The following is a 138,280-nucleotide window of genomic DNA, read 5'->3' on the forward strand; positions in this document are numbered from 1 at the left end:
ATACTCTTCCAAAGTAGAGAAAAAAAATAGTGGAAGTGCAAAAAAATACACTTGTTTACAGTAAGTTTATTTTACAGTGTAGTGAAATTTTTGGATAAGAAACTAAACTTAGATAACATTTCTTATGTTTTTTGTTCATTTTCCTATGCCAAATCAATAACTTTAACTTGGTGACTTCTTTTATGTTAGCCTTGAATAGATCCTTAATTTGAAATGAGTAAAATATTAAGCTAAATAACCTTCATTGAGATTTTGCAAAAGGATTAATTTAGTACATTGCTCTTATGGTTTATTATCTTTGTACTTAATGTAAAATATGTTTATCAAAATGATTTTTGATGTGCTAAATTTTGAAAAACTTGAAAAAATGTTTTGAACTTAATTTGAACATTTTTCTAACTCTTTATCTAGCCAAAAATGTTTTGAACCAAAACAAATCAACTTTCATGGCTTAAAAACGAATTTTAGGCAAATTTGCATGGAAGCAATCGATCTCCTCACAAGACCCAATCGATCCCTTATGCTAAGCGATCAATCAATTTTTTGGCTAGTAAGCATCCCCGTGTGATTTTCATAAAAAACAATTGATCCCCTCCTTGTAGGGATCAATTGGTAAATGGTTTGATAAGACTGGATCAATCCTTTATCTAAAGGGATAGATTGATTTTTATATAGAATGAAAATTGGTTTTCAAAAAGCAAAAAGGAATTAATCACCTTATGTAGGGGATTGATCACCCTTTAGAAAGGATCGATCTCCTACATAAAGGGATTAATTAGGTGGTTGTTTTTAAACATGATTCTGGGCTTCCAATACATAAACCAATCAATCTTTTCTTGGCACATGATTGATCCCCTCTACCCACATTTGTGTGTAACGGTTAGTTTCTCAAAGAACAACGTCTATTTTCTCAAAAAACCCATTCCTAATGGCTACAAATTAAATTCCTCTATAAATAAGATATTTCAACATACTAAAAAGGTTGATGAATCAAAAGAGCAAGCACTAACAAACTATATTTTCATTCTCTTAAAGAAGTCAAGAGTTTTAGAACTAAAATTTCATATCTTTGTATTTGTTCTTGTATCCAAAATTTTATTGTATTTCATTCATCATTCTTGTACTTAGACTTACCAAACACTTAGCCTTAGAAAGATTGTTTTATTGTTTGCAATATTATTTTTGATATATAAAGGGCAACAGGTAAGGTATCCTCTTAAAAAGCTTTATAGTGAGATTACGTAGACTTCTACAAAGAGTAGAGGTTTCTATCTTAAGCTTTAGGAAAAAGATAAGGTTTAATTTTCCAATTCAAGTTAGTGATTTGAAGCTCGGTGTGAACAACTAAGAAAGAGGACGTATGTGCTTTGTGAAAAAAAACCAAACCTTTATAAATTTTGTATTTGATTTCTCTATCCTTATGCTTTTTACTTTACATTATTGTTGTTTTATTTGCTCTAAGTTCCTTAATTGTTATTATTTGAATCATGTTTTGATATTGAGTTTAATTCCACATTCAATTATATTGAAATCTATTTTTAGGAGAATCTTGAAGAAATCTAATTCACCTCTATTGGATTATCATCTCACTTAAAAAACTAACAATTGGTATAAGAGCTTTGGTCTCTTTTTGTAGGTCTAACCACCTTGAGTAAAGATCTTATGACTCAATTTAGGTTCTAAAATGGTAAGAAAGACCTTAAAGCTCAAATGATCAATAAATATTAGTTTTGTAAATGAAAAATGAAAATGAAAATATTCATAATGGCTCAAGATTTTAGAGCTTAAAATGTGATAAAAAAAAAGGCTTGAAATTCTTTCAAATGATGCAAACTATATAAAGCATGTGATGGATAATGCTAAGGTCAAGTGCTTACTCTGTAAAGCTCTTGATTTTCACGACTTTAACTTGGTCTCAAATTGTTCAACCTCTAATAAAATATAGATGAAGTTGAATGAGCTACATAAAATATAAATTTTTGACCAATATGTATCATATCTCATGGCTAACAAAGAATCAAAGGTAATCTCTAATTCTATTAATTCAAATGAATATACTTTTGATGAGTTACAAAATGCTTTTAATGAATTATATATTGAATGTGAGTCAATGAAAATGAGGTATAAGAAAATGATTTCAAAGTTAATGTTGAGAATGAGTTTTTTATGAATGCTAAAAATGTTTTAGAAAAAAAAATGAAAAATTGAAAATAGATTTTAAAACCTTTCAAAATAGAAATGTATACTTAGGAAAAGAAAATTTTGATTTTAAAAAAATTTTGATGAATTGATGAATGAAAAACAAAATCTTTCAAGACTTGTTTAAGTGCTAAAATGACAGAATGCATTTTTTTTATAAATTTCATGGTCATACTTCACCTACTTGTCCTATTAGAAGAAAAGTTTCATTTAAAATTAGTTAAGTATGGGTTCTTAAAGAAATAAGAGATATTGTGACTAGTTCTCAATTACTCAAAAAATTTTGAATATCAAAAATCAAATGAAAATGTCTCTTATAGATGTGCTAGAATAATGAGATGGGTAACCTTTATTAAAGAATGGAACTCTAGACATAATGGAGATGGGTAACCTTTAAACTTTTATTTGAATTGAATTTGAAATTGATTGCTTATTCTTGATTGAGTTTCAAGTGCTAAATTATTTTCTGCTTTATACTGATTATACAAACTTGGATGAAGTAGATTACATTTTATAAATTGTATAATGTTGAGAAAATGTGAGCTTAAATTAAGTATGCATTTATTTTTGCTCCCAAGTGTACGACTATTATGCATATTGAAATTGATTTTGTTGGTTAATTGCTTAAGATTTATTATGCCTAAAATCAAGGTGCTTATATGTATAAGCATTGCTATTGTTCTTGAAAGATTGATATTTACATATTGATATGTTTGGTAAATTTGATTATATATTGCATATATATATATATATGAGCATTAGCATAAGCATGACATGATACTTAATGCTTGATATGTGTTTGAGGTAATTGAGTTTTGTATTTGTTTAGTTGAATTATATTTATGCATAAACTTAGTGGGAGCTTACAAAGCTTAATGATTTTAAATCTTTAAGTTTTGCTTTGAAATGATTTTTGCAAAAGCCAAGCTTAAAAATATGCAAATTTGTTTTAGTAAGTTTTTAGGTGCAAAATAAATTTCAAAATCTTGTGTTCAATGATTTAAACTTGCTCAAATAAAAAAAAAAAAAAACTTGTCAACTTGCAATTATTTTAATTTTTCATTGTATTATATGCAAGTTATAAAGGATTTTAGAGCTCAAAAGATCAAATTTTATTTTTGAACATTTATGGTCGCAAAACCATTTGGATAATTCCAAATTGTGATATATAATTTTTTTAAATGATTTAAAAAGCTTAAATATGAGTTTAAATACATTTTCCCATCTTAGTAGTCTTTTTCAAAGAAATATAGGATTTAAAAGTGGACTTTTTTATTTTCCTGTTTCTAAGGTCAAATGATTAATTGAACAACTTTGTTTTATCATTTGAAACTTATTGGAATGATTCAAGATGGTTAAAAATAAGTTTGATTAGTTTTGACTTTTAACAAGGTCTTTTTTAAGCAAAATTGAGTTTTTAAATTGTCAAAAATCAAAATCTTGCACTTATTAAGTTTTTAATAATTTATCCAATTATATTTTGCATAAATATATTTGATTTAATAGATTTTGGCATGATAAATATGATTTTATGGCCTTAATACATTTTGTAGGATATATATTGATTTGTGTGCGTTAAAAGTGCTTATATGACCATGATTCTTGAAATTGCTTAACTTGTATCATATGTTTAGATTTTGTAAAATATACTTGACCTTTTAACTCTTGATTTGTAATTTTAAAAATTGTGAATAACTTGTGCTTAAATGATATATGTTGATTTTTATTTGTTTGTCTCTTAATTTCTTATGAAATAGTCTTGAAATATGCTTTAATTCCTTATCCATATTAATTGAAGATTTATTTCCTCTCTTGTGTTGATAAATTGACGAATTACTTGTTCTTAAATGATATATATTGTTAGTTCATCTTTTATTTTTGCCATGTGTGTGCTTATGTGACAACTGCTATTTAGTTTGACTTGACATACTTGTAACATGACTTAAGTAAATAATTTTTTTATGATGCTTTTGTTTACCTTAAGTCATTATTGATTTTAGCCTATGACTTGTGTTGACATATTTATGTTTTTGTGCTAAAATTTTCTTGAATATATTTGGAAATTAAATATGTATTCCTTGAAATTTTTGAATTTTCATATGGCCTAACATTTGTCTTGACAGATTCTGTGGTGATTTATTGAATATAAATGAATGTTGAATATGCCTACTTTGTGTTAATTATGATCTAAAAGGTTAGATTTTTGCACACCATATGAGAACTTTAGCTTTTGTGCCATTCATAAGTTATTTGATATTTATTTTGATATATGACCTTTAGCTTAAGCTTATATCTCCCTTGCTATTGGTAACTTGTACTCAATTAACAAAATTTTTTCTTATCTATAATGACTTAGAATATGAAATTTAATTTTTTTAATAATTGATATAATTTTTATCAATTGATTTTCTTGATGTTACTAATAAAAATTTTTTATCAAAAATTTTTCTAAGTCTATTCTAAGAGAACTTGAAATGAGTATAAATGAGTTTACATTTTTGGGATTTCAAGTGGAACAAACAAAGCAAGTCATCTTCATCGATCAAGCCTAGTTTTGTTGAAGACTGGAGAATTTATAGCCAAATGAACAGAACAACAAAGCTTGATAAGGATGGGGGTAATTATATTGAATTTATGTTATATGCCTACGATTTACAATGTTTAATACATAATTTCATAAATGCTTGCTTATTAATTGCAAAAATAAGATTTTGTAGTTGAATATATGAATATATTGTACAAATTAATCGTCAAGCTACTTGATAAAGATTGTCTTAACATTCTTGAAAGCTAAGATTGATTAAATGCACTTTGATTGATATTCATGCCTAATTCTTAATTGCTTTGATTAATAGTTTTTATTGTTGAATATTTGGTTAAATTTTTTGACATGGATATGAGTTAAATAGATTGATTTCTTTGAATATGTTCATTGATTAAGATCATTGAAATAACATGTACTACATTGTCTAAATGTTTATATCCTTTTTGGTATATTGCTATCCATGATTTGAAATGATTTTGCATAGCTTGTATGAGTTAGATTGAAATATGTATATGAATACTTGCATATGTTTGAATCAATTACATTGTTATGTATTGAAATAATTTGGAATATATTTGAATAATTATGTTTTCATTATTTCTTTGCTATAGTGTATGTGGTCATCATGTTAGAAAACCTGCTTGAATAGTTTTTTTTATGACTTGATGATTGATTGAACCTTATTGCTCACTAGAACTCATGTCTTATTAATTAAATATGAGCTTATGGATTTTGTTTATATAGGATATGCTCATGAAAGATTGATTTTATCATTTTAGATTTATTGATTGAATCTTTCATATGTATGGAATATTTTTTATCATTGAAAGTTGTTAAGACATATTACTAATGAATTTTTGAACTTTCATAGATGTTAGTATGTGCCTATACTTGATATAACTTGTACCTTTCATGCAAAATTATGTGTCCCTTAAATTGATTACTCTTTATTTTGAAGAAGGAAAAATCTTAAAATACAATTTTGTTTCAATTAAAATGATTTATTTTGTGATAACAATTGGTATGGTTTGTGATAACATATCTTTAACAATTGGATCCTTAGCATTTGATATAAGCTTGAATATTTGTGCTTGAATTTATGCTTAATTGATATTAATGTTTTATATTCTAAGCGCATTCTAGGAATGATATGATTTATGAGTAGTATGCATATTATTTCTTTATTTTTTTGCTCATAAGTATTATGTAGTAAATGTGAATGATTTTATGCTAAATTGCTGAAATTGGATACATTTATACTATTATGCTCTTGTAATTGAATATATGTATGTGAACTTATTGTGCATTTTGCTTGATTATATGCATTTAAAATACTTTTAATTTTATTGATATCTGTATTTTATCCCATACCTTGAATTGATATCTCTTTCTCTTGCAATAACAAAAAAAGAGAGAGTTTATGGATATTCTTTTTATATGCTTCTAGCAATTAGTATAGGAGTTTCAACTTTTGGTAAAATAGCTTAAACAAAAAAAAAAAAAGAGAAATATCATGTGGACAAATTTGCTTGTGCTTAACATACATATGTTCTTGTGTGTGCTTAATTATATTATATGTTTTGACATATGCATGCAAGAGTATGTATTAAAGTATTATATATGCTTTAACATATATATGTTAAATTGAGTTAGATTAAGTGGATGCATTAATTGAGGAAGATAATTTATTGACTTTTAGTATGCACTGTTTAAGGGAGAGTTTTGCAAAATAATTTTTTAAAACATCTTTGAAAACCTAAAATGAGTTTTAGTATTTTCCATCAAGCAAATTTATTTTTAAGTTTTGTCATATCAAAAAAGAAAATATTGTTAGTTTTGAATTGATCCTTATTTTGAAATGATAAAACATTAAGCTAAATAAATTTGATTAAGATTTTACAAAAAGATTAATTTAATACATTGTTCTTATGATTTATTGTCTTTGTGCTAAATACAAAATATGTTTATCAAAACGGTTTTTTATGTGCTAAGTTTTGAAAAACTTGGAAGAATCTTTTGAACTTAATTTGAATATTTTTTAAACTCTTTATCTAGCCAAAAATGTTTTAAACCAAAACAAATCAACTTCAATCGCTTAAAAATGAATTTTGGTCAAATTTGCATGGAAAGGATTGATACTAAAAGATCGGTCCCTTCATAAGACCCAATCGATCCTTATGCTAGGGGATCAATCACTTTTTTGGTTAGTAAGCATCTTCGTATGATTTTCATGAAAAACAACCGATCTCTTCCTTATAAGAATCGAATGGTACAGGGTTTGATAGGACATGATCAATCCCCTATTTAAAAAGATTGATTGATTTTTATGTAGAATGAAAATTGGTTTTCAAAAAGCAAAAAAGGATTAATCATCCCTTGGACAAGATCAATCCCTTACATAAAGAGATCAATTGGGTGGTTGTTTTTAAGTATAATTCTAGACTTCCAATACATGAACCAATCGATCTCCTCTTGGTATAGGATCGATCCTTTTTGCCCATATTTATGTGTAATGCCTAGTTTCTCAAAGAACCAATGGCTATTTTCTTAACCAACCCATTCCTAATGGCTACTAACTAAATTCCTCTATAAATAAGACACTTTAACACACCAGAAAGATTGATGAATTAAAAGAGCAAGCACTAACAAGCTATATTTTCATTCTCTTAAAGAAATCAAAAGTTTTAGAGCTAAAATTCCATATTTTTGTATTTGTTCTTTTATCCAAATTTTTGTTGTATTTCATTCATCATTTTTATACTTAAACTTATCAAACACTTAGCCTTAAAGAGATTATTTTATTGATTACAAAATTATCTTTAATATACAAAAGGGGAAGAGAGTAAGAGGTAAGGTATCTTTTTGAAAAGTATTGTAATGAGATTGGGTAGACTACTACAAAGAGTAAAGGTTTCTGTTTTAAGTCTTAGGAAAAAGATAAAGTTGTAATTTTTCAATTCAAGTTAGTGAATTGAAGCTTGGTGTAGACAAGTAAGAGAGAGGACATAGATGACTTGTGGAAAAAGATTGGACCTTTATGAATTTTGTGTTTGATTTCTCTATCCCTATTCTCTTTACTTTGCATTATTATTGTTTTATTCATTTTAAGTTCATTAATTGTTGTTATTTGTATCATGTTTTGATATTGAGTTTAATTCCACTTTCAATTATATTGAAATTCATTTTTAGGAGAATTTTGAAGAAATCCAATTCACTTCTCTCTTAGATCATCATCTCACCTAAAAAGCTAAGTTAATATATATATATATATGTGTGTGTGTGTGTATGCCTGTCCTTGAATTATACCTCTTTTCACAATTTGAAACTTCTAAAAAAACAATTTATGATTTCGTACTCAACTTTAATTTTATCATGCAATTTACCCAAAATATCAATTTTATTAATAATATATTGATTTGGCAAGACGTCGATGAATAAAATCATGACATGCGACCGCATTTTCATTTGTCAATATATATCATATCATTATTTTACTTAACATCGTCAATCAATGGTACAAAATGATTGTAGCAAATCATGATTTTTTTATAAATATTAAATCATAAAAAATATATAATTCAGTGACTAATTTACACATTAACCCTTATCAAAATTTCTTCTTAACCAAGAGTTAAATTTTATAATACAATGAAATAGACAAGTCTATTGAAAATAGAAAAAACAAAATCATTGGATGCAATTTTATAAAAGTGAGTCATTTTAGATTTCTAACTTCAAGATAACATTTATAATTTATCTAAAAAATTATTTATAAAAATAAATTTGTAATTTATATACTCTCTTAAATTCAGTGAGAAAAATTAAGGGTAAAAAAGAAATAAAAGTTGTCCCTGCAGAGTTTGTTGGCAATAACAAACAATGAAACACAAAGTTTAAGAGATTTGGTGTGTTTATCTCATTCCCACCAACACCACCTCACAATTACAAATGCCGCGCCGAGCAACTAATAAGAAATCTCAATTATTACTTCATAATAAATGCAGGGAGAGCTCACAATTTCATAATAAGGGAGGGCTCAAGCCTACACAGGGCCTACATAGATCTGACTTTATTGGACTAATAATTTAAAATAAGATATGATGATATGATAAAATAAAATAAAAGTAAGATATATTAATTTTTTTAAATATATATATATGAATTTAATAAAAAAACTAATATTTAATATAATTATAAAAATATATTTTTTATTTTTCGTGTTAAAATAAATTACAATACATATTTTTCGTGTTAAATACGATAAGTGTATATGAATTACTAGATGTATTTTGATGTCTACATGATAAAGAAAAGCCATTGCTAACATGTTTGACTTGCATTTCCGACGAAATGACCAACACGTCTTGCTTGCATTCACAACCACGTCCGGTGACCCCTAAAATGTCAACTTTGAGTGGATATTTGAGAGTCAACAAGCTGAGATTGGTTTAAAAGTTTGAAACCACTGAAGTAAACCTTACCTTTCTCTTGATCACATGTTATTTATCCTTCATCTTCCCTTCTTTTGCCTTCACGGTTTGTCCCCAATAAACCTCCCTTGATAGAGGTTGTCTTGATTTTTTCATATTTTTAAATTTTATTCAATCCCAAATAAATTTCTCTTATCAGTCAAAATCATTTCGTGATTTGGAACAACATTTCTAGGGGTTGATAGAAGTATATTAAGAAAATCTTTCTTCTCTACCAAGTGTTTGTGTTTTTAACACTTATCAAATTTCAATTATCGTGTTTTGTGAGTTTTTGAAGCATTTTAACTATAATTCTCTTTATTATAATCTTGCAATCAACTAATTATAACAAAAAATCAAGTAGAGATTAATCATTAAAAAGTGTAAGTTCTAAAATAGATTTTATATAATATTAAATTTTGATTAATTAATTATATCGGTCATTTCTCCTGAGTTTTTATCCTTCATTCTAAAGTCTATAAAAAACAAAGGTAAAATCAAAATTGACTTGATAAATATCAAAGATTTGAATTTAGTATTTACTTGATGAAATTTCTATGAACCTTACAATTGAATTATGATTTGCTGGTGAATTTTCTTCCCTTTTCTTCCTCGTCACCAACTTTTGTGTCTTTCTTGTTGTTTTTTCATTTTAATTTAAAAAATACATCTATCCATGGATCAAATTATATGTCAAATTCATGAGCCAAGCTTTGAATAGGATATTTCAGCTTCAAGATCGACTCGACTCGATTCGTGATATTATTATATTATTTTTTGATCAAATTTATATTAGTATATTAGTAATAAATAATTATTTATAGTTAATTTTGATTATAAAATATATTTAAAAATATAAAATAAAAATATTTTTAATATTAAAGAAATTTTAAATGGACTAGCCTAGATTAATCTTGAGCTTAAATTTTCAAGATACCAATTAAGCCTGGCCTAACTTGGTCCGACCCACAAACATAAGAGAACCAAAGATATTTGTATCCAGTATCACATGATTGAAACTTGAGTTGGCATGCATTTGCTTATCATTCTTTTATGAGATATCGGATAGTGATTTAGGCATTTTCCTTTCAATTTCCATTCCCCTAATGAATTTCTTAGATGGGTCGAAATCATTTGGGGCAAAATTTTTAATGGGATTGGTAGAAATATGAGAAGACGATCTTTTTCTTCTCTACCAAATCTCCATGTTTTTCTTCTTTAATTTTTAATCTTTCGGTCTAAAGTCTATGTAAGACAAAGATAAAATAAAATTGACTTGATAATATCAAATGACTTGATGAAATTACTAAGAAACTTACAATCGAATTATGATTTTCTCTTGAAGTTTCTCTTCCATTTTCTTCCCCTCACCATTGTCTCTCATCTTTTTTTTTTTTTAAAGGAACAATTAGGAACTAGACAAATATACATCCATTATCACACATTAGATCAGCTCTTTTTTTTTTTTTTGGTCAATGACCATTAGATCAGCTAAAGGCCACGCACAAGACAAAAAGAAAAAAGTAGACCCACATCACATAAAATAAATGAAAGGATGAGGAGAAGAAAAACTTAAAAGTAGTTTCTGAATGGACCAAGGACCAAGAAAATTGAGAAGCAAATAATCTGTCGTTGAAAGAGATTAAATCTGAAGGAGCTTTCTGCGCATGCATACAAGAAAGTAAGGAGTGATAAAAGTGGCAATAAAGGATGGTTGAATCGGTAAGAATTAAATATTTTATTTGTATAGTTTAGATTTGATTTTTTTTATTAATTATTCCTCTTGATAGATAATTTTCAATTTAAGCCCTTTTTAAAGTCTGCGATGTCTTGTCCTCGGGCTGGGGAAGGCTCCTCTCACTCTAAAGTTTTATTAATAAAAAAAAGTGATGAAATCAACTTATATGCTAAAACTAAAAGAAATTTATGCATTTTTTAACCATTAATTTAATATATATTATATTACAGAATATAAAATTATCGAATAAGATGTATTGAAATGAATACTTACGTTGATAGACTCTCTTTATGACACATAAGATAATATTTATATCATATTATTTATCAAGTAACTCTATTTAATAAATTATTTAAATTTAATATGTTTGAATAATTATTTAAATTCAAATCAAAATCTATAAAATATTAAAAATTTTACATAAATTTTAAATTCAAATATATTAAATCATAAATTATCTTTCTTTTTTAATTTAATCATAGTTTCAAATATATATAGGCTTAATAAATTTTTATTTGCTTACAAATAATTTTATTTAATAAATTATATAAATTAAATATTTTTAGGTAACTATTTAAATTCAAATAAAACTTTACCAAAAACTAAAAATTTTATATAAATTTTGAATTTAAATATATTAAATCATAATTTTTCTTTTCTTTTCAAATTTAATCATAGCTTTACATATATCTATATTATGTGTATGTGTCAGCTTAATAAATTTTTATTTATTGAAATCAAAATCTCAAAATAAAAATAAAGAGCTCATAAAATGAGAGCATCACCTCCTAACCAATGTTATTTTATTTGTTATTATTAAAATTAGAAATTGAAGAATATAATTTTTGTATTTGATAATTATGGTTTATGAGTTTTGACATTAATGGATAAAAATTAGAAAGAATAATAACCATATCATACTCATGAACAAATAAATTCATTTTATGCCTTTATTATTCTTTTATTTCTTTTATTATTTTTTTATTTTAAAAATAAGTTTGTGATGGTGATAGATTGTTTTTTCTTTGTTTTTGTAATATTGATTTTTTTCTTTAGATTTCAATAATGAAAGGAAAATGAGCACACATTTAGATTGGTTTCAACTCGATAATAAGCATAGTTCATTATTTTTTTCATAGTCTATATCTTTTTTTTCATTTTCTCCTCTATTTGTTTGTTTTTTTTTTCCAACCTTGTATTTGGTTTTACTTACATTATATGATATATACATTTATATTTGATTTATTCTAAAAAAAATTGGTTCATATGTTTATATATATATATATATATATATATATATATACATAGTTAAACTAGATATTTACTAAGTATAAGATATTTAAATTATATATACATTCTCAATTTGTATATTTGGTCAAATCAAAATCTATAAAATATTGAAAATTTTACATAAATTATAAATTTAAATATATTAAATTATAAATTACCTTTATTTTTTAATTTAATCATAATTTCAAATATATATAGGCTTAATAAACTTTTATCCTCTGTCGAATAATTTTATTTAATAAATTATATAAATTTAATATTTTTGAATAACTATTTAAATTTAAATCAAACTCTATCAAAAATTAAAAATTTTACATAAATTTTAAATTCAAATATATTAAATCATAATTTATCTTTATCTTTTTAAATTTAATCATAACTCTACATATGTGTGTGTGTGTGTGTGTGTGTGTGTGTGTGTGTGTGAGCTTAATAAATTTTTATTTGCTAAAATTAAAATCTCAAAATAAAAGTAAAGAACTCATAAAGTGAGTGCATCACCTTCTAACCAATGTTATTTTATTTGTTATTATTAGAATTAGAAATTGAAGAATAAAATTTTTCTTTATTTGAGAATTATGATTTATGGGTTTTGACAAAAATGGACAAAAGCTAGAAAGAATAATAACCACATCATACTCGTGAATAAGTAAATTCATTTTATGCCTTTATTATTCTTTTATTTTTATTTTTTAGTTTTAAAATTAAATTTGTGGTGGTGTTGGATTTTTTTTTATAATATTGATTTTTTTTAGATTTCAATAATGAAAGGAAAATGAGCGCATATTTGATTGGGTTTCAACAAGGTAATAGGCATAGTTCATTACTTTTTTATATTATATTCTTTTTTATTATTTTCCTCTACTTGTTTGTTTCTTCAAACTTATTGTTTGATTTTATTTGTATTATATGATATATGCATCTAGATTTGATTTATTCTAATATAAATTGGTTCATATGTTTATATATATAGATATATATATATATATTGTTAAACCAAATATTTGCTGTGCATAAATATAAGATATCTAAATTATATACAATTCTCAATTTTTATATTTAGTTTATGCTTTAATCAAGGTTGTTAATATCGTACAGGATAATATTTCAATTTTTTTAAAAAATATGGTATATATCGATATAAGTTATTTTGACATATTATTTTAGTTTTTTCGGTTTAGTATAAATATATTTATTAACATTTATGAACTTGTACATTATAATATTATTAATAATCTACAAAATAAATGTGCAATATATTCAAAAATCAAATAAATAAGTTTAAAAGCATAAGAAATAATATCATAAATTTTTTTTGATATTTTGTAATACTTAATCTGATTATATAATATTTAAATAAATATTTTTCATATAAATATTAAGATAAAAACAAAGAGATGAAAAAAATTAACCAAGGCTTTATGATTGTTAAACTTTATAGAAGGAATATAATTGTTTTCTTGGAAAAAATTGAAATACTTATAAACTTTGGTTTGAAATTATAAAGTATAAAAAAATTAAAGTAAAAAATAAAAAAAACTCAACTTTTAAGGGTTATTTTGTTAATTAATTTTATTTTTATTAGGGTAAAAATAATTAAACAACAAAAGAGTGTTAAAAATTATAAAATATATTTCACATTTATGTGCTAGTCGAAACATGTTGTTTCATCAAAATTCACCAAAATTGACCGAAACTAACGAAAACAATCGATATTAGCTGGTGCCAAATCTAATACGAAAAATTATTCTTAGATGTATCATATTTTGGTATAACTAGAGCATACCAGCTAATATGACCATTACCGAAATGAAATTAACAACTATGGTTCTAATAAAAAAACAACTACATATGTTAAAGTATATATATAAAAAAATAAGAACTAATAAAATGCAAATGGTTATGAGCAAATCAATAATTATGTTTTGTAGTTCAATAATAATAATAATAATAATAATAATAATAATAATAATTATTATTATTATTATTATTATTATTATTATTATTATTATTATTTGATATTTTATTTTTGGTTTAAGTTTATAAGATTTAATAATTTAAGAATATTTTGCTAATATAAATGTCTTTTACAATTTAATTAAATGATATTTATTTTTTATATATTCATATCAATATATAAACAATTATTAATCTTGACTTTTCTTTTAATAAGCCAAAGTAAGATTTTATTAAAAATAATGAAATAGTTATAAATATCCCACCACAATTAAGAGTACAATACAGCACAGAAAGAATATAAACCTGAAAGAAATTATATTGACATCACGTGAGGAATCTGAAAGTGTAGATAACAACATTTTTAACACTAAAATATATATATATATATATATAAACCATTAATAAAAACTTGATTATTTAAAACTAAACTTTGCTTTTTTGATTGAACAAGAAAGAACGAGTAGCAAAATTTTTGTTGTTTAGTAAATGAATTGAAAAATAATTTTTATGAAAAAGAAAAAAAATTTTATAATTCTTTGAAATTTTACAAAAGCTTTGACTATGAAAAAGTATTACAATATGTATAAACTCTTATTTAGTTGTACCTTAACATTTATGAATGTATGATTACATATAATAAATCAGTAAATGTTTGCATTTTTTAATTAAAGTGATATAAAAAATTAAGATTAATAAATATATTTTAAATTATTAAAAATTATACAAAAATCATGTGCATGGCACAGGTTAAAAAACTAGTTTTAATATATTTAAGGAATGAGATTAGATTTTTTTTCTATTTTTATTTATCTTTCTCATCTTTTGTATCTATTAAAATCAATATTTCAAAAACAATATGTAAAACTTTTTAAGTTTATATTGGGTAAATTGATCCCTTCGCTTTGATGTGTTGTTAGCATACAATGCTATACATTGCAATGACACATCATAAAAAAATAAATTTTAAATATATTTTTAGGATTAAATGTATTGACATTTTAAAATTTTAAAAATTAATTTTTTAATAAAGTGTTATCGTGTGGTACATTACTAGTATATAGAATTTATATATTAATGTGTATTAAATATAAACTCTTAAATTGCCACCTCTTTTATTAACAAAATTAAAATTTTAAAATCTTTTAAAATAAATATTAATTCTTAAATTTTAAATATTTAATTATTTAATACAAATTAATGAGATAACTGATTTGTAACGTGCTTATAGTATATAATGACTATAAATTGATAGTATATTGAATATAAATCTTATTTAAAAAATAAATATCAAATTTAAGTAAGTCAACAAAATGGTTAAGAGAGAATATATTACATGATATCGGATAAGTGTTAGGTTTTAGTTTTAAACAAAATAACATCCTAAAACAAAATTTCTATAATTATATATAATTTATAACTGATGGATTAGATTAGGTTGAATTGTTTTATTTTAATTATAAGTTATGAGAATAATAACATTATAATGATTAAATATTACATTTAAATATAAAAAATTATATAATTATCAAATAAATAAATCAACTAACAAACAAAAATATAGTTGATAAATTCAAGATAAAATTAAACTAAACTCAATAATGAATTAGGACCACAAAATTTTAATATTTTTTCTTATCACTAAACCATGCTTTATTGGCTGGTCGGATTGGCTTTTTAAATACATATTTTAGGCTCGACGTAAATTTAAACAGACCTATTTTGTTCTACAATGGGACAAAGGAGAAGAGGTCACAATACGCGTGGCAGTTAACAAAGACAAAGGAAAAGACGAATTATTGTCCATGGATTAACATTTTCAACGGGAGTTTCGTAGAAAGAGTAACAATCCCAAAAATAACATAGAATATTAATTTTTTCTCAAATGACCCTAACAACAATAGAGCATAAATATGCATTTGATGTCCAATGTTTGTCAAAACCTTTTTCCCTATTGCATATCTGGTTGACTTCCATGGCTTCCATACACTTATCTGAAGCATCTTCTTCTACCCCAAAATCTAAATATGATGTGTTCCTAAGTTTCAGAGGTGAAGACACACGCAAGAACTTCACCGATCATCTCTACGCAGCTTTGATAAGAGCTGGAGTGAATACCTTCAGAGATGATAATGAACTTTCAAGAGGAAAAGACATCTCCTCAGAGCTGCTCAACGCCATCCAAGAATCAACAATTTCTGTTGTGGTCTTTTCGAAAGGCTATGCTTATTCCAGGTGGTGCCTTAATGAGCTTGTGAAGATTATTGAGTGCAAAAGCATAATAGGGCAGACTGTTATTCCAATCTTCTACGATGTTGATCCATCTAATGTTCGGAAACAGACAGGAGGTTATGCAAAAGCTTTTGCTGAGCACGAAGAACGTTTTGAAGCAGATACGGAGATGATCGAAAGGTGGAGGACAGCTCTTTCAGAAGCTGCAGATTTATCTGGTTGGAATCTACAAAACGTTGCAAACGGGTATTTAATTCTTTCTAATTAAGATAAACTATCCCAAAAATATGTTTAAGACATGGATGACTGATTTATACATAACAAAAATGTAAATTGAACAGAACCAATTTTGGATAACCAAATTAAAACATTATTCTTAATTGGCATGAGATTATACTTGATGAAAGTTGATAATTTATAATTCACGAAGAAAAATCTATATTTGTTTTTTATTATATGAATTGCATTCACATTTAAATATTCTTCTGATATAATTGTCCTGGTGATGTAAAAGTAAAGCATAATCCTTGATTGCAATTTTGGATTCTATTGATTTCATAATTTGAGTCTGTACTCATTGGTTCGGGCAAACCTTACCCATCACAACCTGGATACATTGTCTCTACCATCTACTATCTAAATTTGCAGGCATGAATCAAAGTTTATCCAAAAGATTGTGGAAGATGTCCTCAGAAAAATAAACCGCGTTTACTTGCATGTTGCCACTCACCCAGTTGCTTTAGAATCCCGTGTTGAAAAGGTAATGGAGCTATTAAGCATGGGGTCTGATCATGTTCGCATAGTGGGCATCTCTGGAATGGGTGGTATAGGAAAGACCACCATAGCAAAAGCTGTCTACAACTCTATCTGTGATGGGTTTGATGGAAGCAGTTTCCTTTCAGATGTTAAAGATATCTCTAAGAAAACTAATGGTCTTGCAAGCATACAACAACAACTCCTTTCTGATATCCTGAATTTGAAAAGTATTCGGATTCATAATGTTGACAGAGGTATCAATTTGATCCAGGAAAGCCTTTGTCACCAGAGAGTTTTAATTGTTGTTGATGATGTGGATGATTCAACACAATTGAGTTCATTGGTTGGGGATCTAAAGTGGTTCGGTACAGGAAGTAGGATTATTGTTACAACAAGAGATGCACGTTTGCTGACTGAATTAGAGGTGGACAAAAGATATAAAGTTGAAGAATTGAATCCTGAGGAGTCCCTCCAGCTTTTCAGTTGGCATGCATTTAGGAGTTCTAATCCCAAAGATGGTTACTTCCAACTTTCCAAGAGTGTGGTGGATCATGTTCAAGGACTTCCCCTAGCTCTTGAACTTCTTGGTTCTCATTTGTTTAAAAGAAGCCAGCTTGAATGGGAAAGTGTGGTGGAAAAATTGCGATACATACCTCATGACCAAATTCATAAGAAGCTTAGGATAAGTTTTGATGCACTAGATGACCAAGTGAAAGCCATATTCCTGGATATTGCATGTTTCTTTATCGGACAGGATAAAGAATATGTCATGAAAATACTAGATGGTTGTGGTTTCTTTCCAGTAATCGGTGTTAGTGTTCTCTTGGAGAGGTCTCTCATAACAATTGATCACCAAGGTGGTCATACGCTTATAAAAATGCATGGCCTACTTCGAGACATGGGAAGAGAGATTGTTCGTGAAGAATCACCAAATCATATTGGAAAACGCAGCAGGCTATGGTTTCATGAGGACGTAGTGAGCGTACTAAAAACGCACAAAGTAAAAGTTTACTAAAAACATTTCATACATGTAAGTACATAAGTATTGTGATTGATCACAGGGATGATATTCTTTTTTTCATTTTTAAGGGAACTGAATCTGTGGAAGGTCTTAGCCTAGATGCATCAGCCTGCAGAGAAGATGTCATTGTGAGCAGTACCGAAGCATTGGCAAAGATGATCAATTTAAGATTGCTGAAAATTAATTCCATACCTTTCACTAGTGGGAGCTATGAAAAGTTTTCCAAAGAATTAAGATGGCTTTGTTGGCATAAGTGTCCTCTAAAAGTTTTACCGCCCAACCTCGATTTAGACAACATGGCTGTTCTTGACATGCGATTTAGTAATGTCAGAAAAGTTTGGAAGGAGACAAAAGTAATTAAAATCACTTTGCAGCACATTGACGCTCATTTTCTTTTCAGTATAAATAACAATTTCATGTTCTTTTTTAATTTTATTACATACTAACTTATTCTCTTTTTCTTGTTGTAACAGTTTATCCACAAGCTGAAAATACTAGATCTCAGCTATTCAATATACCTTGTGAAGACACCAAACTTTGCTGGACTCTCAAACCTAGAAAGACTAGAATTTGAAGGTTGCACAAGTTTGACTAAGGTTCATCAATCCATTGGGCAGCTGGAAAGACTTGTAATCTTGAATTTGGCAGATTGCAACAACTTAAGGGAACTTCCAGACAGCATTTGCAATCTAAGGTCTCTTGAGACCTTGAATCTTAATGGTTGCACGAAACTTAACAGGTTACCAGAGCATTTAGGCAAGTTGGAAGCTTTGAGAAAGCTTCTTGCTAATGGGTCTGCTATTAAGCAATTGCCTATTTCATTGGGACTTATGAAGAACCTTGAAGAGCTATTATTAGCTGTACGTAAAGAAGAGTCGACTACTAAGTCTTTGTCCCCATCCTTTTCAAGATGGGTTTCACCAAGAAGTGCAGGTTCTCCCACATTACTACCAGCTACGTTTAGTCATTTAAGCTCATTAACAAGGCTTAATCTCGGTTATCGAAACTTGTCTGACGATGACATTTCTATTGATTTTGGGAGTTTCCAATTTCTGAAATCATTGATTTTAGAAGGAAACAAGTTTTATAGACCACCAGTTGGAATTAGCAATCTTCCTAGGTTAGGTGAACTGTATTTAAATGATTGCACGAACCTTCAATCAATTCCAGAGCTTCCTTCAAATTTAAAATGGTTCCAAGCAAAACGGTGCACATCAATCTATAGATACCCAAAACTATTCGTAGGTGCGAGGATTGCGCAGCTCGTAATAACGAATTGCCCTGGGACAATGGACATGTGGGATCTTCCTCATCTCTCAACCCGATCGATGTTCCTTTTTGCGTATGAAGAACCGTCAAAGGTCTCTCTTTCTTTCTTTCTCTCTCTGTTAAATTGTTAATTTTCATAACGGAGATTTCATTGAAACAGGAGAGTTTTAGGTCCAAGAAAAGGTATTTGGAAGCTTGCATCCCGAGTAGAAAGGTGCCAGATTGGTTCGACTATAAAAAAATAGGATCTTCGATATTGTTTCATGGTCCTTTACTCTCAACTGGTGAAACTCGAGCTATGATTGTGTGCGTTGTCTATTCGATCAAAGATGAGCATAATGGAAGTATTGATGAATCTCTTACCATACATTTTAAAAATAAATCCAAGGGCTATGAGACTTTCGATAAGCCTTTTTCTTATACCTTTGATACTGAGATACGTCATGATCATACCTGGATATGTTATTTGACGACCGAAGAGTACGTGAGTCTAAAAGTGGATGAAGGAGATGAATTTGAAGTTTCTGTTGAGGCGCATGGTGGAATTCTTGTGAAGGAATGTGGTATCCATTTACCAATTCATCAAATTTAGGTGCAGGTATGATCAGATTACACTAAAGTCAAATGTCTCAGTATTGTTTCAAAAATAATTTGAAGTTTTAAGTTCAAGTTTCATCATCTATGTATTTTGATTTACATTATGTTAAATTTATTTAATTATATACAAGTTCTAAATTTATTGATTTATTTATTTAATTAAATTCTTTTTTTATATATAATATTTGAATATAATTGTAATTTTTTGTAATATAATTTTATAAAGTAAATTGTTCAAGGAAGGCCGTGCAAGAAGAAAAAACAAAATGGGATTGCTTTGTCCGCTATAAATGCTTTAATTAACTAATTAGAGCGTTTTTTATATTTAACAAAAGAAAAAAAAAAAGAAAATGTTTCAACATTTGAGAGAAAATTCTTTAACTACTAAACTTTTATAATAATCGGAGTAGAGTGGAATATGTCATTTTTTTAATTGAACTTTTTCTTTCTAATTGAGCATGTTTTGTTTTTAATTAATCTATTTCCACTAGTTTAGCAATAATGCCTCACCTTAGGTTATCGGATTGAAGTAGAGTGTTATTTGGAAATCAAATTAAAAAATATTTCTTTTCTTAGGTTTTAAATTGCTTGGACTTCTAATTTTAGTTTTGAGTTTTGATGTGTGAAATTTGATGGATTTTCTTGACTGACTTCCTTGAGTTTAGTTTGGCGGCGCCGTGAAATGGATTTTGACGAAGGCAAAACCGCGGTAAATTCTCCTTTACGCAACTTACCAAACACAAATACAAAAGGCCACCTCCCAAATTGGACCCATGCGCATCATCCGCATCCTCCGGCGGAGGAGGGGCTGCACCTTTCCTTCTTAGGACATATCTGGAATTACCTAAACAGATGAAAGAAGCCGGATGAAACCAGCAACTTACTGCAAATGCTCTGGGCAAACAACTTCAGACACTTACAGTATGGAACTTATAAATCAATTGCACAAATAGCATTATTTTTGAGCAATAAAGGCTAAAAGTAGTGTCTTACCATATTTCATACAAAAATAGTACTTTTTTCTCCTCATACAGAAAAAGCTGAAACAGGTTTTTGACAGAACAATGTCAGTCCAGAAATCATGTAGCACTGAAAGTTGGTTGTCAATAATAAAATGCAGAAAAGAGCTGGAAAATCATTTCACATGTCCTGACTCTTTCAGCAGCGATCATACACAGGCAACACAATAATTCATTACTAACAACAGTATTTCATTTCCATTGGATGTATAGTTACTGCAAACTCTATAATATGAAATGCAGTAGTTAAAACAAGGTACAGAATTGACAATAGAAAAAATAAATAGAACTGGGATATTCACCTGCACAAGCTTTCTACAAGAACTGAAATTCAAGCTCTCCTTAATTTTATCATTATTATACCTCATACCAGAAGGATGTCTGGTGGAGACTGATCCATAAACCATATCTTAATCCATTAAAAACTTTCTTTGGATTTAAATTATCGTCATTATCATAACGTCTAGATTCGGGGATCTATCGCTAGACATTGACTTAAGGGAGTTGCCACCAATTTTTTTTTATCTAGGTGCGATTGGCCACCTAAAGAATCTGTCCTTTCAGGGAACACCTAAGTTTAAGGGTCCCTAAAAGAATAGGTTCAGGTCTACAAATCAGAACAGGGTTCAGGAGTTCGGTTACGTGTGAGGAAGGTTATAGCACCCTCACAACGCCCATCAAAAGATGGTACCAGCATAATTTTGTGTTATCCAATAAGCCTTAAAATTTTACCAAATAATTAATTATTGGAAATCATTCTCAATTGACTCTAATACTTTTAGCAGAAAATCGAAAAAATTTCCTCACCTTAAGAGTATGCAAGAAAAAGTATTGTTTCACTTACAGAGGTTCCGTCGTCGGATTAATTAAGAAAAAATCAAAATCAAAATCAAAATAGAAAGGAAGGAAATGATGATTGTTCTTGTGTAGAGAAAATTGATACTTTCAACTTTTCCCTAAAAATATTTTTTTGAAATTTATTTTTAAGGAAAATTGATACTTTCAACTTTTTCCTAAAAATATTTTTTTTTTGGAATTTTTTATTTTTATTTAAAGAAAATAGAATAATAAAAAAAGTGAAAATAAATAAAAATAAAAAAATTAAAGAAAAGTAAAACAAAAATAAAATAAGATAAAGAAAAAATATTAAATAAATCTAATCTAATAAATAAAAATAAATAAAGATAAAACAAATAAATAAAAAATTCAAAAAAAAAAAAACTTGGAGCGGCTCGGATCGCGACTCGGCTCGGCTCAAGGAAGAGAAACGGCTCGGGGGAGCGGCTTGGGAAGCTCGGCTCGGCTCGGCTTGGCTCGGAGGGGGACTGGCACGCGCGGGTCAGGAAGCGGGTCAACGCCCCGGTCGGGTCGGGTTCGACAAAATGCGCGGATCCTCTGGGTTACTTAAGGCCAAAACGACGTCGTTTTGAGAGGGTATAAAAGGCACTTCCCTCTATTTTTCGGCAGAACGCTCATTCCCTCTCTCTCTCTTCTTCCCTTTTTCTCTACCTTCTCTCTAAAAGCTGAAGAACTCCGGTGGAAATTTCGTCGAATTCTGAAAAAAGTCACCGGAATCTGGAAAATTTACCGGAAGTTGGTCGGAAGTTGGCCGGATGATCACCGGTTTCTGGGATTCTCCGTCGAAAACTGGGCAAGTCACCGAAAACTTCAAGTTTGGCCGAAATTTTCGCCGGAAAATTCAAGTTTCGCCGAAAAATTCAACCGAAAACTGGAATTTTCCAGAAATTCCCAAAAAAAAAATCAAAAAAATTCCAAAAAATTTCTGATGATTCCTGAAACTCTCTTAACCCTTTTCTTAGCCTTCTATACTCTTCTCTACGCCTTTTCCTCTCAAATCAGTAGCTCTGGCTTCTGCTTTCTGTGTCCTCCTCATCTGTTCCAGGAGGGTGCCTTTTATAGGGATTGATCAGGAGTTTCTGATCAATCCCAATTCCTCCTTGGACGGGAATTCAATCTTTGAATCCAATCTGGACTCTCTTGATTGAATTTCCATTCCCAGTAGGATTCTTCAGCTTCAATCCCAACCTTCAAAAAAGAAAAGAAAAAAAATGATAATAATCGGATAAAATAAAAAAATCAGATAAATGAATGAAATAAAATTAACAGATAATTAAAAAAATAAAATAAAATAAATCTAAAAATATTACCAGAAAAAAAAATTAATAAATAAGTTATAATATAATAATAAATATATGACCATATAAATAAATTACATATAAATATTAACAGAAAAAAATAAATAAATAAAGATATACATAATAATACATAATAATAATAATAAATAATAAAATACATAAAATACAAAAGGAAAAGAAAAAAAAATAATAATAGAGGATAAAAATTGAATTGGGCCTTACCCATTTGGATTAGGCCCAATTGATCTGGGCCTGGACTCAATTGGATGTTTACAGTCATTAAAACGTAATTAATAAAATAACAATAGTTATATTTATAGAGATCAAGAATTTTTTTTTATTTTACATAACTTGTGATAAAATGAATTAAATAATTATTATAATCATAATTGCATTTATTGATGATATTTAAAGTAATTTATAACATTTTAATTATTTTATTTATATGTTAAAGTAAAATTTTTAACTACAACTCATAAATTAATATGTATATCTAAATTTGTTAATATATTTATGAATTTTTGAACATAAGTGTTGTAAATATATATTTAATCTTATTAGAAAGAATGATGATAAACATTAAAATTTTCTTTTATAAAAAATAATTATTGGGGTAAGGGATTAAAATATAATTCCTTGAACATAGATACTTGTCTTTTACCATTAAATCAAATACACCACTGCAACATTTTAAATAATTAATTAACAAAAATAATTTAATAATTAGCAACATAACTATAATCAAACTTAGAAAAAAATTCAATTAACAATAACATTAATAATATCAAAATTATATTAAATAAAATGATTGTAAATGTATTAAATTATAAAAAAATTAAATTAACTAATTAAAAGCTAACATCCCTCTTAAAATTTCATTTAAATCATTAAAATTTCCCAAATATCCAATTCTCATCCATATTTACTTTTCCCTCCTATCATTTCAGCTAAATCCAAAAAAAAAAAAAAAAATCAATTTTAATCTTTAAAACCATGTGACATCAGTATCAGCCTTCACTTTGTAAACCAAATTCTCATTATCAGCAGGGTCGTCAGCCTTCCAAATCCCTATCCCATTTTCCTCTGTTCGTCGTGCTTCCTCTGTCTGTAGTTTTCTTTCTCATCTCGCAACAGAGCCACCAAACACAACCAACCACCTTATTTCTTTCTCAAACCCTCACTGCCTCTCCTTCAAAAGATTTAAAACTGTCATGTCTCATTTATCTATCCTCTTAAGAGTCAAAATTGGAGAAGAAAACACAGAGCACAGCTTAAAGCCGATGGGCATGGAAGCTATATGAGAACTCTTTCGTCAAACCATCCGCAACTCAAATTTTAACACAGAGCACAGCCTAATGCCGACGGGTATGGACACAGAGCTCTTTTATCAAGGACATGATTGGAAGAAAAAGCTGCGGTGGGAAGGATAAATTTTCAATGGACCTAAAATGTTCGGTTGCTAATCGGAGGTATGGCACGATGAAATTACTTCGACTATGCCGCACCATGACATCCAAAGGGGTGTCCAGCGGCGTTTTGGGTGCCAATTGCAATTCATCATGGGTGCGATTGCATCCAAATCAAATCTATGAATATTGCAACATAATAAGAAAAGATGACTGCCCCAAATTGATCAAACCAAGCCAGTTGGAGAAAATAGTCTTTTGGACGACAATAGTGGTTGTAGATCTGAGTTCCGTAACATTTTTCACCAAGATTTCTCGAACAAGCTAAGACTAGAATTATCACTGGCTAAAACTAAGATATTTTTCACCAAATCACTCTCCAGCACTAATGACAAATTTCTATAAAAAACTAGGATATTTTTTATTAAATATTATAAATTTCACATTATCATATATTAATATAAAATGACAAATTTAAATATTTGGATTACAACAATAAATTTTCATGAATCAAATCAAATTTGGATGACATTTTCAATGTCTCGCTCAATGCCCAGTTTGACTCGTCAGTTAAGAACAAGAATAGGGCCATTTTACTACTCAAAATTAAAATAATAAAAAAATATGTTTATATTAATATTTTAATATTTTTAAAAGACAAATTAAATAAAAATGTTTTATTAATAAAATAATAATTTAATCATGTCAAGTTTAGACTTTAAAAATCATGTTTAAAACTCTATTTGAGTTAGAACCTAACTAATGGATCTTGTTGACAGCTTAATTTATGGATAAATCTAATTGTAATTTAGTAAATTTTTTCTTGAAAAAATAAAAAAATTGGCTAAAGGATATAAAAAACCCTTGATCTATAATTAAAAATTCATCTAAATTTTTTATATTGCAAACAATCAACCTCAACAATATTTTTTTATATCCAATTAAACTTTTATTTTGATGAAAAAGTTAACACAAATTTTTTTATCAACTAAGATAAAATTTCATTAATATCTATAAAATAAATAAAAATTTGTTACGTGACGTAATTAATATATGTCAAAATTAAATAAAATAATTTTTTCTCTATTTTCTTGGTCTCTCTTTTTAGGATCTGTTTAAGGATTTAATTTATTGTAACTTAATGATTAATTGACTAAATTTTATCATGGGACTAGATTATATTTAAGTGTTCAATTAAATCAAAATAAAAAATTAAAGGTCTGATTGATTGTAAAAAAAAAATAAATAAAGACTTAAATAATTATCAAAATAATTATTATCAAAATATCATTATCAAAAAATAAATAATTCAATGATATTTTTTACCCTTTAAACTAAAAATATTAATTAATTTAAAATTAGCATCACAAAAATAATAATTAAAATACATAAGAATTAACATCCATAAAATAAATTAAAAAAATAAATGTTAGTAAATTTTTATTTTCTTCATAATTATTTTATCTCTAAATGTTAAACTTATAATATTATCAATTTATTATCTTATTTTGTAATTTCTTTTATTTTTTTCATTTAACATTCAACTAAAGAAAGAGTTTGACAAAAATATTATTTCAATCATCAAAATATAAAAAATTGATATATAAATTTTTAAAATTTAGAAATAAAAGTAATATTGTTAAAATTTTAAATTATATCAACTTCATATCTTTTTTCATATTATATATATGTCATGTCATTTTATCATATTTTAAATTATCAATTTTTTTTTTAACAATGATAGACTTACCCAGAAATAAGATTATTTGCTTAATTCAAGCTTTGGATAAGATATTTAAGAGTTGGGATTGACTTGACTTAGTCCATGATATTATTAAATTATTTTAACCAACCTTGATATTATTATATTAGTAGTAAATAGTTATTTTAAGATTAAATAAAGTTTAAATGGGAGAGCTAGACTGAAGTGAATCTTCGGCTTAAATTTTCAAAATATCAACTAAGCCTGGCCTAGTTTGGTCCAACCCACAAACACCTCCTAAAAACCAAACATACATGTATCTTATCACCTAATTGAAATCCTGAGTTTGCATTTGTTTATCAATTTTTTAAGAATGTCAATCTTTTTCAAATAAGATGAAGAATTTGACTTTTTATTTTAATGGAGGTAGAGATAGGTATTAAACTTTAAGATGAAGATAAAATGGGCATTATTTTAAATTTTTTTTCAATAGGGTATGAGAATAAATAATATAGTATCAATCTCATACTTGTATCATATATATATATATATATATTTATATAAATTTTTATATATATTTAATAAATTAACTTTTTAATTAATAATTTAAATTTTGTTTAAATTAATTAAAACCAATATTTTGTATTTAAAAATATATATTTATAAAAAAATTTACATAAATAAGCAAAATAAAAATAAAAAAGCTAAAAGAATTATTTTTATATATATTTTAAAACTATGAATATGAAAATTATCCATATCCGTTAAATATTTATAAAAATCAAAATCAAAATAAATTTAAAATATCCATTATGTAAAAATAAAAAAATATAAAAATAAAATATGAAAATAAAAAATATTCTATTCATCTCATACTCTACCCATTAATATTCTTATAAAATAATTTAACATTTTCCTTTCAATTTCCATTCCCCTAATGAATTTCTTTGATCTGTCAAAATCATTTAATGGTTTGAGGCAAAATTTTCTATGGAGTTGGTAGAAATATAGTAAAACAATCTTTTCCATGTTTACCAAACCTCCATGTTTCTTGAATTTGTCAAATTTCAACTACCGTGTTTTAGGAATTTTTCAATTCTGAATCTTTCAATCTAAAGTCCATGTAAGATAAAGCCAAAATAAAATTGACTTGATGAATTTACTACGAAACTTATAATCTGATTATGATTTTCTCATTTAGTTTCTCTTCCATTGCCTTCCCCTCACCAACCTGTGTCTCCCTCCCCCCCCCCCCCCCCCCCTTTTTTTAAGACAACGATCAGGAACTAGACAAATATGTATCAACATCACCCATTAGATGGGCCTTTTTTTTTTTTTGCCAAAACCCATTAGGTAAGCTAAAGGCCACGCAAAAGAAAACAAAAAACAAAAGAAACCACATAAAATAAATGAAAGGATCATGACACGAAAATCATAGATAGAATTTTTAAGTAGAGTTTGTAAAGTTTTTTATGAAAATTAATTAAATCAAAATTAAAAATAAAAATTGATAGATTAAAAAGTTTTATTTTATAAATTAGGTGTGTAAATTTTTAAAAAAAAATTTAAAATTTTTTTATAAGTATTTTTAATAAAAATTTTGATAAAATTTAAATTATAAACTAGATTATTAATAATATTTCTTATATATTATTGATTTTTCTATTAAATTCTATTAATCTATCTATTTATATTTCTATTAAAGTTTTTCTTAAATTATTTTTAATAAAAAACTTAACAAATTTGTTGGGAATAATGACTCAAATCCCATAAGAGATTTATTTGGGATTTGTTTGAGATTTGTCAGATATTGTTTGATGGACAAAAAGACTTGTAAAAAAAGAATTCTAAGAGAAAGAAGATTCTTAATAAGTAAGTTTCACATGCAAGAGAAGAATTTTAGAAGAAAAGATATTCTTAATAGACAAGTTTAACTTATAAGAGAAGAATTCTAAGAGGAGAGAGATTCTTAATGGGCAAGTTTGTATGGATATAAATATGTGAAATCTCTACAGTGTTAGGTATAAGAAAAAGATGTAAGAGAGTTGTAAGGTTTTGTGAGATATACACCCCATAGTAGTATTGGGGCTCTACGTCTTAGAGGTGTGTATGTTTGTTTGTGAGTGGACTAGAAGAGACTGAGAGGGTCCACATAGGTATGATGTATGGGAGCATATGGGTATGTGTTTGGTTATATTGAAAGGGTGCATAAGAGTTTGGGTTTATGTTTGTTTGAGTTGAGAATATTTCATAAGACTAGAGGAGATTGAGAGTGTCTTATGAGTATTAATTGTTGAGTGAGGTTGATGATTTTATGTATGTTTGTAATTCTCTACAACTAGTGGATCTTGTTTCTCATCCGTGGATGTAGGTTAATTGAATCGAATCATGTTAAATTATTGTTTCTTGTGTGTTTGATTTTGCTTCCACTGATGTGATTGGATTAGAAGCTTTTAATCCAACAAAATTTTGCATAAAAAACTTCATTTAAATTCTTCCATGAAGTTTTTCATGGAAGAACTTAGGCAAGTTTCTGTATGGAGAAAAGTCTAGGAAAATTGAGTAACGGAAATTGGATCAGCTAAACTTTTTTCCAATTTGACCGTTCTCCCAATGAATTTCTTTGACCACATCGTTTGGTGTTTTGAAACAATCACAAAAATAAATTTAATATATTAATTTTTTTCACAACGACCCTGGCCACAATATACCATAAATTTGCATTTGATGTCCAAAGTTTGCATAAACTTTTTTCCCTATTGTTTCTTAGGTTGATTTCCATGGCTTCCATACAATTTTCTGAAGCATCTTCTTCTACCCCAAAATCCAAATATGAAGTATTCCTAAGTTTCAGAGGTGAAGACACTCGCACGAACTTCACCGATCATCTCTACGCAGCCTTGATAAGAGCTGGAGTGAACACCTTCAGAGATGATAATGAACTTTCAAGAGGAAAAGACATCTCCTCTGAACTGCTCAAGGCCATCAAAGAATCAAAAATTTCTATTGTGGTCTTTTCAAAAGGCTATGCTTATTCCAGGTGGTGCCTTAATGAGCTTGTGAAGATTATTGAGTGCAAAAACACAATAGGGCAGATTGTTATTCCAATCTTCTACGATGTGGATCCATCTGATATTCGAAAACAGATAGGAAGTTATGCACAAGCTTTTGCTGAACACGAAAAACGTTTTGAAGCAGATATGGAGATGATTAAAAGGTGGAGGGCAGCTCTTTCAGAAGCAGCAGATTTATCCGGTTGGGATCTACGAAACTTTGCAAACGGGTAATTTGCATTTGGGTTGTTTTAGTTTCATAATTTGAGTCCGTATTCATTGGTTGGGGCAAATCTTGCCCCTAGTAACCAATATAGATTATCTTTACTGCTTGCTATAACCAAATTAGCAGTCAAAAGAAAAAAAAAAATTTGCTCATAATGAGAAATTTGTCAGTCAATTTCCTTTCTTTTTATTTTTGATCTTACATCACTATCTAAATTTGCAGGCATGAATCAAAGTTTATCCAAAAGATTGTGGAAGATGTCCTTAAAAACGTAAACCGCATTTATTTGCAGGTTGCCACTCACCCAGTTGCTTTAGAATCCCGCGTTGAAAAGGTAATGGAGTTATTAAACATGGGGTCTGATCATGTTCGCATAGTGGGCATCTATGGAATGGGTGGTATAGGAAAGACCACCATAGCAAAAGCTGTCTATAACTCTACCCGTGATGGATTTGATGGAAGCAGTTTCCTTTCTGATATTAAAGATATCTCTAAGAAAACTAATGGTCTTGCAAGCATACATCAACAACTCCTTTCTGATATCCTGAATTTGAAAAGTATTAGGATTCATAATGTTGACAGAGGAATCAATTTGATCCAGGAAAGGATGTGTCACCGGAGAGTGTTAATTGTTCTTGATGATGTGGATGAGTCAACACAACTGAATTCATTGGTTGGGGATCTGAAGTGGTACGGTGTAGGAAGTAGGATTATTGTTACAACAAGAGATGAACGTTTGCTGACTGAGTTAGAGGTGGATGAAAGGTATAATGTTGAAGAATTGAATCCTGAGGAGTCTCTCCAGCTTTTCAATTGGCATGCATTTAGGAGGCCTAATCCGAAAGATGGTTACTTCCAACTTTCCAAGAGTGTGGTGGATCATGTTCAAGGGCTTCCCCTAGCTCTTGAAGTTCTTGGTTCTCATTTATTTAAAAGAAGCCAGCTTGAATGGGAAAGTGTCGTGGAAAAATTGCGACACATTCCCCATAACGGAATTCAGAAGAAGCTTAGGGTAAGTTTTGATACACTAGATGATCAAGTGAAAGCCATATTCCTTGATATTGCATGTTTCTTTATAGGAATGGATAAAGAATATGTCATGAAAATACTAGATGGCTGCGGTTTCTTTCCAGTAATCGGTGTTAATGTTCTCTTGGAGAGGTCTCTGATAAAAATTGATCACCAACGTGATCATACGCTTATAAAAATGCATGACCTACTTCGAGACATGGGAAGAGAGATTGTTCGGGAAGAATCACCAAATCATATTGGAAAACGCAGTAGGCTATGGTTTCATGAGGACGTAGTGAACGTACTAAAAACGCACAAGGTAAAAGTTTACTAGAACATTTCATACATATAAGTACATAAGTATTGTGACTGATCAAAGGAATGATATTCTTTTTTATTTAGGGAACTGAAGCTGTGGAAGGTCTTAGCCTAGATGCATCAGCCTGCAGAGAAGATGTCATTGTGAGCAATACCGAAGCATTGGCAAAGATGATCAATTTAAGATTGCTGAAAATCAATTCCGTATGTTTCACTAGTGGGAGCTATGAAAAGTTTTCCAAAGAACTAAGATGGCTTTGTTGGCATAGGTGTTCTCTAAAAGTTTTACCGTCCAACCTCGATTTAGACAACATGGTTGCTCTTGAAATGCGATTTAGTAATGTCAGAAAAGTTTGGAAGGAGACAAAAGTAATTAAAATCACTTTGCACCACGATGACGCTCATTTTCTTTTCAGTACAAGTAACAATTTCATGTTCTCTTTTAATTTTATTACATGCTAACTTATTCTCTTTTTCTTGTTGTAACAGTTTATCCACAAGCTGAAAATACTAGATCTCAGTTATTCAATCTACCTTGTGAAGACGCCAAATTTTGCTGGACTCTTAAACCTAGAAAGACTAGAATTTGAAGGTTGCACAAGTTTGACTAAGGTTCATCAATCCATTGGGCAGCTGGAAAGACTTGTAATCTTGAATTTGGCAGATTGCAACAACTTAAGGGAACTTCCAGACAGCATTTGCAATCTAAGGTCTCTTGAGACCATGAATCTTAATGGTTGCACGAAACTTAACAGGTTACCAGAGCATTTAGGCAAGTTGGAAGCTTTGAGAAGGCTTCTTGCTAATGGGTCTGCTATTAAGCAATTGCCTATTTCATTGGGACTTTTGAAGAACCTTGAAGAGCTATTATTAGCTGTACGTAAAGAAGGGTTGACTACTAAGTCTTTGTCCCCATCCTTTTCAAGATGGGTTTCACCAAGAAGTGCAGGTTCTCCCACATTACTACCAGCTACGTTTACTCATTTAAGCTCATTAACAAAGCTTGATCTCAGTTATCGAAACTTGTCTGACGATGACATTTCTATTGATTTTGGGAGTTTCCAATTTCTTAAATCATTGATTTTAGAAGGAAACAAGTTTTATAGACCACCAGTTGGAATTAGCAATCTTCCTAGGTTATTTGAACTGTATTTAAATGATTGCGAGAACCTTCAATCAATTCCAGAGCTTCCTCTAAATTTACTTTACTTCGAAGCACGACAGTGCACATCAATCAATAGATACCCAAACCTATTCAAAGCAGGTGCGAAGATTAAGCGCCTCAAAATAACTAATTGCCTTGAAACAATGGACATGTGGGATCTTCGTCATCTCTCAACAGAAGGGAACTACCTTATGTGGGAAGAAGTACCAAAGGTCCTCTCTCTCTCTCTCTCTCTCTCTCTCTCTCTCTCTCTCTATGTGTGTGTGTGTGTGTGTTAAATTGTTAATATTCATAACAGGGATTTCATTGAAACAGGGGAATTTTAGGTCCAAGACTAAGCATTTGGAAGCTTGCTTTCCGGGTAGAGAGGTGCCAGATTGGTTCGACTATAAAGAAATGGGATCTTCAATATTGTTTCGTGTCCCTTTATTCTCAACTGGTGAAACTCGAGCTATGATTGTGTGCGTTGTCTATTCGACCAAAGATGAGCATAATGACAGAACTTATAATTCTCTTACCATACATTTTAAAAATAAAACCAAGGCCTATGAGACTTTCGATAGGTCTTTTCTTAATGTTGAGTTTAATATACGGCAGGATGATACCTGGAAAAACTATATGACAAACCAAGATATACGTCAAGATCATACGTGGATAAGCTATATGACAACCGATGAGTTTGTGAGTCTAAAAGTGGATGAAGGTGATGAAATTGAAGTTTCTGTTGAGGCGCATGGTAAAATTCTTGTCAAGAAATGTGGTATCCATTTACCAATTCACCAAATTCAGGTAAAGTTATAACCCGATCAGACTAATGTGGAATATCTCAATATGGTTCCAAAAATATTTTGAGATTTGACGTCCAAGTTTTATCATTTGTGGATTTAGATCCAACATTATGTTGGATTTATCTATCATTTGCAAGTTTACAAGTTCGTTGTTTTGGTTATTTAATTAACTAATTTCTTTTTGGCTCTTTTATCACTATCTTTGCAGGCATGAATCAAAGTTTATCCAAAAGATTGTGGAAGATGTCCTCAAAAGAGTAAACCGCGTTTACTTGCATATTGCCACTCAGCCAGTTGCTTTAGAACCCCGGTTTGACAAGGTAATGGCGTTATTAAGCATGGGATCTGATGATGGAGTTCACATGGTGGGTATCTATGGAAAGGGTGGTATAGTTAAGACCATCATAGCAAAAGTTGTCTACAACTCTCTCTGTGATAGGTTTGATGGACGCAGTTTCTTTCAGATGTTAAAGATATCTCTAAGCAACCTAATGGTCTTGCTAGCATACAAGGACAACTCCTTTCTCACATCCTGAATTTGAAAAGTAATCACAATGTTGACAGAGGTATCAATTTGATCCAAGAAAGGCTATGTCACTAGAGAGTTTTAATTGTTTTTGATGATGTGGATGATTCAACATAATTTAATTCATTGGCTGGGGATTTAAAGCGGTTCGGTGTAGGAAGTAGGATTATTGTTACAATAAGAGATGAATGTTAGCCCATTAAATTAGATTTTCGGGAAAAAGCATTTATTCAATTTTAAATAAAATTACAACTATCGAATTTGGACGAATTAAAACCAATTGTTTTGTTGAGCATACCTCAATTTACATTTCTTTAAAAAAAATTATTTATCAATTTTTTTAAGTTATCTAATTAAAATAAATCGAAAAGACAAAGAAAAATGAAATAGAGTGCTACTTTGACATATTGTTTGGTTTTTTTTTCAAAAAAAAAATGTAATTAAAAAACAAAAATAAAAGGAAGAAAAAATTTTAGAAAAAGAAAAAAAACTAAATCCGGATTTGAAGTCTATACATTTGTTAGAATTCATTTCTCAAAAAATTATCAAATTAAAAAATAACGAAAAAAAATATAGATTTTAATAATATTATTAAATGGGCTTAACATAAAAAATAAAAAAAATTAAATTTTTATCAAATAAAAATGGAAATAATGTGAATAGAAAAAATTGATGTATTTATTTAGTGTTTGCATTTTTTCTATTTTTTTATATTTTTACTATGATCTTTTTTTACACTTTAATCTTGACTATTAAATAATTACTAATCATAAGGTTTGTTTATTATTATGTAATAATTTTTATAATTTGTTATTTTTTAATCATAATTTATGATTTTTTGTCATTTAAAGTTTCTTTTTTAAAGGTTAACTGTTATATGAATGTTTTTCATGTTTCTATTACATTTTCTTTTTTCAATTCTTATTTGTCATATTACTAATCATGATTTTTTTTTTATTCTATCTTGATTTCGATAATTTTATAATTATATAATTTTTTATTCATGATTTATAATTTTTTGAATTTCAAGTTTGTTTATTAGTGAACTGATATATTTATTTAGTATTTGTATTTTTTATATATTTTTTATTTTTTTACTATGAATTTTTTTAGTTTAATCTTGGCTATTAACCAATTACTAATCATGATGTTTATTTATTATTATATTTTTATTTTTATAATTTTTAGTTTTTTAATTGTGGTCTATGATTTTTTATCATTTCAAGTTTATTTATTAGTCAATTAATATATTCTTTAGTGGTTGTATTTTTATAGTTTTTTTTATCATGATCTTTTTTTTTTCAATTTAAACTTAGTTATTAACAAATTAAAATATATCACGATTGGTGATTATCTCTTAAAAAATTGATTGGATAATCAAATTTTATGTTTATTAATTATGAGGTGTTTATAATTATAAGACGAAATAATGTGTTAGTACAAAAATGATGTTGATTGATAAAAAGGTATATATGTTTTTTTCTCTATGTTTGTCATGTTATTTTCTTATCTTAGATTCATTTTATTATTTTTTGGTTTAATCCTAGTCATGAATATTGTTTTTTTTTATTTTTTTTATGACTTTTGATTTTCCTTTTTTGGATTATATAAATGCTTTTAATCTTTTATATATTTTATTTTTTAGCTTTTTGGTGTTTAGCACATTACTAATCAAGAGATTTATTAAAATGTCATATATCAAGAACTTAAAGAAGTGCCAAAATAGATTGTATTTTAAAAAATGATTTTCATTTGTAAGCCCAAATGATAAGATGTTCCTATTCTCGTTTCGTGACCAAATTCCTTTTATAACTAAGATCTTTCTTGATGTATCAAACTATTGCATCTTTTTGGAAAGATCAAGTTGTGATTTATCATCTACATTCTAGATAGTAATCACCAATTTTTAAGAAATTTAATCACAGGCAGAAAAGAGTTGTGTAAGGCAATTTCCATTGCTATTTTTAAGTGGTTTTTGATAAATCTCAAAATGTATTGAATCTTAATGCTCACGGTGAGAAAGTGAATACTATGATAAAAGAACTTTTATGGGACAAGAAAAATGCCAAATGTAAGGGACCAATAATGAAACAACTTGCTAAATGAGAAGAATGGTTTTTAAGAATTAAAAGGTTGAGAATGTTTGCTTTAGTGCTTGAAAGAACTTATTAACCAATTAAGAGGCTATTTCATAAAAAGATGGAAAAAAGAAAAAGTTTCAAGAAATCTATTACCACAATTAAAGACATTTGGTATAAATTTCACACATTACATTCATTGTATTTTATACATTTTATGCATCACATCCATTTTGTAAGACTTCTGAGTATAATCTCCAAATCCTTTGAGCAAGATTCGTAAGTCTTTTGAACTGAATCCATTTTCAAAGTTTGATTTGTAAGACTTTTGAACATAATTTCTATGTCATCGGAGCAAAATTCGTTAATTTTTCAAACTGAATCTATTTTAAAATCAATATTTATAAGATATCCGAATATAATCTCTAAATCCTTAAGATAAAATTCATAAGTCTTTCAAACTGAATTTATTTTAGAGTTGAAATTTGTAAAACCTTTGAATATAATCCCAAAGTCTTTTAGACAATATTCATAAATATTCCTAACTAAATCTGTTTTAAAATCAAAATTTGTAAGCTCTTCAAACATAATCTTTTAATATTTTCAAACACGATCTATAAAACTTTCGAATATATTCATCAAAACTTTAAAGTATTGTTCTTAATTCTTAAAGTTATGCCCCTTTGTATTGAAAAAGTCTTATATTTTCAATATATGTATATATATATAATGGTATGCCTCTATTTTAAAAGAATTTTTCAAAAAAAAAAAAAACAAGAACAACAAAAACAAAGAAAAAAATTTTAAAAAAATTGACTAATTTGAGTTATACATAATAATTATCTATTTTTTTACGTTATTTTTATTTTATAAAAAAGGTACAAAAAATAATAATTATAAACATCCCATTTTATCGAAAAAATTTTTTAAAACCAAAATAAGTTTTGATCATATATTGGATCTTAATACGAAATGAATTTTAGGACCAACAGGATTAAAACCGAAGAATCTTAATTTGATTTTAATTTTGATTTTTTATTTTGATTTTAATTTTTTAGTTAAATTCTTTTTTTTTTAGAGGTTAAAGTCGAAAGTCAGAATTTAAAAAAAAAAAAAGTCAAAAAACAGAAAGAAATGAAAGGTTTGAAAATGGAGGAATTTTTGCGGGGGAAAATCAATGGCAGATTATTAATTTTAATGATTGAATGATTCTTGAAATTTCTTTAATCTCAATCTTCATGAAAAAGGAAGAATGCATAAAATCATATCACAATCAAATCACAGATTCGGTTAACGTTCCAAATTGAAGGGGATTGAATCCCTATAAACAAATAGTAATCATACACGGCAAAGGGGGCCAAACAACAAGAATTCAAAATCAATACAGTGGCAATCTCGAGCAAAGTCTTTGAATCAGGCAGTCCCAGTGCGATTGATAGAGCAGGCAAGCATTCAGACCAGAATCAAAGAAAGCAAACATTTTCCTGCAAATCACAGCCAAGGAAGCAAGAAGCAATTCAAAAAACAAGACACAGAGTTGGCAAAAAATCATGAACAAGCAGCAACAGGAATTGACTGAAAGCATCCAGCCACAAGCAGAGAAAGAGGAAGCCATCAGTGAGCATTCAAGTAACGTACGGCAATTCACCTAGCAATTGTCGAGAAACACAATAAAGACAAGCACGCCCAAATTTCCAGAATTAAACATAGCAAAGCAGCAATTGACACACCTATCAACAATTTCAAGCAATTCAGTTATACAACTAATTCCATTCATGGAAACCCATACTCAGAAGCTCATACCCAGAAATTGAAAACCAAGAGAAACCCATAATCAAGGCAGCAGACGTTAACAACTTTGGTTGTCTTCTAGGGTTTCTTTCCAGCCTCAAGATTAAAGAAAGGAAGGTCAAGTTTTTGGGTGGTTGTTGCCTGTGTTCAATCGGCGACGTCACATGGCAGCAAACTACAGCACGATTCACCGGTGTTCTGGTATTTTGAAGAGAAAGCAGACAGTGGTTGCGTTTGACTGTGGTTTCGGGCAAGGAACTAAGCAGAAGGAAAAGGGTCGGTGGAGGCAGTTATCAGAGATCCACAGCGGCCACAATAGCAGAGATACGCTGGATTCTGGCAAGGCATTGAAGTTTCTGGCTGCCGTTTAGAGAGAGAGAGCAGAGAAGCTTGTCTCTAGAGTGGGAGAGAAAAAGGACTAGAGAGGGAAGCAAAAAATGAAAAATTGAAAGAGGAATCTGATTTTGGATTATATACATGGTTAAAACGGTGTAGTTTTGAACATGTGAGAACCAGGTTCTTTTTTTTGGGTCCAGCCCAACAGAAATTATCCTCCCCCGCCCGCATGGAATATTGAAAAAAACCCAAGCCCAGCCATGAGCCCATGTTTTTTCAGGCCTGGATCAGAATATAGATTGGGCCATTCCAAGCTCAAGTTTTTGGATTTCGACTTGAATTTAGGCACAATTTTCTTTTTTTATATTTTATTGATTTCATACTATTATTTATTGTTTATTTTGATCATGGATGTGTAAAACAATAATAATAATTTTTTAAAAATTAAATATATGATATCTTACCAAACGATTAGAGGACTTTCATGGATTTAAAAACTTTAAATTATGAATTCTACCAAATTATTAAAGAATTTCATAATGCAATTTTGTGAAATATAAAATATTTTTTTTCAATCCTACCAAACGATTGAAAAATTTTAATCTCAAATTAAGTATTACCAAATTATTGAAAGACTTAATAAATTTTTTTTAAAACAATTTTTAAACCTACAAAATAATTGAAGGATTTAAAATTTTAAATTAACTATTACCAAATTATTTGAAGATTTAAAGATTTTTCTTAAAATAACTTTAAAAATAAATTTTCAAATAAAATCTCACCAAACTATTGGCCATGTGCATCAAAATAAATCTTATCAAACTATTGGAAGATGTTACTAATTATTTTCTAAATAAAATATATTAATGAATCCGATACCTTAAATTACTGTCAAACTATTACAATAATTTTAAAATCAATTTTCAATAATTAAATTATTCAGTAAAACTATAAAAAGTTTTAAGATTTGGATAACTTGAAATCAAACTATACCATCATTTGGATAGGTGTTGTAATGTTACTGTAACTTTTTTTACTCGTAACCGTACTCTCAAACCTAAATTTGATTTTGTAGACTAGAATCTATTATTTAAAGATACATAAGTCAAACTTAAAACTCCTATTTAAAATAGGATAGATACAATTTGGTAGCTAATCTCACTTAAACAAAAAAAATTTAATGACAACTCTTTAAATTTTTATTTAAAAATAGATCCACAGATCTATATGTTATAATATAAAGAAAGCCAAAAATACACAATTAATTATCACAATTAATAGATAATTATTATTTTTAAAATCAAAGAAAATGAAAAGGTAAAGAAAGAGAAACACCTATTATCACAATTAATTATTAAAATTTATTATAAATTATATAATTAATTTTATGATTATTAATGAATATTTTTAATAACAAATTCATTAATTTAAAAGGTGTTTTTAAAATTATAAATAATTTATTTGTCTCTCAAAATTTTAAAAATTTTATTGTGAAACAAACTCATTTGAAATTTTATACAAAATTAAAATATTAAATGCTCTTTGTAGTATTTATTTATTTTTCTCTTTAAAACTTTTTATTGGATTTGATAAAGTTGAGTCTCATACATTTTAAGTAAAAATAAAAATATTTTACCTAAGTTTTTAACTAATTATTTAGTAATATGTCTTTTTTAGCACTAGGATTGCTAATTCAAAAGATCAATTTTTATGCAAGGTATAGTGAATTTTTCTTTTGAATAAATTTAAGATACAATTATTTCAAAACTTAAAAACTTATTATTCTCTTTATGTCTGTGTATTTTGTTTTTATATAAAAAAATGTAATTTGATTAAAAACTTCACAAATAATATTTAGATTAAATCTTAATAGAGCAAAATCACTTAAATACAACTAATATAAACCAATTTTCAAGAATTTATATCCTCACAACAATTTTATAACGAATTCAAATGGAATATGATTGCCATGGGTGAATTTTCTTAAATTCAACTCCTCAAATTCTAATCTTTAAAAAAAATATAGATTTTAGTGTAATTATAAATTATAAGAATTCATAATACATATTATTACTCAAATTAATGTGATAGCATGCTAGTATACTTAATTTTGCATTTGTATTTGTCAATATACAGTTTGTATCGTTTGAAATAGTAACAAGATATTCTCCTCTCTTTAGATAAATAAAAAGCATCATTTATTTGAAAAAATATAACTCAAATAGAATAAATATGTGATACAAGCAATGTATTTTTCACATATCAAATAAATAAAAGAATAATAAGCTGGCATTTGCATTCAAATTGTTATATCAAAGGGAATAATTTAATCCATCTTTACTATTGGAATTTACATGCTTATAGTTAAAATTCAAATACATTATTGAAAAAAATTAATATAATATTGATGATACAATATAAAATCATACAAAAAGTCAAAATTTTATAAATTTTAATTTTATCTAATTATGAAATTAACCATGCAGAACATGAGTATTAAAAACTTAGTATTACATAAATTTGCAAGGAAAATTCTATTTGCACCCTCATTCTTGTTCTATACACCCTATTACTAAATACACCTTAAATTCAAACTTAAATTTACTATTTCTATTAAATTCGCCCCACATCACCTTTTTTTTCCCTTTTTTCCCTTTCACTCCTTCATTATCTTTTTTTCTCTTTTCATTTTCAATAAAAAAAAAAACTCTAAATTCATCAAACTTACTTCAAATCACTTATGTTTTTTAGTTTTATACTGATTAAAAATAAAATTCTTAGCTTGTTTTTAACTGTTTTTAGTTCTATTTTACGATAAAATTTAAGTGAATCAAAATTTTCAAATTTCGAAAAATTTAAAGGCTTTTCAAAAATAGAGTTTCCATGAGCATAAATTTGCATTTGATGTCCAAAGTTTGCACAAACCTTTTTCCCTTTTGTCTTTTTAGGTTTGCTTCATTGACTTATCTGAAGCATCTTCTTCTACGCCAAAATCCAAATATAAAGCGTTCCTAAGTTTCGGAGGTGAAGACACTTGCAAGAACTTCACCGATCATCTCTACGCAGCCTTGATAAGAGCTGGAGTGAACACCTTCAGAGATGATAATAAACTTTCAAGAGGAAAAGACATCTCCTCAGAATTACTCAAGGCCATCCAAGAATAAAAAATTTCTATTGTGGTCTTTTCAAAAGGCTATGCTTATTCCAGGTGGTGCCTTAATGAGCTTGTGAAGATTATTGAGTGCAAATGCGCAATAGGGCAAATTTGTCTTCCAATCTTCTGCTATGTCAGTCCGTCTGATGTCGAAAACAGACAGAAAGTTATGCAAAAGCTTTTGCTGAACACGAAAAACTTTTTGAAGCAGATATGGAGATGATCAAGAGGTGGAGGACAGCTCTTACATGGGCTGCAGATGTATCTGGTTGGGTTCTACAAAACGTTGCAAACGGGCATTTAATTCTTTCTAATTAAGATAAACTACCCCAAAAATATGTTTAAGACATGGATGGTTGATTTATTCATAACAAAAATGTAAATTGAACAGAAACAATTTTGGATAACCGAATTAAAACATTATTCTTAATTGTACATAAGATTATACTTGATGATAGTTGATAATTTGTAATTCAAGAAGAAAAATCTATATTTGTTTTTCGTTATATGAATTGCTTTCACATTTGAATATTCTTCTGACATAATTGTCCTGATGATGGAAAAGTAAAGCATAATCCTCGATTGTAATTTTGGATTGTTTTGATTTCAATATTTGAGTCTGTACTCATTGTTTCGGGCAAATCTTACCCATTGCAACCTGGATAAATTGTTTTTACCATCTACTATCTAAATTTGCAGGCATGAATAAAGAGATTGTGAAAGTTATCCTCAGAAAATTAAACCTCGTTTACCTGCATGTTCCCACTCACCCAGTTACTTTAGAATCCCGCGTTAAAGAGGTAATGGCGTTATTAAGAATGGGATTTGATCATGTTCGCATTGTGGACATCTATGGAATGGGTGGCATAGGTAAGACCACCATAGAAAAAGCTGTCTACAACTCTATCTATGATGGGTTTGATGGAAGCAGTTTTCTTTCAGATGTTAAAGATATCTATAAGCAACCTAATGGTCTTGCTAGAATACAACAACAACTCCTTTCTGATATCCTGAATTTGAAAAGTATTAGGATTCATAATGTTGACAGAGGAATCAATTTGATCCACAAAAAGCTTTGTCACCGGAGAGTTTTAATTGTTCTTGATGATGTGGATGATTAAACACAACTGAACTCATTGGTTGGGGATTGAATTGGTTCGGTGTAGGAAGTAGGATTATTGTTGCAACAAGAGATGAACGTTTGCTGACTGAATTAGAGGTGGACGAGAGATATAAAGGTTAAGAATTGAATCCTGAGGAGTCTCTCCAGCTTTTCAGTTGGCATGCATTTAAGAGGCTTATTCCCGAAGATGGTTACCTCTAACTTTCCAAGAGTGTGGTGGATCATGTTCAAGGACTTCCCCTAGCTCTTGAAGTTCTTGGTTCTCTTTTGTTTAAAAGAAGCCAGCTTGAATGGGAAAGTGTGGTTGAAAAATTGCGACACATAACTCATGGCCAAATTCAGAAGAAGCTTAGGATAAGTTTTGATGCACTAGATGATAAAGTGAGAGCCATATTCCTTGATATTGCATGTTTCTTTTTCGGAAGGGATAAAGAATATGTCATGGAAATACTCGGTGGCCGTGGTTTTTTGCCGGAAAGCCATATTCCTTGTAACCTTGAATTTGGCCGAGTGCAACAACTTAAGGGAACTTCCAGACAGCATTTGCAAGGTAAGATCTCTTGAGAACCTGAATCTTAGTGGTTGCTCAAAACTTAACAGGTTGCCAGAGCATTTGGGCAAGTTGGAAGTTTTGAGAAAGCTTCTTGCTAATGGGTCTGCCATTAAGCAATTGCCTATTTCCTCGGGACTTTTGATGAACCTTGAAGAGCTATTATTAGCTGGACGTAAAGAAGAGTTGACACTAAGCCTTTGTCCTCATTCTTCCCAAGATGGGTTTCACTAGGAAGTGCAGGTCCTTCCACATTGCTACCAGCTATGTTTTCTCATTTAAGGTCATTAACAATGCTTGATCTCCGACATCGAAACTTGTCTGACGAATACATTTCTATTGATTTTGGGAGTTTCCAATTTCTTAAATCATTGATTTTAGATGGAACAAGTTTTATAGACCGCCAGTTGGAATTAGCAACCTTCCTAGGTTATTTGCACTACATTCAAATGATTGCGAGAACCTTCAATCAATTCCAGAGCTTCCTCCAAATTTACAATACTTCCAAGCAAAACAGTGCACATCAATCTGCAGATACTCAAACCTATTCGACAAAGGTGCAAATATTATGGAGCTTGAAATAATTAATCGCCTTAACACAATGGACATGTGGGTTCTTCCTCACCTCTCAACCCAACGGGCCTACTTTAGTAGGGGTGAAGAACAGGTAAAGGTCTCTCTCTCTCTCTGTGTTAAATTGCTAATATTCATAAAAGAGATTTCATTGAAACAGGGGAGTTTTCGGTCCAAGGAAAGGTATTTAGAAGCATGCATCACTAGTAGAAAGGTGCCAGATTGGTTCGACTATAAAGAAATAGGATCTTCGATATTGTTTCATGGTCCTTCACTCTCAACTGGCAAAACTTGTGCTATGATTGTGTGCGTTGGCTATTCGATCAAAGATGAGCATAATGGAAGCATGGATGAATCTCTTACCATACATTTTAAAAATAAAACCAAGGACTATGAGACTTTCGATACGGCTAGTCATAAAATCTTTGATACTAAGATACGTTAAGATCATACCTGTATATGTTATTTAAGAACCTCAGAGTTTGTGAGTCTAAAAGTGGATGAAGGAGATGAAATTGAAGTTTATGCTGAGGCGCATGGTGGAATTCTTGTGAAGAAATGTGGTATCCATTTACCAATTCATCAAATTCAGGTGTAGGTGTAACTGCATGAGTCGAACGTCTCGATATTGTTTCAAAAATATTCTGAGGTCATTTCAAATTCAAATTTCATCATTTGCTCATTTTGATTTAGCATTATGTTGGATTTATCTAATTATAGATAAGTTCATAGATTCTTTGATTTGTTTATTTAATTAATTTTTTTTATATAATATAATTGTAAATTTTTTTGTATGAATAATTTTATGAAGAAAATTGAATGCTTCATGGATTTGTTCATGTCATTGTTGATTTGTTTCCTTTTTGTCACATAAGAAATGGTGGCTGAGCAACAATAAACTTTTATCGAAAAAACTGATAAAAAATCGGCTCATAAGTTAAATTGGTTTCAGTTTTATTGGTTAAATAGATTAATTCAATTTATGACTTAATTTAATTGGTGTATTCAATCGATTTTCAGTTTTAAAATTCAAGAATAACTCAATCGAAATTTACTAAAAATATTTTATTTAATTATTTTTTTTAAAATTATATAAAATACCTACTTCCTCTTTTATGCCTTCTCAATTTCTTTCCCAAACCCGACCGACCGAGGCGACCTACGAGAAAGAGGCCAAAGGAAATGACACTTTTGTGTAATTACTTAAAGAAACTATTCGAAAAGGGTTTAATTCGCTTGTAGGATAAGGCGATCCTTATAATTATCATATAAAATATATTTCTATAAACTATATATAAAAAATATCCCCAAAGTGTTAGTGGTAAACAACGGTCCTTTATAATGAAATGACTATATTAATCTTGATTAACTTTTTCTTTGAAATGACCAAATCTAACCCAGCTCACATTATACTGACATGAATCTCTTTCTCTCTAATTAAACATCCATGGAAGCTGATCTCCATAAGGGACATGGCAAGTCCTGAAATCATTGTGGTCTGAAAATTTATCTTTGCATTTCATCAAACAACTTTTTTTGCTTCTTTAAGCATTCCCATTTTCGCATATCCAGAGTTCAAAATATTCTAAGAACATAAATCCTTTTTTCACACATTTCATCGAACACTTTTTAAGTATCTGATAAACTCTCGCATTTTGCATACATATCTACAAGACGGATTCAAATAACTATCCCAGGTAAAAATCCAAAAAATTTTATGGGTTGGTGAACGTTTTTGCTGTCGGTAAAAGCTCTTTTTGACAGTAAAGTTGGATGAGAATTGAGTAAAGAGAAGCTAAAAGTTTTTCAATTTGATTGAGGATTTGAATTGCTTCTTTTAAGCGATTTTTGTTGCATAAATTGTGTAATTGGTTTAAGAGATTGTTTTTTCTGTTTGTTTAAAAAAATTTTTTTGCTAGAAATGTATATGGGTTTGGGTTTGAGAAGAAAATGAAGAAGTGATTATTGCTCTGTTTTGGTGAGACGAAGATAAAGAATGAGACTTCTGAAAAAATTTTGCTCTGTTATGCAATTTTAGTTATAGTGATTTATTATTTTAATAATAAAATATGATTATATTAACATCGATATATATTAAAATAAACCAAAAAAATAAAATTTATTTAAATAAACAATTATTATTTAATTTAATTTAATTTAAAATTATATTTAATAATCAATTTAATATAAATATTTATGAAATTAAAATTATCGACAAAGCGAGGGGCATCAACTAGCATATTTTTAAAGGAAGGTAAGTCACCCTCGCACGTTATCGCTGCCCATTTCCCGCTTGATCTCGACGTCACAAGCTTCAATCAATGACCACCGACAATCATATATACCTGAACTCAGCTTTGTCCGCTCGATCTCCTCTGTCCTCTCACCTCTCATAGCTAATCTTCATTTGCTTTCTCTGTTCTCTTATTGCTTGATGTCCTTCTCTTTTCTGCAACTCAAGTCAGTTGCTCATCATTGATGTAAAATCCTTTCTTTTTTGGAATTTCTAATTATTTTCAGCCATTTTCCATTTAACCCATGCTTTTAACATGTTTTGGGAGAGATCATTTTCGCTCTCTGAGTCTTTGTTGGAGTTGTTATGTTTCCTTTTGTTGGGGCTGTTCTGTATGAAGCATGAAACTTTATGAAGTCGGAAATTGTATAAAGCATGAAACTTTATCACCTTCTGTAACTGTTTTAAGCATGAAACTTCTCTAATTTGATGGGATTTTTTGTTTTTAGTTTTTTTTTTTTTGGTGTGGGTTCTTTGCTTTCTTTTATTATCTACAGTTTTCATTTTTAAAGGAAACAGGTAGCTTTGACCTCGGCAAGCAAAGCAACGAAGGAAATTTAAAAGAAAAAAAAAGTTTGGTTTTTGAAGATAAATCATTTTATTAAGTCTGAAATTGTCTTAAGCATTAAACTTCTGTAATTGTTGGTAAAAGTATGCGACATTAAGTCCTGTGTCACAAATGAAGCATGAAACTTTGCTTTGGTTTGGACTGCTATAGGTTGGCATGTTTTCCCTTCAAGGTGAAGACTGAAGGAGACACAGATGAAACAAAAAGTGAAGTTGTAATTTCGAAGAGGCCTACTACAAAGCCCTTTATTTTCAATAAAGTTGCTTGCAGGCATGTTCTGAAACAATGGGATGGCAGTTAAGATTCCAGTTAAGCTACTGTGTGAGAAGTTGCATTCCAATAAACTTGATAGATTCTCAAATGTGCTGGGAATTACACCACTCCAATTATTATTATTGAGCAGGAGAAATTCCGGTAAATTTAGATGCCCAAGTTCTGGTGGTATATTTCGAGTGAGGTGGTTATAGCGTAGCTTCATTGCAATCTGCAAGCTTGAAAGAGAACCCAACTCTTGAGTTATCTCACTAGAAAATAAGTTTCCACCCATCTGCAGCACAGTCAAACGTGAGAGGTTTCCCAAAGATGCAGGTATATTTCCAGAGAACTTATTTTCTGAGAGTTTCAGAATCTCAAGCAGTGTAAGAGTTCCAGTCTCATTTGGTAAGGTACTTATAAAGATTTAACGGCTTACATTGTATTGTATTGTGTTTATGTTGTTTGAGACTTAGACTGACTTTATGAAGCTTGTGTTTATGTTATTTTATTTGTGTTGTTTTATTGGAATATTGATCAATGTTTTAGAGTTGTTGTAAGAAGTAACTTTATATGAATTACATTGAATGTTCAACACAGGAAACAGTACAACAGAATGGACTATACCGAAAAAACCGACCAAAACAAACCGGGTTAAATCAATTTGGTTTTCTCAAATTTATGTAATGCTTTGGATGATTCGGTTTTAGATTAGGACTAAATCGATTAAATCAATTTTTCAGTTTTTACAACCGAATTAATTGAATCGACGGTTTACTCAACCTATGGACGACTCTTCAACCCACGAGATCGTGTCATGGAGCTCCAACAAAAAGAGCTTGGTCGTTTGGAACGCTCCTGAATTTGCCACCTGTTTCACTATTTCAAGCACAATAACTTCTCCAGCTTCATCAGGCAACTTCCTACAGTAATCGTCAGGGTTCTTTGATAGATTCAGGAAGAGCTAGATTTGAAGAAGAAATAGAAATGCTTTCACGCAAGAAAGCTGCACTTGAGGCTAATGTTTTGAGGTTTAGATCAGCTATGGAGCATCAGTTGAAAGAGATGACAGTGCGAGAGTGATCAAATGGAGCGGAGGCAGGACACTTTGTTTAACTTCTTACAAAAGGCTGTTCAAGACCCTTCTTTTGTTGAACATCTTGTTCGTAAGATTGAATCTACGGATTGTCGCCTCTTATAATAAGAAAAGAAAACTGCCTCAAATTGATCAAACCAAGCCAGTTGGAGAAAATAGTCTTTTGGACAACAACAGTAGTTGTAGACCTGAGTTTGGTAAAATTTTTCAACAAGATTTCTCAAATAAGGTCATTTGGATGAGTGATGAAGTTCACTTTAGTGAGATTAAAAGTAGTACTAGAAATGAAATTAATTTTAATGAGATTGAAAGTAGTAGTAGAAGTAACATTAATTATTGTAGTGATAAGATTGGTTATTATAGTAGTGAGATTAAATTTAATGATGCGATATATATTTGGATACAAAAACTATAGTAGGAGTGAGGTAAATTTTAATAAGAAAAAAAAATTACCATTAAAAATATTAGTTTAAATGTGTGATAAAAATTATTTTTATTTATATTTTAATATTATATAACATTTAATATATTAAAAATTTATTCAATCAAAATATTGATACAGTAAATTATGTTAAAATAATAATTACAATTTTAAGCATTAAAAATTATTTGAAATATTTTAAAAAAAGGTTAATAACGTCTATAATCCTTAAACTTTAATTCAAAATTTATTTTGGTCCTTAAACTTTAAAAAGTTTTAATTAGATCTTTAATTGCCCAATGTTGTCTTATTTTGATCCTTCTTTCTATGAAACTATTTAATTGACAAAAAATGCAAGCTAGCACCATGTGTTGACATTAGCTAACATATCATATGACAAATGAAGGATCAAAATATTATTCTCTCAAAATTTAAAGACCAAAGGCAAAATTATCTCAAAATTTTAAATCTTTTATACATGTCTTATAAAAATATTAAATTTAAAATGATATTTGCATTTTTTTATAATATAACTTATTAAATAAAAATAGAAAATAAATATTTAAACTTAAAATTAAGTTAAAATTTTCAAATTCCTTTTTTAAAAATTTAATACTTTTTAAAAACAAAAAAAAAATTATTAAAAATATTATTTTACTCATAAGTCATAATAAAATATATTATTTTCTATCAAAATTTTATTTTTAAAATATTAAATATCTTTTATTTTTCCTTTTTAAATATTTTTATAAAATACATTTTATAAAAAAGAAATAATAAAAATGTTTTAAATTATGTTTTTATTTTATTTGAATATAATGTTTTTATATTTTTAAATAGATTAATATATCTATTTTTGAAAACAATATGGAGATTTTTACATAATATTTTAATATGATATACAGTTTTTATTTAATTTCTTAAACTGATATAGAGTTTTTATTTCAACTTAATTTTAATTTTTTAAAAAATATATTTTCTGTTAAAAATATTATTTTATTGGTAAATCATATCATAATAAAAATTTAAAAGTATTTTAAATTATAATATTTTATAAAATATATTTGAAATATATAAAAATCAATTTTTTCTTGAATTATTTTTATCTTTTCCTTTATTTATTTTTTATAAAATATATTTGAAAAAGTAAAATAAAAGATATTTAATATTTTGAAATATATTTTATGGATAGAAAATAATACTTTTATTATGATTTATTAGTAAAATAATATTTTTAATAGAAAATATTTTTTTAAAAAATGATATTGAATTTAAAAAAAGAATTTGAATTTTTAACTTAATTTTTAAAAAAAACTATTAGCTATTAAAAACAAAAAATATATATAACTAATAAATTTTATTACAATAAAAAATATAACAATATAATTTTACATTTAATATTTTATAAAATATATATGAAATATATAAAATTTTGAGATAATTTCATCTTTGATCTTTAAATTTAAAAAAAAAAATTATTTTAATCTCTTATCTATCATGTGAGATGTTAATTGACCTCATCGCATAGTGACAATTGGTATTTGTCATCAATTTAAACGTTTCCATAAACGTGAAGACCAAAATAGGACAACTTTTAACAATTAGGGTTTTAGTTAAAAAAATTTTAAGTTTAAGGATTAAAGTAAAATTTGAGTTAAAGTTTATGGACTATAGATACTAGTAATCCATCAAAAAATAATAATAGTTATAAATATAATATTAAAATAAAAATATATAGCAAAATAAACAAATTTAAATATAAATATAAATAATTATTATTCAAAAAATCAAAATATACTTACACAACTTAAAATAAAAGTTAGCAATATTAATTTATTTTATTATATATTTATTTATCTATTTTAATTAATTATAAAAAATGTTTAGTTTTTTAATATTTATTAGGAATTTATTTGTTTCTATATTTATTATTTTTATCTATATATTTATTAATAATTTTATTATATAATTATATAAATGATATATTTCATAATTATAAAGAAGTTATGAAAATACAGAATTAAAAAAAAAAATTCAAAACAAGGAAAAGACAAAGTTAGGAAATTTCCATACTTGTGCCGTAGATTAGAGAGAGAGAAAAAAAAAAAGATAAAGAGGGGTATTAAAGGAAAGAGGGCTATACTTCGGTGAATAAAACTCCATTAAATCATTTTTAGCTTCGTGGCTACTAGGTAAAAAAAGCCTTAAAAAGACACAAAGTTCGGGTTTGATCTCGACCTTTCCCGCCTCCCCCTTACAACTAGGTTTCTATCCTCCTTTGAAACCAAAAAAAAAAAAACTCCATTAAATCTTAAAGGTCCAGTTGAAACAAAGGCGCCAGTGTGGTAGTTTATGTCCCATTGTAACACAACAGTATATTTCAAACGATTGTACGGTAAGATTCAAGGCAAAATTCGCACCTCATTGAGGTTGCGAGCTGATCCAAATAAGGCGGGATTTGGTTACCGGAATTATCACTCACGGTATATTTTTACTGGTTATCGAGATTTAATCTAAACTAAAATTACAACATTTTATCCGTGAATGTTGAGGCATGCTATTTTAGATATTACAATGGTTTCTCATAACACGCAAAATTCTAATGAAGATGAAGCAAGTCCACAGAGATGAATATCTGAAAGAGAACCGAAAGATGCTCAGACCAGACTCGAGGGTCTTTTATTCGCACCTGAAACATTAGACCTTTCAGATACAGGCACATCTTTTACATTCAAAATGGATTCATCTTTCGCTCAAAGAGTACAAATGAATGGAAGCCCAACAGTGCATTCCCTGCAACAGAGATTGAATTCCAATGAAGAACCTGATAGCCATATTTCCTGCCAATTAAATCTAACTCTGGCATCTTCACCGGTCCCTTACCTTCAGTCGGCAACCGGAGAGGGAACCCTCCGGTGGAGTGCTTTTTTCATGTTTTTTCTTACTACCGTCTACTACCCTTTTGTCTTTTTTTTTTAAATTTAAAAAATTATAAAATATTTTTTTAAAAAAATAATATGAAAAATAAATTTTATTATTATATAAAAATAATAAAATTTATTATTGAGGAAGCATCTACTTACATCAGCATAAAATTTTTTATTTTTTATTTTTTTAATTTTTAATTTCAATAGATTCAAAAAATGAAATTAAATATATTTTTAATTTATTTTTTATCTTTTAGATTTATTAAAATCAATAATTAAAAAATATAAAAATTACTTTTTTTATGTAACTTGATCCCTCCGCTTTATTATTTTATTAAAAAAATATATTATTATTTTATAATTTAATATTTTATTATATAAAAATTTTAATAAAATATTTTAAATAGTCATTTTTTTATTGTAATTCGTTTTCGCTATTTTGTCATACTTGCATTCAAACATATGTTCACCTCAATTTTAATCTTATCATTATAATAATCAATTTATCATTATAATAATTAATTTCATATTTATTATTGATTTCACTCTCACTAAAATTAATCTAACCATAAATTAAAATAAAACTTAATTGAAACTTATCCGGTATAAATCCAAACAATCTTTCAAACTTAAATTAATTTATCTTTACGGTTAACAATACGAAATCAAAATGATCCAAAGATGAATCAAACTTGCATAATTCAAGTAACAAATTCATATAATATGAACTCTGACATGATTCAAATATAAAATGACCTAAATTTTTTTCAACCCAAAATTACCCAATGATCTAACCAATATGCCAAATTACTCCTCCTACAAAAAATAACATTACATTCACAGTTCGAATTTAAGGTCTATTTGGATGGACAATGAGATTGATTTTAGTAAGATTAAAAACAGTGATAGATATGAGATTAATTATTTTAGTTATGAAATTAAATACTGTAGTGTTAAGATTAAAATTAATGGTGAGATATATGTTTGGATGCAAAAGCAGTAGTAACGATAAGATTAATTGTAATAAAAAGAAAAAATGATTATTAAATATATTAGTTTAAAAGTATATTAATCAATTATTTTTTTACATATATTTTAATACTATTTAATATTTAATATATTAAAAATTTATTCAATCAAAATATTGACACATATTAAATTATATTAAAATAATAATTAAAATTTTAAGTATAAAAAATTATTTGAAATATTTAATATTTCAAAAAATAATACTTGTAACAATTATAAATATAATATTAAAATGAAATATATAACAAAATAAAATATTCAAATATTAATAAAAATAATTATTATTTAAACAAAACAAAACATATTTACAAATCCTAAAATAAGAGTTAATAATACTAATTTATTTTGTTATTTATTTAGTTATCTATTTTAATTAATTAATTATAAAAAAATGTTTTTTAATATTTACTAGAAATTTATTTGATTGAATTATTTTTGTATATTTATTATTTTTATCTATTTATTTATTAATAATTTTATTATAAAATTACATAACTAATATATTTTATAATTATAAAATTTTTGTAAGGAGATAAAAGGGGTATAAAAGGAAGAAGATCTGTGGTTGGAAAAATAAAACTCCACTGGACCTTAAAGGTCCAATTGAAAAAATGGGGGCCAGCGCGGTAGATTATGCTTCACCGCGACACGACAGTGTTTTGCCAAATGAGTGCGCGGTGAGATTCAAAGCAAAATTCGCACCTAACTGACACTGCGGGCTGATCCAAATAAAGCCTAAGTCAAGCCGGCCAGCTGGTGATTATTTGGTGTTTTGTTCCGTCCAGTCATTTGTCTAGCGAAAGACTACAGTTTAAGAGTGGGGGAAAGAAAGATTTATTACAGTTTCCATTAATAATTGTGCAGAAAAACAATTATGACAGAATAGTTGCTGATGATAAAACCAATCGCATACAATTTTTTTTATATTATTTTTATTCCTTTATTAATTTTTTTTCTAACATTTATTCCCTTCTTTTTGTGCAAAATAGATGGATCAAATCATCCTTCTCAAGCGTATACCTAGAGATTAGCTAAGAAGAAATGATGAATGTTTCTTGTATTTTTTTGGTTTGTTCAAAAGGCAGAGTACCACAACAAGGGAAGAAGCTCTATAACAAGGGAAAGACGAGAAATTGAGTTCGAACTTCAATTTTAATGTCTTTTAAAGACGTTCATGATCACCAAATTAAGAAGCTGAAGACAATGTTTATTGTATTAGTTGTCATATTCTGGGTTAATTAAAGTGTTGATTAGTATATCCTGTTTCTGGTTATGTATTTATCACGGTGGGTCTGTGAGGTTCCCATGGAATTAAAGTGGTAGTTGTTGCCTCAATATGCACTCCACCTTTATTTGATGATCTTAACAGAAGTGTTGCTCTTAGGACTTGGGCCCAAGGATATATACTTCTAAGTCTAGTGGATTTTTTATTCGATGCCATATATTAAAGATTCTTACTTTTAATATTATATATATATATATATATATATTGAAGTTGGGTAATGTATACAAAAATGCTTTATGTTGTTACAAAAGTGTTGACGTCATTTGTTTAATTTGGAAAGAGTTATAATGCAAATTATGCAATCTTTATATGATTTAATCGTAATTATAAAATTTTAATAAAAATTATATTTATTTGATTAAAATATTATAAATAAATTTATCTATTTGTTATAAATTAAAATTTTGTTATATTACTATTTATAGACAAACTAGGCAAGTACACCAAAATTGAAGGTTCATTTTATTAATTTTTAATTTATTCTAAATCTATTATCTTTATAATTATTTAATTAAAAAATATTATGCATATAAATTTTTTTGACTTTATAATATGCAAGTATCAACTTTAAGATTGTTTTATTGATTGCAAAATTATCTTTAATATACAAAAGGGGAAGAGAGCAAGAGATAAGGTATCTTTTTGAAAAGTATTGTAGTGAGATTGAGTAGATTACTACAAAGAATAAAGGTTTTTGTTTTAAGTCTTAGGAAAAAGATAAAGTTGTAATTTTTCAAATCAAGTTAGTGAATTGAGGCTTGGTGTAGATAAGTAAGAGAGAGGACATAAGTGACTTTTGAAAAAAGACTGGACCTCTATAAATCTTGTATTTGATTTTTCTATCTCTATTATCTTTACTTTGCATTATTGTTGTTTTATTTGCTTTAAGTTCATTAATTGTTGTTATTTGTATCATGTTTTGATATTGAGTTTAATTCCTGTTTTGATATTGAGTTTAATTCCATTTTCAATTATATTGAAATTCATTTTTAAGAGACTCTTAGATCATCATCTCACCTAAAAAGCTAAGTTAATATATATGTATGTGTGTGTATATGCCTGTCCTTGAATTATACCTCTTTTCACAATTTGAAACTTCTAAAAAAAAAATTTATGATTTCATACTTGACTTTAATTTTATCATGTAATTTACCCAAAATATGAATTTTATTAATAATATATTGATTTGGCAAGACATCGATGAATAAAATCATGACATGCGACCGTATTTTCATTTGTCAATATGTATCATATCATTATTTTACCTAACATCGTCAATCAATGGTACAAAATGATTGTCGAAAGCGCAAATCATGATTTTTTTTATAAATATTAAATCATAAAAAATATATAATTCAGTGACTAATTTACACATTAACCCTTATCAAAATTTCTTCTTAACCAAGAGTTAAATTTTATAATACAATGAAATAGACAAGTCTATTGAAAATAGACAAAACAAAATTATTGGATGCAATTTTATAAAAGTGAGTCATTTTAGATTTCTAACTTCAAGATAACATTTATACTATTTAATCACAGTGTAACAACACAAAGTATGACATGAAAAGGTGTGAACCAAATAAGATTTTCAGTAGTATAATGGATGCAGCGTGTTTTTGGTTAAAGGATCTATCCAACATGTTGCTGCCAATAATTCTTCCAAATGTACAAATTAATAAATTTTGTAATTTTTGCAATTACTATTCGTTCGTTAATTGTATCACAGTATTGCTTTTTCGTAGATGATCTGATAGTAAGATATGATTCTGACTTATTAGATGAATAAAACACAACATTTATCTAAAAAATTATTTATAAAAATAAATTTGTAATTTATATACTCTCTTAAATTCAGTGAGAAAAATTAAGGGTAAAAAAGAAATAAAATTTATCCCTACAGAGTTTGTTGGCAATAACAAACAATGAAACACAAAGTTTAAGAGATTTGGTCTGTTTATCTCATTCCCACCAACACCACCTCACAATTACAAATGCCGCGCCGAGCAACTAATAAGAAATCTCAATTATTACTTCATAATAAATACAGGGAGAGCTCACAATTTCATAATAAGGGAGGGCTCAAGCCTACACAGGGCCTACATAGATCTGACTTTATTGGACTAATAATTTAAAATAAGATATGATGATATGATAAAATAAAATAAAAGCAAAATATATTAATTTTTAAAAATATATATATGAATTTAATAAAAAATTAATATTTAATATAATTATAAAAATATATTTTTTATTTTTCGTGTTAAAATAAATTACAATACATATTTTTCGTGTTAAATACGATAAGTGTATATGAATTACTAGATGTATTTTGATGTCTACATGATAAAGAAAAGCCATTGCTAACATGTTTGACTTGCATTTCCGACGAAATGACCAACACGTCTTGCTTGCATTCACAACCACGTCCCGCGACCCCTAAAATGTCAACTTTGATTGGATATTTGAGAGTCAACAAGCTGAGATTGATTTAAAAGTTTGAAACCACTGAAGTAAACCTTACCTTTCTCTTGATCACATGTTATTTATCCTTCATCTTCCCTTCTTTTGCCTTCACGGTTTGTCCCCAATAAACCTCCCTTGATAGAGGTTGTCTTGATTCTTTCATATTTTTAAATTTTATTCAATCCCAAATAAATTTCTCTTATCAGTCAAAATCATTTCGTGATTTGGAACAACATTTCTAGGGGTTGATAGAAGTATATTAAGAAAATCTTTCTTCTCTACAAAGTGTTTGTGTTTTTAACACTTATCAAATTTCAATTATCGTGTTTTGTGAGTTTTTGAAGCATTTTAACTATAATTCTCTTTATTATAATCTTGCAATCAACTAATTATAACAAAAAATCAAGTAGAGATTAATCATTAAAAAGTGTAAGTTCTAAAATAGATTTTATATAATATTAAATTTTGATTAATTAATTATATCGGTCATTTTCTCCTGAGTTTTTATCCTTCATTCTAAAGTCTATAAAAAACAAATGTAAAATCAAAATTGACTTGATAAATATCAAAGATTTGAATTTAGTATTTACTTGATGAAATTTCTATGAACCTTACAATTGAATTATGATTTGATGGTGAATTTTCTTCCCTTTTCTTCCTCATCACCAACTTTTGTGTCTTTCTTGTTGTTTTTTCATTTTAATTTAAAAAATACATCAATCCATGGATCAAATTATATGTCAAATTCATGAGCCAAGCTTTGAATAGGATATTCCAGCTTCAAGATCGACTCAACTCGATCCGTGATATTATTATATTATTTTTTGATCAAATTTGATATTAGTATGTTAGTAATAAATAATTATTTATAGTTAATTTTGATTATAAAATATATTTAAAAATATAAAAATAAAAATATTTTTAATATTAAAGAGCTTTTAAATGGACTAGCCTAGATTAATCTTGAGCTTAAATTTTCAAGATACCAATTAAGCCTGGCCTAACTTGGTCCGACCCACAAACATAAGAGAACCAAAGATATTTGTATCCAGTATCACATGATTGAAACTTGAGTTGGCATGCATTTGCTTATCATTCATTTATGAGATATCGGACAGTGATTTAGGCATTTTCCTTTCAATTTCCATTCCCCTAATGAATTTCTTAGATGGGTCGAAATCATTTGGGGCAAAATTTTTAATGGGGTTGGTAGAAATATGATAAGACGATCTTTTTCTTCTCTACCAAATCTCCATGTTTTTCTTCTTTAATTTTTAATCTTTCGGTCTAAAGTCTATGTAAGACAAAGATAAAATAAAATTGACTTGATAATATCAAATGACTTGATGAAATTACTAAGAAACTTACAATCGAATTATGATTTTCTCTTGAAGTTTCTCTTCCATTTTCTTCCCCTCACCATTGTCTCTCATCTTTTTTTTTTTTAAAGGAACGATTAGGAACTACACAAATATACATCCATTATCACACATTAGATCAGCTCTTTTTTTTTTTTTTTGGTCAGTGACCATTAGATCAGCTAAAGGCCACGCACAAGAAAAAAAAAAAAAAAGTAGACCCACATCACATAAAATAAATGAAAGGATGAGGAGAAGAAAAACTTAAAAGTAGCTTCTGAATGGACCAAGGACCAAGAAAATTGAGAGGCAAATAATCTGTCGTTGAAAGAGATTAAATCTGAAGGAGCTTTCTGCGCATGCATACAAGAAAGTAAGGAGTGATAAAAGTGGCAATAAAGGATGGTTGAATCGGTAAGAATTAAATATTTTATTTGTATAGTTTAGATTTGATTTTTTTTATTAATTATTCCTCTTGATAGATAATTTTCAATTTAAGCCCTTTTTTAAGTCTGCGATGTCTTGTCCTCGGGCTGGGGAAGGCTCCTCTCACTCTAAAGTTTTATTAATAAAAAAAAGTGATGAAATCAACTTATATGCTAAAACTAAAAGAAATTTATGCATTTTTTAACCATTAATTTAATATATATTATATTACAGAATATAAAATTATCGAATAAGATGTATTGACATGAATACTTACGTTGATAGACTCTCTTTATGACACATAAGATAATATTTGTATCATATTATTTATCAAGTAATTCTATTTAATAAATTATTTAAATTTAATATGTTTGAATAATTATTTAAATTCAAATCAAAATCTATAAAATATTAAAAATTTTAAATAAATTTTAAATTCAAATATATTAAATTATAAATTATCTTTCTTTTTTAATTTAATCATAGTTTCAAATATATATAGGTTTAATAAACTTTTATTTGCTGTCAAATAATTTTATTTAATAAATTATATAAATTAAATATTTTTAGGTAACTATTTAAATTCAAATAAAACTTTACCAAAAACTAAAAATTTTATATAAATTTTAAATTTAAATATATTAAATCATAATTTATCTTTTCTTTTCAAATTTAATCATAGCTTTACACATATCTATATTATGTGTATGTGTCAGCTTAATAAATTTTTATTTATTGAAATCAAAATCTCAAAATAAAAATAAAGAGCTCATAAAATGAGAGCATCACCTCCTAGCCAATGTTATTTTATTTGTTATTATTAAAATTAGAAATTGAAGAATATAATCTTTTTTATTTGATAATTATGGTTTATGAGTTTTGACATTAATGGATAAAAATTAGAAAGAATAATAACCATATCATACTCATGAACAAATAAATTCAATTTATGCCTTTATTATTCTTTTATTTCTTTTATTATTTTTTTATTTTAAAAATAAGTTTGTGATGGTGATAGATTGTTTTTTCTTTGTTTTTGTAATATTGATTTTTTTTCTTTAGATTTCAATAATGAAAAGAAAATGAGCACACATTTAGATTGGTTTCAACTCGATAATAAGCATAGTTCATTATTTTTTTCATAGTCTATTTCTTTTTTTTTCATTTTCTCCTCTATTTGTTTGTTTTTTTTCCAACCTTGTATTTGGTTTTACTTACATTATATGATATATACATTTATATTTGATTTATTCTTAAAAAAATTGGTTCATATGTTTATATATATATATATATATATATATATACATTCTCAATTTTTATATTTGGTCAAATCAAAATCTATAAAATATTGAAAATTTTACATAAATTTTAAATTTAAATATATTAAATTATAAATTACCTTTATTTTTAATTTAATCATAATTTCAAATATATATAGGCTTAATAAACTTTTATCCTCTGTCAAATAATTTTATTTAATATTTTTGAATAACTATTTAAATTTAAATCAAACTCTAACAAAATTAAAAATTTTACATAAATTTTAAATTCAAATATATTAAATCATAATTTATCTTTATCTTTTTAAATTTAATCATAACTCTACATATATATATATATATATATATATATATATGTGTGTGTGTGTGTGTGTGTGTGTGTGAGCTTAATAAATTTTTATTTGCTAAAATTAAAATCTCAAAATAAAAGTAAAGAACTCATAAAGTGAGTGCATCACCTTCTAACCAATTTTATTTTATTTGTTATTATTAGAATTAGAAATTGAAGAATAAAATTTTTCTTTATTTGAGGATTATGATTTATGGATTTTGACAAAAATGGACAAAAGCTAGAAAGAATAATAACCACATCATACTCATGAATAAGTAAATTCATTTTATGCCTTTATTATTCTTTTATTTTTATTTTTTAGTTTTAAAATTAAATTTGTTATGGTGTTGGATTTTTTTTATAATATTGATTTTTTTTAGATTTCAATAATGAAAGGAAAATGAGCGCATATTTGACTGGGTTTCAACTAGGTAATAGGCATAGTTCATTACTTTTTTATATTATATTCTTTTTTATTATTTTCCTCTACTTGTTTGTTTCTTCAAACTTATTATTTGATTTTATTTGTATTATATGATATATGCATCTAGATTTGATCTATTCTAATATAAATTGGTTCATATGTTTATATATATAGATATATATATTTTGTTAAACTAAATATTTGCTATGCATAAGTATAAGAGATCTAAATTATATATAATTCTCAATTTTTATATTTAGTTTATGCTTTAATCAAAGTTGTTAATATCGTACAGGATAATATTTTAATTTTTTTTAAAAATATGGTATATATCGGTATAAGTTATTTTGACATATTATTTTAGATTTTTCGGTTTAGTACAAATATATTTATTAACGTTTATGAACTTGTACATTATAATATTATTAATAATCTACAAAATAAATGTGCAATATATTCAAAAATCAAATAAATAAGTTTAAAAACATAAGAAATAATATCATAAATTTTTTTTGATATTTTTTAATACTTAATCTGATTATATAATATTTAAATAAGCATTTTTCATATAAATATTAAGATAAAAACAAAGAAATGAAAAAAATTAACCAAGACTTTATGATTGTTAAACTTTATAAAAGGAATATAACTGTTTTCTTGAAAAAAATTGAAATACTTATAAACTTTGGTTTGAAAAAATAAAGTATAAAAAAATTAAAATAAAAAATAAAAAACTCAACTTTTAAGAGTTATTTTGTTAATTAATTTTATTTTTATTAGGGTAAAAATAATTAAACAACAAAAGAACGTTAAAAATTATAAAATATATTTCACATTCATGTACTAGTCGAAACATGTTATTTCATCAAAATTTACCATGTTATTTCATCGAAATTCACCAAAACTGACCGAAACTAACGAAAACAATCGATATTAGCTGGTGCCAAATCTAATACAAAAAATTATTCTTAGATGTATCATATTTTGGTATAACTAGAGCATACCAACTAATATGACTATTACCGAAATGAAATTAACAACTATGGTTCTAATAAAAAAAACAACTACATATGTTAAAGTATATATATAAAAAAAATAAGAACTAATAAAAAGCAAATGGTTATGAGCAAATTAATAATTATGTTTTGTAGTTCAATAATAATAATAATAATAATAATTATTATTATTATTATTATTATTATTATTTGATATTTTATTTTTGGTTTAGGTTTATAAGATTTAATAATTTAAGAATATTTTGCTAATATAAATGTCTTTTACAATTTAATTAAATGATATTTATTTTTTATATATCCATATCAATATATAAACAATTATTAATCTTGACTTTTCTTTTAATAAGCCAAAGTAAGATTTTATTAAAAATAATGAAATAGTTATAAATATCCAACCACAATTAAGAGTACAATACAGCACAGAAAGAATATAAACCTGAAAGAAATTATATTGACATCACGTGAGGAATCTGAAAGTGTAGATAACAACATTTTTAACACTAAAAAATAATAATAATAAACCATTAATAAAAACTTGATTATTTAAAACTAAACTTTGCTTTTTTGATTGAACAAGAAAGAACGAGTAGCAAAATTTTTGTTGTTTAGTAAATGAATTGAAAAATAATTTTTATGAAAAAGAAAAAAAATTTTATAATTCTTTGAAATTTTACAAAAGCTTTGACTATGAAAAAGTATTACAATATGTATAAACTCTTATTTAGTTGTACCTTAACATTTATGAATGTATGATTACATATAATAAATCAATAAATGTTTGCATTTTTTTATTAAAGTGATATAAAAAATTATGATTAATAAATTTATTTTTAATTATTAAAAATTATACAAAAATCATGTGCATGGTATAGGTTAAAAAACTAGTTTTAATATATTTAAGGAATGAGATTAGATTTTTTTTTTTCTATTTTTATTTATCTTTCTCATCTTTTGTATCTATTAAAATCAATATTTCAAAAAAAATATGTAAAACTTTTTAAGTTTATATTGGGTAAACTGATCCCTTCGCTTTGATGTGTTGTTAGCATATAATGCTATACATTGCAATGACACATCATAAAAAAATAAATTTTAAATATATTTTTAGGATTAAATGTATTGACATTTTAAAATTTTAAAATTTTTAAAATTAATTTTTTAATAAAGTGTTATTGTGTGGTACATTACTAGTATATAGAATTTATATACTAATGTGTATTAAATATAAACTCTTAAATTGCCACCTCATTTATTAACAAAGTTAAAATTTTAAAATCTTTTAAAATAAATATTAATTCTTAAATTTTAAATATTTAATTATTTAATACAAATTAATGAGATAACTGATTTGTAACGTGCTTATAGTATATAATGACTATAAATTGATAGTATATTGAATATAAATCTTATTTAAAAAATAAATATCAAATTTAAGTAAGTCAACAAAATGGTTAAGAGAGAATATATTACATGATATCGGATAAGTGTTAGGTTTTAGTTTTAAACAAAATAATATCCTAAAACAAAATTTCTATAATTATATATAATTTATAACTGATGGATTAAATTAGGTTGAATTGTTTTATTTTAATTATAAGTTATGAGAATAATGACATTATAATAATTAAATATTACATTTAAATATAAAAAATTATATAATTATCAAATAAATATATCAACTAACAAACAAAAATATAGTTGATAAATTTAACTAAACTCACTAATGAATTAGGACCACAAAGTTTTAATATTTTTTCTTATCACTAAACCATGCTTTATTGGCTGGTCGGATTGGCTTTTTAAATACATATTTTAGGCTCGATGTAAATTTAAACGGACCAATTTTGTTCTACAATGGGACAAAGGAGAAGAGGTCACCATACGCGTGGCAGTTAACAAAGACAAAGGAAAAGACGAACTATTGTCCATGGATTAACATTTTCAACGGAAGTTTCGTAGAAAGAGTAACAATCCCAAAAATAACATAGAATATTAATTTTTTTCTCAAATGACCCTAACAACCATAGAGCATAAATTTGCATTTGATGTCCAATGTTTGTCAAAACCTTTTTCCCTATTGCATATCTGGTTGACTTCCATGGCTTCCATACACTTATCTGAAGCATCTTCTTCTACCCCAAAATCTAAATATGATGTGTTCCTAAGTTTCAGAGGTGAAGACACACGCAAGAACTTCACCGATCATCTCTACGCAGCTTTGATAAGAGCTGGAGTGAACACCTTCAGAGATGATAATGAACTTTCAAGAGGAAAAGACATCTCCTCAGAGCTGCTCAAGGCCATCCAAGAATCAACAATTTCTGTTGTGATATTTTCGAAAGGCTATGCTTTTTCCAGGTGGTGCCTTAATGAGCTTGTGAAGATTATTGAGTGCAAAAACATAATAGGGCAGACTGTTATTCCAATCTTCTACGATGTTGATCCATCTAATGTTCGGAAACAGACAGGAGGTTATGCAAAAGCTTTTGCTGAACACGAAGAACGTTTTGAAGCAGATACGGAGATGATTAAAAGGTGGAGGACAGCTCTTTCAGAAGCTGCAGATTTATCTGGTTGGGATCTACAAAACGTTGCAAACGGGTATTTAATTCTTTCTAATTAAGATAAACTATCCCAAAAATATGTTTAAGACATGGATGACTGATTTATACATAACAAAAATGTAAATTGAACAGAACCAATTTTGGATAACCAAATTAAAACATTATTCTTAATTGTGTATAAGATTATACTTGATGAAAGTTGATAATTCATAATTCACGAAGAAAAATCTATATTTGTTTTTTATTATATGAATTACATTCACATTTAAATACTCTTCTGATATAATTGTCCTGGTGACGTAAAAATAAAGCATAATACTTGATTGCAATTTTGGATTCTATTTATTTCATAATTTGAGTCTGTACTCATTGGTTCGGGCAAACCTTACCGATCACAACCTGGATACATTGTCTTTACCATCTACTATCTAAATTTGCAGGCATGAATCAAAGTTTATCCAAAAGATTGTGGAAGATGTCCTCAGAAAAATAAACCGCGTTTACTTGCATGTTGCCACTCACCCAGTTGCTTTAGAATGCCGTGTTGAAAAGGTAATAGAGCTATTAAGCATGGGGTCTGATCATGTTCGCATAGTGGGCATCTATGGAATGGGTGGTATAGGAAAGACCACCATAGCAAAAGCTGTCTACAACTCTATCTGTGATGGGTTTGATGGAAGCAGTTTCCTTTCAGATGTTAAAGATATCTCTAAGAAAACTAATGGTCTTGCAAGCATACAACAACAACTCCTTTCTGATATCCTGAATTTGAAAAGTATTCGGATTCATAATGTTGACAGAGGTATCAATTTGATCCAGGAAAGGCTTTGTCACCAGAGAGTTTTAATTGTTCTTGATGATGTGGATGATTCAACACAATTGAATTCACTGGTTGGGGATCTAAAGTGGTTCGGTACAGGAAGTAGGATTATTGTTACAACAAGGGATGCACGTTTGCTGACTGAATTAGAGGTGGACAAAAGATATAAAGTTGAAGAATTGAATCCTGAGGAGTCTCTCCAGCTTTTCAGTTGGCATGCATTTAGGAGGCCTAATCCCAAAGATGGTTACTTCCAACTTTCCAAGAGTGTGGTGGATCATGTTCAAGGACTTCCCCTAGCTTTTGAACTTCTTGGTTCTCATTTGTTTAAAAGAAGCCAGCTTGAATGGGAAAGTGTGGTGGAAAAATTGCGATACATACCTCATGACCAAATTCATAAGAAGCTTAGGATAAGTTTTGATGCACTAGATGACCAAGTGAAAGCCATATTCCTGGATATTGCATGCTTCTTTATCGGACTGGATAAAGAATATGTCATGAAAATACTAGATGGTTGTGGTTTCTTTCCAGTAATCGGTGTTAGTGTTCTCTTGGAGAGGTCTCTCATAACAATTGATCACCAAGGTGGTCATACGCTTATAAAAATGCATGGCCTACTTCGAGACATGGGAAGAGAGATTGTTCGTGAAGAATCACCAAATCATATTGGAAAACGCAGCAGGCTATGGTTTCATGAGGACGTAGTGAGCGTACTAAAAACGCACAAAGTAAAAGTTTACTAAAAACATTTCATACATGTAAGTACATAAGTATTGTGATTGATCACAAGGATGATATTCTTTTTTTCATTTTTAAGGGAACTGAATCTGTGGAAGGTCTTAGCCTAGATGCATCAGCCTGCAGAGAAGATGTCATTGTGAGCAGTACCGAAGCATTGGCAAAGATGATCAATTTAAGATTGCTGAAAATTAATTCCATACGTTTCACTAGTGGGAGTTATGAAAAGTTTTCCAAAGAATTAAGATGGCTTTGTTGGCATAAGTGTCCTCTAAAAGTTTTACCGCCCAACCTCGATTTAGACAACATGGCTGTTCTTGACATGCGATTTAGTAATGTCAGAAAAGTTTGGAAGGAGACAAAAGTAATTAAAATCACTTTGCAGCACAATGACGCTCATTTTCTTTTCAGTATAAATAACAATTTCATGTTCTTTTTTAATTTTATTACATACTAACTTATTCTCTTTTTCTTGTAACAGTTTATCCACAAGCTGAAAATACTAGATCTCAGCTATTCAATATACCTTGTGAAGACACCAAAATTTGCTGGACTCTCAAACCTAGAAAGACTAGAATTTGAAGGTTGCACAAGTTTGACTAAGGTTCATCAATCCATTGGGCAGCTGGAAAGACTTGTAATCTTGAATTTGGCAGATTGCAACAACTTAAGGGAACTTCCAGACAGTGTCGTAACGTCTAGATCCGGGGATCTATCGCTAGACATTGATTTTCAGGGAGTCGCCACCAATCTTTTTTATCTAGGTGCGATTGGCCACCTAAGGAATCTGCCCTTTTAGGGAACACCTAAGCTTAAGGGTCCCTAAAAGAATAGGTTCGGGTCTGCTTAACCAGAACAGAGTTCGGGAGTTCGGTTACGTGTGAGGAAGGTTATAGCACCCTCACAACGCCCATCAAAAGATGGTACCAGCTTGAATTTGTGTTATCCAAAAGCCTTAAAATTTTACCAAGTAGTTAGTTGTTGAAAATTATTCTCAATTGACTCTAATACTTTTAGCAGAAAATTGAGAAAATTCCCTCACCTCAAGAGTATGCAAGAAAAACTACTGTTTCACTTGCAGAGGCTCCGTCGTCGGATTATTTAAAGAAAAATCAAGATCAACCAATTAATTAATTATCGAAAATTATTCTCAATTGACTCTAATACTTTTAGCAGAAAATTGAGAAAATTCCCTCACCTCAGGAGTATGCAAGAAAAACTACTGTTTCACTTGCAGAGGCTCCGTCGTCGGATTAATTAAAGAAAAAAAAAATCAAAATCAGCCAAGTAATTAATTATCGGAAATTATTCTCAATTGACTCTAATACTTTTAGCAGAAAATTGAGAAAATTCCCTCACCTCAGGAGTATGCAAGAAAAACTACTGTTTTTACTTGTAGAGGCTCCGTCGTCGGATTATTTAAAGAAAAATCAAGATCAACCAATTAATTAATTATCGAAAATTATTCTCAATTGACTCTAATACTTTTAGCAGAAAATTGAGAAAATTCCCTCACCTCAGGAGTATGCAAGAAAAACTACTGTTTCACTTGCAGAGGCTCCGTCGTCGGATTAATTAAAGAAAAAAAAAAATCAAAATCAGCCAAGTAATTAATTATCGGAAATTATTCTCAATTGACTCTAATACTTTTAGCAGAAAATTGAGAAAATTCCCTCACCTCAGGAGTATGCAAGAAAAACTACTGTTTTTACTTGTAGAGGCTCCGTCGTCGGATTAATTAAAGAAAAAAGAAAAAAAAATCAAGATCAAAATCAAAGTCAAATAAAAAAAATTCAAAAAAAAAAAAAAAAAAAAAAAACCTGGAACGGCTCGGCTATCGGCTCGGCTCGGCTCGGCTCAAGGAAGAAAAAAACGGCTCGGAGGAGCGGCTTGGAAGCTCGGCTCGGCTCGGCTTGGCTCGGAGGGAGGCTGGCACGCGCGGGTCAGAAGCGGGTCGACGCTCGGGTCGGGTCGGGTCACGGCAAAACGCGCGGATCCTCTGGTTACTTAAGGCCAAAACGACGTCGTTTTTGGAGGGTATTTAAGGCACTCTCCTCTGTTTTTCGGCAGAATGCTCCTCCCCTCTCTCTCTCTTCCTTCCCTTTTCTCTCCCTTCTCTCTAGAAAACCGAAGAACACCGATGCCGGATTCTGGAAATGTCGCCGGAATCTGGAATTTTTGCCGGAATATGGCCGAAATCTTCGCCGGTTTCTGGGAATCTCGCCGGAAACTGGGTTGGTCACCGGAATCTTCAAGTTTCGCCGGAATTTGTGCCGGAAAATTCAAATGTCGCCGGAATTTTCGCCAGAATCTGGAAATTTCCCAGAAATTTCCAGAAAAAAATTTTCGCAAAAAAATTTCTAAAAAATTTTTTCAGATCCCTACAGCTATCCTAACACTTCTCGACCTTCTTTAGCCTTCGAAAACTCTTTTAAACACTTTTTTTCTCTCAAATTCAGTAGCTTTGCTCCCTGTTTTCTGTGTGTTCTTGAACTGTTCCAGGAGGTGCTTTATATAGGGATTGATCAGGAGTTTCTGATCAATCCCAACTCCTCCTTGGACGGGGATTCAGTCTTTGAATCCAATTGGACTCTTTAGATTGAATCCCCACTCCCAGTAGGATTCTTCAGCTTCAATCTCAACCTTTCAAAAAAAATCAAATAAATATAAAAAAAATAATAGATAATTAGAACAGATAAATAAAAAGATATTATAAAAAAAAAAAAAAAATCTGATAATCAGAAAAAAATCAGAACAGATAATTTAAAAAAAATAATAATAAAATAAGATAAACCCAAAAATATCTTACAAAAATAATAATAATAATAATAATAATAATAATAATAAATATATAACTATATAAATAATATACATATAAATCTAATCTAAATAAATAAATACAGATATACATATATTAATAATAATAAATATAAAAATACAAAAGAAAAGAAAAAAAAAGGAAAAAAAAATAATAATAATACATGATTGAATTGGGCCTTACCCATTTGGGCCAGGCCCAAATGATCTGGGTCAGGCCCAATTGATCCGGGTCAGGCCCAATTGATCCGGGTTCGGACCTGATTGGGTGTCTACAGCTGCCCCTCTTTGCACATTTTCTGTGAAACAGAAATTGCGCAAAGACGTAGACACCCAATCAAGACTCAACTCAACATTTTTATTTTTGATTTTTTTTTTATTTTTGTTTTTATTTTTTTTTGATTTTTTTTGATTTTTTTTGATTTTTTTTTGATTTTTTTGTTTTTTTGTTTTTTTTGTTTTTTTTTTTTGTTTTTTTTTTTGGCCGAAGCTCCTCTAAACAGAGACTCAACGACTTTTGAAAGTAAATTGCTCCTCTAAACAGAGGCAACGGACTTTGGAAAGTAAATTGCTCCTCTAAACAGAGGCAACACGACTTTGGAAAAATAAATTGCTCCTCTAAACAGAGGCAACGGAACTTTGAAAAATAAATTGCTCCTCTAAACAGAGGCAACGGAACTTTGAAAAATAAATTGCACCACGACTTTTGAAAAGTAAATTGCTCCTCTAAACAGAGGCAACGGAACTTTGAAAAATAAATTGCTCCTCTAAACAGAGGCACCACGACTTTTGAAAAGTAAATTGCTCCTCTAAATAGAGGCAACGGAACTTTGAAAAATAAATTGCTCCTCTAAACAGAGGCAACGAACTTTGAAAAGTAAATTGCTCCTCTAAATAGAGGCAACGAACTTTGAAAAAATAAATTGCTCCTCTAAACAGAGGCACCACGACTTTGAAAAGTAAATTGCTCCTCTAAACAGAGGCACCACGACTTTGGAAAAATAAATTGCTCCTCTAAACAGAGGCACCACGACTTTTGAAAAAGTAAATACTCCTAGACGATCATGTCCGAAGGAGTTGAAAGTTGTGTTTGAAGGGATTTCAGGAGATTATGCCCAAAGGTCTTATAAATCAACCCCGATACCAAGAGACATCCTATTTCAAGGATTAGGAACTTACCTGACAAGTTTCTTCTCAAACTTGCAAAGTCTTTTCATATCTGTCTTTTTCATGTGGGATGTTGGAACACCCCTGCTTCTTGAATTTGTACACTATACTTTCTTGAAAGTAGTGTATGCTATGCAAATGCATATGAATTTCAATGCATGCTATGCAAATGTTGGTCAATTAATTCCTGTTCAATGTATGGTACTCAAGTTTCTCAAGCTCTTTTTTTCTTGGGTGTCAAGCCCTTTGATTCCTCAAGGATCCAATTGCACTGCTCTTCTAAGATCGAACCAGTGTAGCTCTCAATTGTCTCTTCCACTCACATTCTTCTTGTAAGAAATCTCTTCCTAGATTCAATTTCCTAATTAGGAACTGAACATGTCGATTCTGCCTTTCTCACTCTTGACTCATTCAATGTAATGTAAAAATCTTTCCTGTGGTTATTCATTCATCAATCATTATTTCAAATTCAAAAAGTAAGAATGCATTTGCACATTTCTTCAATGGTGGGGTATTAAGAAGAAAAGAATCTGAATGTTGAGAAACAGTCATAAGAAAAAAGACACAAAGAATGGAATAGAATGTCTCTTATTAGCAAAATGTTGGCAAACTTTGGTCAAGAAATAATTACAAGGATAGGTATGGGGACAAAGCCCAAAATGAACAATCAGATAATCATGATAACACATCTCAAAGTCTTTTATGAAAACTCAACCCTCTGATGTATTTAACAACTTGGAACTCTTCCGAACTTGCTAGCCCCTATATCAGCAGACTTTTAAATTCGATGCCGTATCCTCCTTATCTAAGCTGCCTTTTCAGGTTTTCAACTTAGACAACCCCCTATGACTCAAACCGCCCTTTTTGGGTTTTCGCCTTGAGTCCTCCTTTTTCATTCACTTTTTCTTTTTTTCCATTTTTTCCATTTTTTTTTCATTTTTCATCATTTTTCATTTTTTCCATTTTTTCCATTTTTTTATTTTTTTATTTTTTTGTATTTTTTTCAAGCATAGTATTTCTTCACAGCATCAGAATTTACAGGATGGGGTAAATCGTTTCCATCCATCTCAGTCAGTATCAATGCTCCACCCGAAAAAGCCCGTTTCACCACATACGGCCCTTCCCAATTCGGAGTCCATTTTCCTCTACTATCGTGCTGGATTGGGAGAATTCTTTTCAAAACCAACTCTCCTTCTCGAAAGCAACGAGGCCGAGTCTTCTTATCATGAGCCCTCATCATTCTTCTTTGGTATAACTGACCATGGCACAGTGCAGTCAATCTCTTCTCTTCTATGAAATTTAACTGCTCATAACGTTCACGAATCCATTCGGCTTCTTCTAACTCAACTTCTTTTAAAACTCTCAAAGAGGGGATCTCTACTTCCACTGGTAGTACAGCTTCCATCCCATAAACCAAAGAAAATGGGGTTGCCCCAGTAGAGGTGCGAACTGACGTTCGATATGCATGCAATGCGAATGGTAACTTCTCATGCCAATCTTTGTAAGTCTCGGTCATTTTTTCCAAAATCCTCTTTATGTTCTTATTGGCTGCCTCAACTGCCCCATTCATTTTTGGACGGTATGGTGCCGAGTTATGATGCTTGATCTTATATTGAGCACATATTTCTTGCATCATCTTGCTATTTAGATTCTTGGCATTGTCTGAAATGATTTTCTCCGGAAGTCCATATCTACAGATAATCTCCTTTTTTATGAACTTGCAAACCACGGAGTGTGTCACGTTTGCATATGAAGCTGCTTCTACCCATTTTGTGAAGTAATCTATCATCACAAAAATGAATCTGTGCCTGTTAGAAGCCTTTGGGGTGATTGGACCAATGACATCCATGCCCCACATTGAAAATGGCCATGGTGGTGCCATAACATGTAAAGCAGACGGCGGAGCATGAATCTTATCAGCATATATCTGGCATTTATGGCATTTACGAGCATAATCAATGCAATCATTCTCCATCGTCAACCAGTAATATCCCGCTCTCATAATCTGTCTTGCCATCATATGTCCACTAGTATGTGCCCCACATATTCCATCATGCACCTCTTCAATGATTTTTTTCGCTTCAGTCTCATTTACACACCTCAATAGTACTTGATCCTTGCTTCTTTTGTAAAAGATATCCCCATCCAGGAAAAAGCTCATAGCCAATCTTCGGATGACCCTTTTATCATTTTCTGTTGCATGAACTGGATACTGCTGATCCTTGACATATTGTAAGATGTCATAATACCAGGGTTTTCCATCTTCTTCTCCCTCTACATTAGAACAATACGCTGGTATATCCTTAACATCTAACTTGATGGGCTGAATGTCGGTGTCATCATTAATTCGAATCATTGCAGCCAGAGTAGCCAATGCATCAGCAATCACATTTTCTTCTCGAGGTAAGTGATCGAACTGGACATCTTCAAATTGTTTCGTCAACTCTAGAATATACTTATGATACGGAACGAGTTTTGAATCTCTCGTCTCCCATTCTCGTTTCAACTGGTATATAACTAGAGCTGAGTCTCCAAATACTTTCAGTACTTTCACTCTTCTTTCTATAGCAGCTTGCAGGCCCATGACACATGCCTCATACTCAGCGATGTTATTTGTGCAATTAAAATTTAACCTCGCTGTTACAGGATAGTATTGTTCTTCTGGAGAAATCAAAATTGCCCCAATTCCATGCCCCAAGGCGTTAACAGCTCCATCAAAGTACATTCTCCAACATCTTTCCGTATGCTCCCTTTCCTCCAGTCGGGAAATAGTCATTAAGTCTTCGTCAGGGAATTCCAGCTTCATCGGCTCATACTCTTCAGTAGCACGATCTGCAAGAAATTCTGCTATAGCGCCTCCTTTTATTGCTTTTTGGCTCACATATATAATGTCATATTCTGAGAGCATTACTTGCCATCTAGCGATTCTTCCTGACAAAGAAGGCTTCTCGAAGATATACTTAATTGGATCTAATTTTGCTATGAGCCACGTAGTGTGATAAAGCATATACTGTCTGAGTCTTTTGGCAGTCCACGCTAATGCACAACACATTTTCTCCAATGAAGAATACTTGGATTCATATTCCGTGAACTTTTTACTCAGATAGTAAGTAGCTCTCTCCTTTCGGCTAGCTTCATCTTGCTGCCCCAGCACACATCCCATTGAATTTTCATTTACAGTTAGGTACAGAATTAAAGGTCTTCCTGGAACAGGTGGCACCAATATTGGAGGGTTCGATAAATACTGCTTAATTTTATCAAATGCCTCTTGACATTCTTCGTTCCATTTCCCAGGATTATTCTTACGGAGAAGCTTAAATATGGGATCACATTTGTAAGTAAGCTGAGAGATAAACCGAGAGATGTAGTTCAATCTCCCCAGAAAACCTCGAACTTCTCTTGGCGTGCTGGGAGGTGACAAATTTTGGATGGCCTGTATCTTATCGGGATCAACTTCAATTCCTCTTTCACTGACCACAAAGCCTAGCAACTTCCCTGACTTTACCCCAAAGGTGCACTTGGCTGGGTTTAATTTGAGCTGAAATTTCCTTAACCTCTCAAATAACTTTCTGAGGCTAGTAACATGATCTTCACCCTCATAAGACTTTGCAATCATATCGTCTACATACACCTCAATCTCTTTATGCATCATGTCATGAAAGAGTGTTACCATAGCCCTTTGATATGTTGCCCCAGCATTTTTTAACCCAAAAGGCATGACTTTGTAGCAGAAAGTTCCCCACATGGTCACAAAAGTAGTCTTTTCCATATCATCTGCAGCCATTTTTATCTGATTATACCCCGAGAAACCATCCATAAAGGAGAAAATCGAATGCTTAGCTGTGTTATCTACCAGTGTGTCGATATGAGGTAAAGGAAAGTTATCCTTTGGGCTAGCCTTATTCAAATCCCGATAGTCTACACACATTCGTACTTTTCCATCTTTCTTAAGAACTGGGACTATATTGGTTACCCATTCTGGATACTTGGCCACTTGCAGAAAACCTGCATCAAATTGTTTCTTCACCTCCTCTTTAATCTTTAGCAGCATTTCGGGCTTCATCCGTCTCAGTTTCTGCTGAACGGGCTTACATTCTGACTTTAGGGGCAATCTGTGCTCCACTATCTCTGTGCTCAGTCCTGGCATATCCTGGTAAGACCAAGCGAATATATCTATAAATTCTTGAAGTAGGTCTGCCAACCGTCGCCTATCTCCAGATGGAAGTGAAGTGCCCATTCTAACCTCTTTCTTATTTTCTTCATCTCCCAGATTCACTAAGTCCACTACCTCCTGATAAGGCTCAATTGGCTTATTCTCTTGTTCAATGATCCTCATTAGGTCCGGAGACAAAACATATTCTTCAAAATTCTCTTCATTGTCAAGTTCATCAGTATTAATTGAATTCTCAAAGTTAACCTCTTGATGGTTATCATGATTATCTTCTTGTTCATTTAAAGACTTGAAATTGAATGAAATGGGATATGTTGGCAAGATGTGTTTGAAAGGTGAAAATAATGAAGGCATGAGAAGAAATAAATGTAAATGCATCCTCCCTATTTTTTATTAAAAATAATAAATGATGAATGGCCCAAACAGAAAGGATCACCTTATAGCCTTGGGCAAAAGCTATTGAGATGTTACAATTACATTGAATCAAAATCAAAAGTCAGAGGCATTTCAATGGCACTCCAATTGTTCAGCTCATAGTCTTGTGGACAAAGGCGAACCCATTCTTCTTTGTTGAGCCCCACTTCATCTTCAACAGCATTAATGGCTAACTGGGCAAAGTCCTCTTCCACACTTTTCTTTGCATCTGGGTTCATAAATCCTCCAGGTCTGAAGGTTTCGTACAATTGTGGGATAAACATCAGTCTTGCTGTCTTTCTTGATGGCCTTCTTTTGACTTCCCACTCTGCCATCTCGTATCCTAAGCCTGCCCTGTCGCTATTGTCCGCTATTGTCGGAGGTTCTTTAATTCCCTGCAAATTTTTGCCTAGCCCAAGTCCTGGACACCAGCCTTTGTTGATGACTTGGCTCACCACTATCTTTGAAAAAGGCTGACTTTGAAATCCTTCACCTACAGTATTGACCAATTCAAAAGATCGATAGGAGCACTCCAATGCTTCTTCGGCAGCCTCTACATATGGAGTGTTCAATGGTTGGGTCACTAGCATGTCTTCCTCCCCAACTACCACTACTAATTGACCTTTCACATTGAATTTGATCTTTTGATGCAAAGTAGAGGGTACAGCTCCTGCCATGTGAATCCATGGCCTTCCTAACAGACAGCTGTAGGATGGAGAGATATCCATCACTTGAAATGTTATATTGAAGGTGCACGGCCCAATTTGTAAGGGCATCTCAATATCCCCCAGGACTTCTTTTCTGGTTCCATCAAAGGCTCTCACAATCATCTGACTATCTCGCATATGAGAATAATCGATGGGTAGCCTTGCCAAAGTTGACATAGGCATGACATTGATGGCAGAACCATTATCGATAAGGACTTTAGCTATGATATGGCTCTGGCACTTTACTGTGATATGCAAGGCCTTAGCATTTCTCTTTCCCTCCAAAGAAATCTCATCATCACTGAATGAAATGTGATTTGGCATGACTAAGTTTCCAGCCAAGTGATTCACATATTCGACAGACACGTTATGTGCCACGTATGCCTGATTCAACACTTTCAGCAAGGCATTTCGATGTGGCTCTGAATTCAGCAACAGTGATAACAATGAGATTCGAGCTGGCATTTTATTCAACTGTTCCACAACTGAATATTCACTATGTTTTACCAGCTTCAGGAATTCACAAACCTCCCTTTCTGATACTGGCTTTGGCTGATCTTCTTCAGGCTCTATCTCTGGATTATTTCGTCTTTCTCCTTCTTTAGCCTTCTCTCTTCTAGCCTTCTCTAGCATTTCTGGGGTGTAACATCTCCCACTTCGAGTAATGCCTCCTACACCAGTAATGTTAGAAGCATCGGCTTTGGAGACCTCTTCTTTTTGCCCCTGCACTACAGCGTCACATCCATATCTCCAGGGTACAGCTTTATCATCTTTGTATGGGAAAGGAGTTGGGACTTTAAAAGTTACCGGCCTAGGGAGGAGCTTGTCTATGACTGATTTTGGTTTGTTTCCACACCGAATTGTCACTGGTTTGGGAAACAGCTTTTCAGGCCTATCATTCATGCACACCTCAGCATTCTTCAAGCTTTCTTTTTCTTCGTAGACCTCTATCTGATGTGAATTCAGGAGTTTTTGCACCTCTCGGTGAAATTGTTTACAGGTCTCAATGGAGTGGCCTCTTGCCCCACTATGATACTTACAACTAGTACCAGCTATATATGCTCCATGATAGCTGTGTGGACTTACCAGTTGCATCATGTCTGCCTTTCGTAAGACATCAAACAACTGATCGAGAGGTGTCTTAATATCTACCACTTCTTTCTTCACATGGCGCTCATGCTCTTCACCTATAGCATTCACATTATGATTTGGCAAAGGATTGCCACTAACATTTGGTGCAGTCATCCCTCCAGTATCAAAGCAAATCATTCCATCCTTAATCAATCGTTGCACTTTATATTTCAGGGTAGTGCAATTTTCGGTGGAGTGACCAGCAATCCCATAATGGTAGTCACAGTGGGCAGTGGGATCATACCACTTAGGGTAAGGTGGCTTGAGGGGTTCCAATTTACTTGGAGCAATCAAATGATTGTTGTAGAGCTCCTTGTATAATTCCGTATAGGTCATGGGAATAGGGTCAAAAATAGGTCTTTCGCGAGTGGTTCGTTGCTCCCGCGAGCCACCAGCAGGGTTAGTTGGGTGAATTTGTGGTTTTGGGGTGGGTTGAATGTTAGAACTGTACATGGTGTTTTGGGGTCTATGAGAGGTTTGATAGGTTTGGGGGTATGGTGGTTGGTATGGGTGAAAAGAAGTGTTATTTACAGTGGGGTGATAGGGCAGATATTCTGGTGGGGGGTAGGGCGAATAACCCCTAAGTTGCTGTCTATCAAAGCTCACAGCCTGAGCTTCAGTTTCTTTTTTCTTTGGGATTCTTTTGCTAGATGCTTCATTCCCTTCTAGCTTGCCATTCTTGATGGCACTTTCAATGATTTCTCCTGAAATTACCATATCGGCAAAATTCTTTGTTGCATTCCCTATCATCTTTTCATAATAGGAAGGTTTTAAAGTGCTAACAAATAGCACTGTAGTTTCTTTCTCGGTCAGAGGAGGCTGTACCTGAGAAGCAATATCTCTCCACCTCTGGGCATACTCTTTAAAAGATTCGTTTGTCTTTTTCTCCAGATTCTGTAAAGACAAACGATCTGGAGCCAAATCGATGATATGTCGGTATTGACTGATAAAGTCATGCGCCATATCGCTCCAAGAGCGAATGCGAGTCCTGTCCAGTTGAACATACCATCTGGCCGCAGAACCAGTAAGACTGTCTTGAAAAACATGCATCAAGAGTTTCTCATCCTGTGCATGAGCTGCCATCTTCCTGCAATACATGGTGATATGGGTTTTGGGGCACTTTGTACCATCATATTTTTCAAATTTTGGTACCTTGAACTTATGGGGGATAACCACATCAGGAACTAGGCAGAGCCCCGCAGCATCAACTGACCCATAGAAGCTAAATCCTTCCACGGCCCTTAGCCTTTGCTCTAGCATGCTAATCTTGGAACTCTCCTCAGCTTCCACTCTCATCTTTTCTTTCTCCTTCTCTTTTAAATCATCTAGATCAGGAATTGGTTCTGCTGCCTTTTCAGTGAAGACAGGATTTATATAACTGTTATACTGCCCTGGGTTGAAAGTTGATGGCATTCCAGGATATGTTGGATATGCGAAATGTTGTGGTGGGACCTCTTGGGCAGACGGAGCTTGAGGCGGGCCAAAACCTGGAGGGTACAAAGGGTCAGCCACTTCTTGCTGGCTTGTACTTCCTTCAACTCTTTTTCCTTTGTTCATGTTATTTAGAGCCTCCAGAATCTTGCTTAGCTCACTTTCAATCTTCTCCTGAGCTTTTTCTAGCTTTTCGAATCTATGAGAATTTTCCTGCTCCATTTGCCTTGCTCTGGATCTTGTGTTGAAACGATGGGCAGGGTTTTCGCTAGATGGAGCTATCCTTGGAACCTTGAGTACCATACCTCAGAATTAGTAACTTTGCATGATTATCACATGGTTAAAGTGTAATGAATGAGAATGCAATGAATGAAAAATGCATGTATGCAGAGAACATTTGCCTTAAAACGGTATTCAACTAAAAAAATTTCATTTATTCCAAAAAACTTTGATCTACATTGAGTTTATCCCTCTAGAATTATAGCCATAAAATTGTTTGATCTGTTCATATTGGGCTTTGGCTTCTTCTATGAAGTTCAACAGACGCTGTCCATGTTCTCCTACTGGGGCCACCACTTGTCTTAATGCTTCTGCCTCTTCCACCATCTCTTTTGCCTTACATACCCCTTTATGGATCTGGGTTGTTAAGTGCTCAATGTATTTCTGCCTCCCTAGGTTCTCTCTTTTACCACACCAGACTTGGTATGATAATTCTCTATGTTCTCTAACCAATGCAGCAATGTGGTCTCCTTGTTCATCCAACCTTTGACTTAGCCCGCTCAAATAACTGTTTAGCATGTTAATTTCTGCCTGTGCTTCAGTACTTTCTTCTTCTAATTCGGCATACTCTTGCTTCAGTCTTGTGTTTTCCTCAGTCAGCTCGACAATGGTTATCCCTTTGGCCCTTTCTCTCACACATAGCCTCTTATGCTCCTGGTGTAACCTTGCTAGATCTTCAGTAGCTGCATCACGTTCTCTAGCAATCTTATGAACTTTAACTTCATAATTTTCAGCTCTACCTTTCCACTGGGCTTTTTCTTCTTGAAGTTCTTGAATCTCTTTCTTTAACTTGATCTTTTCAAATTCAAACTCTTTTGTTGCCAGCTCTAACTCTGATGGTATCTCTTCAAGCTTTTCTTCTGTCGGTGGTTGAGAGACTTCATAAGTGAATACCATTTCCTGTCTTCTCTTTGTTCTCCAAACCAAGTAACCTGGAGTGACTTTTTCAGTGAATGGTCCAGGACTCACTCTTTGGGGATTTTTCCATGCTTTGATCATCCCATTCATCCTCTGAAATGCTTTAGGCTCACTATAAGAGAAATCTAACTGATGAAGCCCATAAGTCATAGGAATAAACTGTTCTCCCCCTAATTGTCTCCTCACTAAGAGCGGTGCATAATTCGTCACTCCCCATAAACCCAGAAGTGGAACCACTGTACTATCTCCACATTGGTATAACATAGGCTCTCGATTCATCCATGGGACTAACCATCTCACTCTGGCACCTTCCAACTTTTGCAAGAAAGTTATCCATTCTTGTTTAGACTTCTGCTTTGACCACCCACTTTCACAGAACTCTTTGATCGGAAAGCGATTACGGATATAAATCTTCGAGAAAGCACCATTTCCATGTTCGAAATGGCTTTTCATCCACACATACAATAACTGTATGCATCCTATGAAGCGCCCTCCATTCCGACGACAATAACTCAAGGATCTGATAGTCTCTGCTAATATCACCGTTGAGGGATTACAGCCATTGATCACACTCTCGAAGAAATCAACTACCTCTATCTCAATATGTCCCAAAACCTTTGGAAAGATTACCAGTCCGTATATAGCCAAGGCAAATATGTCCAACCCCCGTTCTTCATTGGCATGTTGCATCAGAAACTCATGAAAGAACTTCCAAGGTAGGCAGACCTGTTCCTGTTTCTTCTTTGTATGAGAATCCACAACTTCCTTGTTTATCCCCATGAGTTGAGCCAGACTTTTACGAAATCCTGACTTATGCTTTTTGACATATATCTTGTCAGGAGTCTTGAGATACAAACCCAACAAGACCGAATATTCTTCTATGGTGGGAGTCATATCAACTTCATTAAAGATGAAACACCTGTATGTAGGATCCCAGAATTGTGTTGCAGCTCTAATTAGTTGGTCATCAACAGCCACTGCTAGAAGGTGTGCTATATGCCCATGTTTCTGACAAAACTGCTCTTGTCTTGACGGACTCATCTTCTTCCAGATGTCAACCAAATCTTCTAAATTATTCTGTTTGAGGAGGATAGATGTTTCTTGAGACAGAGTAGACTCATACCCAATTGGCAAGCAATCTCCCATCTTCAGTTGGGTCTTTTCTGACAAGGCCCTTACCTCATTAGGTGTCCCACAGGGTGCTAATACTGATGAAGAACAAACTAGGCGTTCATTGGTGTCCATGAAAAAAAATTTGTTGAAGACCGTTTTTCAGGCAAATGTTCTTTATGCAACTTTATGATGTGCACATGAACCAATGCAAAAGAAAAAAAAAGGTTAGTATACCCAGAAAAAGAATAAATAACTAAATAAATTTAAACATCACACAAAGTAAAAAGGATGAATCCTATGCTTTTGGTCAATTCTAACAGGGAAGGGTGATGGCTCTATCTATGGGTTAGGCACTCTTAAAGTTCACTATATGCGGTTTTAGGGTCAAAGTCTAAAGGTCCTCAAATTGTTCCTTACATCCTTGTCCATCACAGACTAGTAAGGCACCCTAATCCTCACCCATTACAGGCTACAAGCGGAAAAGGTTCAATTTGAGTGGGAGTATTTCGCTAGCCACTGCGGAGGCATTAGACCTCACGAAAGCAATAGGTACTTTACTCCCTCCTAAAGGGACGGAGCTCGGGTGCAGAGCTCATGTTATGCACATGCATATGAATGACATAATTAACAGACATGAATGAATAATAATACATATATACAAAAAGGTTCAATTTTATTAGGCTTTTGGATAACACAAATTATTTGCTGGCCTGACTCTCAGGATCCCCAGTGGAGTCGCCAAGCTGTCGTAACGTCTAGATCCGGGGATCTATCGCTAGACATTGATTTTCAGGGAGTCGCCACCAATCTTTTTTATCTAGGTGCGATTGGCCACCTAAGGAATCTGCCCTTTTAGGGAACACCTAAGCTTAAGGGTCCCTAAAAGAATAGGTTCGGGTCTGCTTAACCAGAACAGAGTTCGGGAGTTCGGTTACGTGTGAGGAAGGTTATAGCACCCTCACAACGCCCATCAAAAGATGGTACCAGCTTGAATTTGTGTTATCCAAAAGCCTTAAAATTTTACCAAGTAGTTAGTTGTTGAAAATTATTCTCAATTGACTCTAATACTTTTAGCAGAAAATTGAGAAAATTCCCTCACCTCAAGAGTATGCAAGAAAAACTACTGTTTCACTTGCAGAGGCTCCGTCGTCGGATTATTTAAAGAAAAATCAAGATCAACCAATTAATTAATTATCGAAAATTATTCTCAATTGACTCTAATACTTTTAGCAGAAAATTGAGAAAATTCCCTCACCTCAGGAGTATGCAAGAAAAACTACTGTTTCACTTGCAAAGGCTCCGTCGTCGGATTAATTAAAGAAAAAAAAAATCAAAATCAGCCAAGTAATTAATTATCGGAAATTATTCTCAATTGACTCTAATACTTTTAGCAGAAAATTGAGAAAATTCCCTCACCTCAGGAGTATGCAAGAAAAACTACTGTTTTTACTTGTAGAGGCTCCGTCGTCGGATTATTTAAAGAAAAATCAAGATCAACCAATTAATTAATTATCGAAAATTATTCTCAATTGACTCTAATACTTTTAGCAGAAAATTGAGAAAATTCCCTCACCTCAGGAGTATGCAAGAAAAACTACTGTTTCACTTGCAGAGGCTCCGTCGTCGGATTAATTAAAGAAAAAAAAATCAAAATCAGCCAAGTAATTAATTATCGGAAATTATTCTCAATTGACTCTAATACTTTTAGCAGAAAATTGAGAAAATTCCCTCACCTCAGGAGTATGCAAGAAAAACTACTGTTTTTACTTATAGAGGCTCCGTCGTCGGATTAATTAAAGAAAAAAGAAAAAAAAAATCAAGATCAAAATCAAAGTCAAATAAAAAAAATTCAAAAAAAAAATTCAAAAAAAATTCAAAAAAAAAAAAAAAACCTGGAACGGCTCGGCTATCGGCTCGGCTCGGCTCGGCTCAAGGAAGAAAAAAACGGCTCGGAGGAGCGGCTTGAAAGCTCGGCTCGGCTCGGCTTGGCTCGGAGGGAGGCTGGCACGCGCGGGTCAGAAGCGGGTCGACGCTCGGGTCGGGTTGGGTCACGGCAAAACGCGCGGATCCTCTGGTTACTTAAGGCCAAAACGACGTCGTTTTTGGAGGGTATTTAAGGCACTCTCCTCTGTTTTTCGGCAGAACGCTCCTCCCCTCTCTCTCTCTTCCTTCCCTTTTCTCTCCCTTCTCTCTAGAAAACCGAAGAACACCGGTGCCGGATTCTGGAAATGTCGCCGGAATATGGCCGGAATCTTCGCCGGTTTCTGGGAATCTCGCCGGAAACTGGGTTGGTCACCGGAATCTTCAAGTTTCGCCGGAATTTGTGCCGGAAAATTCAAATGTCGCCGGAATTTTCGCCGGAATCTGGAAATTTCCCAGAAATTTCCAGAAAAAAATTTTCGCAAAAAAATTTCTAAAAAATTTTTTCAGATCCCTACAGCTATCCTAACACTTCTCGACCTTCTTTAGCCTTCGAAAACTCTTTTAAACACTTTTTTTCTCTCAAATTCAGTAGCTTTGCTCCCTGTTTTCTGTGTGTTCTTGAACTGTTCCAGGAGGTGCTTTATATAGGGATTGATCAGGAGTTTCTGATCAATCCCAACTCCTCCTTGGACGGGGATTCAGTCTTTGAATCCAATTGGACTCTTTAGATTGAATCCCCACTCCCAGTAGGATTCTTCAGCTTCAATCTCAACCTTCCAAAAAAAATCAAATAAATATAAAAAAAATAATAGATAATTAGAACAGATAAATAAAAAGATATTATAAAAAAAAATATATCTGATAATCAGAAAAAAATCAGAACAGATAATTTAAAAAAAATAATAATAAAATAAGATAAACCCAAAAATATCTTACAAAAATAATAATAATAATAATAATAATAATAAATATATAACTATATAAATAATATACATATAAATCTAATCTAAATAAATAAATACAGATATACATATATTAATAATAATAAATATAAAAATACAAAAGAAAAGAAAAAAAAAGGAAAAAAAAATAATAATAATAATACATGATTGAATTGGGCCTTACCCATTTGGGCCAGGCCCAAATGATCTGGGTCAGGCCCAATTGATCCGAGTCAGGCCCAATTGATCCGGGTCCGGACCTGATTGGGTGTCTACAGACAGCATTTGCAATCTAAGGTCTCTTGAGACCTTGAATCTTAATGGTTGCACGAAACTTAACAGGTTACCAGAGCATTTAGGCAAGTTGGAAGCTTTGAGAAAGCTTCTTGCTAATGGGTCTGCTATTAAGCAATTGCCTATTTCATTGGGACTTATGAAGAACCTTGAAGAGCTATTATTAGCTGTACGTAAAGAAGAGTCGACTACTAAGTCTTTGTCCCCATCCTTTTCAAGATGGGTTTCACCAAGAAGTGCAGGTTCTCCCACATTACTACCAGCTACGTTTAGTCATTTAAGCTCATTAACAAGGCTTAATCTCGGTTATCGAAACTTGTCTGACGATGACATTTCTATTGATTTTGGGAGTTTCCAATTTCTGAAATCATTGATTTTAGAAGGAAACAAGTTTTATAGACCACCAGTTGGAATTAGCAATCTTCCTAGGTTAGGTGAACTGTATTTAAATGATTGCACGAACCTTCAATCAATTCCAGAGCTTCCTTCAAATTTAGAATTCTTCGGAGCAAAACGGTGCACATCAATCTATAGATACCCAAAACTATTCGTAGGTGCGAGGATTGCGCAGCTCGTAATAACGAATTGCCCTGAGACAATGGACATGTGGGATCTTCCTCATCTCTCAACCCGACCGATGTTCCTTTTTGCGTATGAAGAACCGTCAAAGGTCTCTCTTTCTTTCTCTCTCTCTCTGTTAAATTGTTAATTTTCATAACGGAGATTTCATTGAAACAGGAGATTTTTAGGTCCAAGAACAGGTATTTGGAAGCTTGCATCCCGAGTAGAAAGGTGCCGGATTGGTTCGACTATAAAAAAATAGGATCTTCGATATTGTTTCATGGTCCTTTACTCTCAACTGGTGAAACTCGAGCTATGATTGTGTACGTTGTCTATTCGATCAAAGATGAGCATAATGGAAGTATTGATGAATCTCTTACCATACATTTTAAAAATAAAACCAAGGGCTATGAGAGTTTGGATAAGCCTTTTCCTCGTACCTTTGATACTGAGATAAGTCAAGATCATACCTGGATATGTTATTTGACGACCGAAGAGTATGTGAGTCTAAAAGTGGATGAAGGAGATGAAATTGAAGTTTCTGTTGAGGCGCATGGTGGAATTCTTGTGAAGGAATGTGGTATCCATTTACCAATTCATCAAATTGAGGTGGAGGTATGATCAGATTACACTAAAGTCGAATGTCTCAGTATTGTTTCAAAAATAATTTGAGGTTTTAAGTTCAAATTTCATCATCTATGTATTTTGATTTACATTTTGTTAACATAATAATAATTCATTACTAACAACAGTATTTCATTTCCATTGGATGTGTAGTTACTGCAAACTCTATAATACGAGATGCAGTAGTTAAAACAAGGTACAGAATTGACAATAGAAAAAATAAATACAACTGGGATATTCACCTGCACAGGCTTTCTACAAGTACTGATATTCAAGCTCTCCTTAATTTTATCATTATTATACCTCACACCAGAATGATGTCTGGTGGAGACCGATTCATACACAACATCTTGATTCAGTAAAAACTTTCTTTGGATTTAAATTATTATCACGATCACGTTTTAATTTATAGTGGTCATGATTTTTTTTTATTTTACATAACTTATCACAAAATGAACTAAATAATTATTATAATCATAATTACATTTATTTATGATATTTAAAGTATTTTATAATATTTTAATTCTTTTATTTATATGTTAAAATAAGATTTTTAACTACAACTCATAAATTAATATGTGTCTAAATTCATTAATATATTCATAAATTTTATGGACATAAATGATATAAATATATATTTAATCTTATTAGAAAGAATCAAGATAAACATTAAATTTTTCTTTTAAATAATTAATTAACAAAAATAATGTAGTAGTTCGCAACATAACTATAATTAAACTTACAAAAAAAATTCAATTAACAATAACGTTAATAATATGAAAATTATATAATAAAATTAATTCTTTTAAATAAAATAATTGTACATGTATTAAATTATAAAAAATTAAATTAACTAATTAAAAGGTCGCATCCTCTTAAAATTTCATTTAAATCATAAAAAATTTCCCAAATATCCAATTCTCATCCTTATTTACTTTTACCTCCTATCATTTCACCTAAATTCCAAAAAAAAAAAAAAAAATCAATTTTAATCTTTAAAACCATGTGACATCAGTATCAGCCTTAACTCCATATCAGCATGGTCTTCAGCCTTCCAAATCCCTATGCCATTTTCCTCTGTTTCTCGTTCTTCCTCTGTCTCTAGTTTTCTTTCTCATCTTGCAACAGAGCCACCAAACACAACCAACCACCTTATTTCTTTCTCAAATCCTCACTGTCTTTCCTTTGAAAGATTTTAAACTGTCATGTCTCATTTATCTATCTCCTTAAGAGTCAAAATCGGAGAAACAAAACAGACCATAGCCTAAAGCTGACGGCTATGGAAGCTATATGAGAGCTCTTTGGTCGAATCAACCGTAACTCAAATTTTAAAAAATTTGGTATTTGTTTTTTACCATGGATTAATTTCATTTTTTAGTTTGATTGAGGCTTAAATTTGTTGGATTTTGATTGTTAGGGTGGGTTTTCTTATCTGGTTTGATTTTGTTTATTGTGTGATTTGATTTGAAAAATATAAAAAGCGGCTTTAACGTCTTGTTACAACTGCCATTGGCCATTATGCCTTATTTGCGACCGCAAAGCTTCGTTGTGAGTGTGATTGCCGTTCACAACCTCATTGCGGGTGCATAGCGGTGATGGAGGGTATCGCTACCACTAAATAGCGGCCCTACACCGCAACACCGACATTATTTGAAACCCCGGTCCAACAATGCGATGCATGATCTTTGCATTCCCATCCAGCGGCCACAGCTTATGCCCTAAATATTTCCCATAGACCTCATTGTTGGGAATAAGGAAAAAAAAAAAAAAAAGAGCAAGGACATGATTGGAAGAAAAAACTGCGGTGGGAAGGACAAATTTTCAATGGACCTAAAATGTTCAGTTGCTAATCGGGGGTATGGCACTATGAAATTACTTCAAATATGCTGCACCATTACATCCAAATGGGTGTCCAGCGGCATTTTGAGTGCCAATCGCAATTCACCGTGCGTGCGATTGCATCCAAATTAAATCTATGTATTTTGCTTCATATAATAAGAAAGACAACTGCCCCAAATTGATCAAACCAAGCCAGTCGGAGAAAATAGTCTTTTGGACGACAACAGTAGTTGTAGACCTGAGTTTGGTAATATTTTTCACCAAGATTTCTCAAACAAGCTAAGACTAGAATTATCACCAGTTAAGACTAGAATATTTTTCACCAAATTACTTTTCAGCACTAATGACACTCATTCTCTTGAGACCTTGAATCTTAACGGTTGCTTGAAGCTTAACAGGTTATCAAAGCATTTGGGGAAGTTTGGAGGTTTGAGAAAGCTTCTTGCTAATAGGCCTGCTATTAAGCAATTGCCTATTTCCTTGGGACTTTTGAAGAATCTTGAAGAGCTATTATTAGCTAGACGTAAAGAAGAGTTGACTACTAAGTCTTTGTCCCCATCCTTCTCAAGATGGGTTTCACCAAGAAATGCAAGTCCTTCCACATTACTACCAGCTATGTTTTCTCATTTAAGGTCATTAACAAAGCCTGATCTCAGTCATCGGAACTTGTCTGATGATGACATTTTTATTGATTTTGGGAGTTTCCAATTTCTTACATCATTGATTTTAGACAAAAACTAAAAATAGAAAAGAAAAAAAAAAGTTCGTTTAGGTACTACGTGGACACTTCTATTGAGTGGAATATGAATTGTTTTGATATTTTTAAGTTTTTTTATTGCATAATTTATCTAATTAAAAAAGAAAAAAGAAAAAAATTAAGGTGTCACGTGGTACATACATTGTTTTTTCACAAAAATTTATCTAAATTAAAAAATTAAAAAAAACAACAAAAACCTAAGGTGGCACATTAAAACCTTGAATAAAGGTCAAATAAAAGTAAAAATGAGTAAATCTTATATAATGAATGGATCAACAGTTTACATCTTAATTATATATAAATATGATTTTTTGTAAGTTAAAATATTAAATAATAATTTTATTAATATAATATGTATATAAATATAAAATTAAATAAAATAATATAAAATTTAATTTAATATACAGTTAAATCAAGATATAATATCATAAGCCAAATTTGACTAGATTTTGATTTTTGAAAAAAAATGCATTAATTCGATTTCAAATAAAAATGCAACTAGCTGATTTGGATGAATTTAAAGTTGTTGGATACGTATTGTTTTCTTAATAATACCTCAATTTACATTTCTTTAAAATAAATTATTTATCAATTTTTTTATTATAAATTATCTAATTAAAATAAACTGAAAAGAAAAAAAATAAAAAATGAGTTACTCTTACATATTTGTTGCTTTTTTTTTCAAAAAATTATCTAATTAAAAACAAAAAATAAAAGTAAAAAAAAAAAAAAGCAAAAGAAAAGTAAAAAAAACAAAAAAAAAAAAAATGGACGAAAGTTAGGGTGTCAAGTGACATTAACAATGATGAGTTTTTATTACAAAAATTTTTATCACGGATTTATATCTTTCGTTTTTATTTTATTTTAATTTATTTTATTTTATGTTTTCTTTTTTTTATAATAATAATTTTTTGAGATAACTTTTTTTTTAGTGTAGGACCAATTTGATATCAGTGATTGAAAATATCTTTTTTTAATATGATATTCTTATAGTTAAAACAAACAAAAAAAAAAAGAAAAAAGAAAGGCTCCAAAGAAAAGAGACAAAAATCAAATTCAATTGTCATATTGACACTTCTATTAATATTATTTTCTTCCAAAATGATCTAATCACACGATAAATACAATAAAAAGGGAAAGGATATTTTTAATCAATAACCTAAAATTGGCCACAAACATAAAAAAATATTTCAAATATTTATTAAATACTAAAAAAAGAAAAAAAAATAGGGAAAATGCTAAAAGCGAACAAAAAATAATTGTGTTGGCACGTCATGTCAATAACGAAAAGTTTAAAAAATTATATAATGAATTAAAAAAAAGACTAAAAAACAAAAAAAAATCAAATCTAGATATGATTTCTACACATTTGTTATATCTATTTCTCAAAAAATTATTAAATTAAAAAAATAACGAAAAAAATTTGTATTTTTAATAATATTATTAAATGGGCCTAATGTCAAAAAAATGTTAAAAATTTAAAATTTTTATCAAATAAAAATAGGAAAATGTGAATAGAAAAAAAATTAAAAGACAAGAGACAAAAGAATCAAATGGATTAATATGTTACATATCATTCATATCAAGTGAGTACTTCAAAAAATAAAATTAAAAATATTATTAATTAAATATATAAAAATAAAAAAATGAAAATAAGCAAAAGTTAAAAGCTGAAAAGAATATGTGACATAATATTAGTATCAAGTAGGTCAAATTCAAAACAAATACTAAAAGAATATTTATTAAGTTTTCAAAAAAGAAAAAAATTTTGGTATCAATTGGGTGTGACAAAAAATTAAAAATGATTATTAAATATGAAAAAAAATACACATGAGACTAAGTAGTAAAAACAAAAACAAAAACAAAAGGAAAAACTGAGTTTTATAAAATATATACATAAAACAATTATTCCACTAAAAAGTGAGTCTTACAACATTAAAATTTTAAAAAATAAATACATAAAAATGAAAGAAAAAATCTGTGTGTCTCACGAATAAAAACAAAAAAATTTTAAAATGAAAAACCCATGAAAAAATAACAAATTTTGAAATTTGAAAAAAAAAAATGAAAATGGGTTCCACTAAAAAATAAAAGTGAGCCCACAGCATAAAAAAATAATTTAAAATGTTACAAAAATATATTAAAAAAAAAAAAAAAAAAAAAAAAAAAAAACCTGATGGTGGGTTCTAGCAATTATGTATTCTTAGGGCATATAAATTAGGATGGTTGATTTTTTGTCTTATTACAATCTGTTGACTACCTATCATGTATAAATGATCACTATTACATTGTCAAAGAATAAGCTGAATACGTCCTCCACAGGATAAATAATTGAGAACTAAGTTTTATTTGTATTTGAGAGAATTAGTGTCTTCCTCCCATATATTTTTAATTGTTTAGACTGTGGTAGTCATATTTCCTTCTTTGGGTTTGACATTTTACGGTACACTTCTGGTGACCTCTTGTCCTGTCGTTTTGTTTTATCTAAAGAACTCACCCTTTCTTTTTTATCACTGTTGAGCTGTTAATCTTTCTTTTTTTTTTTTAATTTTCTATATGTAATAAGGATTGCCAAATATCAAATGTTCAATCCTTCATGAAGAAATATTGAATATGTTTGAGCTTTTCCATTCCTTGGTTATGAATTGTAATGCTTAGGTCATATCTAATTACTCTTAGATGCATATATCAACTTCCTTTGCTGGCTGATCAAGTGAAACCTTTAAATGAATATGAAGATGATGGAAGTAAGCAATCTTGTATGGAGAAAAAGTACTTATCAAAAAAAAAAAAAAAAGAGAATGTGGTACTAAAATATCTAATATTTTAATGTATCTAGCTCTAAAGGTTTCACCACAGAAACAAGGGGGCAAAGTGGTTGAGCTAAAATCTAAAATTTGAAAAAAATAAAAAAAGAAAACAACCAATGTTAGTTAATAAAAAAGAATTCAAAAAGGGCAAAAAACAGGAATCGACGTACGGAGCGCAATGCAAGCCACAACATTAATATTATTTATTGTATAGATATATTTTATTAAAAAAATCATCTATATAAAAATTATTATAAAAAAATCCAAATAAGCATTATACAAGTTTTGAAAAAAAAATTAATTTTAATAAAATTTCTTTATATTATGAAAGTAAAATTACATATAAAATTCAATGAAAAAATCAATATCTTTTTCACAATTACATATATTCTTAAAAGTATATATTATTTTAGTATGAAAATTAAAATTTACACATATGACATGTTATTTATAGGTTGTAAACCTTAATTTTGTATTTTTTAAAAAAAATTTGGGCAATAAATTTATAAATTTTAATTTGAAATTTCAATGAAAACAAAAAGAAATTTAGCCTAATAATTAGGATTTATCACCCAATTAATGTGTTAAAGATTATTATTTATATGATTTTGAATTCAAAACTTTTTATAAAAATCAAATAAATTCATAATATTGATAATTAAATTTAGCATTTCAAGACCAACGTAAATACTATTCAAAATCCAAAATTGCCAAAAGAAAAGTGGGGTATGAACTGTAATTACATGCTTCTTTATTAAATTGTTATATGATAAATATTTATCTTTTATTTTTCCTAAGAACAAATGTACTTAATATGATTTTAGGCTTAAATCAAGATTTAGGATTTTAACTATTAGACAAAATTGTGAATAATTTGATCAAAATATAGTAGCAAATTAAAAATAATCGAACATGCAATATGAATTTTAAAAAGCATATATTTTTATCAAATTAGTTTAATTAGATTAATTGAAATAAATTTTTATCTAAGTTTAATTTTAAATTAAGATAAAGATGTTATAATAATTCTAAATTTAGATATGTGTACAATTTTAAATTGAGATAAAATATTTTTCTCTTTCATTTTAAATCATAGAAAAAATAAAGGTAAAAAAATTGTTAAACAATAGTGATTCAATCATAGCCTTTATTTATTTAAATTTATATGAATATTGATTTAGACAGTGTATAATTTTTTTATGGTTTCTAAAATTTAGGGATTTAATTTTTAAAAATTATTTGAATTTTGTAGTTCATATATATGGATAAGAGTGAGGTATAAAATGTCTTTTTTTTTAATTTAAATTAGGATATAATCTATATATTTAAAAAAAAAACTTTTATAAATGTAAATTTTAAAACTTTAAAATTTTTAAAAATTAAATAAGTAATTAAATAAAATTATTTAAAACTATCATTTGTGTCAATAATATAGATTATTTACCTAAGTGTTCACGTAAATAAACATTTTCAAGTTTCTATGTATGTTATAATATAATATTTATATGAATAATGATTTAGATGGTATATGATTTTTTTTAATTTCTAAGATTTAGGGATTTAATTTATAAAATTATTTGAATTCTTTATTTCATATAAATGTGTAAGAGTAAGGTATGAGATATGTTTTTCTGGATTTAAATTTGGATAAAACTTATATATTTTAAATGTTTTGGATATATGTAAATTTTGAAACTTTAAAATTTTAAAAAATTGAATAATTAATTAAATTAAATTATTTAAAACTATCGTGTCAATAATATAGATTGTCCACTTAATTGTCTACGTAAATAAATTTTATCAAGTTTTTATGTATATTGTAATATAATATTACATATGATTTATCTAAAAAATCAAAATTCATTTAAAAATAAAAATTTTTAGGGACAAATTTAGGTTTTTCTTCTATTTATGTGAATTTTATATAGTGGTTATAGTCCTCTAAAGTCGAGAAAAAAATAGTGGAAGTGCAAAAAAAAATGCAATTATTTATAGTAGGCTTTCTTTTAAAGTCTAATGAAAATTTTGGATAAAGGAACCAAATTTAAATAATTAGATAAATAATTTCTTATGTTTTTCTTTTTCAAGCTTTCTATCTGGATAATAATTTTTAAGTTAAGAAAATAAAATTAATTTATTTTCCAATACCAAATAGTAACTCTAAACTTGGTGACTTATTTTATTTTAAACTTAAAAAAGAATTAAAAAGTTTCTAAATCCTCCAGCAATAAAAGATGCAAATGCATGATCTAAAACCTTTTTTATGTTTGTAATGTAAGGTAAGTTGAGGACAATGAAAGGTAAAGATTTGAGAATGTTAATATTATTTTAAAAGTGAAATGTGAAAGATGCTTGTTTATTTATTGATTCAAACAATCATTTATAAAACATAATATTTAGTAAATTTTGAAATTTAAATTTTAATATTTACAAATCTTCTTTTATTATTGGGTTAATAATATCTATAATCACTAAACTTTAATATAAATTCTATGTTGGTATCTAATTTTTAAAAAATTTTATTTAGATTCTCAATTATCTAAAGTTAGTTGACATCTCATATGACAGAAAAAAAATAAAAATAAAATTCTCTTAAAGTTTAATGATTAAAAATGAAATTAATTTAAAATTTTATATATAAAAATAAGTTCGCAATTATTATATTCTCTTTCTTAAATTATAGAGAACAGAGAAGGATAAAAACTGAATAAAATTTAAATTTAAAATTTAATTTAATTCATTCATATAATTATTGATAAAAAATATTTTTTAATAAATTTAAAATTCAAATCTCAATAATATTTTTTTCTTATCCCATACTATAACTGTTTTATAAAAAAAAAAATCCATAAGGTAGTTTGTTGGCAATAATAAACAAGGAAAAATAAGATGAAGAGATTATTTGGTGTGTTTATCCACTGCCGCACAAAGCAAGTAAATAAGAAATCTCACTTATTACTTCATAATAAATGGAGGAGAGTGATCAATTTCATAATCAGTGAGGGCTCAAGCATCCACTGGCCCTGCCGTTTACCTGGATATCTACATGATAAGAAAGCCATTATTACCATGTCTGGCTTGCATTCAGAACCACCTGCTGTGACCTCTAAAACATCAACAAGCTGAGATTCATTTAAAAGTTTGAAACAATTAAATTTTACCTGTACCTTCATTGTTTGTTATTTATCCTCCATCTTCACTTCTTTTGCCTTCAGAATTTGTCTCCATAAACCTTCCTTCATAGCACCGGTTGTGTTGCTTTAATATGTCATTTTCTAGGGGGGTTGGTAGAATTATATATACACAATATTTCTTCTTTACCAATTGCCTTGATGTTTCTAAAACTTATCCAATTTCAATTACAGTGTTTTTACAAGGTTTTGGTCTTTCATTATAAAGTCTATATCAAAGATAAACATAAAAACAAAATTGACTTGATATATATCAAACGAAGCTTACAATTGAATTAGGATTTTCTCGTGAATTTTATCTTCCCTACACTTCCACTAATCAGCAACTTCTGTGTCTCTCTTTGATGTTTAATTTTTTATTTTAATTTGGACAATGATATAGTATCCATCTTATACTCATATAGCATATATATAAATATATTTAATAAATTAATTTTTATTTAATAATATAAATTTTATTTTAAATTACTTAAAATTAATATATTTGTATTTAAAAATATATTTATAAAAAAATTACATAAATGTGTAAACTAAAAATAAAAAAACTAAAAAAACAATGTTTATTTTTATTTTTAAAAAAACTATGAGTGCAAAAATTATCCATCATTATTTGGATAAATTTAAGATACTTGTTAAGTGTGGTACTTAAATTGATAGAATATAAAGTATAAAAGATGAAAATGAAAAATATTTTTTTACCTCATACTCTATTTATTGAAGTCTTTTATGAAATAATCTAGGTATTTTCCTGTGAATTTCTATTCCCCTGTTGAATTTCTTTGGTCTGTCAAAATCATTTAATAGTTTGGGGTAAAATTTTCTGTGGAGCTAGTAGAAACGTAGTAACACAATCTTTTCCTTGTTTACCAAACCTCAATGTTTCCTGAGGTTGTTAAATTTCAATTATCGTGTCTTATAAATTCTTGAATATTTTTAATATTTCAGTCTAAATTCCATGTACGACAAAGGTAAAATAAAATTGACTTTATGAAATTATTACGAAACTTACAATCGAATTATGATTTTCTCATTAAGTTTTTCTTCTCTTTCCTTTCCCTCACCATCCCTTGTGTTACCTTTCCTTTTTTTTTTTTTTTTAAGACAAATATGCATCAACATCACCCATTAGATCAGTTTTTTTTTTTTTTTGCCAATATCCAATAAATGAAAGGATCATAGCGTGAAAAAAATAAAATTTTTAAGTAAAATTTATGAAATTTTTTATTAAAATTAATTAAATTAAATTTTAAAATTAAAATTTATAGATTAAAAAATTTTGTTACATAAATTTGGTGTGTCAATTTTGAAAAAAAATTGATAAATGTTAATATATTTTTTATAAATATTTTTAATAAAAAAATTTTGATAAAATTTTTATCGATGAATAAAAATTTGTCAAATTTTAATTATAAATTATATTTTTAATAATTTTTTATTGATCTCTATTAATTTATTGATTTAGATATTTATTAAAACTTTTATTAAATTATTTTTAATAAAAATTTTATAAATTTTACATAAAAATCTTCACCTAAGGTCTTTGTAGTAGTTTGTCCCGAAGAACTTAGAGAAGTCTCTCTAGGGAGCAAGATCTACGAAAATTAAGTAACGATATGGAAATGGGATCAGCTAAAGATTTTTCCAGCCCCCAATTAATTTCTTTGACCAGATCGTTTGGTGATGATTTGAAAAAACATTTTCTATTTGAGTTTCGGAGAAAGAGCAACAATCCCAAAAATACATCTAATATATTAATTTTTTCACATGGGCCTAACCACCATCGACCATAAAGTTACACTTGATGTTCAAAGTTTGCATAAACCTTTTTCTCTTTTATTTTTTAGGTTGACTTCCATGGCTTCCACGTACTTATCTGAAGCATCTTCTTCTGCCCCAAAATCTAAATATGAAGTGTTCCTAAGTTTCAGAGGTGAAGACACTCGCAAGAACTTCACAGATCATCTCTACACAGCTTTGATAAGAGCTGGAGTGAACACCTTCAGAGATAATGAACTTTCAAGAGGAAAAGACATCTCCTCAGAGCTGCTCAAGGCGATCCAAGAATCAAAAATTTCTATTGTGGTCTTTTCAAAAGGCTATGCTTATTCCAGGTGGTGCCTTAATGAGCTTGTGAAGATTATTGAGTGCAAAGAAACAATAGAGCAGATTGTTATTCCAATTTTCTACGATGTTGATCCATCTGAAGTTCGGAAACAGACAGGAGGTTATGCAAAAGCTTTTGCTGAACATGAAGAACACTTTGAAGCAAATATGGAGATGATCAAAAGATGGAGGACAGCTCTTTCAGATGCTGCAGATTTATCTGGTTGGAATCTGCAAGACGCTGCAAACGGGTATTTAATTCTTTCTAATTAAGATAAACTATCCCAAAAATATGTTTAACACATGGATGGCTGATTTGTACATAACAAAAAGGTAAATTGAACAGAACCAATTTTGGATGACCAAATTAAAACATTATTCTTAATTGTGCACAAGGTTATACTTGATGAAAGTTTATAATTTGTAATTCAAGAAAAAAATCTGTATTTGTTTTTTGTTATATGAATTGCATTCACATTTGAATATTCTTCTGATATAATTGTCCTGGTGATGTAAAAGTAAAGCATAATCCTCAACTGCAATTTTGGATTGTTTTGATTTCATAATTTGAGTCCGTCCTACCCATCGCAACCTGGATACATTGTCTTTACTATCTACTAATCTAAATTTGCAGGCATGAATCAAAGTTTATCCAACAGATTGTGGAAGATGTCCTCAGAAAAATAAACCGCTTTTGCTTGCATGTTGCCACTTACCCAGTTGCTTTAGAATCCCGCTTAGAAAAGGTAATGGAGTTATTAAGCATGGGGTCTGATCATGTTCGCATAGTGGGCATCTATGGAATGGGGGGTATAGGAAAGACCACCATAGCAAAAGCTGTCTACAACTCTATCTGTGATGGGTTTGATGGAAGCAGTTTCCTTTCAGATGTTAAAGATATCTCTAAGAAAACTAATGGTCTTGCAAGCATACAACAACAACTCCTTTCTGAAATCCTGCATTTGAAAAGTATTAGGATTCATAATGTTGACAGAGGAATCAATTTGATCCGGGAAAGGCTTTGTCATCGCAGAGTTTTAATTGTTGTTGATGATGTGGATGATTCAACACAACTGAATTCATTGGTTGGGGATCGATATTGGTTCGGTGTAGGAAGTAGGATTATTGTTACAACAAGAGATGCACGTTTGCTAACTGAATTAGAGGTGGACGGAAGATACAGAGTTGAAGAATTATATTATGAGGAGTCTCTCAAGCTTTTTAGTTGGCATGCGTTTAGGAAGCCTAATCCCAAAGATGGTTACTTCCAACTTTCCAAGAGCGTGTTGGATCATGTTCAAGGACTTCCCCTAGCTCTTGAACTTCTTGGTTCTCATTTGTTTAAAAGAAGCCAGTTTGAATGGGAAAGTGTGGTGGAAAAATTGCGACACTTACCTCATGACCAAATTCATAAGAAGCTTAGGATAAGTTTTGATACACTAGATGACCAAGTGAAAGCCATATTCCTTGATATTGCATGTTTCTTCGTCGGACTGGATAAAGAGTATGTCATGAAGATACTAGATGGTTGTGGTTTCTTTCCAGTAATCGGTGTTAGTGTTCTCTTGGAGAGGTCTCTCATTACAATTGATCACCAAGGTGGTCATACGCTTATAAAAATGCATGACCTACTTCGAGACATGGGAAGAGAGATTGTTCGTGAAGAATCACCAAATCATATTGGAAAACGCAGCAGGCTATGGTTTCATGAGGATGTAGTAAACTTACTAAAAATGCACAAGGTAAAAGTTTACTAAAATCATTTCATACATATAAGTATATAAGTATTCTGATTGATCAAAGGGATGATATTCTTTTTTTTTTTTTAGGGAACTGAAGCTGTGGAAGGTCTTAGCCTAGATGCATCGGCCTGCAGAGAAGATGTCATTGTGAGCAGTACCAAAGCATTGGCAAAGATGATCAATTTAAGACTGCTGAAAATTAATTCCATACTTTTCGCTAGTGGGAGCTATGAAAACTTTTCCAAAGAATTAAGATGGCTTTGTTGGCATAAGTGTCCTCTAAAAGTTTTACCACCCAACCTCGATTTAGACAACATGTCTGTTCTTGACTTGCGACTTAGTAATGTCAGAAAAGTTTGGAAGGAGACAAAGGTAATTAAAATCACTTTGCAGCACCAATGACACTCATTTTCTTTTCAATATTAATAACAATTTCATGTTCGCTTCTAATTTTATTACATACTAACTTGTTCTTATTCTCTCTTTCTTGTTGTAACAGTTTCTCCACAAGCTTAAAATACTAGATCTCAGCTATTCTATATGCCTTGTGAAGACACCGAACTTAGCTGGACTCCCAAATCTGGAAAGACTAGAATTTGAAGGTTGCACAAGTTTGATTAAGGTTCATCAGTCCATTGGGCTGCTGGAAAGACTTGTAATCTTGAATTTGGCAGAGTGCAACAACCTAAGGGAACTTCCAGACAGCATTTGCAATGTAAGATCCCTTGAGAACTTGAATCTTAATGGTTGCTTGAAACTTAACAGGTTACCAGAGCATTTGGGCAAGTTGGAAGGTTTGAGAAAGCTTCTTGCTAATGGGTCTGCTATTAAGCAATTGCCTATGTCCTTGGGACTTTTGAAGAACCTTGAAGAGCTATTATTAGTTGGATGTAAAGAAAAGTTGACTACCAAGTCTTTCTCCCCATCCTTCTCAAGATGGGTTTCACCAAAAAGTATAGGTTCTTCCACATTACTACCAGCTACGTTTTCTCATTTAAGTTCATTAACAAAGCTTGATCTCAGTCATCGAAACTTATCTGACGATGACATTTTTATTGATTTTGGGAGTTTCCAATTTCTTGGTCAGTTGTATTTAGATGGAAACAAGTTTTATAGACCGCCAGTTGGAATTAGCAATCATCCTAGCTTATTTGAACTGCATTTAAATGATTGCACGAACCTTCAATCAATTCCAGAGCTTCCTCCAAATGTAAATTACTTCAAAGCAAAACGGTGCACATCAATCTATAGATACCCAAGCCTATTCAACGTAGAATCGAAGATTATGCGGCTCAAAATAACGAATTGCCTTGAAAGAATGGACATGTGGGATCTTCGTCATTTAAACCATCGGTGCTTCTTCGGCCGGGGAGAGGTTCTCTTTCGGTGCTCCTTCGGCCGGGGAAAGGTTCTCTCTCTCTCGCTCTCTCTCTCTCTCTCTCTCTATATATATATATATATATGTTAAATTGTTAATATTCATTACGGAGATTTCATTGAAACAGATGAGATTTTTGTCCAAGGAAAGGTATTTGGAAGCTTGCATCCTGGCTACAGAGGTGCCCGGTTGGTTCGACTATAGAGAAATGGGATCTTCAGTATTGTTTCGTGTTCCTACATTCTCAACTGGTAAAATTCGAGCTATGATCGTGTGCGTTGTCTATTCGATCAAAAATGGACGAAACACTTACAATTCTCTTACCATACATTTTAAAAATAAAACCAAGAACTATGAGACTTTCGATAAGCCTTCATTTTCCCTTGATACTAATATATGTCAAGATCATACCTGGATATGTTATTTGACGACCGAAGAGTATGTGAGTCTAAATGTGGATGAAGGAGATGAATTTGAAGTTTCTGTTGAGGCGCATGGTGTAATTCTTGTGAAGGAATGTAGCATCCATTTACCAATTCATGAACTTGAGGTGCAGGTATAACTGGATTAGACTAAAGTAGAATGTTTCAATATTGTTTCAAAAATAATTTGAGGTTTCCAAGTTCAAATTTTATCATTTATTTATTTTGATTTAACATTATGTTGGATTTATTTAATTATATACAAGTTCTAAATTTGTTGATTTATTTATTTAATTTAGTTATTTTTTATATATAATATTTGAATATAATTGTAATTTTTTAGTAATAATAATTTTATAAAATAAATTGTTCCAAAAAGGCCGTGCAATAAGAAAAAACAAAATGGGATTGCTTTATTCGCTAAAAACGCTTTAATCAACTAAGTAGAGAATTTTTTATATCTAACAAAAAGAGAAAATGTTTCGACATTTGAGAGAAATTTCTTTAATTATTAAACTTTTGTAATAATCAAATTAGCGTGGAATGAAGTAAAGTGTTATTAGAAAATCAAATTAAAATTTGTTTCTTTTATTAAGATTTAAATGGCTTGGACTTTTTATTTTAGTTTGAGTTTTGATGTGTGAAATTTGATCGATTTTCTTTTGACTTCCTACCTTAAGTTTCATTTGACAGTGCGAGAGCTGATCAAATGGAGAACAGGCAGGACACTTTGTTTAACTTCTTACGGAAGGCTGTTCATGACCCTACTTTTGTTGAACGTCTTGTCCACAGAAGTTCTAATGAAGATGGAGCAAGTCTACAGAAGAATATCTGAAGGAGAACCAAAAGATGCTCAGACAAGACCCGAGGGTCTTTTATTAGCACCTGAAACATTAGACCTTTTAGATACAGGCACATCGTTTACATTCAAAATGGATTGATCTTTCGCTCAAAGAGTACAAATGAATGGAAGCCCAACAGTGCATTCCCTGCAACAGAGATTAAATTCCAATGAAGAACCTGATAGCCATATTTCCTGCCAATTCAATCTAACTCTCGCATCTTCATTGCAAGTTAATAAATGTCCTAGCTTAGCTATGATGTCCCAACTAGGTGAGGAAATTGGAAAGTTTGTTCACGAGTGCCTCATCTGGAAGCCGGAGGGTTGATGCGGCACGGTTGTGGTCACTTTTTGACCTCAATCACACTGGCATCCCGTTTGGGTTTCCTTCGACGGGGTACCGTTGAAGCATTTCACCGGTCCCCTAGCTTCAGTCGGCAACCGGAGAGGGAACCCTTCGGTGGTCAACTGGAGTGCTTTTTTCATGTTTATTCTTGCCACCCTTTTGTATTTTTTTTTGTATTTTTAATTTAAGAAATTATAAAATAATCTTTTTAAAAATAATATGAAAAATAAATTTTATTATTATATAAAAATAATAAAATTTATTATTGAGGAAGAATCTACTTGCGTCACCATAAAACTTTTTTGTTTCATTTTCTTTTAATCTTTAATTTTAATAGATTTAAAGGATGAGATTAAATTTTTTTAATTTATTTATTTTTAGATTTATTAAAATTAATGATTAAAAAAATTATAAAAAGTATTTTTTTATTAAACTTGATCCCTCCCTTTTCTTATTATATTAAGAAAAAATTATATTATTATTTTATAATTTAATATTTTATTATATACAAATTTTAATATAATATTTTGAATTATCATTTTTTATTACAATTTATTTCATTGATTTTATTATGCTTGCATTAAAATGTTTATTCATATTAATTTTAATTTTATCATTATAATAATTAATTCATCGTTACAATAATTAATCTCATATTTATTATTGATTTCACTTTCATTAAAATTAATCTAACTGTAAGCTCAAATAAAACTTAATTAAAACTTATCCAATATAAATCCAAACATTTTTTCAAACTTAAACTAATTTAATTTTAAAGTTAACAATACAAAATCAAAATGATCCAAAGACGAATTAAAGTTGCATAATTTAAGTAACAAATTCGTATAACATGAACTCTAAGATATTCAAATATAAAATGACCTAAACTTTTTTCAACCCAAAGTAACCCGATGATCCAACCAATATGCCAAATTGCTCCTCCTACAAAAGTTAACATTACATTCACATCTTAGCTTGAATCTAAGTCAAGCCAGCCAGCTGGTGATTAGTTGGTGTTTTGTTCCGTCCAGTTATTTGTCTAGTGAAAGACTACAGTTTAAGAGTGGGAGAAAGAAAGATTTATTACAGTTTCCATTAATAATTGTGCAGAAAAACAATTATGACAGAATAGTTGCTGATGGTAAAACCAATAACAGACAATTTTTTTATATTAATTTTTTCTAACGTTTATTCCCTTCTTTTTGTGCAAAATCGATGGATCACATCATCCTTCTCAAGCATATTTCTGGAGATTAGCTTAGAAGAAATGATGAATGTTTCTTGTATTAGTTGTCATATTCTGGGTTAATTGAAGTGGTGATTAGTACATCCTGTTTGTGGTTATGTATTTATTACGGTGGGTCTGTGAGGTTCCCATGGAATTAAAGTGGTAGCTGTTGCCTCAATATGCACTCCACCTTTCTTTGATGATATTAACAGAAGGGTTGCTCTTAGGACTTGGCCCCAAGGATATATACTTCTAAGTCTAGTGGATTTTTTATTCGATACTATATATTAAAGATTCTTACTTTTAATATTATATATATATATAGGGAATTGAAATAAAAAAATTAAAAATTTGATTGATGAAAAAAAAAATGATTATTTAATTATAATTGAAAGATATTTTAACCGTTTAACCTAAAAAAATTAATTAATTTAAAAATTAGCATCACAAAAATAACAATTAAAATACATAAGAATTAACATTCATGAAAATAAATTAAAAAAATAAATTTTAGCAAACATTTATTTTTTTATAATTATTTTATTTCTTATCGTTAAACTTATAATATCATCAATTTATTACCTTACTTTGTCATTTTTTTTATTTTTTATTTAACATTCAGTAACATTCAACTAAAGAAAGAGTTTGACAAAAATATTATTTCTTTAGGATCTTCAAAATATAGAATATATATATATATATTTAAAAATTAAAACGATATCCACTTTAAAATTTAGAAACTGTTAATTAATTAATTAAAAAAAAAAAAGTAAAGAAAGAGTCCCCCACTCTTTACTGTATTTCCAAGCGAAGGGGGATAATTTGGTTTGTAACATAAATACATGTAAGCTTGAAATTGTTTCCATGTCTCATCCTCATCCATCACCCCTCCAGCCACCCAAAAAGTCTGACTATCAGTCCCATGAAAGAGCCAAAGCAGATCAATAAAACTCCAAACTAACTCACAAATCCCCAAATCCAAACCCCAAAAAATGCCCACACTCAACCTCCTCATCACCAGCCTCTCGCTATCCCTTCTTTTCCTGCAAACCTGTGACTCTGTCTCAATTTTAGACCTCGACAATGCACTGAAAGCCAGTGAAGTTGATGTCATGGTGAGAAGGGTTTGCACCAAAAAGCTTGAAGATTGTTTAGAAGAGCAAGAAATGGAGTCAGAGAGCAACAGGAGAGTGCTAGTGATGCAAAGAAGGTACATCAGCTATGAGACACTGAGGAGAGACATGGTCCCTTGTTTAAAGCCTGGTGCTTCTTACTATGATTGTCATGCTGGTGAGGCAAATCCTTACAACCGAGGTTGTGAGATTATTACGAGATGTGCTAGAGGCATCAAAGACATCAAAACCTGAAAACCCCAAAATTGAAGTTTTAGCTATGACAGCTGCTTTCTGCAAGTGGTGATGTCTTTGTGGTGTGTTTCTCAGACTTTTGGTGTCTTTCTGGGTTTTTGGGTTATGGTTGTATATTAAAGATTCTTACTTTTAATTTGCTACATATAAATGCATGCTTAACTTGAATTTTCAGTAGATCTGTGGCTTCCTTTTTAGATTATTTAAGAAAATTAACTTGGTGTTTGTTAGAGTAATCTTCATTGCTGGTTTCTTTTTTTTTTTTGAAATCTGTGCAATAAGAGAATAAAGGGATAACCCGGAGTAGTTTCTTGCCATTAACATGAGCAAAGAAATTTTTTTAGATTGCAAAATCATGATTGTCAAGATGTTGTACATTCGAATCGGCAATTGTGATTTCCTAATAAAAACCCCATTCAGAACCTAAAATTGTGATTTTCTGCATTATTTGTTGAAACTTTTCAGATGAAGAAATAAGTCTAACTGGAGTGGAGGGCAGAAGGAAATGTTGATTAATTTACTGTTAAGTCTGACCTATCTAATGGTCAATCAACTTCAAGAAAATCCAGGCAACTCTCCTCCCCACCCTAGTCCATAGACTGAGAGGAATTCATAATAATACCGACCCTTCTTTGAAAAAACAGCCCTTGATACCCACATAAGATAAAATTCCTTAATTTAAAAGCATATCTTTCTGTATTAGTCTTGTAGCAGGTTTCTATGGTGCTGAGATTAATTAACGTTCTTTATTTATTCAAGTAGAAATCGAAATCATGTTTTACTGTAAAGGGATCATTGTAATTTTCTCGTTATCTGATAGTCCATAATGTCATTGAAATACCAAATAGGTGATTAAATATTCAGGTTACCTACCTCTAGTTCTATCTAGCCTTTTGGTTCATTCTGTTTTCCCTTATGCCCCAAAATAAATGCAGGATTTCATTTCATTTTAACTTTAAGTGTTTGACTAACTTCTATTGGCTTTGATCATCACATGGTGGTAGTGATGTTAAGAGCTCATACAGGGGTTTTTCTTCCCTGTTGGTTTATCACACTCATTGTTTCTTGTTAGTGATTTCTTTTCTTTCTCTTTCTCATTTGCTTTATTGAATTTGATATCATATCCCTTTGGACAGTCTGCCTTCATTTTAGTCGAATATAAGTCATTGAACTGATTCTTCTCCGACATAGACACATGATCATTATTGTTTGCACACCATATAGTCACATGAAATGTTCTTATTAGTTAAAATTTCTCTTTATCTACTACAAGAAGATAGGATTTAGAAATATAAAGTAAATATTTTTGTGGGATTCCAAGTTGATGGCATGTTGTAACCAGTCGCTAAGAATAAGTAGGTTATTCCTAATTTTAAACTCCCTGCAGTATTTTCTTTTTTTTCAAAGGAAGTGGAAAAAAATTCCTGGCAGCGGTTGAATTTTTATTTTTTTTGTTTCCATTGTCAGTTATTATCATCTGCAATGCAAATCAGCAGCTAAGAAGTTCTTCATCCAGATGTTGTGGATTAATCAGCAAATCATGACTATCAGTTCCACTCGAATTTTACTAGAATAATGTCATTATCTTTAGTTGTTTGTCAACATTCTATTTCTTTCGTGTTTTCCCAAAGCATTCTTCTTGATCAGTTCTCAAACCAGCATTCCATTTTATCTTTCTTTTGATAGATGATAAGACTTTTTTTTGTTTGCATTTATTCTATTTTAAATGCTTATTTATAAACTACTATAATGATCTACGCTAGAAACTGTTTTCATTAAGTATTTGTGTAAATGCTGAAACACATTGGTTTCCATCGTTTTCCCTTCTTCAGTGCACTGTATTTTGTGCCATCGTCAATGGCTGATACCACTTTCCTTTCCCCCAACTGCTCCTTTGATTCTTGTTATAGAAACCATTACTACTTAACAAATGATACGTCTTAAATTGTGCTGCATTAGTTTGTAGAAGAGCAAGTAAAATGTGCACTTAACCTTTTGAGGAAATGCAGGTTTTTCCAGCAAGCCATGATTTAGTAAAGTTTTGATGCATAGATTAGGTGATTCTGAGTGATGGTATGACGTTATTTAGCGGGCTGAAAACAAGGTTGTAAACATCATATCACATAATATTTCGATTTTTTTTAAAGAAAACATTATAAATCAATATCAATTATTTTATCATATTATTTTGAATTTTTTGATTTAATATAAATATATTTATAAATATTTATATATATGAATTTATACGTAATACTATTACTTATAATATGTAAAATAAATATATAATATTTTAAAAAATCAAATAAATAAATTTAAAAGTATAACAAATAATATTATCAATTTGTCATAATATTTTTAAAGATTTAATATATGATATTTAAATAAGTATTTTTTTCATGTAAAAAAATATATTAAGATAAAAACAAAAAATGAAAAAAAAAATAATTTTAGCTTTTGAATTTTTAAATTTTAGAAAATAATTACAATTGTTTTCTTAAAAGATATTGAAATATTTATGAATTTTGATTTGAAAAAATAAAATATATAAAATTGCAGTAAAAATTAAAAAAAATTAACTTTCAAGAATTATTTTGTTCATTAATTTATTTTAGTAAGTTAAAAATAATTAAACAGTAAAAAATAAATTATAAATTATAAAATATATTTTATATTTTATATTTTATATTCATATACTGTCCAATCTATTGAAATTCATTAAAACCAATCAAAATTAATAAAAATAATTGATATCCAATACTAAATTCAATATAAAAATTTATCTTCAAATATATCGTATTGTGATACATGCCAACCAAGTTTATGCATATTAACATCGGCTGAAAAGCATATTCAAGCTTTAGACCACGGTCTGTGGTAGTAACTTGATTTTTTTTTTTTTTACAATGATCGGAAAATCTAAACCATTCTCTTTGAACAAATCAGGACACATCAATCATTGATCGGAGGGGCTGAAAAGGGTGCACCTCTGTTTTTAAAACAATGAATTTTCTAAACTTTCAAAAATTTCTAAACTTGACCCAACTCAAAACCCAATCAAAACATGGCTGACCCAACACAATCCATAACCCAACCAAATAGGACAGGTATCATGCACAGGGCTCTTTATTAGAATTAATATACTTTAAATAAAGCACCAAATAATCACTACTAGAAATTCCAACTTACTAAATACGCATAGTACTGAACACACTTACCTATTTTGAAAAAAACAAAAAAAAAAAACACCAACAAAACTGCAAAATAATATAAAAAAATTTTTTGCTGGTTTTCACAAGAGTGAAATCATTTATTATTTCCAGTCAGCCGAAAAGATTAAATTCGTTTTTAATTTTGATATAGTATATAACTGCATCATTTAATGCATATCACAGCATTGAATGTTATTAGAAAAAGAAATAAAGTGAAAGAATTGATAACCACATGCAGCAAAAGTGGACTGCATCAGTGGCAATATTATCTCTCCCACACAGCCCCAACACCTTATTCAAACCCATCTGACCATCGGAACTCCTTTTTCCTCCAAAACTTTCCAACCACCCAAACAAAACTCCTACCAAAATCTAAACCTACAAGTCTAAACCACAAAAGATATCAATAAATTGTAGTAAAAAGAAATAATCAAAAACCATCCGGATGTATTGTTTTTCTCATCAAACTCTTTGGTACTCTCTCCTCAGTACCTGTAGTGAGCAGGCTTGTAAGGACCCTCTATGGGCACACTTATGTAATCAGCTTGATCCTTGGTGAGCTTGGCAAGCCTAGCTCCAAGCTTGCCAAGGTGAAGAGCAGCAACCTTCTCATCCAGGTGCTTGGGCAAAACATACACCTTCTTCTCGTACTTGCCGGTTGCCTTCTCCTTCCATAGCTCGAGCTGGGCAATCACCTGATTTGTGAATGAGCAGGACATCACAAAACTAGGGTGGCCAGTGGCACAGCCCAAGTTCATGAGACGCCCCTCAGCCAGCACAATGATGCCTGAGTTGGTTTCAGGGAAGACCCACCTATCAGTTTGAGGCTTGATGGTGATGCGCTTGACACCGGGATAATTCTCAACACCTAACATGTCGATTTCATTGTCGAAGTGACCAATGTTGCAAACAATGGCATTGTTCTTCATTTTCCTCATGTGATCAACCATGATGATGTCCTTGTTACCGGTTGTGGTGACAAATATGTCAGCCTCAGAGACAACATCCTCAAGAGTCAGAACCTGAAGTCCTTCCATGAGAGCCTGAAGGGCACAGATGGGATCAATCTCGGTGACAATGACGCGAGCACCAGCTTGCTTCAAGGCAGCAGCACAGCCCTTGCCAACATCACCATAACCACAGACAACAGCAACTTTGCCGGCAATCATGACATCGGTAGCTCTCATCAAACCATCAGGAAGAGAGTGACGGCACCCATACAAGTTATCAAACTGTTCCAATAGCCAAATCAAATCAATAATTGGATCAGAATACAGAAATGACAATCAAAACCACAATTCAATTGATAAACAAAAGACTGTTACAGCATTCAACAATGGAAATCTACTAAAATTGCCGATCAAAACCAAACATTACTAAGAGTAAGAACAGAGCAAGCAAACACCAGATCTGAAGCAATTTTTTTTAAATGAAGGTCATTTCGAAATCAATTTCATCAGATCTGCATTAAAAAAAAAACCATATTCATAATGTAAAAAATTGAAAAGGCAAAGCAGCAATGATAAATGGAAAACAAATAATACCTTGCTCTTGGTGACAGAGTCATTGACATTAATAGCAGGGAACAACAAGGTTCCATTGGCCTGCATCTGATAAAGCCTCTTAACTCCAGTTGTAGTTTCCTCAGAAACACCAACTAATCTTTCCTTCATTCTCGTATACTTCTTGGGATCTGTCTTCAACCCATCCCTAATAATCGTCAAAACAATCTGAAACTCAGCGTTATCGGTAGATGTCGGATCTGGGAGCTGCCCAGTTTTCTCAAAAACCTCCTCGGCTTTAACACCTTCATGGATCAACAAAGTAGCATCCCCACCATCATCCACAATCAGATCAGGCCCACCAGTGGGACCCCAGTCAAGGGCTCTCTCAGTACACCACCAGTATTCCGATAGGGTCTCACCTTTCCAAGCGAACACGGCAGCGGAGTCACGAGCTATGGCGGCGGCGGCGTGGTCTTGGGTTGAGAAAATGTTGCAAGAGCACCAACGGACTTCGGCTCCGAGGGCGGTTAATGTTTCAATAAGAACAGCGGTTTGGATCGTCATGTGTAGAGAACCAGTGATTTTGGCTCCTTTGAAAGGCTGGGCAGGGCCGAACTCGGCTCTGCAAGCGATGAGACCGGGCATTTCGACTTCGGCCAACTCAATCTCGAGACGACCGAAGTCGGCCTGAGACATGTCCTTGACCTTGTATTCACGGCCGCTAGAGGTTTTCTCCACTAAAAGAGCCATGGCTAAAAGAAAAGCACTAAAGAGGGAAGAACAAAACACACTCTCCCTTTGATGAAGAACCAAGAGAGGGCAGTGGGCAGGGAAAGGTGGGGAAGTAGGGATGTTATAAATAGGTTAGAATGGTGAAATCGACGATCAAGATTGGGCCCGGTGGGGTTGGTGCATCTCGATAAAAAAGAACTAAAGATTTGGCCATTCGGGTGATTGCTTGAGAGAGGAAATGGTTAGGCGTAAGGGACGCAAGATGAAGCGGGGCCCGTGCGGGTGCGGTTGGGAAATCGAGGATAGTATTGGGGTGGGGTTGTCAGTGTGTGTTAGTTTTACTTCACATAGTCCTGCTGATTTTTACTATTGCCTTTTTCTTTTTTTTTTATGTGGTCCATACTTTTCGATTTTTCCACATTTTAAGTCTTTCTTTCAATAATAAACTATCCAAAGTAATTTTTGGATTAAATGCTAAAATAAAGTTAAACGTTTAGATGACTATTTAATTTAAAAATAAATATTTTAATTTATGTAAATAAAAATTAAATATTATGAATTTATAATAATATAAAATTATTTTAATGAAAAATGTGATGTACATGTTATGTGTTGTTATAATGCAAAAAAAGAATAAGAATCAATTGATTACATAAATTTATGTTGATTTTAATTTTTTTTATTATTTAAAAAAATAAAAATTTATTTAAGAAAAAAAAACTTAAGTTTAACCCAAATACAAAAAAGTAAAAAATTATCAAATCCAAGTAGATTGTCTTTACCTTTACTCACCTAGATAAGTTATTTCAATAACTAAATTAATTTTATTTGTTAATTTTTGTGAGGTAAGGGTTTTTCAATAGCCTATTTTAAGGTAACCAACATTTAATTCAATCGATTATGCTTCAAGAATTGATTTTGTTTAGATTTCAATTGTTTGAGCTTTGAAATTTTGAAATATTAGTTATTGGTTTTTTGTTAAATTTGTGTAAGGTGAATAATATGGTAAATAATATATACCCATATTTTGGGTTTTATTGTTCTTCATAGTTAACCATTTTGTAATTAAAGATTTTTTATTATTTTTCAAAGTTAGGCATAATTTGATTTAAGATTTTATATGGTTCTTCATTTTGGGATTCTATTATTACTTTTAATTGCTTAAATTTATAGTTAAAGTTTTTGTTATTGTTCTTAATTACTCAAATTTATATTTAAGGTTTTTTGTTGTTATTCTTAATTGTTCAAATTTATAGTTGAGGTTTTTATTTTATTTTCAAAGTATCTTGTATTTAGATTTATTTATTTAGTTAAAAAATCATATATATATATATTAATTTTTGTATAATTATCATAAATTTTTTTATATATGATGATTTTTTTTATTTATTTTATTAATAATAAATATTTAAACGATAAATGATACATTTATTAGCAAAAAAAGAAATATTTTATTTGATTGCTATTTTTATTTATAAAATATCATCAATTAAGGTATTTGATTTTTTTTAGTAATAAAAATTGATAAAAAAATTATTTAAAAAATCAATTAATGCATTTGTCACTTTTTGATATCATGAAAAAAATTTAAAATGTTCTTTTAATTTATTTATAAAATGATTATTTAAGGTTTTTTTTTTTTAAATGTCTTAAATAATCTTTTTATTTTTTATATTATGTATTATTTAATAATTATCCTTTAATTTATACAAAGATTATTTAATGTGCTTCTGTACAGAAAATACCTTAAATAATCATTTTATAAAAATATTAACTCTAAACCCTAAAATAAAAAAAAATATTTAAGATATTTTTTGTATAGAAACACCTTAAATAATCATTTTATAAAAATATAAAATGATTATTTAATACTTTTTTATACAAAAAAGCCTTAAATAATTCATTTATATTTTTATAAAAAAATTATTTAAGGCATTTTCTATATAGAGAATTATGATATTAGATTCAATTCTCATTATATGTGAATTTGATTATTTAGTTAAGTTATAATTTATTAGTTGATTGATTTAGTTTGTTAGTTGATTATTCAATAATTGTAATTGGATTATGATATAATACTTTGATCATTCAATTGATTAAATGCATATAATACTTGATTATAATTATAATTTTGAAAAAAATTATAAATTTATTAACTAATATGATACTTATCCTTAATATTATTAACTTTAAATAATGATACATGACTGATAAACCTTACTTTAAGTATTAAATTAATTAATAAATTTATAATTTAAATACCACATTAAATATTTTTTAAATTTAAATATTACATTAAATATTTTATTATAATTCATATGAGGTATATTAGTGACATTATACCTTATACCTTATATAACTACCCAATTTAGAAAACATTAGAACGAAATAGAATATTAATTTTATCAAGGTTCATTGATTTAAAATAAAAAAAATAAAAAGAAATTATTCTCTCTGTCTCAAAATATTTATCATGTATTAATTTTCATAAACTTTAAAAAGAAGCTTTTACTTTAATATATTTAATATTAAATTTTTACAAAAATTTTATAAAACTAAAGCTTCATTATTTTTAATGTCAAAAAGTAAAAAAAAAATCATAAAAGCTAATTTTAAAATATAAAAAAGTAAGAGTTTTAAATGCTTAAAAACAAATAGGATATAATTTTGGGATATCTTAAAAAAGAAATATGGACAAAAAAATAGGTCAGAGGAAGTAATAAATATGAAAATTATTAAATCCATTTTTGTTTTAAATCTATATATATATATATATATTGTAAAATGGGTCATAGTGTGAGGTTAAAGAAAAAAATTGTATATATTAAATTTTAAATTTATTAAATATTATCTTTTAAAAGTGATTATATAATTTAATTGAAATAAAGTTATTTTTAATGCATGTTTCCTTGTAGGAAATTAACCATCAAACAAATGATAATCAACTTATCAACTTGGACTGCAACAAAGTACCCCCAATTCCTAGAACTCTAAAACTAAAGAAAAAAATTGAGAGATTATATTGGAAGCTATGCTTGTCTATGGTGAATAGTAAGAATTGCATGAGTATTTACAAGTTGAATTTCCAAATTTGACATTCCTGTTGGGAAAATATGTCGGAAGCAAATGTTAAACATCTAGACATGGTGAAATCCCAAAAGAATCTTGGTAATTTCCTATATTTTACTAGCTTGGCTAACTTCCTTGGTCATATTAAGAGATGTGGCATGGTAATTTTTCTTTGAAAAAAAAACAGTTATTGACATAAATAAAAATTATAATTATAATCAAATAATTTTTAATATTTATCAATAAGAAAAATTAATAAACAAATCAATACTTAATTGAAAAAAATCCACACTTGATGTCGCTTAAATCAAGTGTGGATTTATACTTATTATAAATCCACACTTGATTTATAATAATTAGGTTTTTCATTTTTTTTCCTTTCACAATAAGCCAATTAGCCATAAAATATGACAATTCCTAAAAAATGTAGACTCGATTCAAAGAGAGATAGAATCGAGAAATGATAACTTTAAGTTGGATCAAGCTTTGTTTTTTGTAAGGACTGGGGGAGGGGTGTTGGTGTCTGAAAGCCAAATAAGTACACACAGAAAAGTGGTCTTTTGTACTTGTTGAAGTTCACTATACAATACAATCACCCTAAAGATTGTTTGTCTTGAAAGATGATAATATTATATAATTAAAAATATTATGAAAAAATATATAAAAGTTATGTGATTTAAAATTTTGAAAAAAATAATATATAAATTTAATAAAAATAAAACATATATTTTATATTTATATGTTAACATAAATTATAATATGATAATTTTTATATTTTATATATATTTAATATGAAATTATAAAATTTATATATATAAGTTGTAAAATCTATATAAAACAGTTTTTATTATTAAAAACCAAATTTACTTAGTCATCTATTCATTAAAACAATTCAATTTTATTAAAATCTTATTTTTTCTCTTTAAAAATATTAAAAATTAGAATTCGAATTTTTCATTGCTTCCGAACTTTCAAAACAAGTCAAGGAAACTTTCATTTTTTTCGAGCTTTCTCCTAATGCTTGGAAATTCCTATAATTCCATTTTGCTTTTAATCTTCCTTTGCTCTTTGGGAATTTATTTTTTTTCATTTTTTCAAATTAAAGGAATGTTTGGATCTAATTAGAGTACTTTTTGGTGTCAATCCCACATCAGAGATAAATGAATGAAGCTCAGATATTGGAAAATAGGATGATAGAGTGGGACCCTTATGCTTAAAACAGCTTAGATCCAACTTGGGTGTAGTATTAAAAAAAAAAAAAAAAGCTTGCCTCGGTTCTGATTTGATAAAACAATCGATATATAATTTGAAAGTACCAGTGAGAAAATGTCAAAAGTAGTCGGTGGGGTGAATATTGCCTTTGCTTGTAAGGCTATTATAGGGCTATTTTAAATATTGAATTTTAAATACTGATAAGGAATGAAAAATTTTGTATACAAGTGGTAAAAAAATTATTTATGTTTAATTATATGATATAATTTTTATACCATATTACGGTGGAAATATTTTTAAAATATAAAAATAATTTAATTAATTAAAAATTTAAACATAATGTCATAATGTACAAATTAGTGAATTTATCGTAAAATATAAATTAGAAAAGTTGTCATCAATTTTTTTTTGTTTGTGTGATTGATCATAAGATAGAATCTATTTTATTTAAATAAGAGTTTTAAAATTGATTTAGAGATTTTTAAATAATCTATTCTAATCCACAAAAATTAGATTTTAAATTCAAAATACCGTTATACGTAAAAAAAATTATAGCACCCTTACAATGCCTATTCAAATGAAGGTACTAGTTTAATTTTAAATTATTTAAGTTTTAATCATATTTATAATTTATCAAAATATTTAATATTAAAAATTAATTTTAAAATTACTCTAATAGTTTGGTAGTAATTTAAGATAATTCTCTTATTTTACGAGTATTCATAAAGACTAGTATCTCACTATGAAGAAGCTCCATTGTCAAATTCATTAATATATTTTTATTCAAAAAAATAATTAGTAAAATTTTTAAATAGTTTGATAAGATTTACTTTGATGCAGATCTCTCAATAATTTGGTGAGATTTTTTTGTAAATTTATTTTTAGAAAATGTATTAAATTTTCTAATAGTTTAATAAAATTTAATTTAAAATGCAAATTTTCCAATAATTTAGTGGGATCAAAACAAAATATTTTATTAATAATAAATTTTTTTATTATTATCGATTTACAAAATTATTCAATAGTTTGGTAAAATTTATAAAAAAATTTAAATTCATGAAAAATCTTTCAATTGTTTGGTAAGATTCATGAATTTATTTTAAAAATATTTTTTAGATTTTTTTATAAAATAAATAAATAAAATGAAATTCATAAAGACAATTAAAAATAATAATAAATCGTTCAATTTAAAAAAATAATAATAATAATAAATAAAATAAAAGAAAATTTATAAATCAAATAAATAAAAATGAAAACAAAAAATAAAATGAAAAAAGTAAAATGAATACCTGCGAATTGAGCAGTTTGAATAAACGGGTTATACGCGAGTCTCGCTTAGATTCATGCAAGTCTAAGCCTTTTCAAAACGATGTCTTTTTGGATGGATATAAGAGGTAAGGTCTTTTGTTTTTTCTTAGACCTACTCATGCCTTATCTCTCTCTCTAAAAACCTTCTCATTGCCTTCTCTCTAGCCACCAATTGAGAAATTCAAAAATTTTCAAATCCTAATCAAAAATGCAAATTTTGACACTGAAAAATTCAGTAGGTTATCGAAAATTTCAAACAAACCTAGAAACTACTATTCAAGATTCTTTAACCATCGTGAATATTGTCGAAAACTTCAAAGGCTTATAGAAAAATTCATTAAAAAAATCCAAAAAACCCAATTTTTCCTAGAAATTCCAATAAAAACTAGAAAAACTCCAACAAATCAAAAAAAATGAAATTATCCCTAAAAGTTTAAATCACAAGTTAACAAAAAAAAAAAAAAAACACAATACAAAGCTAAATCAAAACCCATAATTACGAAAGAACTTTCAAAAAAATCCTAAAAAACCTAGAGAATCTAGAGATAACTCAAATCCAAAATTTTAAAATTTCTAAATATTCACAAACAATTTCCATCAACCCAAACTAGAATCTTTGAAAAAAATCAAAACCTACAAAAACCCAATTTATCCCAAATTCCAAAAATTTTAGCATAAAAAAAAAAACCTAATACCTACTAAAAAAAACTCATCCAAATCCAAAGTTTTCCCCCATTCCTCTCATTTGTGGTTTTGGTTCATTTTATTGGGATTCAATCCCTCTAATCTTGGAAATATTTCCACATGAATTGGGACTTTTATTGTTATTTTATTTTTGTGAATTTGATTGTGCATAAATCAAGCCCAAAAGGATCAAATCCAAGATTTTCAAACTTTTTTTTTCATTTTTTGATTTCTTTTTTTTTATTTGAACTTTTTTTAAAAAACAGTTAAAATTAAACAAATAAAATAATAATAACAAATAAATCAAATTAATATTAATATTAAAATTTTTCTCATTGGTTCCGAAGCTTCAATTATATCTAATTTCGGTCAAAGCCCATTTTCGTCTCGAAAAAATTTCTGACAAAATGAGGTATCTATACATCAGAGAAATTATATTAAACTATTTAAATAGCTTAAAAAAAATTCATAATCAATAGTATTGATCCTAAAACTTAAAAAATCAAAGCAAGATAATTCACTATAAAAACAATTGATTACCTTAATAAGAGCAATCAATTACCATGTATTAACCGAAAGAGCAGTCGATTCCTTATACTAAAGGGATCAACTGCAATGAATTTCAAAAAAGCAACAAGGTTTTGATACAAAATTTTAAAAAATAGTTGTTTATCTATCTTAGGCAATTAACTGTTAATCAACTACTTTATGAATTGTTTTAAGTTTTGAGTAATCTAAAATTAAAAAGAAAAAAGTCAATTATCATAAGTTAGTAATTGACTACTCTACTTTGTGGAGCGTTTTGAAAACAAAAAATACAAAGAAATAGTTGATTATCTTATGAAAGAAATCAATTGTTCTCATTAAAAAATGAGTATTCAAATAAATTAATATAACTTTAATTTATTCAAAAAGATTTTTTTAATTAAAGGAATTAATATTTAATTGAAACAACACAATTAAAGAATTATAATATTAGGATTTGATTTCTATAAATAGAGATTGAAAGTGTTCATTTGGATATATTCAAGAATTGATAATTCATAAACTCTCTTTCATAAATAAAATAAAGTTACTTTGATATTATTTTTACAAAAATTAATGTTCAAAGTTTGATATTTTATTTTCATCAAGAGATATTTAGTGGTTTGATAACACAAGTGCAAAGTGAAATTAAACAATGTTTTATTGTATCTTGGAGGTATTTCGATTATATTCTTTTTTGCATACTATAACTATTCGGGACGAAATAAGTCATAAGAAAAGTGACATTTACAACGCGCCTTAAAGTTATTTTCTTATTCTTAAAAGATTTCATCTTAAGTTCTACCAAAACTTGAAATGGAAGACTACAACTTAAGATACAAGAAGCAGATCATCATCAATATGATAAAGAAAATCTTAATTTTTGTCACATTATTCATGTCTATTTAATATATTTTACATGTGTAAAATATATGAGACATATATTAATTAAACCATACCACATGAAAATATATAAAACATATGAAAGACATAAACACGTTTAACATTAAATACGTTTTTTTATATTCTTATTAACTTATAATTTAATATAAATTAGTATAATTTTATATATTATAATTTATTTTAAACCATAATCATGTCTAATCATGTCAAGTTAATTATATTATGTTAAATAGATTAATTTTAAAAGTGTTTGTCATATTGTGTTGTGTATAACATATACAACAAACTTGTTATATTTATATTTAAAATTTTATCACATTTAATAATTTATGTCGTGTTTTCAAAAAAAATTATATATCTTATATTATCTCGTATTTAACACAATATATAACTTTCAATTCACAAATTACCAAAAATAGATGTGGATCTCAAGATTGCCGTAAAGACATAAACTTATTACTATGATAACCATTCTATTTTTTCAAATTTGAGATCATATTCTATTTTATGGACTTGTAAACATACCATTAATGTTAATAAAGGGTCATAAATCAGAACTAGGAAGTAGATATTGAAAATTATCCTCTTGCTAGGAAAACAAATAAAACAAGACATGTCAATTTGTAAAGTTCAAATCTAAAAGACTATAAAATCAGACAAAGGATCAAGTGAGTCAATTTTGCCATTGATGAGTTAGGATTAGGGTGAAATTTGTTATTATACTATTATTAAATATTAAATTTTGCTAACATATTTTGATTTTATTAAATTTTGTCACCGTATTTTTTATTTTTTATTGATTTTTGAATAAAATCAATAAAATTCTAATATTTAATGAAATATTTTATTGATACAAATAACAAATATTGTCAATATACATTCAATTTCATTAATTTTTGGACAAAATAGTAACATAATTAGAATACTTCACAAAATTTTTCTTAAAGCAAATAAAAATTTTCATAAATTTGGGTACATTAGGTTTTAAAATCAATAAAATTAAAGGCACATACTTAAAACATAGTATCAAAATTCAATATTAATATATAGTATAATAATAACATTAATTCTGATGATATAACGTTATCTTATTTTGTATTTTTTGCATTCTGAATTCACTTGTTACTTTTTTACTTCAAGTCTTTTATTAACCCTTTATTTTATTTTGCATAAATCTAATTTTAAATTCATTGTCTCAAAGTTAAAAAATTTAAAGACGAAATAATTTGATTAATTTCTTATTTAACATGTATCATAGTTGGACATTTGTGAAACCTCATTTTATTAATCATAATTCTTTTTTTAATGTTTCTTTTGTTTAGTGCAATCTTTACGGGCTGTTGTTGGGAATTGAAGTTTATTAAAAGTTTGTTTAAGTACCCAACATCTAACGTAATTATATTATACAATTAATCAACGACGCAGTAGTTAATGAATTTGATTTTTTTAAAATAAAATGTCGATTTTAAATTTTATAAATAAAAAAATAAATATTAAAAAATTTAATTTTTTTATAAAATTTAATGTGATTTGATTTTGAATTAAGTAAAATTTAAAATAATTAAAAAATTTTAAAAGGTCTCATAAAAAAAATTATATTATACAAATTTTTAATAAGAAAAATAAATGTACATGGGGGTTGGTCGCAGATCTATATCGAAGTTTGAGCCCCCCAATGTGCAGGAAACCTGACAAAAACATAGATTCTATTTCTATATTTTTGTAGAAAACCAAAAATAAGTTTATAAGACCCGTACTCGTAGCTGGTGAAGTAAGATTGACAACTTTTTTTTTTTTTTAATTTTAATTTATTTTTACTTTAATTTTATTTATTTAATTCATTTGATAAAGGTATTACATAAATAAATTTTTTTGAATTTGTAATCTTTAAAAAAATGATAAGCCTATATGTCATTGGATTTAATACTCGGTGATGATAACTTTCCTTGTTTAATGGCGACATTTTCCTAAGTCAACAAATTTTGAACCGATTGGAATAATGGAATTCCTGAAAGAAAATTAGAATAGTGTAAAATAATATGATATAAAATAGAAATAAAATGACAATCTTATTCATAAATTAATTTTATAAATATAAGCCAAGCAAAGTAGAAAATAATTTTTCTGCCTCTTAAGACTCGAACTCCTAGTTGGGTTGGTGAGGGTTGGTAATGCTTGACCATCATACTTAACATTAATGAATAAATAAATCCCATTACTATTCTTGGCACATTTGAAATTTCCATGGTCTCTTTGATTTTTTTTGTCATTATTTATCATATCAGATTCATTAATAAAATGGAAGTTGAAAAACTTTTCAGGGCAATGGTTGAAACCTGAAAGGTGCTTGCACAACATAACACCAACCCCCAAAAAGGTCAGTTTCCAGGAGAAAAGGGGTGCAGTGGAGGAAAGGAAAATGGTCGATTTTCAGGCGGGGGTTGGTGGTGGTGTTGAAATGACAAGTTGGCCACTCAACAACACCATTACCATTAGCCACCAAACCTGAGAGCAAATTGAGTGGAACTTTCCTACAGCTCCTAACGTTTACCAACCCTTGATAAATGGCGACATGTTGAGGACACATATGACCTACGTTATCATCCAGTTATTTTAGTGAGCCAGATATACATTTATGGACAAATTTTAATCGATGAGTTGCCATGTTTAACACATGTTAGGTGTTCTTACCAAAACTGATGATTTTGGTCACTTAAATAAATGGGTTTAGCTTCATTTGATCTGTTATATCGAATCTGGCTTTCGACCTTGTTTGATTACAATCCGTTTCTCTGCAATCCATTTTTAAGGCACTTTTCAGCTTTGTTGTGGGAGTAAGTAAATATTAAATCTGATAATTTGAAACAAGATATGGTGACATGATATAAAAATGATATAAATAAAAAATACGAAAATAATACGATTTAAAATTTTTAAAAAATATAAATAGATTTAATAAAATAAAAAAATTATACTTTAAATTTTTGTATTAACACGAATTATGACACGTAATTTTTATATAAAACATGATGTAAATATAATATTTTACACAATACGATAATATAAATTATCAAGTCTAGTAAATACTTATATCAAACACGATAAAATTTATTGTATTGAAAGCTCTTTTATAGTCTCTATTTTAATTCACATGATTGACCAATAATACTCTGAAATTCATATATGCATATTCATAGACATTAGCTATTTTATTTAAGTTATTTTTTAATTAAGTTTATGAGTTAAAATTATATCATAATTATAAATTTGTTTTTGGTAGGAAACTAGAATTAGATAAAGATCATAAAATAGTACGATACAAAGTTCTTCCTGTTGCATCATCGGCAAGCAAGTTCAAAATAAATTAGGAGGGTCTTGAAATAACACAAAAAGATTTTCATAACATTCATTCATAATTATAAAATTGAATCAAACTCATACATAGCGAGACTCGAATTCAATATTAAAAATTTTAGAATTCTTTTCTCCTGTTGAAACAAGATTTCATCAACTAGTTATGTCATTTATATTTTAATATTTTTTAGCATTTTTTTAAAAAATTATTTTTTTTTATAAAAAGGGCCATAGTTTAAGAATAATGAAAAAAATTACAAATGTTAAAATTTAATCACGAATCTACTATATATTATCTTTTAAAGATAGTTACATAAATCAATTAAGCAATTTTTATATTCACAAAATACTCTTTTTAAGTACCTTGTTTCATAAAAGAAAACAATCCTATTTATATGGATTTATTATTAAGTCCATTGTGATACTAGCTAGTAGTATTTAATTTGGACAAAAATAATAATATGTTAATAATATCATTGATATATCTCAATGCATATGTTTATTGCTTCATTCATATTTTAAAACATTAATTTAATTTTTCAATAATCATATTAGGAAGTTTTAGGTATAAATTTTAAGTAATTATGAGTTTTTTTTTTAGAATAATAATTATGAGTACCTTAAAAACTATTCTCTTAACTATTTAAACTTGAGACTTTTTTATAAGAGAAAAACTTAAGATCGTTTTTCTTTTTCACAATCTTAAATAATTTCCAGTCATTTGATTTTTTTAATATTTTGAATTATGAATGGATTTGAACTCATAAATTTTTAATTTTAATATCACTGAATTAATATCTCATTGATTAGTGGTTTACTCACCTTTTTAATGTCTTTTAACCACTCTCATATTAAAAGATTAGGATGTAAATGATCAATCTACTCTTAAATTTCTTAAATTTTGCTCCATAAATGCTTGCATTCAACCCTTTCATTCTTAAGTCAAATATTAATAGTTTAATATTTTGATAAATAACTTATGAATCTAATTAAAAATTTAAAAATTTTACTTTATACTACATTGTGTAAAATAAAATATAGTATTAATTTACATATATGTAAAATTCATTTATTTTTTAAATAATTTTATTTATATTTTAATCTCAAATTTGATAAAATTTTATTAAAAAAATTTTAAAATATAAAAAATCCAACAACCACCTAAAACCCATCCATTAAAATAAAATAAGATAAAGTGTATAAAAAAAAAAGAAATAAAATGAAAGGAAAAGAAAAGGTCATCAAACTACTTCCACCAACCTCATCAAATTCTTTTATAAATCCCAAAAATCTTCAATCGCTTCCCACCTGTCCTCACCATTTTCCCCATTTGCCACTCTTCTTTTCTCCTCCTTCAAAAAACATGGATGCAGTTAGCACTTGGGGCAACTCCTCCCTGGAATCCGTCGACCCCGAAATCCACGACCTCATCGAGAAGGAGAAACGTCGCCAATGCCGCGGCATCGAGCTCATCGCTTCAGAAAACTTCACTTCGTTCGCCGTAATTGAAGCCCTCGGCAGTGCTCTCACCAATAAATACTCCGAGGGCATGCCCGGGAACCGTTATTACGGAGGCAATGAGTTCATTGATGAGATCGAGAATCTCTGTAGAGCTCGTGCTCTACAGGCTTTTCATCTCGATCCCACCCAGTGGGGTGTCAATGTACAGCCTTACTCTGGTTCACCGGCAAACTTTGCCGCTTACACGGCTGTTCTCCAACCCCATGACAGGATCATGGGGCTGGATTTACCCTCTGGCGGTCACTTGACTCACGGGTATTATACCTCCGGAGGGAAGAAGATTTCTGCTACTTCTATTTACTTTGAGAGTTTGCCTTATAAGGTGAACTCGAGTACTGGGTACATTGACTACGATAAGTTGGAAGAGAAGGCCATGGATTTCAGGCCCAAACTTATCATTTGCGGTGGGAGTGCGTATCCGAGGGACTGGGATTACGGCAGGTTCAGGGCCGTGGCGGATAAGTGTGGTGCTCTCTTATTGTGTGATATGGCTCACATTAGTGGCCTTGTTGCTGCTCAGGTATATTGTTTTACTTGGATCTTATTTAGTTTTCCTTTGACCCTGCATGCTATTGATTGTTGGGTTAGATCTGAGATTTTAGCTGGGATTTCAACTGTTGGTATTAAAAGTTTTCAGGATTGGATCTGGTGTTTGTGGGACTTAGAATGACTTTAGATTCTGGATTTGGGGTTTGAAAGTTATTTTTATCAGATTATTATTTTGATCTGAGCCCTTCGTATTATAATCATAATTTATAAAATGACTTCTAGGATCAGAATATGGGTTCATTTTCTGTCTTTTAATGCACATGCGGTGGTACAAATGAGTTCAACTTAGTACTTTTTTTTCTCCTGTTTTGGGGTGTAAAATTTAAGCTGTCTTGGAGATCAAATGATGGAAAGGATTTTATAAATGAAATGTATTTTAATAAATATGAATCAGATCTGAGAAGTCTTAGTGGGGTTGGTTTGATTTGGTTCTGAAAAGTCTTTTGGCTGTAATAATGCATATGGGTGAGGAAAATGTGAGTGGATCTGAATATGACTTCTCATCAAATTGTTTGTTTTGTTCTCCAAAGTTTTCTTTTGAAATGCAAAATTTCATTTATGAAGTTGCTTAGATTTGAAGAATTACTAAATTTCATTTCTAAACTTTTTCCAATCAATATGTCAGCATTATTAGATTCCTTTGTGTAATAGTTCTGGTTGTGGAATTTGGGCCTTTTCTTTTTCTTTTTTCCACTCATGGATTATTGATACTAGTTCTTACCGATTTTATTGTTGGAGTAGGAGGCGGCAAACCCTTTTGAGTTCTGTGACATAGTCACAACCACCACCCACAAGAGCTTGAGGGGTCCTAGGGCTGGTATGATATTCTACCGCAAGGGACCAAAGCCACCAAAGAAGGGCCAACCAGAAGGTGCAGTGTATGACTTCGAAGACAAGATCAACTTTGCTGTTTTCCCATCCCTTCAGGGTGGTCCCCACAATCACCAGATTGGTGCTCTTGCTGTTGCCTTGAAACAAGCCATGTCACCTGGATTCAAGGCTTATGCTAAACAAGTTAAGGCCAATGCCGTTGCCCTTGGAAACTACCTTATCAGCAAGGGATACCGGCTTGTTACTGGTGGAACTGAAAATCACCTTGTCCTTTGGGATCTCCGACCTCTTGGATTGACTGGTTTGTCAGTTGAATTACTTGGCCTGAGGGTTATTCAATAATTGCCTTTGATTCAATTCTGATCTTTTTATCATTGATCTTACAGGCAACAAGGTCGAGAAGCTTTGTGATCTGTGCAACATCACTGTCAACAAGAATGCTGTATTCGGTGACAGCAGTGCCTTGGCTCCTGGAGGAGTACGAATTGGTAAGACCTGCTGCATTGATCTAGAGTTACTTTGGATCCTCAAATTTTCTAGAGTTTTATACAAGGGAAATCAAGGATGCCAAATTTGCATGTAAATAACGACTTTAAACAGAAAAATAGCTTGGAATTACTGACACCTGAATTATCTTGTGCTTCAGTGAATGGGCATAGTGTAGAAACAGAAAGATAACTAATTACATTAGAAGTTGTTTTCTTTGCATCTTCTCTTTTATACCTCTATTGCTTTTTGTGAAGGAGTTCTCTTCAGCCGACTCCTTCGGTAGTGAGAGGATGACCCAACTCTTCCAAGTTTTGTCAAATTTTTATTAAAATTGCATGATTTAATTTGGGTGCCAACACTTGATGCAAGTTGCTCTTGACAGGTACGCCTGCCATGACTTCAAGAGGTTTGGTTGAGAAGGACTTTGAACAGATAGGAGAGTTCCTCCACCGTGCTGTGACCATCACGTTGAATATCCAAAAGCAGTATGGAAAGCTTTTGAAGGACTTCAATAAAGGTTTGGACAACAACAAGGATATTGAAGAGCTCAAGACCGATGTTGAGAAGTTTTCATCCTCATTTGAAATGCCTGGCTTCCAGATGTCTGAAATGAAGTACAAGGATTAGATCTAAATACCATTCATTCTTATTGCTGTCGTTATCAGCATCCGGGTATTTTGACAATTTGCTTCAGTTGATGTCCAATGAGTGGAAAAAAGAAAGGGAAAAGAAAATGAAACAAATGCTTCCATTTGTGGTTTTCATTGTCTTAGGTTAGTGGTGAATTAGATATGATTTTTAAGTTTTTGCTGTCCCTATCTTATAACTATACTTTGCATAACACTTATGTACCGATTTTACGTATCCTTTTTGGTTGCTGGAAATTGTGGTTTTAATTACCAATAAACGAGAGAAATATGGGTTTATCATTGGTAAATGGAATCCATTGTCTTTCATTTGCGTGGAAAAATATGTGGTTTCTTTGTCAGAGGTTGAGACTAGGCTTCACCAGAACCATATTGCCAAGATGCCAGTGTCTGTTCGCAGACAAAAATATCATTAAATGTAAATGAATTGCCTTGGCATTGAGGCATTTACAGGCATAATATAGAAAAAAAATGCGGGGAAGGTGCAGAAAGGCGTAAAAGCCTTCAATTTCATTTGATGATTAATAAAGCATTAATATTTTACCAATATCTGTTAGTTCAAGTAACAAGGAATTTGATTTTTTTTAAACAAGATTTTGGATTCGAGTTCAGTGAACGAAAAAAACAAATTTAGGAGAACTTGCTCCCCGAGGTTTAATTTGGCTCGACTTCGAATTAGTAGGAGCTTAAATGACTACAGGACATTAAGGGGTTCCGGACCAAAAAAAGCATCAATATTTTGTGACAGTTTCCTCTCTTCATGATCCTACATCGTTCTCCTGCTACTAAGTTCAAAAGAATGCACTCCGTCTAATATAATGCAGCGGTGATTTTCTTTCCCATGTTTTTATTTTCCCTATCCATGGCAAGAACTAAAAGTACAACATATATGACAAGGAAAAAGATCACTGTATTTAGTTGCTGCATGTGCAATTTTACACATAACAAACCAACCTCTCACTTCTATTTCAAGAGCAGCATTGGTCACATATGCTGCTTCATCTCCATGAAAGGCACTTGAGGATGAAGTATCAAAAACCCTTGGGGAAAATTCAATCAAATATCTTCTGGGCTTCAATTATACTATGGAGACTGAGAAAAAGAGAGCCAGAAAAGATGGTATGAATCAAACAAAACTGGATTCTACAAAAAAAAAAAAAAAAAAAGAGCAAGAAATTTCAAAGAAAAAATGGTAAGCCTTACTGATCATCTTTTGTGACCCTATAATATCTTTCAGCATGTTGCCGTTGACCAATTAATTGAGCATAACGTTCATCATGAGTATGGTTTGAGAAGCAAGGACATGAAACAAACAGTAAACTTCCATGCCTTTTCATTTCTTCAATGATGGTTGATAAAAAGTAATTTACACATTACCACTTTCCCCAACTTATTTTCCCACCACATCGAATGATCAGTCACCTTCTGAGCATCACTACATCGACCTCTTATTTCAAACTCAGCTTCACCGAATTGCATAAGAACCTGTTTTGGATGCAAAGGGGAAAAAGATCACGACATAATGAAATTTCGAAGAAAAAAAAAAACACACCTTCAGAACCTCTTCCTGCATCTAGTTGGATAGAGGGATTTTGGTTACAATGCTGCCGATTGGTTTATTAACCAAAGCTATGGTTGCGTCCTTGCATCCAATTCAATTACATATAAGAGTTTTCTATTCTGGGTAAGAATCTTTATTCTCATTTATTAAGCATTTTGCGAAGGGGACGGGAGTTTGTTAAACTAAAATTGTATTAAATTATACTGTATGGATAATCATTTATAGTTGGAATTTTGACACTGCATGTATTTTGCCTGGGAAGGCTGCAGTCATGCTGATATGTTCTGACAATAAGTATTGTCATCTGATGCCTATGATTCATTCTGGAATACCTCAAAGTATATAGGTTCTTCTTGTGGATTCCACAATTTTAAAAGCAATGTCTTTACATTAAGTCCTTTTTATTATTAACTACCTAAATTCTTGAATCCCTAAATCGGGATTGTGTATTTAGTTTTTAATATTTTGAGATAGTGCTCACAAATGAACAAGTTGGATTAGGGTTGGTAGTCCAACCCGTTTTCAACAACTTCTAACATAATATGATCTTGTAAGGTTAATTTTTTTTTTTTTAAAATCAAATTTTAAGTCGGATAAAGTAATATTAAAAAAAATCGAGATCAAATTGGGGTCAAATTTTTGATAAACTCGACTCGAATTAGCATATATAAAAAGTTTTATTTTAAATTAATTATTTAATTTTTTATTTATATATATTTATATAATTTTATATTTATATTAAAAAAATAATATTTTATTAATTTTAGATTAGGTTGGATCAATACGATTTATACAAATTAGATCGGATCGAGTTCAAATATAAAAAAAATAAAAAATTTTCTTAGGTTGGATCGGATTCGAGTATGAAAAAAATAAAAAAATTTTTCATATTCAATCAGATTCAAATTTTATAAAAATAAAATAAAATTAAATTCGAGATAAACAAAAATCCATCCCAACATGAACCGTTGCAATTGGTGGGATGCTGTCAAACACCCGGAAAACCAATATGATATTAGTTCTCAAGTGGTAAATGGTACTAATATTTTACCTTCCACCAAGTTTCTTGGTTTCAACTGGCCTAAAGCAGTAAGGTTGAAGACTTGAACACTTGCATTAGGAAATCTTATTAACGTTTGGGTATTGCAGCTTCCAAAGCCCAAGATAATTAGGCTGGGAAATTGGGAGTTATATCCTTTAGCCGAGGAGCAACTACAGTATGCAGCAACGGATGCTTTTGCTTCATGGCACCAATACCAGGAAACATTACAATTACAATATTTGCGTTTCAGAACAAATATTGTATTTTGTTGATTCAATATAATGTAATCAAGATTATTTGTTTGTCAAATCCTCCCAGTGCTTCTCATTTACCTTCATTTTGCTGAATGAGTTAATCATGGACTTTAGCTCAGTGACATATATAATAATAGCCTCTCTAGTATGGACGAGGACGAGTTGGGGTTTCAGCCTCGTGATTTTTACTTGGATTGAAATTTTATGAGCTCAGGAAACTGACTTCTTATTTTTATTTTTTTCTTTGTTTTTTTTCTTTATAATAAACTTTAAATTTCTTCTTCAGATCTGATTCCCTACTTATCACATGTTGAAGGTTTGCTTTAGTCAAAAACAGCTGCTATTGTACTGTTAATCACATCATTTTATATAGATATATTATAAACAATTAAAACAATCAACTTAAAATCCTACAATATCAATTTACAGTACTCTTTTCTAATGCTAATGAGAACATGATCTCACCTCTCTGGAGCTTTGATCAAACTCTTGAGGGTTTTTTTTTTTTTTTTTAATTTGAAACAGTTAAAAATTGAATCATGATCATTAAATTGAAGAATTTAAAATTTTACAAATAAATTATATGATTGTTGGCATTTTTTTTTTATTTTACATAAAACTAATCAAAATTTTTATATTTGGACCAGTGTTCCTCAGAATGAGAGATAATTTTCTTATATAATTTACAGATTATCTACTAATCATCTTGCAGGAAAATAAGACTTCAAATTCAGCAAAGAACAAAAAATCAAAGATGGGCCAGGTGTTGGGTGACAATTTGCAAATGATCCAAACTGTCACAAAAAATAAATGTTCCTAAATTTATAATTTATTACTATGATTTCAATAATTTTTTATGGCAGTCGACTTGTTCGACTATGGCGACAAAATAACATTCCTCCTTATAAAATTTCTTGGTGGGGTGGCATACGGAAATCGTACAGTAAATGAGATATAAATTATGGAAAGGTGATGAAACCAAAAGAGTCCAAAAATTTTGTGAAGATTGAAAGAACAAAATCTTTGATCAAAGCTAAAATGTCGTAATCTATGGTCCATATGAGCCACCGTTTTCTCTGGTTGTTATTTTACTCAAAAATCCAACCACCCACATGCCTAAGCACATGGCCAAGAGACATAGAACATTTGACCCCATCCAGAAAGAAACTTTCGAATTTCCTTTGGCCTGTTTCACTGTGTTTGGGTTGCTTGAATGTAAAAGTAATATCAAACATATTATGATTTATGTTAAAAATATTTTTTGACAATTAAAAATGAGTCCAAATTAATTAGGAGGTGTGTTTGTAATTTGTAATTCAAGGTTTAGAATTAAAATAATCAAATATCTACCCAATTATTTATTTTTTGATATAAATAATCTATGTTTTTTTTTTCCAATACCATGTATTTTTGGACATTTTATTTTTTTAAAATAATTTTTTTACAGCAATATTAAACACTTAAAGATCTTAAATCATAATTATTCATAATACTTTTTAAATATATTTATTTTCAAATCAAATTTTTTTCAATCACAATAATAATATTAAATTAGACCTTTATTAATAAAATTTAATTAAGTTGGTAAGCATCAAATACTTCGCTTATATAATTTAATTATAATTCTTATTATTAATTAATAAATGATTTATAAATTTAATATAAATTTTTACGGAAGCCTACATGTACTCTGACAGATGAAATAACCCCCTACCTAAACGCCATTTGACTCTCTTTATTACATGCCAAAAAAATTTCAAAAAAAAAAGGCCAGTTGTAAAGAGTTGATTTGTGACAATTTTAGCCGCAAAGGTGGTATCGAACATTTTCCATTTCCAGGCTCCAGCTTATGCTGATAACCCATTTGTTTTTGATCTTCCACTAATCATTGGTTATATGTCAAAAAACTTTTTATATTGATTTGTTACTTTCTTCACCTTTTGACCTTTTTATTTTAAAATTAAAACAAAAGGAAAAAAGAAAATTTATGCAATTGTAAACATAAAAAAAAAAAAAAATTTAATTGACAATGATATATACCTAACACACTACTAAGTTTGCTTTAATTGGAGTGAAATTCATGAATTTTTTCATTTTAATAATGCTTTTGATTTTCAATTTTATTTTTTATTTAATTGTTTGTCATTAAGCACCTTATAAATATTTTTCAAGAGTTAATAAATTTATTATCATTTTATATCAATTACTTCTTTTCATTAGTTTATTAAAATTGAAACGTTTCCATTATGCAATACCAAGGGCCCCAAGTTAATAAAAATATTCTTTTGGACAACAATTTTTTAAGCTAAAAGTAGAGATTCATTAAAATTTTTAACACCAACAATGAGAAACTGATGACATAATTAAATTTGACATGATGGGAAGGATTCTTATGGCATTAACTTGCACCTAGGTCTACTAGTGAACTTAAAATACTAATTACAAAGCAAATAGAGGAAACTGCGCTTCTTAGTATCAAAATCTACCCCATAATTTTAACAAGTTCTTAGAACATATTATGATATCACCAAAATTAACAAAATCTATACAAAACATTATGATTCATTGATAGTACATATAGAATTAGATATTAGGTATCGGATATAACCTACCTCTATGTTTAAACCCATTGGAGGAAGTGCCACTAAGAATGTTACTAAATCAAAGTTTAATGTAATTTAATTTATATAATCATTCTTAAAATATAACATTAATAGATTTAGAGTTTAAATTTTAATACTTGTAATCTCTTTCCTTACTTATAAATTATAATCTTTTTGGTACAAAAAAAAACATAAAACAAAATAAAGTCCTACCTAAAACATGTTTGGATGGGCACTGCGATGTAGTTGGGTTAGAACCCTGCGACATCCACCAAATTACCCCAAATGTTGTGAAACAAAAAATAGAAAAGAAAAGAAAGAAAGTGAAATACCCAAGTTTGTTTTTATATATAGGAGTAAAATGTGAAGAAGATGTAAACGTCTAAGCATGTGCCTGGGCCTTCAATTACATTATGACTCTTTCAATCTCAAATTCTCCATCTCTCTCATCCCTTTTATATTATTTTCTTTTGGTCGTTTCAAGGGGGTAAAACCTTACATTAAGGGAGAGAGAGAAACCCTAGCCTTGTCTTCTTTAAGATTGTTTTAGTCACTAGACCAAGCAGTTATGCCCCATGCATACAGATTGACAGATATATGTTTGGTAGGAAAAAGACAATGGAGAGAGAAAAATAAGAAAGAGAAAAGAGAAAAGAAAAATAAAAAATGAAAATATTTTTCTTTTTTTTTTGTGTTTAGTATAAAAAATAAAATATACAAGGAAAGATGCTAAATGTAAAATTATAAATATAATTGTTAGTTTATGTTTCTTCTTTCATTTTGAAAAGATTGGATTATGAGAAAACGAAAAGATAAAATCGTCGATTTTTCTTGTTTCCTATCAATCGAAAAAAAGAAGAAAAGAAAATATTTTTTCTTTTCATTTTTTTCATTTTTTTTATCAAACATAGTGTTAATTAATATGGTGATAAAAATAATTGACTTTATATTTTGCGTTCAATGCATTCCAACATAATTCATCTAGATTATATTTTTGCATGCACGGTAAATTAAGGCAAGTGGATACTGACTTTACATGGTGCTGTCAAAGTCATGAACAGAAATTAGATTTTTTTGGTTACTTCTAATACCACATTTCAATAATTGGAAAAGAAAGGGCAAGAAGATTGTTAGGTTTGGGAGGTGTTGGAGAGGTGAAGAACATAAAACATGCATCATGTAGACATTCATTGTGGAGCATATTTTCTAGCATAACAGACCTTTACACTTGTGGTTATTAGCAATCTTCATTTGCTAACCATTAAGAGTAGAGTTACATCTAACATAAAATCAATTAACAATAAAGGAAAAAATTATTGTTATACAATTACTTACAAAAATTAATTAAATATTACATAGGTAGAGAAATCAAATATACATATACTCATAAATCTCAAATTTAATTGATATGATTTTTTTTTCTTACATAAAAGGCTTAAGACTTAAGGGGAATTGAGAAAAGAAAATTTGTAAGTGTTAGAGATCGAACACAATCTTGCGATAATTTACTTCTTAAAAAAGATGAGTAAATCATTTAAGTCCCAAATTTTGATATGAAATTTATTTATCATCATTTTACTATATTCTTCATTAGTATATGAGTATTTAATTCAGTGATTGATGATATTCTATTTCTATTTTTTTTAGTATGATTCAAATACCTTTTTTTTTAATTAAAAAATGCTTAATTTTTTCATATTATAAAGAAATGCATCAGTTATGGGATCCATGTTAGGGTCTACAATATGAATTAAAGCAGTGAAGAAAGTGATTGAGCAATATTCATTTCATGTGCTTGTAGGCGCTTATTTGTCACTCCCAAAAATATGCCAAAGGACAAACTTCTTTCACCCAAATGCACGTTTGCCACATTTTACCAATCAATTATAAAAGGGTTAAACATAAAAATATCCCATATATTATATAATTTTTGTTAATTTGGAATAAACAATAAATTTGTCAGATTAGTACTTTAACTTTTATTCTATCTGGTAGCTGAGATTAATGCCAACATTTAATTTATTGATGTGACATAAGAATTTAATAAAATATTAACATGTGTTAAAAAAGTCTAATCAATGTCATATTATTTATTTTCATGTCAATATTAAAAGAAAATTTCTAAAAATTTCAAAAAAAAATAAAAAGTTTTTAAAATTTTAAAATTTTTTAAAACATCTAAATTATTTTAAAAAATAAGAAAATTACAAACACTTAAAAATTAAAAAATAAAAAAATTTAATAAAAATTTAAAAAATTTTAAAGATGAAAATTTTAATACAAATAAGATTTCTTAAAATTCTTTTAAAAAATTGACTTAAATTTTTTAGAATTTTAAAAACATTTTAGAATTTTTTAATTTAAAAAAATTTAAAATTTTCTTTTAATATTAACATGGCAATTAATAATGTGATGTTAATTATACTTTTTGACGTGTGTCACATTTTATTGAATATTTATGCTATGTCAGTAAATTAATTAATTGACGACATTAATTCAAAATATCAAAGTGGATGAAAAATAAAAATAAAAATATTAAATTGATAATTTTATTTTTTTAGATGCCAAACTAACAAAAAATATATAGTATAAAGTTCATTTTTATATTTAATCCATTGTAAAATCTTGGTTTAAGCTTTTGTATGATCAAGAGTACTCCCCTAGGCTTGAAAATGAAATCCTTTTTAAGTACTAGTTAATATTCCAATTTGAATACTAAAAATTAAAAAAAAATTTAATAGAGATGAGAATTAGATGGATTGAATCAAGTTTTGGATTAATTAAAATATAAATATTACAATTTAAATGACAAATTTATTAAATATTATATTTTAAAAATAATTACGTGAATTAACTAAATTAAAATTTAAATTCATGTTTGAACTATATCAAGTTTGAATAATTTACCTTACGCAAGTTTGGGTTATGTTGACAATATAATGGTACATAGTAACATAGAAATACATACAAGTTGAAAAGCTGAAAAAGCAATGACATAAACCCTTGGGCTATTTGGCCTTGTCACACATCAAGAAGCTGAAGAGAACATTTCAACAAACATGCAAAATTTCAATCTTTTGAGTAGAAGACAGCCCATGCCAATGTGTTGAAGCCTTCAATATGTAAGGAACTGACATCACATCAGACATCACAGCCAATCAGCTGACCATTTTTGTCTCCAGTTGCAGCCCCCACAGCTCCATTGATTTGTCCTTGGATTCAGCTCCATCACAATTGAGTTTTTTCTATGTCAAGGAATTAATCAAATGAGTGGTACTTATAAAATCCCAGTCTCAACAATAACTTTCATTTCCATTTCATTTTTCAAAGAATAAACTTGTAGAATAAACCTTAATTTTTCTTGTAAAATTTTGATAATTTCCTTGATACTGACCTCTGCCTCAAGATAAAAATGACAGAAAAATCCAATATTACATTATTGGAATGAAAATCTATCTTGAGTTAATTATATATCTATAAAAAAATAATATTACAAATGATTTTTAAATTATAATGAAATATTTAATTTGGTATTTAAATTTAAAATTTTTTTAATATCTATGGATGTGCATGAAATAGCTAAACTTTATTCTTTCTTTACTTATTCCTAGTTCGAAAGGTCTTCAAATAATATAGATACATACCTACAACCTTTAGTAAAAGAGTTGCAAGAACTTTGAAAAGTTGGTATTCAAACTTTTGATGCCTAAAAAAAAATCAAAACTTTTAACTGCGTGCTGTATTAATTTGGACCATTAATGACTTCTCTACATATGCTAATTTGTTTGAATAAAGTACTAGGGGAAAGTATACATGTCCTTACTATGGATTTGATACTACATCTAAGTAGTTACAAAATGATAGAAAGTATTGTTATACATGCCAACGTAAGTGGCTACAACCTAATCATAGGTTTTGGAATGATAAAAACTCATTTGATGGTATTCGAGAATTTAGAAATGCTTCTTTACCATCATCTGTGAGTAAAGTATTGAGACAGTTAGAACAATATAATGGTAATGAAGATAGGCCATAGAAGAAGAAGAGTATTTTGTTCACATTACCTTACTGGGAACATCTTTTATTGCGTCACAATCTTAATGCGATACATATAAATAAGAATGTTTACGATAACTTTCTTAGTACATTGATTAGGCAAGAAGGGAAGTCAAATGATAACTACAAAGAGCGACTTGACCTTGTAAAAATGGGTATAAGGAGTGTTCTCTATCTAAATTCTCGTCTTGGCACTAAAATCCAATGCTCGTCTCAAGCTTTATACCAAATGAGCTTAATTGAAAAAAATTCTTTTTTAAAGATTCTCAAGGAAATGAAAACTCCAGATGAATACTTTTCAAATATTTCATGTTGTGTGCAACTTAAACAACAGAAGCTAATAGGGTTCAAAAGTTATGATTGTCATTTCTTATTGTAAGAGTTTCTTTCTATAGCAATACAATGGTCTTTACCTGATAAGGTGTGCTTGATTTTTATTGATTTGTGTACCTTTTTTAACGAATTTTGTTTTAAAATTCTCGAAGAACATAAGTTTGAATTATTTGTCTCAGGTTGCATCAATTTTATGTGAAATGAAAAATATTTTTTCTTCATCTTTTTTCATAACAATGGTACATTTAGTTATCCATTTGACAAATGAAGCAAAAATTACCGACCCAATCATTTATCAGTAGATGTATCTTATTGAGAGTTATATATTAAAGTGTTATAGATTTTTTTTATTTAAATTTCAACTAGGATATTTGCTAATAATCTTTTCTATTGAACCTCCATTTATATAGGTTTTTTCTTACTCTTAAATCATATGTGCGTAATAAAGCTTATCCTAAAGGATTAATTGCAGAAGAGTACTTAGCAAATAAATGCATAATTTTTTGTTCAAGATACTTTGATGGGATGAAAACTATTTTTAACCGACCCATTTGAAATGAAGACAAAAATCTTTTTTATAGAGGAAGAAATATCCATTCTTTCTACTATAGGAAGACCATTAGGAACATTAAAATGTAAAGGTTTTAATGCTAATAAACATAAAAGGGTCTCACAAATTGTACTTGATGTTATAACTTTGATTCAAACACATCGATATGTTAATTCTGCTGAGGTTACTCTTTTTATAAAGTAAGATAACTTATCTGCATGCATATTTTTCTTAATAATTTTCTTTTGTAATGTATTGTGTAGTTTTTTAAGATTTTTTTCATGTAGAAAACATGAGCAAATTATTAAGAAGCATAATTAGTATCTTTGACTTACGTTATATGAGATACAAAAGTTACAAAATGAAATTTTTCATGATTTTTTTCATGATCATGTATGTCATACATCATAGTTTGGAATATGTAATTAAAGTTTTTATAATTAGATTATTATTTTAACCAAATATGACAATTGATAAGTTGCCAATTTGGATCAACAAAGAGATGCAAACATCACAGATCAACTTAGATGATTTGCTTATGGTTCAACTGATATGGTTGGAAAATACACTGTTTATATTGTTAATGGTTTTAGATTTTATATCAAGACACATGAGAGATAGTTGAAAACTCAAAATAGTGGGGTTATTGTAATAACTAAGATGATGAGTTATGCAAATACAAGAGATGCACAACCTATTGAAGGAAAAGTTAACTACTATGGATTTTTAAAAGACATCATTTAGTTGAATTATATTGAGAGAATAAAAGTTATCATTCAGTTGAATTATACTGATAGAATGAAAGTTATGTTATTTAAATGTGATTATATTGATACAAATAAAGATTACAAGAAAGATAAATTTGATTTTACTCTTGTGAATTTTTCACATCTAGTTTATAGTAGAACTAATTTGATTCATGATACTTTTATCTTGGCATCACAAGCTAAAAAGGTTTTTTATTTGAAACATGAAAGACATAATGGATGGGTTCTTGTCAAGCATGCAAAACTTAGAGATGTATTTAATATGGGTGATGAATCATTCTTATATAGAGAGCAAGAAAATGGAGAGATCTATGTTGAATTTGATGACACACATGGTACTTCAAATTGGGTTAGAAGTGAAGTTGATAATGAAGGAATGAAGGTCACCAAAGATGAAAATTAAGCATGTAAAAGAAGATTCTATAGATGAGCATAATAGGGAGGACATTTTTTAATTCTATGTAATAGTTTAAATTGTTGTTAAGGTTTTGCAATGTAAGACATAATTCACTAATATTTTGTTTTCGTGTTACTAGCTTGAATTATTTAATTTTGTGTGATCATGTAATATATTAAATTGTACTTTATGCTTTATATGGTTTGCCATTACCAAGTTTTTTGTTATATTGTACTTAGTATATTTTGTGTATTATTAGACTTGAGATGGCAAAGTGTAGATGATTGAATATCATTAGGTCAAATCATGCCTCTAGTTCTCAACTGCAAACACAATATGAAGAACAATATGTGCTTGTAGATCCAGAAACTTCACAACATGAGCCTTTACAAGAATCTTAAGAATTAATTTTTCAATCTATGAATAAGAAAGATCAAGATGAACAAGTTGAATATAATTCAAGTATAAAAACACCATATTCTATTAGTACAATTCTTTATGTGTTATAATGTTGTACAATTACAATTTTTAATGGTTTAATTACTTTCTTTACATGTAATTTTTTTATGTAGAAAATGTTCAACATAAAAAAGCTTGAGGTCCTACATGTATAGCTAATATTTAAGATTTGAAAGAAGGGAAGCATATTGATGTTAAGGTCAATGATGATGCTATACCTATCAGTGATGAATCTTACTCTTTAACTTAATTTATTGGTAGCATGGTGAGATTGTCTAGCTTTGCACCAATTAATTATACAAATTAGTATGAAATGTTGGATGATAAGAAGTAATAAATATGAAAAACATTAGAGGTATCAATATGATAATGTTTTAGTTGCTAGCTAATGCCATGACAATAATCTTTTAGCTTCTAGTTAATAATAGCAATTCATATAATATATATTGACATTTTCTTTCCAATTACCTCTTTCAAATTGTAGTCAAAGTTTGAATTTTACAAATTTGATTCTGATGAACTCGTTGATGAAGAAATATTTTAAGAAATTAAGTCTTGGCCACTAAAAAACATGGGTACTAAGTGGAGGCAATGGAAGAATGAATTGAAGTCTAAATTTTATCATAAACACAAGACACCAGAGGAAATGACTGCAAAGGTTGATGATTCTCGACTAGACAAAAGTCAATTCATATTTCTTGCTGCGCATTGGTTGACTAATAAAGTGAAGGAAAATATTTACAAAATATACTATTTACTTTGTTTAATACTATGATAATAATTATAAAGTTATTAAAATATATATTTTCTTATTTATTTGTTTAAAGGAACAAAGTGAGACAAGCAAAACAAATCACTCAAAATTAGATAAGCTTCATTACACAGAAACAAAATCATTCTCAAGGATCATTCAAACCTTGGAACATACATCAATTTTTCTTATCGCACTCAGTTAAATGAATATGAAGTTTACTTTTTATATGTGCGATTTTGTCATTACAATAATTAATATTGTACCTTTATAAAAATAAAAAGCTAATGGAATTTAATCATCACGTGCTGAGGTGTATATTCTTTCTGATACACGTAAAGATGGAAGTGTTATGAATGATAAGGCAGTTAAAATTATGGTATTTAATTTAGTTATTACTCGCTTTTACTTATGATTAGTTTCTTTATACTAAAATGTTTGTTTACAATTTTAAGAACTCATGAAACAAGGTTTGAGCAAAACTAGTGCTTAGAATTCTAAAAGAATTTCATGAAAAGATGATGTTTATTCAAAAGTTAAAAGATCAGAGAAAAAATGGCATCTTCATTACATGGGTATAGTATCTACTTCATCTAAACAATATGGTCTTTCATCTTCTGAATTGGTTGAGCATAAAGAAGAGGTACAAAAGTTGAAGACTAAAATTAAATACTTGAAAGAAGCTTTAAGTACTGTCTTATTGGTACTTAAAAGATAATTTTCCAATGAGAATATGGATATCTTGAATACTGTTACTCACATGATGAATAGAGAGGTACATAAAACCTCTATTTTGGTTTATATATATGTAAATTATCATCTTGCTTATGAATCTTGAACCTTATTGAAATTTTTTTTGAATTAATTTTAGGTTCATGATGCTGGTAGTGCTCTAAAAATCACACGTGAAAACTATTGTTCTTCAAATTCAAATCATCAACCTAATAAAAATAAAAATGGTAAACTCGTCATTACATGATATATGTGAAAATGCTTTGCTTGATACTTGTTTCTTAGATAAAATGTCAAAATCAATTTTGAATCTAAGTTTTGAAAATGTAGTTGTGATCTTGAAACATTACCCATCGTCTTTGTCATAATCATTATATTACAATATGATTTAAAGCCCACTTTTTTTCTCTTAAGAAGGTTTTTTTGCCTTTTTTTTTCCTTTCAAAAGGTTTTCTTATGATGTAAGCATGCTTTTTAGATGTAGATCTTAATATTATAGTAAAAATATTTATTTAATGATAGTTCTATTGACTAAAATAATCTTAGATTGGTTTCATTAAGTTATTATTTGGAATTATACTAAAAGAATAAGGAGATTACACATGCAAATTAGGTTATTTCTTGTTTATTCATGTATTACACTAATGAATAGTATGTTCATAAAATTATTTTTGCTAGTACATAAATGGATGATTACCTTCTGTATATATGAATGAATAAAATGGTTATAAATTTATTTCTAGTGGTATATGAATGGATGATTACCTTCTTAATTTCTGTATATATAAGATAATTTACAAGAATTCTAATTGGATTTTTTTATTCTATGTAGATTTTTTTTTTTGTAAAAATCTATCGTGGGATCATTTATTTTAGGAAGTTGTTTATTTACTTGGAGCATTATGTTTGTAAGGAGATTTGATTTTGTTTTGGATGTTATGTACTTTATTAAAATAAGACTGTTGTTTTTTGTAATGCTTGATTGGTATATTGAATACTGTTAGTGAGCTGAGTTTATTGAGCTTGTTAGTTATATGATGTAGCTACACTTTTTGACTTTTTCAAGTCTTGTGATATTTTGTATGAATTAAAATATTTTAATTTTGAAAAAGGGCTTGTAATAGGTGCATATATGTTTTTTTTTTTTTTATTGAGGTAGTTTTGCAATTGTTTGTTCGTTTATAGATTTTTTAAGTTATTTTTTCGTTTATAGATTTTTTAAGATTATCTTGCTTAGAGTTTTATTGAAGTTTTAAAGCAATCAAAAGGTCTTTAAGTGTCTGGTGGTGCAAATTTATAATTGCATTTTTTAGAATAAGGTAGTGTAACTCTTTATAGATGTTTGTTTTATCAATGTTTGCTTTATACTTGGTATAATGACTTTAGTTTTTCACTTATACTAAGTTTGTAGATTATAAATAATTTATTTGTAGTTTTAATGTTATTAAATATCTTTTATTTTATTTTTTTTGTTTATATGAAAACATATCATATTATAATTATAAATAAATTAATATTAATAATTTAAAATATATTTTTTTAAAAAATTTACTAACGTCTTAACATTTATGTTGACGCACTTGATTGTTAGAATATTTAGGTGATCCTAACAGTCACCAAAATAAAATAAACAAAATTAAAACATATAAGTCTATATTAACAATTTCTAACTGTTAGTAAAGGTAAGAAAATTAAAGTATACAATTCTATACTGACAGTTTCTAACCATTGGTATAGGCAAAAAAATTAAAAAATATAAGTCTATACTGATGAATGTTAAGTATCGATATAGGTAAAAAAAATTACAAATCTATACTGACAGGCGTTAACCATCAGTATAGGTCAAAAAAATTAAAATATATAAGTCTATATTAACGGGCACTAGGCATTAGTATAGGTCAAAAAATTAAAATGTAAAACTCTATACTGACAGACTTTAAGTGTTGGTATAGGTAAAAAAATTAAAAGTCTATATTAACGATCATTAACCATCGGTATAAGTAAGAAAACTTAAAACATACAAGTCTATGCTGACGGGTGTTAGCCGTCATTAAAAGGTATAATGGTGAAACATACAATAGATGCTATACCAACAGATATACAATTATTGATGGTCTTGAATCGTAGGTATATCTTTGTAAGCTATTTCGATACCTTAAAAACTATCAGTATAGGTCTATACTAATAAAGGATATACTGATAATTAAAAATTCATCAGAATATACATTTTGACTGTCAGAATAGGATTTATGGTGCTATACTAACGAATTTTAGGGTTTTATCGATGCTTTTTTTAGCATCACTATATGTTAGATTTTTTGTAGTGTCATATGCTATTCATATATCGGTATTATGAATATCACCTGTTATTCATGTGTTATCAAAGACAATATAATAAAAGGTTTTATTAGGTAATCTAACATTTCCTTGAAACAAACATAAAAATCTTATACTCCCTAAATCAACAAACCCATGAATCACACATTCCCTTTCAATATCACTTTCTCTTTAAAATCACTTTTCTCTCGAATTTAAGATTCCATGAACCAAATGCACTCTTAGTAATTTTTTTAAAATAAATTTTCATTTAAATGAATTTTTTATTATTAAACTCCTTTATTATAATTAGAATCGAAAAGTGTTAAAGTGATTGAATAAAATATTTTTAATCAAATTTTAATTTAAAAAAATGTTAAAAGTGATTGATTAAAATATCATTAGTATTTTTTTTATAAATTATTACTTAAATAGATTTCTTTTTCATTATTAAACTCATATTAAGATACAAAATATGATTTTCAAATCAAATAAAAATACAAATAGAACAAGATCAAAGTTTATTTGTGTGCATAGAAATAAGACAATTATATAGAGATTGTTTCTTTATTATTGTAAAAATAATTAAACATGTAGTTTATGATGATAAATAAATTTATTAAAGATGATCATATTTAAGTTGTTGAAGCATTTTTTTTTCTTTTTTTTGCCTTTTAATTTCTTGTTTTAATTGATTAGTTAACTATATATGTATGTTAATGATTTTATTTTTTGTATGTTTTATGTGTTGATGATTTGGTTATTGGTAACATAATTACATCTTTTTAGTTCATTGAAATAATTCTAATATATATATATATATATATATATATGTCATTCTTATAGTTTAGCATGATCTTCATAATTAATTTCTTTTTTATATTTTTTTCTAGAGTTTTATAATTGTAATTTCCATGAACAAAAAAAATTGATATCAAATCAAATGCAAATTAACTGCACACTTTCCACTAACAATTAGCACTATGTGATTCATTGAACAAATTGAAAACTTTAATTGGACTCTCTACTTGTAGAATTAGATAATCTAGTAGATAATGAAGCTAC

General features: G+C 29.1%; 9 protein-coding genes, 1 long non-coding RNA gene and 2 pseudogenes across 11 annotated transcripts; 10 read left to right on the forward strand and 2 right to left on the reverse strand.

Annotated features, from left to right (window-relative positions):
* Nucleotides 1-16,172: 16,172 nt before the first annotated feature.
* Nucleotides 16,173-21,216, forward strand: LOC111287773 (TMV resistance protein N-like). Of its 2 annotated transcripts, XM_089760297.1 has the most exons (6): nt 16,173-16,675; nt 17,078-18,185; nt 18,275-18,559; nt 18,680-19,567; nt 19,636-20,073; nt 20,733-21,216. In XM_089760297.1, exons 1-5 carry the CDS (start codon nt 16,173-16,175, stop codon nt 20,065-20,067), a joined length of 3,216 nt encoding a protein of 1,071 aa, XP_089616423.1. In that variant the 3' UTR covers nt 20,068-20,073; nt 20,733-21,216. The 2 variants fall into 2 exon arrangements, with proteins under 2 accessions (XP_089616423.1, XP_022734183.1); XM_022878448.2 differs by lacking the exon at nt 20,733-21,216 and having other exon boundaries at nt 19,636-20,210.
* A 7,799-nt stretch (nt 21,217-29,015) lies between these two features.
* LOC111287776 (TMV resistance protein N-like) lies at nt 29,016-32,750 on the forward strand. Its single transcript, XM_089758902.1, has 6 exons — nt 29,016-29,638; nt 29,857-30,964; nt 31,048-31,332; nt 31,453-32,340; nt 32,444-32,589; nt 32,726-32,750. Exons 1-6 carry the CDS (start codon nt 29,136-29,138, stop codon nt 32,748-32,750), a joined length of 2,955 nt encoding a protein of 984 aa, XP_089615028.1. The 5' UTR covers nt 29,016-29,135.
* Nucleotides 32,751-32,754: 4 nt separating this feature from the next.
* LOC149519027 (disease resistance protein RPV1-like) lies at nt 32,755-33,500 on the forward strand. The gene is made up of 2 exons (XM_089759029.1): nt 32,755-32,917; nt 33,125-33,500. Exons 1-2 carry the CDS (start codon nt 32,826-32,828, stop codon nt 33,450-33,452), a joined length of 420 nt encoding a protein of 139 aa, XP_089615155.1. The 5' UTR covers nt 32,755-32,825; the 3' UTR covers nt 33,453-33,500.
* A 3,255-nt stretch (nt 33,501-36,755) lies between these two features.
* LOC149519028 (uncharacterized) lies at nt 36,756-37,863 on the reverse strand. The gene is made up of 2 exons (XR_016341354.1): nt 37,324-37,863; nt 36,756-37,004 (listed from the first exon to the last, which is right to left on the reverse strand). It is a non-coding gene; the product is annotated as an uncharacterized LOC149519028 (long non-coding RNA).
* Nucleotides 37,864-41,014: 3,151 nt separating this feature from the next.
* On the forward strand, nt 41,015-42,568 carry LOC111287780 (disease resistance protein Roq1-like; annotated as a pseudogene).
* A 4,296-nt stretch (nt 42,569-46,864) lies between these two features.
* On the forward strand, nt 46,865-98,333 carry LOC111287784 (heat stress transcription factor A-5-like; annotated as a pseudogene).
* On the forward strand, nt 61,993-67,070 carry LOC111287788 (disease resistance protein RPV1-like). The gene is made up of 4 exons (XM_022878462.2): nt 61,993-62,820; nt 63,224-64,331; nt 64,421-64,705; nt 64,823-67,070. The coding sequence occupies exons 1-4, from the start codon at nt 62,228-62,230 to the stop codon at nt 65,138-65,140; spliced, it is 2,304 nt and encodes a 767-aa protein (XP_022734197.2). The 5' UTR covers nt 61,993-62,227; the 3' UTR covers nt 65,141-67,070.
* On the forward strand, nt 80,508-82,932 carry LOC149519029 (putative disease resistance protein At4g11170). Its single transcript, XM_089759028.1, has 2 exons — nt 80,508-82,317; nt 82,386-82,932. Exons 1-2 carry the CDS (start codon nt 81,787-81,789, stop codon nt 82,827-82,829), a joined length of 975 nt encoding a protein of 324 aa, XP_089615154.1. The 5' UTR covers nt 80,508-81,786; the 3' UTR covers nt 82,830-82,932.
* On the forward strand, nt 93,279-97,355 carry LOC111287790 (disease resistance protein RPV1-like). The gene is made up of 5 exons (XM_022878463.2): nt 93,279-93,783; nt 94,167-95,274; nt 95,362-95,646; nt 95,774-96,682; nt 96,780-97,355. Exons 1-5 carry the CDS (start codon nt 93,284-93,286, stop codon nt 97,212-97,214), a joined length of 3,237 nt encoding a protein of 1,078 aa, XP_022734198.2. The 5' UTR covers nt 93,279-93,283; the 3' UTR covers nt 97,215-97,355.
* A 2,011-nt stretch (nt 98,334-100,344) lies between the features above and the next one.
* LOC111288153 (protein RALF-like 24) lies at nt 100,345-102,507 on the forward strand. The gene is made up of 2 exons (XM_022878923.2): nt 100,345-100,918; nt 102,324-102,507. Exon 1 carries the CDS (start codon nt 100,482-100,484, stop codon nt 100,854-100,856), a length of 375 nt encoding a protein of 124 aa, XP_022734658.1. The 5' UTR covers nt 100,345-100,481; the 3' UTR covers nt 100,857-100,918; nt 102,324-102,507.
* Nucleotides 102,508-104,186: 1,679 nt separating this feature from the next.
* On the reverse strand, nt 104,187-106,398 carry LOC111288159 (adenosylhomocysteinase). Its single transcript, XM_022878932.2, has 2 exons — nt 105,610-106,398; nt 104,187-105,297 (listed from the first exon to the last, which is right to left on the reverse strand). Exons 1-2 carry the CDS (start codon nt 106,318-106,320, stop codon nt 104,551-104,553), a joined length of 1,458 nt encoding a protein of 485 aa, XP_022734667.1. The 5' UTR covers nt 106,321-106,398; the 3' UTR covers nt 104,187-104,550.
* A 12,269-nt stretch (nt 106,399-118,667) lies between these two features.
* LOC111287915 (serine hydroxymethyltransferase 4) lies at nt 118,668-121,684 on the forward strand. The gene is made up of 4 exons (XM_022878612.2): nt 118,668-119,398; nt 120,169-120,559; nt 120,645-120,746; nt 121,130-121,684. Exons 1-4 carry the CDS (start codon nt 118,721-118,723, stop codon nt 121,372-121,374), a joined length of 1,416 nt encoding a protein of 471 aa, XP_022734347.1. The 5' UTR covers nt 118,668-118,720; the 3' UTR covers nt 121,375-121,684.
* The last annotated feature ends 16,596 nt before the right edge of the window (nt 121,685-138,280 follow it).

The sequence above is a fragment of the Durio zibethinus genome, chromosome 4 (genome assembly GCF_047325235.1).
Source record: "Durio zibethinus cultivar Kanyao isolate XHJ-2024 chromosome 4, ASM4732523v1, whole genome shotgun sequence".
NCBI lineage: Eukaryota > Viridiplantae > Streptophyta > Magnoliopsida > Malvales > Malvaceae > Durio > Durio zibethinus.

What these genes read in the sequence shown, in the direction of transcription:
- LOC111287773 (XM_089760297.1), top strand. Translation starts at nt 16,173, where the DNA reads ATGGCTTCCATACACTTATCTGAAGCATCTTCTTCTACCCCAAAATCT. An exon ending in GCGTACTAAAAACGCACAAA is followed by an intron (nt 18,186 to 18,274) that starts GTAAAAGTTTAC and finishes TTCATTTTTAAG; the next exon opens with GGAACTGAATCTGTGGAAGG. An exon ending in AAGTTTGGAAGGAGACAAAA is followed by an intron (nt 18,560 to 18,679) that starts GTAATTAAAATC and finishes TTGTTGTAACAG; the next exon opens with TTTATCCACAAGCTGAAAAT.
- LOC111287776 (XM_089758902.1), top strand. Translation starts at nt 29,136, where the DNA reads ATGGCTTCCATACAATTTTCTGAAGCATCTTCTTCTACCCCAAAATCC. An exon ending in AAGTTTGGAAGGAGACAAAA is followed by an intron (nt 31,333 to 31,452) that starts GTAATTAAAATC and finishes TTGTTGTAACAG; the next exon opens with TTTATCCACAAGCTGAAAAT. An exon ending in TGTGGGAAGAAGTACCAAAG is followed by an intron (nt 32,341 to 32,443) that starts GTCCTCTCTCTC and finishes TCATTGAAACAG; the next exon opens with GGGAATTTTAGGTCCAAGAC.
- LOC149519027 (XM_089759029.1), top strand. Translation starts at nt 32,826, where the DNA reads ATGAAGGTGATGAAATTGAAGTTTCTGTTGAGGCGCATGGTAAAATTC. An exon ending in TACCAATTCACCAAATTCAG is followed by an intron (nt 32,918 to 33,124) that starts GTAAAGTTATAA and finishes CTATCTTTGCAG; the next exon opens with GCATGAATCAAAGTTTATCC.
- LOC111287788 (XM_022878462.2), top strand. Translation starts at nt 62,228, where the DNA reads ATGACCCTAACAACCATAGAGCATAAATTTGCATTTGATGTCCAATGT. An exon ending in CTACAAAACGTTGCAAACGG is followed by an intron (nt 62,821 to 63,223) that starts GTATTTAATTCT and finishes CTAAATTTGCAG; the next exon opens with GCATGAATCAAAGTTTATCC. An exon ending in AAGTTTGGAAGGAGACAAAA is followed by an intron (nt 64,706 to 64,822) that starts GTAATTAAAATC and finishes TTCTTGTAACAG; the next exon opens with TTTATCCACAAGCTGAAAAT.
- LOC149519029 (XM_089759028.1), top strand. Translation starts at nt 81,787, where the DNA reads ATGAAGAACCTTGAAGAGCTATTATTAGCTGTACGTAAAGAAGAGTCG. An exon ending in CGTATGAAGAACCGTCAAAG is followed by an intron (nt 82,318 to 82,385) that starts GTCTCTCTTTCT and finishes TCATTGAAACAG; the next exon opens with GAGATTTTTAGGTCCAAGAA.
- LOC111287790 (XM_022878463.2), top strand. Translation starts at nt 93,284, where the DNA reads ATGGCTTCCACGTACTTATCTGAAGCATCTTCTTCTGCCCCAAAATCT. An exon ending in AAGTTTGGAAGGAGACAAAG is followed by an intron (nt 95,647 to 95,773) that starts GTAATTAAAATC and finishes TTGTTGTAACAG; the next exon opens with TTTCTCCACAAGCTTAAAAT. An exon ending in GCTCCTTCGGCCGGGGAAAG is followed by an intron (nt 96,683 to 96,779) that starts GTTCTCTCTCTC and finishes TCATTGAAACAG; the next exon opens with ATGAGATTTTTGTCCAAGGA.
- LOC111288153 (XM_022878923.2), top strand. Translation starts at nt 100,482, where the DNA reads ATGCCCACACTCAACCTCCTCATCACCAGCCTCTCGCTATCCCTTCTT.
- LOC111288159 (XM_022878932.2), bottom strand. Translation starts at nt 106,320, where the DNA reads ATGGCTCTTTTAGTGGAGAAAACCTCTAGCGGCCGTGAATACAAGGTC. An exon ending in ACTCTGTCACCAAGAGCAAG is followed by an intron (nt 105,298 to 105,609) that starts GTATTATTTGTT and finishes CTATTGGAACAG; the next exon opens with TTTGATAACTTGTATGGGTG.
- LOC111287915 (XM_022878612.2), top strand. Translation starts at nt 118,721, where the DNA reads ATGGATGCAGTTAGCACTTGGGGCAACTCCTCCCTGGAATCCGTCGAC. An exon ending in CCGACCTCTTGGATTGACTG is followed by an intron (nt 120,560 to 120,644) that starts GTTTGTCAGTTG and finishes TTGATCTTACAG; the next exon opens with GCAACAAGGTCGAGAAGCTT. An exon ending in TCCTGGAGGAGTACGAATTG is followed by an intron (nt 120,747 to 121,129) that starts GTAAGACCTGCT and finishes TGCTCTTGACAG; the next exon opens with GTACGCCTGCCATGACTTCA.